Source organism: Sorex fumeus, unplaced genomic scaffold (assembly GCF_029834395.1).
Source record: "Sorex fumeus unplaced genomic scaffold, SorFum_2.1 ptg000097l, whole genome shotgun sequence".
Lineage (NCBI taxonomy): Eukaryota > Metazoa > Chordata > Mammalia > Eulipotyphla > Soricidae > Sorex > Sorex fumeus.
In genome coordinates this window covers 1,665,634-1,799,676 of record NW_026606154.1, presented here as the reverse complement: position 1 = coordinate 1,799,676, position 134,043 = coordinate 1,665,634, and the positions used below count along the sequence as shown (strand labels likewise).

General features: G+C 49.5%; 5 protein-coding genes and 1 non-coding gene across 7 annotated transcripts; 4 read left to right on the top strand and 2 right to left on the bottom strand.

The window, feature by feature from the left end:
* Positions 1-22,032: 22,032 nt before the first annotated feature.
* Positions 22,033-35,996, top strand: C1QTNF2 (C1q and TNF related 2). Of its 2 annotated transcripts, none has more exons than XM_056133115.1 (3): positions 22,033-22,136; positions 28,706-28,958; positions 35,246-35,996. In XM_056133115.1, the coding sequence occupies exons 1-3, from the start codon at positions 22,062-22,064 to the stop codon at positions 35,857-35,859; spliced, it is 942 nt and encodes a 313-aa protein (XP_055989090.1). In that variant the 5' UTR covers positions 22,033-22,061; the 3' UTR covers positions 35,860-35,996. The 2 variants fall into 2 exon arrangements, with proteins under 2 accessions (XP_055989090.1, XP_055989091.1); XM_056133116.1 differs by lacking the exon at positions 22,033-22,136 and adding an exon at positions 23,850-23,919.
* A 7,967-nt stretch (positions 35,997-43,963) lies between these two features.
* LOC130041093 (THO complex subunit 4-like) lies at positions 43,964-44,638 on the top strand. The gene has a single exon (XM_056133120.1). The coding sequence runs from the start codon at positions 43,964-43,966 to the stop codon at positions 44,636-44,638; it is 675 nt and encodes a 224-aa protein (XP_055989095.1).
* A 21,750-nt stretch (positions 44,639-66,388) lies between these two features.
* Positions 66,389-67,063, bottom strand: LOC130041095 (THO complex subunit 4-like). Its single transcript, XM_056133123.1, has one exon. The coding sequence runs from the start codon at positions 67,061-67,063 to the stop codon at positions 66,389-66,391; it is 675 nt and encodes a 224-aa protein (XP_055989098.1).
* Positions 67,064-72,569: 5,506 nt separating this feature from the next.
* On the top strand, positions 72,570-107,755 carry CCNJL (cyclin J like). Its single transcript, XM_056133118.1, has 6 exons — positions 72,570-72,624; positions 73,000-73,114; positions 87,749-87,962; positions 103,502-103,804; positions 105,253-105,412; positions 107,329-107,755. Exons 2-6 carry the CDS (start codon positions 73,052-73,054, stop codon positions 107,753-107,755), a joined length of 1,167 nt encoding a protein of 388 aa, XP_055989093.1. The 5' UTR covers positions 72,570-72,624; positions 73,000-73,051.
* Positions 107,756-116,184: 8,429 nt separating this feature from the next.
* FABP6 (fatty acid binding protein 6) lies at positions 116,185-119,524 on the bottom strand. The gene is made up of 4 exons (XM_056133121.1): positions 119,452-119,524; positions 118,012-118,187; positions 116,569-116,658; positions 116,185-116,238 (listed from the first exon to the last, which is right to left on the bottom strand). The coding sequence occupies exons 1-4, from the start codon at positions 119,516-119,518 to the stop codon at positions 116,185-116,187; spliced, it is 387 nt and encodes a 128-aa protein (XP_055989096.1). The 5' UTR covers positions 119,519-119,524.
* A 1,659-nt stretch (positions 119,525-121,183) lies between these two features.
* LOC130041101 (U6 spliceosomal RNA) lies at positions 121,184-121,286 on the top strand. Its single transcript, XR_008795052.1, has one exon. It is a non-coding gene; the product is annotated as a U6 spliceosomal RNA (small nuclear RNA).
* The last annotated feature ends 12,757 nt before the right edge of the window (positions 121,287-134,043 follow it).

The following is a 134,043-nucleotide window of genomic DNA, read 5'->3' as shown; positions in this document are numbered from 1 at the left end:
AAGGAAATCCTTAGGATATGAATAATTTTATCATCCTTTGTCACTGTATGATAATAACTTCCTACTTAATGCAACTTTGAGTTTTAAAAGTAATTCCTTGGACTGCACACTGAGAACTAAATGTTAGCCTTTAAATGGAAACAATCACTACATTGTCATCCTGGAGTCAGTGTGTACATGGTCTTTGACCACCTTAGTGAACCTCTGGATAGAAATTCTGTCCTTTATCAGGAAGGATACGGTTTGTCATGCTCTTTGTTCAGAATAATTGTTGGACCAGGGAAATGACTGGCGTGCATGTCTGGTATAATCCTTAGTCTCCCTTGCACCCCTGGGAGATCCCCCCAAAAAAGTGTATTGCCAATATGTAATAATTGTGAATATTAAATTAGCTTTTAAAAGATTTTAGAATATTTCCATGCCTGATCTTTATAACCAGCAGGTGTCACTTTATTTATAAATTGTGCAATAGGTGATACCTGAGGATACAAATGTGCTCAACTGATAGTGATTGCTGTGATGCTGTGATGCTCAGGATTTATTTAAAAATATTAATAACCACAAACAGACGTGGTCACGGTCACGGTCCTCCCATTGTTCATCGATTTGCTCGAGCGGGCCCAATAACATTGAGAGACGTGTTACGTGTTTGGCATATCGAATACGTCAGGGAAAAACTATGACCTAAATACATGACATATAGTGGCTGTCCTTTCTAAATTAATAAAATGAACTGGGATGTCTCATTAAAATAGGTCAGAAATAGTGCTGGTGTAGCACTACAGCACTGTCCTCCCATTGTTCATTGATTTGCTCAAGCGGGCCCAGTAACGTCTCCATCGTGAGACTTTGTTGTTACTGTGTTTGGCATATCGAATATGTCACGGGGAGCTTCCCAGGCTTTGCGTGTGGGCAAGATACTCTCAGTAACTTGCCAGGCTCTCCGAAAGGGGCAGAGGAATCGAACCGGCTCAGCCGCATGAGCAAGGCAAATGCCCTACAGCTGTGCTATCACTCCAGCCCAGTGCTGGTGAACTGAATCAAGTTTTTAAGTACTATGGATATGCGGTATTCAGACTAGTATAAAACTAAAGCATCGTCAGAGCTGGAGCAATAGCATAGCGGGTAGGGCGTTTGCCTTGCACGTGGCCAATCCGGGTTCAATTCCCAGCATCCCATAGGGTCCACCAAGCAGCGCCAAGAGTGATTCCTGAGTGCATGAGCCAGAAGTAACTCCTGTGCATCGCCAGGTGTGACCCAAAAAGCAAAAAAAAAAAAAGCTAAAGTATCAATGCAAATGAATTCAAGCCTTACCTACTTAAGAATTTCAAAATGTAGGCCAGAGAGACAGTACAAGGATTAAGGCACTTGCCTTGCACATGGCTGACCCACATTCAGTCCTGCACACCACATGGTTCCCCAAGCCCACCAGGAATGATCCGTGAACGCAGAGCCAGGAGCAAACCCTGAGCACAACCAGATATGGCCCCAAAACAACAATAAAAGTCACTTGCAGGCAACTAGCCCTAGTTATATCCCTGGCACCACACATGGTACCCCAAATACCACCTGAGTATAGCCAAAAAGGTAAAAGGTAAAGGCCCTCCCGTTGTTCATCGATTTGCTCGAGCGGGCCCAGTAACGTCTCCATTGGAGATTTTGTTGTTACTGTGTTTGGCATATCGAATACATCACGGGTGACTTGCCAGGCTCTGCCGTGCGGGCTAGATAGCCAAAAAAAAAAAGTCTAAATTTGTTTTCATATTCCTCTAAATATAGGGTGCTTGAACATAAAGACTGGCATTGCTTTTTCTATTTGGTTGTGTGTTTATCTTTCATCTTTTTTTAATAAAAATATTTGAGACTAGCTGTGATTTGTAATATTTCAGATGTTTGGCAGAAAAGCATTTATAGAACTGGGAAGGAACCTGACTTAGCTTCTGTGAATTACAATGAGGAAACTTCAGAGTTCTTTCAAACGTGTAATCCAGATACTTTGAAGGCCTCTTTGAAATGTAATTTCTGAAAACACATTTCTATTTTATTTTGTAAACAAAGGTAGTAACCTAGGATATTCATTACTCAAAATAGGGGCTTTGATTTTATCACGACGCCAAATGCTTGAGTACTACAACTATGTTCTTTTTTTTTTCTTGTGTTATCTCATCAGTTTCAGGGTCCTATGCTTGATTTATATTAAGGACATGGGCTTAATTAGTCCAAGTAATTTGTTCAAATTAATTCAAAATGTTGGGACTAGGACATATACCCAAGACTGATTCAAAGCCTATTCCTTTTTCTAGGGCCTGGTTTCTGGGAAACCAGGAAAACTATTCTTTTGCAGTGTCTTCCACGAACCTTATACATGTTCCAGTCTTCACAGGCTTACCCTCAACTTGGGTTGTGTCAGAGGTTCTTGGGTTGTGTGGGAACATTGTAGCCCTGAAATGTATACATTTACACTATTACAAACTTACAAACGACTGCGGCTACAATTGGCAAAATTCCTATCGGTTAGGTGAAATATTTTTTTTCTTATGGTGATTTTCTTGGGAAGGACTTGCTCCTGGCGGAATTCAGGGACCCGTATGAGATACCAGGAATCGAACCAGAGCCAGCAGCGTGCAAGACAAGCACCCAGTCCGCAGTACTAGCGCTCCAGCCCCTTCCTAAGGGAAATTGATCCACTAGGCCCTCCAGCAGGACCCTAGCTCTGGAAGTTCATCGTCCACTGAGCGTCTCTGTGGAATCAGTTTAACTGGGGACTACAGTAAGCGTCCTTCTCTTGGAACTCAGACCCTGACCACAGTCCTAAAAGAACTCGGGGGCGCCTGGGCGCATGCTCTCTCCGCGCTAGCTCCACGGCCACCAGCGCGCACGCGTGCCAGATCCCCTGCACCCTTTCCGCGGGCAAGAAGCTAACCCCAGGCCCAGTATAGGAGTCGGCCGGATCCCGGGGAGCAGCGGACGGTGGCTGGTCTCCACCGTGCAGCGGTTTCCAGCTTTGCAGCCGGGGCTGAAATAGCGGTGGGCCCGCAGCTAAGCGCACGGGAGCCGGAAACGCGCGCTCGCTGGAAGTGGAGCATCCCCAGGGCCGTGGTGGAGGCAGGCAGCCTCTTCCCCACTCCGCTCCCTATACACACCCCTAATAATCGTCACACCCAGAAGCTGTGAGTTTCCCAGGCCTGCCCACAGTTAAACTTTTCAGCCATCCTAAAGGTGGATATTAATAGTTGACTGTGCAGGATTCCAGGTGGAGACGTCCATCCGCATCAGGACCAGCTCTTGAACCGGCTCCCCACAGTTAAACTTTCCAGTAATCCTAAAGTTGCATATTAATAGTTCACTGTGCAGGATTCCAGGTGGAGAGGTCCATCCCCATCAGGACCAGCTCTTGAACCAGCTCTTGAACCGTCAGTGCAGAAAGAAGCCAAGTTAGCATTGTCCCGAATGTTTCTGGAGGTCAGTGCGCACTTTGAACCGACCGACTTTTCTCGCAATTGGGATACTTTTTTTTTGTATCTACTCTTACAACTTCATAAACTGGTAAAACTTTGTTCAATCAGATCTCTGGGTCTGTGTCTTAAGATTGCATGAAACAACCCTCAAATGATGCTAGAAACAACCCTCGAGTCATGCTTATTAAACTGTCTTAATAAGGAAATACTTATTGTTGATGTTACTGGTTTTTTATTTTCCATCAGAATTTTCCATAGTATGCAAAAATCGTGGCGAGTGTGGTCTAATGATGCGCCGTATCCATCACACAGCTTCAAAAACCAAGCTTGTTTCCGGGCGGGCATATGGAAACTGAAATAGAGTATTTCCAAGGAGAACCCAGGCATCTTACTATTTCAACTTGTGAACCATAAACCCACTGTCTCCTACAAATGAGGACTTTAGAAAATCACAGCCACAAATCCATCATCACACCTGTTTGAGTTAACCGTTGGTCTGTTCCTTGAGGACATGCCTTTGTAATGTTTGCATGCTTTTGTGATTAGATAGCTGAGCAGCCACTGAGGAGCCAGGGGAAGTCAACTGTAAATGACAAGAAAGACTCTTGGGCAATAAAGTTATCTTTGAGTATTGTTTGTTTGTCTAGCATCATTGGGCTGGAGTGATAGCACAGTGGGTAGGGCATTTGCCTTGCACGCAGCCAACATGGCTGACCCAAGTTTGATTGCTCTGCCCTTCTTGGAGAACCCAGCAAGCTACCGAGAGTATCTCACCCTCACGGCAAAGCCTGGCAAGCTCCCCGTGACGTATTCGATATGCCAAACACAGTAACAACAAAGTCTCACGATGGAGACGTTACTGGACCCGCTCGAGCAAATCGATGAACAAGGGGAGGACAGTGATTCTAGCATCAGTGAGACTGTTGAAAAAAAATCTTACTGTCTATTCTTTTTTGAGGAACATGGGAATATAAATGAATTTGTCTAAAAATTCTTTTGTTCAACACAAACATATCCTCAGTTAAAATATACTCATGTATGAGGCCTTGTTCTGACCTCAACACTGCAAAAAAGAAAAAAGTCTTAACAACAAGCCATATATGTAACAGGGGACCCTATGAGCCTCATCATCTAGTCTGGGTGTGTAATAAGCTATGTCATTGTGTAATTGTGTAATGTCCAGCATGTGAACACCTGCCCTCCCTTGGAGTGAATTGCTCCCTTTACCCAATGGCTCATAACTCATAGTGTACATATATCCTTATAGCATAATGGAAGAAGAGTCTGGGAATGGGAGGCCCTTTCTGAAGATACAGAGCAAACCAGAATTGTTTTGGGAATGTGCATTTCTATAAACAAAACCATAAATACAATTCATCAATAGAAAACTTAAAGGTATTTTTATAAATTGCCTGAATCCAAATTTCCTAGTTATTCATGACATTAACCATGAGATGCTAGCTTTAGATTGAATTATCGTGCTATCAGCTTGCCTTAGCACCATAAGAAATATCCAGACATATAGCAAGATATTTCTTAACATAACACACTTGATGGGGTAGCATGTGATATGCTTTGTTCTGATTTTATTAGTCACTAGTTTTTTAATGTCTGGGTTATATTTTACTTCCAAACCAAAATTCTGCAGCATCTCTGGAATACTGCTTGAGAATCTTTGTGTGCCATATCGAAGAAACGCGCAAATGGGATGATGACTATGTTTGTTATTGGTTCACCTGTACAACAGAGGTTGATGGAACACAGCGTCCCCAGTGTGTACTAGATAATTCTGTATTTTCAAATGCTGACCTCAGACCATCCAAGCTGTCTGACCATTTCAATAGACAGCATGGGGGTGTTGGTATGCTTCCGTAGTGTGAAGCATACCTCAACAGCATCTGATCAGAGCAAAATCTTATTTGGAGCCATATCTCACGAGGATGCTTTGTTATAAGCATCATATCAGTTTGCATACTTATGTGCCAGAAAGAAGAATCCTCATACAGTAGCTGAAAAGTCAGTGAAACCTTGTGCTTTGGAAATAACATAAATAGTTTTAGGGCTGGAGCGATAGCACAGCGGTAGGGCATTCGCCTTACAAGCGGCCAACATGGCCGACCCGAGTTCGATTCCTCCGCCCCTCTCGGAGAGCCCGGCAAGCTACCGAGAGTATTCGATATGCCAGACACAGTAACAACAAAGTCTCCAATGGAGACGTTACTGGGCCCGCTCGAGCAAATCGATGATCAACAGGAGGGCCTTTACCTTACCTTACCTTAGTTTTAGGACCAGATGCACGAAAAATGACTTGAGCAGGTCCCCTTATCAGATGACGTGATCCATTCTAGAATTGACGAAATGAGCCAGGATATCCTCCATCCAGCAGGTTCTAGAAGATCTCGAAGCCAGCCCTCTGAAAGTGGGTATTCAGCTCTCTGAGACAACAGACGTGGGTGACTGCAATCAGTTCATGGCTTTTGTACGATACATGAAAGGAAGAGAGCTTGTAGAAGAATTTCTGTTCTGTGAACCCATTACACTTAACAGTGAAAGCAATAGATGTGTTTAATCTCTTCAGAGACTTCTTTTTGAAGCATAAGATAGCACTTGATGGGGCTGGAGCAATAGCATAGCGGGGAGGGTGTTTACCTTGCACGCGGCCAACCTGGGTTCAATCCCCAGCATCCCATATGGTCCCCCAAGCACCGCCAGGAGTGATTCCTGAGTGCAGAGCCAGGAGTAACCCCTGAGCATCGGCTGGGTGTGATCCAAAAAGAGAAAAAAAAAAAAACAAAGATAGCACTTCATGTGTGCAGCTGTGTGCACTGACGGGGCCTCATCTATGTTAGGAGAAAATTCAGAGTTGGTTGCTTGTGTGAAAAAAAAGAGGCACTGCACATTGTGAACCACACATTGTCGAGCCCTTGATACACCAGTCATAAGGACATTACCTACAAAATTGAGGGATGCTCTGTTTTACTGTGGTGAGGGTAATAACTTTCATCAAAGGGCATGTGCCTCATTACCTATTTCAAGCTTTTTTGGGAAAAATTGGAATTGAGTATAGTGTTCTCTTTTGGGGGGGGGGGTCACACCCGACGATGCTCAGGTATTACTCCTGGCTCATGCACTCAGAAATTAGTCCTGGCAGTGTTCAGGGGACCATATGGGATGCTGGGAATTGAACTGGGGTCGCCCACATGCAAGGCCAACACCCTACCCGCTGTGCTATGGCTCCAGCCCCAGTGTTCTCTTTTTTCATACTGACATGAGGTGGCTTTCCCAGGGTCAAATGCTAACTCGTATTTTTGAAACGTATGAAGACATAAATCAATTTGTTCACCACCAAAGCAGTAATTTAGTTGATGACTTTGAAACCAGAGTTTAAAATCCACCTAGCCTACCTTGCAGATTTATTCAAACACTTATATGAACTTAGTGCATCCATGCAAAGGGCCAGGATGAACACAGTGTCAGAAAAAGAGAAGCACTCGGAATTTGTGAGGAAGTTTTCGTTTTGGCGCTGAAGTGGACTGAGAAAAAAAAAATTTTACCAACGTTCCTTTCCTTGAAGGAATTGTTGTCCCTAGAGGGTGACGCTGTGTGCATCGCAGCTGAAATCACACTGCATCCATAGCAACTGAACCACTTCTTCCATGCTTATTTTTCCGTAGTAGATCTTGAGGAGGCAAGAAAATGGATACTGGATCCATTTCTTTTTAATTTGGATTTTGTTGAGGATGGTTATGTAGTAAAAAGCGACCTTGATGAATTACAAGCGAGTAGTCAAATTCTAGTGGAATTTGAGACAATGAAGCTGGAAGATTTCTGGTGTGCCCAGTTCACTGTGTTTCCACACTTGACAAAGACAGATCTAGAAATTCTTACACCATTTGCAACCACGTACCTATGTGAGTCGGGATTTTCATCACTTTTACATTTTAAGACAAAGTTCAGGAGCTGCTTTCGTGAATGATGACGTTCGTGTGGCTATTTCAAAAAAGCTAAGCTAAAGCTAAAGGCCCTCCCGTTGTTCATCGATTTGCTCGAGCGGGCCCAGTAACGTCTCCATTGGAGATTTTGTTGTTACTGTGTTTGGCATATCGAATACATCACGGGTGGCTTGCCAGGCTCTGCCGTGTGGGCGAGATACTCTCGGTAGCTTGCCGGGCTCTCCGAGAGGGGCGGAGGAATCGAACTCGGGTCGGCCATGTTGGCTGCGTGCAAGGCAAACGCCCTACCGCTGTGCTATCGCTCCAGCCCTTTTCAAAAAAAGTTCCTTATTTCTCAGACATCATTGAACAAAAGCTCCACCTACAGCAGAAGTGATGTCAGTGGCTATTTGTCTACTGTATATATTTGTGGGAATTATTGGATTATTTGTTTTGTTTTGGCTTTGGAGCCATACCCGGCAATACTCAGTGTTTACACCTTGCTCTGCATTCAGAGATCACTCCTGGTACAGCTGGGGAGACTGTATGTGGTCAAACCTAGGTAGAACCCCCCCACCGCCCCTTACACACACCGTGCAAAGCAAGCACCCTACCTGCTGTCCTCCTCTTGCCCTCATGCATTATTAATTAATGTATTATTAAGATGGAATTAAGACTATGTTAAAATGTATTAAAGATTTTCAATGTAGTCTTAATTCCATCTTAAAATTAAAATTAAGCTATAATTCCATCTCCCCTTATATTTATGGTATGTCAAGCCCTATGTATTTAAAATTTTAGTGAATGTATCTTGTAATGAGGCATGGGAAACTGGTGAGAAGAGAAACATGCAGCAGAAAATATTTAAGCACCACTGCCTATTTTCTACAAAGGAAGTTTTAGCTAATTTTGTTTGGTTGGTTTTGTTTCGTTTTGTTTTGGGATTTTTTGTTTGTTTGTTTGTTTTTGCTTTTTGGGTCACAACCTGCGATGCTCAGGGGTGACTCCTGGCTCTGCACTCAGGAATTACTCCTGACGGTTCTCGAAGGACCCTATGGGATGCTGGGAATTGAACCCAACTACAAGGCAAACGCCCTACCCACTGTGCTATCGCTCCAGTCCCCATAACTAATTTTCTAACCTGGTAATGCAAAATCTGAAAATGACTCCCAAGTACTGAGCTAGCTAAAAGAATTCAGCTTAGGAGGCCTCCCAGAGCTTAAACCTTGCTGCCTCATGAGCAAAGGGGAGAAGGCAGCTGGAATAGAGAAGAGATCACTAAGAAAAAGATGGCTGGAGGAATCAGTCGGGATGGGAGATGTGTGCAGGAAGTAGATAAAGGACCAAACATGATAACCTCTCAGGGTCTGTATTGCAAACCATAATGCCCAAAAGTAGAGAGATTGTGGGGAATCATGTCTGCCATGGAGGCAGGGGGAGGGTGGGAAAGGGGGGATATACCAGGGATATTGGTGGTGAGGAATGTGCACTGGTGGAGGGATGGGTGTTTGATCATTGTGTGATTGTAACCCAAATATAAAAGATTGTAACTGTCTCACGGTGATTCAATAAAATTAAAAAAAAAAAGTAAGAGTGAAAATGAGTCTAAGGATAGGTTGAGTCCTTCCATCCCTGAAGGGGCTGTTGTAGGGAGGCTGATGAAATCAGAAAGGCTTATAAAATGTTACAGTAGGAGAAGGGAGAATTCCAGTTTAATATTTTTTTAATGTACTCTTTGGAATTCTCTGAGGATTTCCATTCCTCTTGTTTCTATTCTCCAAATACCATGACATTAATAAAAGCTGATATACTGCTAATTACTATTTTCTTTTCAGTTATGTCAAGGATTTACAAGTCAAGAGTCTTAACAAATGAGATATCATTGTCTGACCTGGAGATTCTGACAGTAGTGAATATAATAAACCTTCTTTCTTAATCAGCTTTCTGAATAGATCAGTGGATTCTTTGGTTTTCTGGTCTCATCTTATTTTCCTGTACTTCTTTGTTCCAGTTTTATCATTTAGAAGACATCTTCTACAATGTGTATTTTTGTAAGACAATTAAAACATTTGAGTGGACCAGAATATAAATAAGTTAATTGATATTAAATCATTAGAGTACTTATAGGGCATCTAAAAGAAATATAAAGGAATTTCCCAAATTCCTGTTTTGAATGAAAATTTGGGTAAATTTTTTAAGTAAATTTTTTTTGTTTCAAAATTTTAAAGTATTATGCTCAAGTTTAGAAGAAAAAAAGAGTCCTGTAGTGAAAATTCAAAGTCCTCTTCCTACCGAATTACCTTACTTTTTTCCTTTTGAATTAGAATCATAACTTTGTTAAAATATACATACACTTTCCTTCCTTTCATTTTTGTGCTAAAAAGAAATATTAAGGTGGCTTCTGACAGCATACAAATTTCAATTCCATGGTTTTGTTATTTGTTTATAGGATTAATTAGAATATTAAGACTACAACATACCAAAAAAAAAAAAAGACTACAACATACAAAACTAACCAATGTCTTAATTTCATTTGTATAGTAGTAGATTTTATATAATTATATTTTTAATTAATTTATTTATTTCTTTTTGGGTCACACCCGGTGATGCTCAGAGGTTACTCCTGGCTTTGCACTCAGGAATCACTCCTGATGATGCTTGGGGACCATATGGGATGCTGGAAACTGAACCCAGGTCGGCCACATGCAAGGCAAAGGCCCTACCCGCTGTGCTATTGCTCCAGCCCCCTATAATTATATTTTTAAATATTTAAAATCCAAGATAGAGAACATGAGCCTCCCTTAGGCCTAACATTTTGCCAGCAGAGAAACAGCCCGGCTGCACAACTAATCTTGTAAAGAACATGTGCTATTGAATCTTCCCAGCTAGACCCATTTTGGCTGACAACTCTGGGACCTTCTTGGAACGGGGGCACGCAGATTCCCCCTTCTGTAGGCACAGTAGATGGCAAGCACACGTAACACCCTCCAGCATAGGAACAGGCCAGTTCCACAACTGAACTCCACCAGCTGCCAAGCCACCAAACTGTTCAGCTCCATTGATCCTAGACACCTCCTAAGTTTTATAATACTGTCAGCCCAGTCAGATCACAGTAAATCTGATGGGAAAGTTGTGTAGAAGACCACCAAGCTCAATAAGTGAAAACAATAACATGGAAGACTCAGCTAGCACCAACCAGCACGGTAAATTATCAGACAGTAACTTCAATAACACCACTGAGAGAAAAATGACAACAAATCGGCTTTTTTTGACCTACCTTTTGATAATTCTATTTGCCTTTGTGCTGTAACAAACAATATGAAGTAAAGTTGTGCCTGCTTTGGGGCCAGGCTGTGCTGATGGGTGAGAAACTGGGGACATTGGTGTGAGATTGCTGCTGGAATATTTAATGCCTCAAACAACTATATTATGAACAATTTGGTAAATCGCAGAGTTAGAATAAAAAAAATTTAAAACAAAAAGTGTATCACAGTTTGATCGCTTAAATTATTTGGGTGATAAGCAGACCTTACAAAAACAACTATATGCCTACCCGGGTCTCAAACACCACATAGAAATACATTTGAGCTGACCAATTTTGACAGGTTAAATGCTAAAGACCATTGGGGCTGGAGTGATAGCACAGCGGGTAGGGCTTACACACGGCCTACCCAAGTCCGATTCCCAGCATCCCATATGGTCCCCTGAGCACCACCAGGGATAATTCCTGAGTGCAGAGCCAGGAGTGACCCCTGTGCATCACCGGGTGTGACCCAAAAAGAAAAAAAAAAAAAAAAAAGCTAAAGACCATTAACTTAACTTTGTGTAGTTCTACTCAGATAACTAAGTTACGTGTTAGTATGAAGTACATAAACCAGATTTGATTTTTCAACTTTAGAAATTATATTTTGAATCCTAAAGATAATAGGTAAAGGTAAGGTAAAGGTAAAGGCCCTCCCGTTGATCGTTGATTTGCTCGAGCGGGCCCAGTAACGTCTCCATTGGAGACTTTGTTGTTACTGTGTCTGGCATATCGAATACTCTCAGTAGCTTGCCGGGCTCTCCGAGAGGGGCGGAGGAATCGAACTCGGGTCGGCCATGTTGGCCGCTTGTAAGGCGAACGCCCTACCCGCTGTGCTAATAAATGTTTAAAACATACACCTACTGTTTACAATATTTTTTATTAGTAGAGTACTAATGTTAGTTGCTCTACTGATTACGGCCCTTTTATTTGAATTTTTCCTCCTAATAATTTACCATATGGAAAGAATCAGAAATGTCCACAAAATTACTTATAAGTTAAGTAACCAGCATATTTAGAATGGAAGTGGGGGAAAAAGACCTAAAGGGAAAGGACTGGGGATGTAACAAAATGCTAAAAAAATCCTTTGCATGAGTAAAACCCTGGGATCAATCCTCAGCCACCAAAAACAATACTTAAAATAGACTGTGACTACCAAACCAGACGCCGCTGAGTACTGCAAATTTAAATATATATTTTCTACACAAAACTCAACTTTATCATCACCCATTAAAATGTTTTTTCTCTGTAAATATAACTTCTTGATTATAAAGTATAAGTTCTATTTTTTCCTAGTATAATCTAGCGGGGCGGGGAGGGTGTGTGCTGAAAATGGCTCAGTGCCTAAAATGCCTGCCTAGCAAATGCTGGTGTTCACTGAGTACCACCTGAAGCTTTGCTGCCTGTAATCCCTGGTGCCACCACCTCTTTCTGATGGCATCACCAGAAGTCAGGCATTTGCAAACACTGCAGTTCATATGGTTGGATCCCAAAGTGGACAACCACAGCTACAAAGATATGCCAGCACCACAAGCATTTCACCCTTGGGGCCAAAGAGACAGAACAGTGGGCAGGGCACTTGCCTTGCAGATGGCCAACCCAGGTTCAATCAATTCCTTATGAGGTTCAATACTAGAAAAAGAAAAACAAAAAAGTTTCCCTGAACCCACCCACTGGGCTGGAGTGATAGAACAGCGGGTAGGGCGTTTGCCTTGCACACTGCCCACACAGTTGACCTGAGTTTGATTCCTCCGCCCCTCTCGGAGAACCCGGCAAGCTACCAAGAGTATCTTGCCCACACAGCAAAGCCTGGCAAGCTATCCGTGATGTATTCAATATGCCAAACACAGTAACAAGTCTCACAATGTTACTGGGCCCGCTAGAGCAAATCGATGAACAACAGGACAGTAACAGTGACAGTGAGCCCCCACCCATCAGGAGTGATCTCTGTATGCAGAGGCAGGAGTAAGCTCTGATCACCACTGGGTGTGGCCCACTAAACCAAAATAAATAAAGCATTTAACCCCTGGCAAGCTCATGTACAAGCATTGCAGCTGAAGTATGCAACCCCCAACTAACGGCCCATGTTTGGGCCACACCAGGCAGTGCTCAAGGCTTACTTCTGCCTCTGCACTCAGGGAGCATACTTGGCGGGGTTCACGAACCAAATGGGGTTCTGGGGACTGAACCCAGGCTGATCATGTACAAGGCAAACACTATGCCTGCTGTACTGTCTCTCCAGTCCCATTCTCTTATTCTTTCTGTTCTGGGGCCTTTCTTCTCAGTGTAGACTTTAGTGGCATCAGAATGGCACTTTAAAATTGTCAAAGCAGGACTGGAATGATAGCACAGCAGGAAGGGTATTTGCCTTACATGCAGCCAATCCGGGTTTGATTCCCAGCGTTCCATATGGTCCCCTGAGCACCGCCAGGAGTAATTCCTGAGTGCATGAGCCAGGAGTAGCCCTGTGAATCGCTGAGTGTGACCCTAAAAGTACTGTCACTGTCACCGTCCTCCCGTTGTTCATTGATTTGCTCGAGCAGGCCCAGTAACATTGTGAGACTTGTTACTGTATTTGGCATATCGAATACCTCATGGGTAGCCTGCCAGGCTTTGCCGTGCGGGTGAGATACTCTCAAGTATCTTGCCGAGCTCTCTGAGAGGGACGGAGGAATTAAACCCAGGTCAGCCGAGTTGGCCACATGCCCTACCACTGTGCTATTGCTCCAGCCCAAAAAGAAAAAAAAATTGTCAAAGTGATGAGGCCAGAGCAATAGTGTAATGGGGAGAGGCCCTTACCTGCGGCTAACCCAGGCTTGATTCCTAGCACCCAATATGGTCCCCTAAGCCCTGAGCACAGCCTGATGTGACCCCCCCCCCAAAAAAAATTAATAAACAAAATTGTCATAGAGGATCTCTTTTCCCACATATACATCCAACCCAACCCAGCACTGTCTAAATCCCTTCTCTGCACACATGTGTGACATCTCTTGCTTTTGAATACAGTGCGGTTGGGAGGTCAAGTACCTCAGAGCAGTGCTGTGTCAGAATCTTTAGGGTGTCCAAGGAGAAAAGACCTCGGGGAACAGTTGGGTCTGTAGGTGTCACTCCATACTCAAGGACAGAGCCCAGAGAACCTCATTCACTGTCTCTCCAGCCCCATTCTCTTATTCTTTCTCTTCTAAAAAAAAAAAAAGTTCAAAGGCTTTCACTTAAAACCCATTATTAAAATTCAGGCCTTCCTCTGTCTGCCTATTTTCACCCCTTCCTCCACCCCTCTTGGAGAGCCCGTTAAGCTACCAAGTATCCCGCCCGCACGGCAAAGCCTGGCAAGCTCCCCGTGACGTATTTGATATGCCAAACACAGTAACAACAGGTCTCACAATGGAGATGTTACTGGGCCCACTCGAGCAAATCAATGAACAATGGAGGACAGTATCAGTGACAGTGCTTTTTGGGTCACACCCGGCGATGCACAGGGCTTAAGATAGTGCTACAGTGCCTTTTTCCAACTGTAGTATAGAAGCATGTTTAAGACTGCTGAATCAAAGAGCACAGCAGAAATGGCATCTGCACCTGTATGTTCATTGCAGCACTGTTCACAATAGCCAGAATCTGGAAACAACCCAAGTGCCCAAGAACAGACAACTGGTTAAGGAAACTTTGTATATCTACATCTATGCAGCTGTTAGGAAAGATGAAGTCATGAAATTTGCTTATAAGTGGATGGTCATGGAGAGTATTATGCTAAGTGAAATGAGTCAGAAAAAGGGGACAGACATAGAATAACTGCATTCATTTGTGGAATAAAAAAAATCACAATATGAGACTAACACTCAAGGAAGTAGAGACATGGCCAGGAGATTGCTACATGGTTGGAAGCCTGCCTTATGAGCAGGGGGAGAAGGTACTTGGAATAGAGAAGGGATCACTAAGTCAATGACGATTGAAAGGATTGTTCCAAATAGGAGATGTGTGTTGAAAGTAGATAAAGGACCAAACATGATAGCCTCTTAGTATCTGTATTACAAACCATAATGCCCCAAAGTAGAGAGAGAGAGTAAGAAGAAAATTGTTTGCATAGAGGCAGGGGCTGGTGGGTGTGTGGGGAGGGGTGGGTGGGAGGGATACTGGGGATGTTGGTGGTGGAAAATGTACACTGGTGGAGGGATGGGTATTTTATCAGTGTATGACTGAAACTCAAACATGAAAGCTTTGTAAGTGTAGTTCACGGTGATTCAATTTAAAAAGGTAAAGGTAAAGGTAAAGGCCCTCCCGTTGATCATCGATTTGCTTGAGCGGGCCCAGTAACGTCTCCATTGGAGATTTTGTTGTTACTGTGTTTGGCATATCGAATACATCCCAGGTGGCTTGCCAGGCTCTGCAGTGCGGGCGAGATACTCTCGGTAGCTTGCTGGTCTCTCTGAGAGGGGCAGAGGAATCGAACTCGGGTCGGCCATATTGGCTGCGTGCAAGGCAAATGCCCTACCGCTGTGCTATCGCTCCAGCCCAATCACTCCAATTTAAAATAAAATAAAATAAAATAAAAGAATAGACCTTTGAATCATTCGAGACCTAATAGCCAAGCGGGAACCAAGCTGTCAATGCTGACGGGGACTTGGGGGTTGAAGAATCCTCCAGCATGAGCTCATCGCAGATGAGGCCCCGTGGAGTGGCAGCACTGCAGAGACAGCTGTTGACAGAAAGGACTTGCCAGCGTGGCCGAGACGTAGAGGGAGAGCTGGCTGCCCTGTGTGTTCTGTCAGTTGGAACGAAGTAAGAGGAGAGCTGAACGTTGGGGAAAGTTCACAGATTTGGGGGGTGGGGGGAATACGTAATTTATTTCTTAGAACATAGCTGTTCAATTCCCAGTAACTGAACCTGGAAATGTGTGTGTGGAATATTCAATTGTAACCTTGTTTGAACTAATCCAAGACCCCCCCCAAAAAATCGAAATGCCTAGCAATGGGGGGTAAACTAAATGATTCACTGGGCCAGAGAGGTAGTACAAGGGTTATGAGACATGCATTTCAGGCGGCCTCTTGAATTCCTGGCATGGGATCCTCTGAGTGTTGCCGGAGAACCCAGAGCACTGCAGGTTTTAGTCCTAGAGAACCTCCCACTCCACTCCTTGCACTGTAAAGGTGGCCTGGATAACCCCTGGCACCAAAGGGCCTGAGAAACACTGCATTCTCGTACTCTGCCAGCCCAGTTGGCCACGAATTATTGTTCAGGGCCCTGGGGCCTTCTGAACACTGCAGCCCAGGGACACACTGGCTGCTTGTGGAAGGGGTCAGTGGGAAGAACAGCGAAGACAAAAGGCATGCCCTAGATGAATGCTCTTCCCTCTACTATTGACATGCTAAACAAACAGGGTAACTCCACTTATTCTGGGAGCTGGGACCCTGGAGGGGGACACCTCTCACACAAACTGGAGCTGGGCTCGACAGTAGGCAAAGCTCTCACGACAAGGTCGTGTCAACACCTGGGGACACTATCACACGTATGCACGCTTAACACAGGGACAAAGCCACACCAGAGTGTACGTACCTAAAAACACACAGATGAGGCCTGAGGAAGTGCTCCACAGGCGGAGGGTGAGCTTGGCATGTGGGAGGCCATGGTTCAATCCCCACCCTCAACGCCCCACCCCACCCGATGGTTCCTCAAGCACTGCCACTCCCAGCTCGTAGTCAAGAGTGACCCCTGCACACTGCAGTGTGTGGACCAAAAAAGCAAAAAAAAAAACAAACCAAAATAACTATAATAATAATAATAATAATAACAAACTGAATGCGCCACCCACTACAGGATCAGGTACCACATAAGGCATTACATATGTGGTCATGTGTGCACATGGAAACAAACCCAACACAGTTCATCCTGCTGTCCTTCCAGCAACTGAAGTGCTCTCATTTGGACACTAAACTGAGCCACCCCCACACCCGCCATGAGCCCTGCTGCCCGCTTGGACACCTGCACCCGGGAAGGCGTGCACACTGTCACACAGGGTCACAACTCACTGGCGTTCCTGGGCACACACACTCAGACGGAGAAGCTGAGTCTTGTCAAGATCACCGCGAGATGCCTGCTCACAACACAGCCGTCGCTGCAGACGCTGCCTTCGGCCCTCGTGGCCAGCTGCCAGTCTGACACACGCACGCACGCAGATCTGCTGACTCACAAGCTCAGCTTACAGGAAGATGTGCCAGCTTGTGTTTTCGGAGCTGGGAGTTTCCTCTAAACCCAAGCCCTAGAAACGTGCCAGCTGCATGACCCAGAAGGCAGAGGGGGCCATGAAGGAACGGGGAAAAGTGTGTGCGGTGGGGGGAGATGCAGGCTACTCAGCTCTGCCCGGAGTACCCCACAATTCAAACAGAAGCACTGCACCCCTCCATCCCCGTGTGGCAGCGGGAGAGTGTCAGCCCTTGTGAGGGGTGAGTGTGCAAATGGGTAATGGGAGAACTACCAGTATCTCCTGTGGGCCCACAGAGAGGCTCTCTCCCCTTGTGCCCTAGGACTAGAGCATAATCCCCCACCTAGAATGCTGCTTCCCCGTGGATCCTGACTGCTCCAGCTGGGCCGTGCTGCCAGGTGCTGCCAGTCTTAGTCCTGCTTCGTGCTGCCTCGTCTCCCTGACAACATGTTGTCCTCCTGCAAAATAGGAACCGGGTGCAGAAATGTTAATGACTCGCTCTGGCTCCCACAACTAGTGCTGGGTGGTAAAGAGACTTAAACCTTTCTCTTTTTTTTTTTTTTTTGAGTTTTGGTTCACACCAGGCGATGCACAGGTGTTACTCCTGGCTCTGCACTCAGGAATTACTCCTGGCAATGCTCAGGGGACCATATGGGATGCTGGGAATCGAACCCGGGTTAGCTGCGTGCAAGGCAAATGCCTTCCCCGCTGTGCTATCGCTCCAGTCCCAAGAGACTTGAACCTTTTGAAATCTGAGTCCAGTGCCCAGGCTGACAACCCTAGTTAGTGGTTTCCAGTGCTTTATCCCACTTCCTCTTCTCATTTCTTTAATTAAATGCATTCATCCAAACCCAGCAAGAGCTCAGAACCTAAGAAACAGCAAGCTGGTATTTAAACCCCGCTCATCACAACACTCTTCACTCACCCTCCTCCTAGAGGGACAATTGCAGGAGGCCACTGTTCCTCCTGACTTTGTGCTGGTTGAGCCTTCTCCCCTCCCCCACCCCCACACCAGTATCTCAGTCAATAATTACAATGATCCTTGAGCATCCTCTTAGACCAGCTTCTCCCCCAACACTGCCCAAACCTCGGTGCCATTCGCAATTTGGCCACAAAAACCTTTCCAAAGGTTCAAAGAATTTCGTATTCCAAGCTGGCACTTGCCTGCTGTACTTCTCAGTGGATCTGACTTCTTTTTTTTTTTTATCTTTTTTAAAAATTTTTATTAGTGAAACATCAGTTGTAGGTTTACAAATTTTTGTGCTTGGGTTTCGATTATACAATGATCAAATACCCATCCCTCCACCAGTGCCCATTTTCCACCACCATGGGGTCCGACTTCTTTCCCTCTCTGCATATAGGATCCTACATGGACAGTGGATAGTGTCATTGCATGGATGAGTCAAGGTCCCTTTCACCAGGCTGCAGCCAGCTCTGAAGCTCCTATATTCTTATCAGATATTCTGCAGACTCCCCACGAAGAGACCTCCTATATGCAAGGCCTTCCTTTCTCCCTGGTCTTGTTGCTTTGCAACCTTCTCTCCTACACTTGAATCTCTGATGTCCTTCCACTTTGGAATGGTCATTATGGGAATGAGTACTTGTGGACATTAACAGCTTCCCTGTCCCGTCCCCCAGGGCAAAGAGACCTTCCCACTTAACTTTACCTCCGAAGATGACTCCTGCATAAATCAAATTTCCATTAATTGGATTCAACACTTGGACTCAGTTTATTTTTCAAAGGGTTTCTATGCCAAATCTTTTTTTCAAGGACATAATCCTCTCTTGGATACTATAAGTGGTTTTCTCTTATCTCATGTGCCCAGAGGCCCACATGCACACTTGGCCACACACACATACATGTCATCTGCCCTGTTTGTTGAGACCTTAGTTACACAGATTCTGTATCCAAACAGGGCCCAGTGTCAGAGAGATGATAGCCCAGGGCTAAGCACATGCCTTGCCTGCAGGAGATCTGAATTTGATTCCCAGAACCACATAGTTCCAAAAACACCATCGGGAGCACAAAGCTTGGAGTAGCCCCTGCACATCCCCAAACACAGAGCCAGGGGTAGCCTCTGAGCACTGCCGGGTGTTGTATATGTGGGACATAGAAATCCAGCATCTTTCCTCATAGCAGCTGTAAAACAGCACAGCTATGGCCACAGGATAGTCACACATACTCACATTTGTGGGTGTACAAGAGTTTGAGGCAATGGATAGAAGGTGAAAGCTCTTTTCTGAGTTTGAGGGATGGCTTGGAGGGAGTTGGACGACATCTGGTTCTGCCCAAGGTTTTCTCCTGGCTCTATGCTCAGGAATCACTCCTGCTAGTGCTCAGGGGACCAATCATATGTGATGCCAGAAATCAAAAATTGTTCAACTGCATGCCAGGCAAGCACATTACCCCCTGTGTTATATCTCCTAGTCACGAACTCTTTACTGTTGATTCAGTGGCCACCAGGTTAGATTCTGATGTGCTCTGGGAAGTGTCCCCCGAGGCCAGCCCTAGAAGATTCTGGCTCCCAAAAGCTATTAGGTCATAATTTGTCCTTGGACCTCCTTTTTCTAGATAGAATCAGAAACAGGAAAGGGAAGGAAGAAGGAAACATCAAATATTTTTCTGGCGTCTCTGACAGGTGGGCACCATGACTTTTAGTCATCTCTATATAGATTCTAGATAGCAGAATAAATCCAAATTGGCACAGATCTCAGATCCCAGGAAAGGGGTGTCTGGGGGAGCGGCAGCCACGCATGTGAGAAGCTGCCTCCTGTTCCTCCCTCGTCCCTCCTAGTCTCCCAGATTTTCAGACAAGCTGGAGAGGGCTGTTTCCAATTTGCTTCCTGGAATTCAGGGGGGGCCTGGAGTGTTTTACATTAGAGCTTGTCATTCCCATCACAGCAGATTTTCAGCAAGCTTCATCTTCAAGCAAGCACCCCAGCCCAGTCCTGGCCCTTCCTTCCCTTTAAATCCCAAACATGGGAGAATTGCCAGTCAGGTCAGGCACGAGGTGTCCTCCACAATCTGGACGTAGACTCCCTCCAAAATACCCCCAGGTGCTTGCCTACTGCTGGTTCTCTGCAGTGGATGGCAGCACTAGTTTTAAACAAGGCTCTTTGCCTTCTGTGTTTTGTGTTTCACCTCCCCACAACACACCGAAAGGACGAGTCAGGGAAGCATTACCATCTCCATTTTCCAGGAGAGGAAATGAAGGCCCCAGAGAAGAGAAATTCTTTTTCCTCACATGATGAGGCCGGAGTGGCAGTACGGCAGGTAGGGCACTTGCCTTGTATGTGGCCAACCTGCCTTCAATCCCCAGAATTCCATATGGTTCCCCCTCAAGTCGGCAGAAGCGATCCTGGAGTGCAGAGCTGGGAGTTTAGCCCTAAATACCATTGAATATGGCCTCAAAATAAAAAATATGGCCACCTTATGAGAAGGAACCAGGGGAAAGATAGTACAGGTACTAAGGCACTTGCTTTGCACCTGCTGAACCCAGTTCTGGCTCCACAGCACAGCCAGAAATCACTCCTGAGCACAGAGCCAGAAATCTCCCCGGAACACCACTGGGTATTGCCCAAAATAGAAAGAATCAGGCCTCTCGAGTGCTGAATCCATCCCTGTCATTACGCTGGTGTGGCTTGTTCACCTACATGCTTGCTTCAGTCTTTCTAACCTATTCCTCTTTGGGAGGATGCCCCTGCCCCGTGGCCACTGAGCAGCTATGTGTATGTGAGGCGGGCAGTGAGCAGGATCCCAGGGACACGAGAGCGATCACAACTGATAGGACCTTCATTCCAAAGGGGAAAACCCAAGAAACAAACATGTCACGACAAATTGGACCAAGTGGTTTGAAGAGAAGACCAGGATGATCCAAGCAAATGAGCAGAAATAGGCAGTATATATAGTCGTGGGTGGGACACTTAATGACCAGGACCCACACAGAGGAGCGTGTCCCTAAGTGATTTCACCAAATGACAGATCTGGATGACAGAGCCCACATAAGCTGTGAGGTGCAGGCTACGGAACCACCATTACTGAGCAGACTTAGATCCTGGGGTGGATCAGGCTTCTCTGAGCCGATTACACTAAACCCAGACTGAGGGCTTCAACAGCAGGAGTTAGGAGTGAGGAGCACTTTCTACAGAGTTCTCTCTCCAAGTGTCGAATGTGCCTGGAGCCAAACATAGGGCTGGGAGATGTGATTGCACGGGCCATGGGGGTGGGCATGTTTTAGTTCCAGCTAAATAGATTGGGGAGGGGGGAGGTTCTGGCTGTTTATTCCCCGTATGCATTACCACGCAGGTCAGTGGGTGGGGACCCAACACCCACAGCTCAGATCATGGCAACCTAATTTAAATCTTGCTGCCTGGGAGGGGAGGTTGTTCAGAACTAGACTCGGCTGCCCTGCTCAAGGGTCCCTGGGGTTCCAAGTAAAAGACTACCTTTGGGGGAGGTCAGCCAGAGCCGGAAGTCCTTCCTACATTACAGTCTGGGTAGATGAACCAAGGGGGATACCCTGTCCTCGGGATCAGGGGCAGAAGCAGGAGGAAAAGGCTCTGTCCTGGGTGGGTGTTGGGCCAGGACGCTGTAGTTCTTGGTATTCTCCTCGAACACGAGCATTTATGAATTATTAGCTGTTTAACTGACACATGAGAAGCCCGGACCGGGTAAATTAAAACCCGGCATAAGTACTTCCTCTGGGTTTAGAATCTTATGATTTACCATGTGTGGGGGGATAACCAAATTAATATTTTTCCCCTGCAGCAGGATGGCGACAAGGCAACCTTCCCCCGTTTAACGCACAGCAGAAAACGACGATTTAGGAGCTAAGTGAGGCGAGGAAGGATGGCTAGAACAGATCTCGGAGGTGCACCTCCTAGAGGTAAAAGATTCTGCAAGCCTGCACTGGGAGGTGTGGGAGGACTGGGCCTCGGCTCTTGGAGGGTTGGAAGGGAGAACGGTTCTGTCTGGTTTGGGTTAGAACAGCGGGGAAGGGAGAAAATGTATTTGAATCCAAGGGAAGCCCTGCCCTTTGGATCTAGGCCACAGCCTTGTTTTTTTCTCTGCAGTGGCTTTTCCGCAGGCAGACTCGAGGTCTCAAACATTCGTGAATTAAGCAAATATTTCACGAGCACACGGTGTGTGCAAGAAAATTGGAAGTTCGTGGAATATGGCAGGTAATCAGCAAGGCACCCTGCACACGAGGGGTGGCCTTTCGGTTGGAAGACCAGGACCCAGGAATCAGGTAAGCAGGGCCAGCTGGTGTCTGGCTTGGAGAAACTGTAAGTAGGAGTCTGGGTCCTGAGGGCATGCAGTTGCCTGTGAAGAAAGGACTTAAATGCTGATATTTAAGGCTGAGGAGTCAGCTTGGCCTAAGGTGGGGCCACCCCAGGCTGTTCCGGAGCTGGATTGGAGTGGGCTGACCAGAGGATGCGGGGCTAGGGTGGAGGGTGAGGGGAGCTGGGGGTGCTGCTCTCCCCATCCTTAGGACCAATCTGGGATTCAGATGTTTGCTTTTTGCAGCCAGCAGCCTCTGGAGCAAGCCCCACCAGGATGTGATGTGGCTGAGATGTTTTTAAGTTTTAAACAATCTCCCAGCTGAAGCCAGCAGGGGCCTGGTGGGCAGCCAGGAGCTAGAGGCCAAGGAAGAGGCCCTTGGAGGAACTGGAAGGAGCTTGCAGGCCTGGGGTGCACATGTGCTTCCCTGGTCTTTTGGATCAGCACCTGGGAGGACCCCGTTAACACTGCAGGGGGACTGTGGTGGGAAGTTAGGGTCCAGGAGGCTACCCAGTACCATCACCTCAACTAAACCAAGCCTGGGCCTCTAGGAGGGCGGTTTTCCTCAAGCACTGATTCTCTTCAGTATTCTGAGGGGGGAGGAAAAACATCACTTTTCCAGTTTGTGTATGTGTGTGTCTCTGTGTGTGTGTGTGTCTGTGTGTGTGTATGTGTGTGTAAAATAAGATGAGCTACCAAAGAAATGTGTCTCTTACTATGGGTAGTGCTGGCTTAGGTTCAAGTTCTCTTCTGGAAAGAGACATTTAAGAGCAAACATCTAAGAAATGCTGACGGAATGGAAAACGTTTGGCCATCAGGGTCAGCCAAAACCAAGTTCAAATATAACTTCTGCCATGAACTAGTTGTGTAAACATGAGCGTATTATCCTCTCTGTGCTTCAGCTTCTCTTTCTAGAAAACAGGACATACAATATGAGAAGACCACCAAGGTGCCATCGGTGTGTCGAGAGCCCCTTGCTCCCCGAGTGGTTGACTTGGGACAAATACTTTTGGAGCTCTGCATTCACTTCTGAAAGATGGAACAATGGGTTTCCCACCTTCATAGGATTTATGGTGATCTTCATATAATTTGGGTGCAAAACTTCTCACATAGATGACCAGTCAAATCTGTTTGCCTCTGCCTCAGTTTCCCAGTCTGTAATGGAAGGGTTTGGGATAGTTTGTCCATCTGCCCAAGTTTTTCTACAAGATTGGGGATTTAAGTTGTCTGATTCCCCTAGACTGCCTCTTCCCTCCCCCAGGTTTTGTTGCCAGAGGGTGAGAGGTGACTCATCAGGAGGAGCACTGGGAACAGGGTAATTTGGAGCCTGTTTTTCTGGGAGGTGCCCTGGAGAGAAGGAGATGTTTCTCTCCTTTTGGATAGATTTGGAAGCAGAACTCCATCCCTCAGCTGTTAGCCTTTACCCAAACAGACCCTGTCTCCAGCTGCCGGGAGTGTGGGAACCACTAGGCTCCAGCTCTGAGAAATCCCTTCCTCCCTGAGCATTCCAGAACCCAGCCCTGGTCCAGCTGTCACTGAGACCGCCCCCCTGTTGTCCAAAGAGGCTGGTGCTGGGACGGGAGAGCAGCAGGCCCTCTCTCTGTGAGGACAGGCGTGGTGGAGAGAGCTGAGGTCCGAAGAGAGGGGAGTGGTAAGCTGGGACAGATGACCCCCTTCTCTTTTCCTCTCTCACCCAGCTGCCTGTTTCCTGCCCGTCTTCATCTAGCTCTCTGTGGGATTCCTCTGCCTGGGTGAGCAGCTTGCACCCACTTCCTTCCCGCCTCTCTCCCTGGTCCAAAATATTTGCAGACTGTAACTTTGCAAACCATTTCAAATCTACTTGAAGAATCTGGTTTCTTTTCCAGAATCCTGATGGGTCTCAGCTACCCAGCAACTCAGCCCAGTTTTTCAAGACTCTCCTCAAGTAGACAAAGAGGACCTGGGCCAGGGGTGGGGGTGGGGGTGTTCAAAGCATCTGAAGCACAGTTTTCCAAGTGCATCATGCACATAACAGGTAACACGATTGTCAGGCTGGCTGCAATCTCTGCTGTTTATGCAACCTGTTTGGAGCACAGATTTATGGCGTCAGTAAAATTAATAGGATAAATGCATTATCAAATATATCATACCTATTTATCCTATGGACCAGCCACCACCATAGGATAAATAGGTATGATATATTTGATAATGCAGAGATGCAATCCTAGTTTCTTAAAGGATTGGAGCACATGCTTTACATGCATCAGTCCTTGGCCCCATGTAGTACCCAGAGCACTGCAGGGAGCACTCCCCAAGCACTGTCAGGTACGATCCCCAAATCTGGCCCTCCCACAAAATAAATAAAACAGAAAATAGTGATATAGATAGCTCAACAAATGAAAATACTATATTAGTTTCCTTAGTAAGAATATGTTTGGAGGGGCTGGAGAGATAGCACAGCGGGTAAGGCGTTTGCCTTGCACACGGCCGACCTGGGTTCAATTCCCAGCATCCCATATGGTCCCCTGAGCACCGCCAGGAGTAACTCCTGAGTGCAGAGCCAGGAGGAACCCCTGTGCATCGCCAGGTGTGACCCAAAAAGAAAAAAAAAATATGTTTGGAAAAAATAATAATAAAGGAAGTACAACAGTGTTTAGTTCAGCTATAAGCAATAGTTTTAATCATTCAGAATGAACTTTTATGTAGTCAAAAATTGTATTTCATTAAATTAAAAAATGTTTAGGTGTTAAAAAATTATATTTTAGCTGCATGACAGGTCAGAAACAAGACTGGAGTGATATTACATGAGGTTAAATCCCATCTTTCATAAAAGAAATTCAAATGGCTTGGTTTTTTTTGTTTGTTTTATTTTTTATTTTTTGCTTTTTGGGTCACACCTGACAATGCACAGGGGTTACTACTTCTGGCTCTGCACTCAGGAATCACTCCTGGCTGTGCTCAGGGGACCATGTGGGATGCTGGGAATTGAACCTGGGTCGGCTGAGTGCAAGGCAAATAGCGCTGAGTACCCACACTGTACTATTGCTCCAGCCCCATTTTGATTTGTTTTGTTTTGGAACCACATCTGACATTGTTCAGAGTTTATTCCTGGCTTTGTACTCAGAAATTACTCCTGTACGTTCAGGGGACCATATGGGATTCCATGGATAGAACTTGGGTCAGCCATGGATAGAACTTGGGTCAGCCCCATGAAAGGCAAACATCTTACCTGCTGTGCTACTGCTTTGGCCCCTCAAATGGTCATTTTTAGGAGAGGTGTGTAACTCAGGTGAAAGACCTTGCATTCTTGCCCAGGAACAGCTTGAATGTGGCCTTCACCATAGTAAACTTTAAAATAAAAAAATAAAAAACAACCAGTATTAATTAGAATTTAAAAAATATAATTAGTTCTGTTGGGCTGGAGCGATAGCACAGTGGGTAGGGCAGCACAGTGCGTAGGGCGTTTGCCTTGCACGTGGCTGACCCGGGTTCGATTCTTCCGTCCCTCTCGGAGAGCCCGGCAAGCTACCGATAGTATCCCACCCGCATGGCAGAGCCTGGCAAGCTCCCCGTGGCGTATCCGATATGCCAAAAACAATAATAAGTCTCACAATGGAGATGTTACTGATGCCCGCTCAAGCAAATTGATGAACAATGGGAGGACAGTGCTACAGTACTAATTAGTTCTGTTCTTCGAATGATCCAAGTTGGACATTGCCGCCATGGTTCCAGAGCAGGGAATACATACTCTGCATTGGTATAATTGTGTTTGTTCGGGACATGGGGTTTTGTTTTAGGGGGCAGTTTTTAAAAAATTTTCTTTGGGGGCCACAATTGTATGTGCTCAGTATCACTCTGGTGGCCATATGTTCTCAGGGACTGAAACAAGCTCTAGGCATGCAAAGCAAGCGTTTACTCACTTTACTATCTCTCCATTCATTGTTTCGCTGTTAGCTTTTAAGCACAGTGCTTGGACAGTATTGGGCTCACACACTAAATTTTTGTTTAATAAAGCATATGCATACAATTTCATAAATGCTACTAAAATCATCTTCATCAGGAAAGAGAAAAAGAAAAACGTTAATGTGACATGACTCAACTTCTTTTTAAATTTTCTTTTAACTTTTTTTTCTTGCGGTGCTGGGGATTGCAGTCAGAGCCTCCTGCTTGCTAGGCATGTGCTTGAGCTATTTCCTTTTGCCTCTAGAACCCCATTTTGGTCTTCCACTTTTTTTAGGGGAGACACACAGCACTGCTTGGAAGTCGTTGCTAACTTGGTACTAATGCTGGGGTGAGCTCGGGGTGGGCTGAGGGAACGGCATCTTAAGCTAGTACATGTGGAGTATGCAGTCCATCCCCTTAAGCTATCTCCCCATCTCCCCAGCCCCCTTACTCGTTATTTTTTAAAGTGTTTGGGCCAAGTGCTGGAGAGATAGCACAGTGGGTAGGGCGTTTGCCTTGCACGTGGCCGACCCATGTTTGATTCCCTGCATCCTATATGGTCCCCTGAGCACTGCCAGGAGTAACTCCTGAGTGCAGAGCCAGGAGTAACCCCTGTGCATCGCCGGGTGTGACCCAAAAAGCAAAAAAAAAAAAGTGTTTGGGCCACATGCGGTGTGCAGCGTTGCTCAGGGTTTACTCCTGGCAGTGCTCAGGGGATCATATGGGGTGCCAAGTCTGGAGCAAGCAGGCAAGAGCCCTACCCTACCTACCGTACTCTCTCTCCATCACCACCCCCAACCCGCCTTTACACTTTCTGTAATGTAGATGAAATACCAGGCGAAATAGCAGGACGATTTTGGAGCTGGGAGTTTGGTTCAGGTTAAGGATAGGTGGGGCTAGAGGTGACAGTGGTGACAGTTTCTCACCGAAAGCCTCTGACAGGCACCCGACTTAATCCAGGAGAAGCCCCACTGCCGGCCAGTGCTCAAGAGTGACCCTTGGGGCTGGGCTCTGGGGACCATTTGTAGTGTCTGGACTAGCAACATGCAAGGTGCGTGCCTTACCTCCTCTCTGGCGGCACATGCCAGGAATTTTGGTCCAAAACTCATGGTGGAGAGTTGAGCGCCCAGATGAGAGGCCCCGAGCACAAGGCCTGCTGGCTCACTCACCGGATGTCAGAGGCGCACGGGGAAGGGGGCGCTGGCGGGGCCCGGTGTCAGTCAGACCCACATGGTGAAGGGGGCGCTGGAGGGGCTCTGGGGGTCAGTCAGACTGCACAGGGAAGGGGACTCTGGCAGGCCGGGATGTCAGTCAGACGGGTATGGTAGCTCTGGAGGGGCCCCTGGTGTCAGTCAGAACTGTCCGGGAAGGGGACTCTGACGAGGCCCCGGGTGTCAGTCAGACTTGCAGAGGGGACGGTAGCTCTGGCGGGATCCCAGATGTCAGTCAGACCTGCATGGGGAAGGGGGGGTCTGGCAAGCCCCGGAATGTCAGTCAGACTCACATGGGGAAGGGGCTCTGGTGGGTCCCCGGATGTTAGTCAGATCCGCACGGGGAAGGGGGATCTGGCCGGGGCCCTGGGTGTTAGTCAGACCCTCACAGGGTTGGTAGCTCTGGCGGCCCGATGTCAGTCAGACCTGCACAGGGATGGCCACTCTGGCGGGGCCCTAGATGTCAGTCAGACCCTCACGGGATGGCAGGCCTGGTAGCCCCAGGTGTCAGTCAGACTCAGGGGGATGGTAGCTCTGGTGAGTCCCTGGATGTCAGTCAGACCTGCACAGGGAAGGGGGATCTGGCGAGCCCCGGAATATCAGTCAGACTCGCACGGGGAAGGGGCTCTGGTGAGTCCCTGGATGTCAGTCAGATTCCAACCGGGGAAGGCGGAACTGGCTGGGCCCCGGGTGTCAGTCAGACCCACACGGGGATGGTAGCTCTGGCGGGCCCAATGTCAGTCAGACCTGCACGGGGATGGCGCTCTGGTGAGTCCCCGGATGTCAGTCAGACCCTCACAGGGACGGAGGGGTTTGGCGAGCCCAGGAATATCAATCAGTCAGACTCGCAGGGGGAAGGGGCTCTTGTGAGTTCCTGATGCCAGTCAGACCTGCACGGGGGTTGGCCGCCCTGGCGAGTCCCCGGCTGTCAGTCAGACCCTCACGGGAAAGGGGGATCTGGCGAGTCCCCGGATGTCAGTCAGACCCCCACAGGGACGGAGGGGTCTGGCGAGCCCCGGAATATCAGTCAGGCTAGTCAGGCTCGCACAGGGAAGGGGACTCTGGCGGGACCCCGGAAGTCAGTCAGACCCGCACTGCACGGGGATGGCAGCCCCGGTGAGTCCCCGGATGTCAGTCAGACCCGCACGGGGAAGGGGCTCTGGCGAGGCCCGGGGACCTGCTGGTGGCGACCCCCGCGGCGGCTGCCCGAAGCCCCCCATGCGGGACCGCAGCAGCGTGCGTGTCGCGCGGGGTGGCGCGTCTGTCCCCTGAGGGGCGCGTGGCCACTTCCGGCGGCGCGAGCCAGGCCCGCGAGGCCGCGCGGAGCCGCCTCCTTGGAGCGACGTCTCGGGGCGCCCGTGGCGCGACCCCCGGCCCCTCTCACGGCGTCCGTGTGTGCCCGCAGGTGGCCGTCATGCTGCCCTGGCTGCTGCTGGCCTGCGCCCTGCCATGTGCCGCCGACCCGCTGCTGGCCGCCTCCGCCCGCGGGGACCCCCACGAGGGCGCCCCTCAGCTCGTCTGCAGCCTGCCCGGCCCTCAGGGGCCCCCCGGACCCCCGGGAGCGCCGGGACCCTCGGGGACCGTGGGAAGAATGGGCTTCCCCGGCCAGGACGGCCAGGACGGCCCCGACGGGGACCCCGGGGACAGCGGAGAGGAAGGTAAGAGGGAGCCCCTGGGGGGGGAGGGCAGTTCCCGCTGATGGGGGGACTGGGGTGGGGGTGGGGGGGGGGTGACACTGTGTCACACACTGAGGGGAGTCATAAGCAAACGGGTCTTCTCCTAAGGGAAGGGAGGCCCCGCTGGATCCCACCACCGCTGCATTCTGGCTCTGCTAGGTGTGGTTAAAAAAATAAATAAATAAATAAATGAGGGGCTGGAGCCATAGCACAGCGGGGAGGGCGGTTGCCTTGCACGCGGTCGACCCGGGTTCGAGTCCCAGCATCCCATAGGGGTCCCCCCCCAGCACCGCCAGCAGTGATTGCTGAGTGCACGAGCCAGGAGGAATCCCTGAGCATCGCCAGGTGTGACCCAAAACGCAAAAATAAATAAATAAATAAATAAATAAAATAGAAAAATAAGTTAATAAATCTTAGACTATATTTACCAGCCCAACACCACCACCACCACAACAACAAACTGGCGTTGATCTCGTTCTGTTAGGAAACAAGTGTGTGTTTATTTAAAAACCCAGAGCAGGGGTTGGAGCGATAGCACAGTGGGTAGTGCGTTTGCCTTGCACGTGGCGGACCCGGGTTCGATTCCCAGCATCCCATATGGTCCCCCGAGCACCGCCAGGAGTGATTGCTGAGTCCATGAGCCAGGAAGAATCCCTGTGCATCGCCAGGTGTGACCCCAAAAGCAAAATAAATAAATATATTTTAGAATATATTGGGCTGGAGCGATAGCACAGCGGTAGGGCGTTTGCCTTACAAGTGGCCAACATGGCCGACCCAGGTTCGATTCCTCCGCCCCTCTCGGAGAGCCCAGCAAGCTACCGAGAGTATTCGATATGCCAGACACAGTAACAACAAAGTCTCCAATGGAGACGTTACTGGGCCCGCTCGAGCAAATTGACGATCAACGGGAGGGCCTTTACCTTTACCTTAGAATATATTACCAGCCTAACAACAACACAACAACAACCTGGCGTTGATCTCGTTCTGTTAGGAAACAAGCGTGTGTTTATTTAAAAAGCCAGAGCAGTGGCTGGAGTGATAGCACAGCGGGGAGGGCGGTTGCCTTGCACACGGCCCACCCGGGTTTGATTCCCAGCATCCCATATAGTCCCCTGAGCACTGCCAGGAGTAATTTTTGAATGCAGAGCTAGGAGTAACCCCTGAGCATCTCCGGATGTGACCTAAAAAAAAAAAAAGCCAGAGCAGTGCATTATTTAAAACCTACAGGAAGGAAGAGTGAGCACTAAATCTTGTGTTCCTGCCACAGAGGCTCCAGTGATGAAGGGAAGTCTCCTCAAATACTCACCATTTAATTGGGAGCAAATGATAAGAGGCATGCCCTCCCATTCCCTCCCCCATCCCTCCCCCCACCATTGGAATGTTATGTCCCCACCCGATGGAATTCACTGGCTCACATGACAGGAACTGCAGGATTCAGAAGCAGATGTTGCTGTCATGACTCTGTTTCTCACCCCTCACTGGGTTTTCACACCAAGACTGGAAATCCGGTTATGGCTATGCGGGGGCTGCGTGCCTTTCTCCAAAGAGCCAGTCTCAGCATAAACATCTTCCTTAAACATTTGGTTGTTCTAGACCTTTGCCAGCAGAGGTGATACCGCCATCTGATAGGATTGAGTCATGTGCCCTCCCCTGAGTGGGTGTGACTAGGTGGTGACAATCACTGGTCCCTGTGATTGACAGCCTCACTGGGCCCACATAATGTGGTAAAGGGCAGTGTTTCTCAGGCGGCATGCAGACACATTGAATTCTCTCTGCGGGCCTTCTCAGTCTTGACATTCCTCCTGCCCCTGAATACTTTTCACTTTTTACCTCAACTACTTTTTGCTGTTAGCAGAATCATCAAGTATACAGTTTTGTTTTATTTCTCATTAATGACTTTTAAAATAGTGTTAATAGGGGGCCGGAGTGATAGTACAGTGGGTAGAGTGCTTGCCTTGCCAGTGGGTAGAGTGCTTGCCTTGCGTGCATTCAATCTGGGTTCAATCCCCAGCGTTCCATATGTCCCTGAGCACCACCAGGAGTAGTTCCTGAGTGCAAAGCCAGGATTAAATCCGGAGTATCACCAAGAAAAACATGACCGGGGGGGAAAAAAAACACCAAAATAAATAAAATGGTAATGGTTGTAGCTTGAGTTATGATGGTATTAAGCACTGGTTTCCCTGGTACCTCATTCTCTGAATACCTTGGGGGAGTAGACTCATGAGTGTAGAACTGGCCAGTATCCCTGATGTTCCCTGGATCCTAGAGCAATGGTAGGGGACTGTTACTGTCACTGTCCTCTCATTGTTCATTGATTTGCTCCAGCGGGCCCAGTAACGTCTCCATCATGAGACTTGTTGTTACTGTGTTTGGCAGATCGAATACATCACGGGGAGCTTGCCAGGCTTTGCCATGGGGGCGGTACTCTCAGTAGCTTGCCAGGCTCTCTGAGAGGGGCAGAGGAATCGAACCCAGCTCGGCCAGGCTGGCTGTGCGCAAGGCAAACGCTCTACCACTGTGCTATCACTCCAGCCCGGTGGGGGACAGTGATAGGTATATCTCTGCAATTGACTATCCCTCTTGACCACAAGTTATAAAATGTAGGTTTGGATCTGGCATGAGTTCTTACCTATCATGTATTAAGTCTCTGCTGAGAATTAATTCAACACCCCTAGAAAGTTAGTGTGGAGAAATGAAAAGTCCTGAGTTGTGTAGCCCAGATAAAGCCTGGTCAACTCAGGCCTAGTAGAGAGTAATATCCAATCCTTCTCCCCCTCACATATACTATCCCTGAAAAGGCAAGTCAAGTCACTTTCCCTGAAATTTTTCAAAAGGTAACCAAGAAGGTAGCATCCTGATAATCTTCCTTTTCTGTTTGCCTTTCCCTAAAACTCTAACCCAAAATCACTTTTGTATTTACTTCTTTTTTTTCTTCTTTTTGGGTCACACCTGGCGGTGCACAGGGGTTACTCCTGGCTCTGCACTCAGGAGTTATTCCTGGCGGTGCTCAAGGGACCATATGGGATGCTGGGACTCGAACCTGGGTCGGCCGCATGCAAGACAAACTCCCTACCCGCGGTGCTATCTCTCCAGCCCCTTACTCCTCTTTTTTAGACCTTCCTCTCATCTTTGTTTATCTTCATTTTGCGAGAAACAGTTTTTTCAAATCTTCTATTTTTTTTTTAATTGAATCACTGTGAGATCCACGGTTGCAAAGTTGTTCATGATTGGGTTCCAGTCGGGGGATGTTTCAGTACTCATCCCTTCACCAGAGAAATACCTTTTAGATTTGTATTTTCTCCATTATTTTTATTTTTAGTTACATAAACTGCAATTACATGGTCATTGTAATATATTCAAAGAAAAGAAAATAAAGCAAGAGTTCTCAATTACTATCCCTTCTCATCCTTAGTCCCAAGGATTTGGCTCAAGTGGTAGAACACATTCTGTGCATTTTCAAGGTCCTGAGTTCAATCTTCAGAACCACATGGCTCTCTGAGCACTGTAGGGTCTCCTGAACACCACTCAGTATATGGCCACCACAACAATTTTTTGTTTGAGGGGGGAGGTCATACACCAAGCAATGCTCAAGGGTTACACCTGGCTCTGCACTCAAGAATTATTCCTGGTGGTGCTTGGGGGTACTATATGGGGTACCTAGTATGGAACTGAGGATGGCTGCATGCAAGGCTAACAGTCTACCCCTGTACTATTTCTCTAGCCCCCACAACATTTTTAAAAAACAATCACTCCATTCATCAGAGGTATCACTACTAATTAGTGAGACATACAGCTTTCCTGGTCTTTTTCTATGTATTTAAATATGTCTATGATAATACTAGGCATTGCCAGGCATTTGACATAAACAATGTGTTCCTGAAAATTGGATGTTCAGTGAGCACATATTACTTGAAATCGATTTCCCAATTACTTAAATAAGAACATTTTAAATGTATAACCCAAAACTGTACATCACAATTAAATGCATGTATGTGAAGCAGAGTACTTTGCTAGGTTATAAAATGCCCAAAATACTGCTTCCAGATTACCTAGTTCATTCGGTGTTTAGCGGATAGTTGCTTTGTGTATGGTGATGTGAAGATTGTACTGTAAAACCAGCAATCTCCAGAAGTAGACTCCTTGATTGGCATGTGATATGCTTTTTAAATAGTTTCACCCAATTCTGCCTATTTAAAAACTGCACTAATTGTACACTTGAGTTTGGATGACTCAAATGCTTACCCGTGTATGTTTTATTTATACTGCTCTATTGGAGAGATAGCTCAATGTACTGAAGCATATGTCACATGGTTGGGTCGTTTTCTATTTTTATTTTTTTTGGTTTTAGGGGCTACACCTGGTGTTGCTTAGGGTTTACTCCTGGCTCTGTATTCAGGGATCATTCCTGGCGGGGCTCAAGGGAACATATGCGATGCTGATAGAATCCAGATCACCTGCATGCAAGTGCCTTACCCACTGTACTATTTCTCCAGTCCTGGAGCATGTTTGTATGCAGCAGACCTGGATTCAGTCCCTGTCACTACATGTTCCCTCAAGCACCACTGGATCACTGAGCTAGGAGTAACCTTCAAGCAGTACTGGTTGTAGTCCAAATACTAAATTTAAAAAAATTAACAAACAATATGCTATATTGAGACCAAAGTGGTTATACAGATTGTAAAGCACTTGTCTTGCAAGAAGCTGACCCTGGTTCAAATGCCGGGCATGGCATATGGTTCCCTGAGCACTGCCAGGAATGATCCTGCACACAGAGCCAGGAGTAAGGCCCCAAAATAAAAAAAAAAAGAAAAAGTAAAATTTGTGACTGGAGTGATAGTACAGAGGGCAGGTAGGGAGTTTTTCTTACACTTGGCCAACCCAGGTTCAATCCCTAGCATCCTATACGGTCCCCTGAGCACCACCAGTAATTCCCAAGTAGAGAGTCAGGAATAACCCGAGTATTTCCAGGTGTGACCCGAAAGCTAAATAACAATAAACAAATTAGATGTTATATTGGAACATATATAGTTCAGCAGTAGAGCACTTATCTTGCATATATGAATGAATGGGTTTGATCTCTAATACTGAAAAAATAGAATAAAGTGCTGTATTGTTTATTATACATATTTCCCATATAGTCATTGACCAAAACTTTAGTATTTAGAGGTACATACATTTAAAATGAAGAATTTGAAAATCAAGAGACATTTTAAAGTAAAACATTATCAGGGAAATCTTCCACAATAAATGCCAGCAAAACTGAGAGCTTATGCCTTGAAATTTTTTTTTCACTTTAGAGAAAGAATAAGTATGGTGGTTTCATCTCAACAAACACATTCTACTGTGTACTTTTCCTTATTAAATATCTCAGAGAAGTTTTAATAGATGCATGGGAATCTGCCTCGTTTTTCTAACTCTTATATTGAATTGCAGAGTATGGATAGGTTGTCTTTTTTTTTTTTAACTATTTCCCTTTGGGTGGGCATTTTTTCATCGCTTTTGCCACTGTAACTAATGATTCACTAAAAGTGGACAGGAATCTGGGAAACTAGTCAGGGATTTCACTTGTTTGAAATCAAGGTTTCTTCTAGTTATCATCTCAAACTGCTATCAGCACAGTCCTGCAGGAAAAGAGAAGGGTTTTACCATTAATCCTTTTGCCGGATGCATACTGGTTCTGAAAGATGAGAACAGCAGTCTTCCCCCACCATGGTTATCCAAGTTTTCTTTTAGTAGTTTCAATTAATAGCATGAAAATATGCACAGTAAGAGTCTTGAGAACAAGAGAGAAAGATCACATTTATATAATTTTAATTGAAGTGAATTATTGGTATAGTTCTATTTAATTATAATTATAGTAAGTTTCTGACTGTGTTTATTTTATTTCAATTTTGACACGTGATTAACCTAATACATTAAAACTTAGTATGCCTCATTTATCAATTTAGCTTTGTAATAGCTGTGTATAAAGGGAAAAAATAATATATACTCACTGTTGGGTGCTGTCCTTGATTTGGGGCATTTCTTGGGGACTTAGAAGGGATCCTCCTGGGGGTAAGGTGGATTGTTGAACCATCATTGCCATTTTCCAGATAAGAGAAGGGCTGTAGGTTATGCCATCCAGGTTTGCCCCCATTTCTGTGCTACTCCAAAGCCCTTTTATTTCTTCTGGTGTACAAAGACTCATTTTTTAAGGATGGAAAGTGAAACCCACAGCTTCTACCTGACTCTGTAAAGCCCCTCATAACACCAGCTGCTCTGTCTTCCAGGTCCACCTGGTCGGACAGGTAACCGGGGGAAGCCAGGACCAAAAGGCAAAGCCGGGGCCATTGGGCGGGCCGGCCCTCGAGGCCCCAAGGGGGTCAGAGGTGCCCCAGGCAAACACGGCACTCCTGGCAAGAAAGGACCCAAGGGGATCAAGGGGGACGCAGGCCTCCCAGGTCCCTGCAGCTGTGGCAGTGGCCGAGCCAAGTCGGCTTTCTCAGTGGCAGTGACCAAGAGCTACCCACGGGAACGGCTGCCCATCAAGTTTGACAAAATCCTGATGAATGAAGGTGGCCACTACAACACATCCAGTGGCAAGTTTGTCTGTAGTGTGCCGGGAATCTACTATTTCACGTATGACATCACTCTGGCCAATAAGCACCTGGCCATTGGCCTTGTACACAATGGCCAGTATCGCATCAGGACCTTTGACGCCAACACAGGCAACCATGATGTGGCCTCAGGCTCCACCATCCTGGCCCTCAAACAGGGGGATGAGGTGTGGCTGCAGATCTTCTACTCAGAACAAAATGGGCTCTTCTACGATCCTTACTGGACTGACAGCCTCTTCACCGGCTTCCTCATTTATGCTGACCAGGAGGACCCCAATGAGGTGTAGATGAACAGACGGTGCCATGCCTCCCGGAGGGAAAAAATTTGTGGCCTGGTGCTTGCAGAGCAAAACCCCACAATTCACTGTGGGACTGGGAGCAGGAACTTTGAGATTCAAGCCAATTCCCTCTGCCTCTTTTTATTTTCCACCATTAAATCCAAGCTTGTGCATTCATCCTTTCATCTATGTGGTGACAAATTCATCAGTGTCTACTGTGTGAAGCGCCATACTGTTTTGAAGGTGCATCAGGGAACATGACAGCCAGAAACAGACTCTGTCCTGGTGGATTCTCATTCTTATGGGAGATAAATGTACAAGCAGTTTATTTACTACTTTAGGACAGAAATGCACATGCCATAGTCAGGAGGAATAGGAATAACAGGAGACAGGGAAGACATTAAAAACATTTTTTAGCTTTTGTTTTTTTTTAGTTGTCCTTACATCCAGTAAAGTCTAAAAATGTAAGCTATAGTGATAACCCAGGGGACTCTGGGAGAGCTCAGGGGCATCATATATAGTGCTGGGGGTAAAATTTAGATCTTCGGACTGGAGCAATAGCACAGCGGGTAGGGCGTTTGCCTTGCATGCGGCCAACCCGGCTTCGATTCCCAGCATCCCATATGGTCCCCTGAGCACTGCCAGGGGTAATTCCTGAGTGCAGAGCCAGGAGCAACCCCTGTGCATTGCCGGGTGTGACCCAAAAAGCAAAAAATAAATAAATAAATAAATAAAATTCAGATCTTCACACATTCAAGACATGTGTACTACATTTTTCCCATACCCTCAGCACTACACAAAGAGTATGCTTTTGTGGTACTTTATGGTTATCTGTATCTACATACAAATTACTTTAAGAAAAATAAATAAATCTATCTTGCAAAATTCTTCTGGATCTGGGGCTGGAGTGATAGTACGACAGGTAGGGTTTTTGTCTTGCACATGACCAATCCGAATTCAATCCTTGGCATTCCAGTAGGGTCCTCCAAGCACCTCCAGGAGTGATCCCTGAGCACAGAGCCTGGAGTAACCCCTGAGCACTGTCAGGCGTGCCCTCCACCAAAAATTCTCCTGGATCTGATTGGCAGGCCCCTTGATTTTATTAGCACTTTAGCAGAATTCCAAAGGGCTCAATGGCCTAAAGTGCATGCTTTGCATAGCAAGAGACCAGGCTTCAATTCAGGCACCTCATGGTTCCCCCAAACACTGCCAGGAGGAACTCCTCCCACTTCTCCAAGCACATAGCTGGAAATAACTCCTAGTTGAGTACCACCAGATGTGACTCAAAAAGCATAATAAACAAAAAAATCAATGCAAATTTACCATTCTTTCTGCGTTAGATTGAAGATCCACTTTGTCTACTCATTTTTTTATTCTCTCCTGATCAAATTTAATTTTTTTAAAAAGTACAATCTCAGGGCACTGAAGATCTGCCTTGGGAAGCATATAATAATACAAATCAAGCTGCTCCAGCTCCTTGCACTGGAATGCCGTGAAGAAAACGTTGTCACACTTTATGTCATGTTCTCACAAGTGTCTCACCTTTCACTTTATAAAAGCAAAAGCTTTACCTCCCACAAAGTGCCAGTCCTTGTATGAGAACACCACTTTCTGGAGCAGAGAAGTCCTTTGGAGGGACGGGTGTTGTCAACCAAGACGCGTGGTCAATTAGCACTTTTGAAATAATGCAATTTCTTCAGTCGTAGCACTTTCTGTCCAGGCTAATGATGGAGCTGGAACGATAGTACAGGGGTTAAGGTACTTATCTTGCAAGAGGCCAACCCTGGTTTGATCCCCACAACCACATATTGTCCTTTCAGAGCAATCCTGGAGCACATTACCAAGAGTAAGCCCTGGACCTTGCTGGGTGTGACACCCCCCCCACACACACACACAAAAAAAAAAAAGACTAGTGGTGAGGGTTATTTTGGGGTTTTATTTTATATATTTTTTGGTTTTGACCCACACCTAGAGATGCTCGGGGATTATTTCTGGCTCTACACTCAGGAATTACTCCTGGCAGGGCTCAGGGGACCGAATGGGATGCTGGGGAGGGAATTTAAGTTAGCTGTAGTCTCCTGGGTTTTAATTTTTAAAATAGCATTGATTTATAGAATTAGAAAAAAAATTCTGGCACACAGTCTTATAAATATCTATATATGCCACTTCAGTTTGATCTCCATGATTTTAGTTTCCATTCATACCTTTTATCTGAATTACTTCCATTTCTCTTCTGATAAACACAGTTTTGTTTTTATAATCAGAAAGTTTGTTTCTGACATATAAGTAGGATCATATCGTGTTTTTCCTTCTCAGTGTAACTTACTTCATAAAGCATAATGCCTTCCAGGTTCATCCATATTGTTGCCAATAGCAGGATTTTAACATTTTTTTAGTTGAGTAGTATTTATGTATATCTGTCACTGTCCTGTCACTGTCCTCCTGTTGTTCATCGATTTTCTCGAGCGGGCCCAGTAATGTCTCCTTTGTGAGACTTGGTTGTTACTGTGTTTGGCATATCGAATACATCACGGGTAGTTTCCCAGGCGGGCGAGATACTCTCGGTAGCTTGCCGGGCTCTCCGAGACGGGCGGAGGAATCAAACTCGAGTTGGCCATGTTGGCTGCATGCAAGGCAAACGCCCTACCCGATGTGCTATCGCTCCAGCCCATTTATGTATATCATGATCACGACCATCCTGTTATTCGTTGATTGCCTCGAGCAGACCCCAGTAACATCTCCTTCATCCTAGCCCTGAGATTTTTTTAAAAAGTGCCATATTCAAGGCTTTTTCAGAGTTAGGAGAATGAGACCCATCATTGTTACTGGTATTTGGCATATTGGGTACACCACGGGGAGTTTGCCAGACTCTGCCGTGTGGGCAGGTTACATTCAGTAGCCTGCCATTTTGTCCAAAGTAAGAATGGGATAATAAGGTGTCGCGCGGCTGCATTTGCGGCCGCGCGCTTCCGGGAGCTGGGTTTTATAGTCTCTGGGTCTTGGCCGTTGATAGGATTACAGGGCGCCAGGGGGCCAGTTGGTGGGTGTGACCACTGCCTACTGGAATTTGGAGGATCTGGGTGGAGGATGCTCAGCCCCGATCCGAGCATGCTTGGAGATCTCAGCCCCGGGACCCACATGCCTTTGTTCCTCTGCTGGTACCTTCATGCATGTGGAGAGTGGTCTCAGCTTGGTGGTGCCTGGTTCTGGAGGTCTTCAGCTGCCGGAGCCCTGGTCGGGGCGGGGAGGGAAGCTCAACCTGCTCCCTCCAAGGGGCCCCGGCAAGGACAGCCAGGCACGGGGGCAGGAGACTCTGTTATGTTTATAACACATCATTATCTATACATTTGCTTATGGGCAACTGGGTTGTTTTAAGCTTTTGGGTATTGTGAATTTTGCTGGTTTATTGCAAAATGGGGGTTCAGATATTTCAGAAGGTAAGGGTAAAGGTAAAGGCCCTCCCGTTGATCGTCGATTTGCTCGAGCGGGCCCAGTAACATCTCCATTGGAGACTTTGTTGTTACTGTGTCTGGCATATCAAATACTCTCGGTAGCTTGCCAGGCTCTCCGAGAGGGGCGGAGGAATCGAACTCGGGTCTGCCATGTTGGCCGCTTGTAAGGCGAACGCCCTACCCGCAGAAGAGGCCAGGTTTAAGCTGAATTCTGAATCAACTGAGAGAGAGAGAGAGAGAGAGAGAGAGAGAGATCTGAGGGGGGACCTGCAAGGGTAAGTGCCATGAGTAGGAAAGAGCTTGATATATCCAAGTGACTGCCCAGTGGAGTGGAGCCGAAGGAATAGATGGGTGTCAGTAGGATAGTTGGGGGCCCAAGTTTGATCCGTGGCACCCCATATGGTCCCCTGAACCCCAGCAGGAGTGATCTCTGAGCACAGAGCTAGAAGTAAGTCCTGAGCACCGCCAGGTGTGACCAAAAAAGCTCCCTCACCCCCGCTAAAAAAATTAAAAAGGAAAAGGAAAAGATGGGCATTGGTCCATATGAGGCCCATCTGTTTTGCTGACTTTTATGGGGGTTGTGTTCCTCCCTCCCACAGAGACTTGGGAGATGGGCCCTGTTCAGATATTGGCTGGAACAAACAGTATCTTTGTTTGGCAGCCTATTCTCTCCAGCAGCCACTTTGAGGGGGACTAGGGTCATCCAAGGGATGCAGTACTAATCTGTTAGAAATGATGTTGGTATTTATCCAAGTGTTTTTAGGCCAAGGTTGACAGGCCTCACGGGAAGGAGGCTCCATGGAGCCTGGTGAGCTTGGGTGAGGAGAAAGCCGGGAGAGTCTGCAGCTCTGATTACTTAGATGTAGAGAGCCACATATACCCTAACAGGCCAGCCAGTCTCTAAATGGGCCTCAGGGACCCGCTGACAAGTGGGTGTAGTGACACATGAAGTATCATGAGTGTGAGGTGCTTCTAGTGCTCATGTCTGAAATTGTTGAATGAGACGCTCATCTCAGGCACACAGTTTACGGGCGTGCCAAAAATTTCCAGTAATCGGTGCAACCAATTACTTTTGTGTATTATTTAAGCAACCCAGAACTAATGCAAAAAAACAAAACAAAACAAAACAAAACAAAAAACAACCTCTATGAGGAACAAAGTATCAGAGTTTTAAGAAACAGTAGGAAGAAAAAAATTTTTTAAAAGAAAAGAAACAGTGGAATTCTACTGGTGCTGGGATTGATGTGTGCTGGGTTCAGTTGAAGTAGATCAAGGTTCTTTCCCCTGCCTGCTCCCCGTACCCCACCCCCATCACCCCCATCTCCACCAACCACCACCACCCTGGAAATGGAAGCCTTCGCTTCCTGCCTGCCATTCTCCCTCATGCCACAAGGGGGAGAACTCAACACACAAACCTGCATCCTGATGCTTGGGTTGCCCCAGCCACCCTGCATGGACCCTTCTGGTTTTTGAGACTCAGGGCTAAAGGGGATGGGGGCTGGAGCGAGAGATTCTGGCGCAGAGTGTTCAATTATTCTGTAGCTGTGACCTTCCACTGGGCCAAAGCCAAAGCGTAAGAACAGGAGAGTGGCTGGTGTCTTCTAGCATTTTCTGTTGAAGGAACTTCACATCCATTAGGAACTGTAGAGAAAATTGGTCTCCTGCAGGACTCAAGTGGTTGTCTAGGAAACAGGAAATCGGGCTGCCAGTTCTCCCTCTGTCTTCAGATTACTTGTGTGGGCTTTGGCCGAGTCATTCACATCTGGTGTCCTCAGTTTCTCCGTCAGTAATACGAAGGGTTAGATCAAATGATCTCAGAACTCATATGCACACTGAACATATATGTATCTGACTCCAAAGCACAGCTCAGAAAAGAGCCCAAAATTTCTGAAACCTACATTAAAACAGCTGGATAGGGGCTGGATCAATACTACAGGGGGCAGGGCATTTGCCTTGCATGCGGCCAACCCAAGTTCCATCTCTGGCATCCCATAAGGTCCCCTAAGCACTGCCGGAATGATTCCTGAGTATAGGGCCAGGAGTAACCCCTGAGCATGGCCCAAAACACAAAGGGCGGGGGACTGGGGGAAGAAGCAGAAAAATAGTACAGGGTTAATTAAGAGGTATGTCTTACATGTGGTTGAGCCCAGTTCAGTCCCCCAGTACCCAGTATATACCCTGCGTATAGCTGCACAAGAGCTAGAGGTCCCGCACGCCTAGGTGGCTAGGTAAGCCCCCGCACCACAGGTGCTGAGAAGTGCCTGGTCCTGGGGCCCTCACAGAGAATTTGGCAGGGTCTCTGGGTGTGGCTCTTAGCCCCCCCCCCACCCCTCCCCGCCAGAACCCCCTCAAGAAGCCCCAGTGGTCTCAGCCTGCTGTGCTGCAGCTGAAGAGGTTTGATGCCAGGACCAGGCTGTGCCTTTGTGGGCAGTACTGAGGGTCAAATATGCATCCTTGAGGTTGGAAAACAGTAGGTTGCTTTTTAATTTATTTATTTTTTCCTGCCATGGAATTATTCCCTGCACACACCCCTCTCCTCATTTAATTTCTTTCTTGATTATCTATTTGTTTCTTTGTTTGTTTTGTTATTTGGAACATATTCAGGAGTAGCCCCTGAGTACAGCTGTGACTCCAAAGCAAAAACAAATAAATTCTTCGCATCAATAAACTGATGATTTTGGTTGTGCACCCCTGTCTATGGTTAGAAATGATTCTCGTGGTAGACAGCAGAGGAATATCACAATTAGTTACTTCTCCCACGAGCTCTATCCCTTAATAAGTTAAAATATCACTCATTTATTCTTTCATTCACTCATTAGAAAACTAAATCTTTATCAAGTGCTTATTACAAGCCAATTACCACCCTCCCACTCCTATTAGATGGAGTTCACAGGCTGGGAACACAGATTTAAAGCAACAATTTCTAGCCACAATTTTCCTAGGAATCATACAGAGGAGGGAAAATGCACATATTGTTCTTTTGACCTTTCTGATATTTCTTGGAGAAGTCAATCTAACATTACTGACCCTCCCCTCACAGCCCCCAAAAATGAGAAAGAAAATTTATATTGCACTAAACGTTCCTTTCTTTCATTTTTTTATATTCTGCAAGTTCTAGCACTACAAATCTGAAGGGTGAAATCTACATGGTCTCATCCTGCTCTCCAAAAATCACCCTAGCTTAGAGCTTCCTTCTGAGAGTGATCTACACATCTATACCATGTATGTGCATGCCTTTCCGTCCTTTTCATCAATGATAGTATATATATCCTTCTGCTCCTGTGTGCTTCTTGGCAGTGCCCAAAAAGCTGCAGTCACTGCATATTTCCATAGCATGGCTCCATCGTGACAGACACACACATTTTTCTTTTATTGGGCATTTGTGTTGTTTCCAGTCTTGTTCTGCCAGAACATCAGTGAATGTCCTGTGTGATATAAATTCTTTAGGAGAATTTCGTTGGATAATATTGGATTGTCCTCAGTCCTCCCGCAGGGAGCTTAATGTTTATTGAGTTACTCCCACAATAGTGCCCCTGAGGCACACCCAATTCCACCAAGCGCTAATGATCCTATATTGCTTTTCTTTCCTTTACATCACTTGCATGGCTTAGCAATGTCCTTTTTGAATAGACACAGGAAGACAGTTCGTGCTATGCTTTGTAACAGGAGAGTCAACTGACTCCAAAATAATATTCACTGCTGGGTTTCCATTATTTACTTAACTTAAGCCTCAATTTCCTTTAGTTCCCAGCACTCTAAAAGCAGGGTCCTGACAAAGGGACTGGATGGACCCAGGGCAAGCTATGAGCTACCCTGGCATTGAAAGGGGACAAGTTAAGCGCTTTAAGTATATTAAGTTAAGGGTACTGTCATAGAACAAACTGAAGTAACCGAATAAGGACCCTGTTGGGGTTAGGAAAGACTAACGTGGCCTGAAGACAGTGGTCTGAAATATATAGCGAGATGTCCCCAGGAAGAGCCAACCTCTAAGCTTAATATATATCTTAGTGTGTTCATACAAAATGACCAGAAATAGTGTAAGAAGTAAATTCACTGTGATTGTTTAAATGGATTACTAGCTGAGGAAAGGAGAAAACAACGCACCCTGGATGGAATCCCGCCTTTGAGCAGATCTCCTGGTAACCCTAGAGTGCTGAAGCCTCAGATGAAATTTGGTGCTTGAGTTAATCTCCTAAGAACTTCCCCTGAAGGTGTGGCTTTGCCTCTGTTTGTAGTTAGGATACTCCAAGGACCCACCTTAGTAGCCCCACCTTAGCTACACCTTCTGTAGCCCCACCCTTCGCGATTTCTATATAACTACACTGAAAGGCATAGGAAGAAAACTTGGGACTTGGAGGAGAACAGGAGACTAGAGGAGACTGAGAAAGAGAAGGACTAGAAGGAGGACCAGGTGACCAGAAGTAGAGGACTCTGAGCTGACCACCGAGAGAGGAGGAAGGAGATAGAACGACAGAGAGGACTTTGAGGTCTACAAAGAGTCTAGGCTGATAGAACTGTGATTACTGGGACTACGACTGAAACTACGACCACGACTGAGCTGTAAGGGAAGAAATCCGACTATGCCGTGGAGTAGAGCCGGGGCCCGATTCAGCGCCCGCCAGAGGCCCGATTTCACGCCCAGCACGGTGGACAAGGTGGACATGTCTCTGGACGACATCATCAAGCTGAACCAGAACCGCGGCCGCACCCGCTCCGGGGGACGTGGCCGCGGGCCGGTCCCGAACCGGGCGGCCCTGGCCCAAGGCCGTGGCGGGAACCGGACGGCGCCCTACAGCAGGCCCAAGCAGAGCCCGGACAAGTGGCAGCACGACCTCCTGGACAGCGGCGTCGGGGCCCGCGCCCGCGTGGAGCCGGCCGGGAAGCTGCTGGTGTCCAACCTGGACTTCGGGGTGTCGGACTCGGACATCCAGCAGCTGTTCGCCGAGTTTGGGACGCTGAAGAAGGCGGCCGTGCACTACGACCGCTCTGGCCGCAGCCTGGGCACCGCCGTGGTGCACTTCCAGCGCAAGGCGGACGCCCTGGAGGCCAGGAAGCAGTACCACGGGGTCCCCCTGGACGGCCGCCCCATGAACATTCAGCTCGTCTCGCCCCAGATGGACACACAGCGGAGACCCGCACAGAGCGTGAACGGAGCCGGGGCCACCAGACAACGCGGGTCCGGAGGCTTCGGCAGGGTCTGGAGAGGTGCCCGCGGGGGCCGGCGCGCCTGGAGCTCCGGGCAGCAGCTTTCTGCAGAGGTGCTGGACGCACAGCTGGACGCCTACAAGGCCAGGAGCGCCAAGCAGCAGCTTTCCGCAAAGGAGCTGGACGCATAGATGGACGCCTACAACGCCAGGGTGGACACCAGCTAAGAGCCACAGCCTGCGTGGGCTTCAGAACAGACTTCGGGGAGGGGCAGCGGGGCTGCAGCAGCCTAGCCATTGGTTTCTTTTATGTTCTAAAATAGGGTTTCATATGGAGGTCTGAGCCCATTTTCTTTGCATGCAGCTGTCTAGTTTTGTCAGCACCATAATAGAAGACCAGGAGGATCGCTCCATGGCTTGGAAGCCGATCTCATGTGCTGGGGGAGGGAAAAAGCAGCTGGGATAGAGAAGGGACCACTAAGTAAATGGTGGTTGGAGGACTTACTTGGGATGGGAGATGCGTGCTGAAAGTAGACAAGAGGGAATGTGCCTGACACTGGTATGGGAGGCGGGAGGGATACTGGGAAAATCGGTGATGGAGAACAGGTGGTGGTGGAGGGATTGGGTACTCCAACATTGTATACTGAAATGTAATCATGCAAATTTGTAGGTCTGCAATCTCATGGTGACTCATGAAAATAAAAATTAAAAAAAAATCTTGCCCACCCCTTGCCCCCCAAAAATAGAGTTTTAAAATTCATGTAAAGGGTTTTATTCCCTTCTCCCCTCTCCCCCTTTCAAAATTCTGAAGCAGACCTGTTTTGTACTGACTTATTTTTGGATAAATCACATTGTTGCTTTTGTGGAGAAGGTGCATTTCTACCTTGGCCATAATAAACTAGAAAAAAAAAAATGTGCCCATTCACAGGTCCCAATTTGCATTTTCTTATTTTTCTGCATTTTTTTTTTTGTTTTGAAGCAATAACCAGTGGAGCTCAGAGGCCAGTCCTGGCTCAGTGGTTAGGGGACCCTGTGGTGCTAGGGATCATAGCAGGTCTTCCAGCCAGAGTGATAGTACAGCGGGTAGGGTATTTGCCTTGCATGTGGCCAACCTGGGTTTGATCCCCAGCATCCCATAGGACCCCCGAGAACTGCCAGGAGTAATTCCTGAGAGCAGAGCCTGGAGTAACCCCTGTGCATCTCTGGGTGTGACCCAAAAAGAAAAAGAAAAGAAACAGAAAACAGAAACAAAAACCAGTTGGATAATCAGGTCGGGGCACTCTGAAACACTGACTTTACATTCATCCCTCTGCTTCCTTGAAGACTGTTAAACCAAGTGTGTTCTTTGGTTTCCTGAACTTGAATACAAATAGTGGCTTTTATTGAGCATTAGTCAAAGATAGCTCTGATTTAAAAACCAATAATAAGAGGGGCCGGAGAAATAGTTCCAGTCAGTAAGGTGCTTACCTTGCTCAGAGTTGACTTGAGTTTTATCCCTGGCATTCCATATGGTCCCCCTGGGCACCACCAGGAGTAATTCCTGAGTGCAGAATTGGAAGTAACCCCTTGAGCATCTCCAGATGTGGCCCAAATAACAACAACAAAAACAAACAAACAAAAAAATGATTTTACAGATGAGAGAGAGGTATGTGACATAAGTGATCTTGGTTTCGAGAAGATCACTTTTGCAACCTTAAGAAGCACATTTCAGGGGCCAGAGACATAGTACAACAGGTAGGGCACTTGCCTTACATTGCCGCCAACCTGGTTTCAATTCCTGGCATCCCATTTGGTCCCCTGAGCACCACCAGGAGTAATTCCTGAGCACAGAGCCAGGAATAAGCCCTGAGCATAGCCAGATGTGGTCTAAAAATAAACAAAAAATTAAGTTTGGGGGCCTGGGAGATAGTACAGCATGTAGGGAATTTATTTTGCAAGCAGTAGGCCTACATTCAATCCCTGACATCCCATGTGGTTCCCAATGCACAGCCAGGAGTAATTCCTGAGCACAGGGCCAGGAGTATCAAAAACAAAGGAAGAAACAAACAGAAAGCATATTTCAAAGGGCCAAAAACAAAGGAAGAAACAAACAAAAAGCATATTTCAAAGGGCCAAAAAAATAGCAGAGGGATTAAGGTAGCCAACCCTGGCTCAATTCCTGGCCCCACAGCGTCCCCCAAGCATTGCTAGGTATCTCTCTTGAGCATAGAGCTGAGAATACCTCCCAAGCACTGTAGTGTGTGCCTTCACAAGAAGCACCTTTTAGGCCTTGAGAATAGTGCAGTGGCTTTGAGCACCTGCCTTACAAGGAGTTTAAATGCTCGGTGTCCCACATTAGGCCAAATTAGATCCTGGCAGCTCTGATTTTTGGAGACTGGAAACTCTTCTTAGAGTTTAGCTCTGCAAGTGAGTTCAGACTACACTGAAGCCAGTTTTACATAAAGCCCACAAGTGGCAGCAAGTACGGCAGCTGGCCAGCACACGTGAGCATCACAGGAGCCCCAGTTGAGCACATAACTTATGATAACGAAGAATGCTCGCTCTGGGAAGCACGTGTGCAAAAACACAACAGAAAGATGGCAGAACTCAGCGAGTACCGGGCTGAGGGGAGAAGCACCACAACCTGATGTGACGCTGGCCAAATCACAGCTAAAATATGTGTGAGCCCACAGCCAGATATATGGAAAACCCCTGCCATGAAAACAACAGTTTCACATCTAGCCTGTACTCAGAGATGTTTCCTGACTCTGTGCTCAAGTATCATTCATTCAAGTATCACTGCTCCAGGCACCATCTGATGCGGGGAGTTAAATCAGGGTAGGCAGCATTGAGGAAAGTGCCTAAACTACCGTGTACATCTCTTCAGCCCGAGGGAAGGGATTTTTTTTTTAAAAAGTTAAAAAGAAAACGGGGGGGGGGGGGGGGCTGGAGCAATAGCACTGTGGGTAGGGCATTTGCCTTGCACAAGGCCAACACAGGTTCAATTCCCAGTATCCTATATGGTCCCCCAAGCACCGCCAGGAGTGATTCCTGAGTGCAGAGCCAGGAGTAACCCCTGAGCATCATCGGCTGGGTGTGACCCAAAAAGCAAAAAAAAAAAAGAAAAAGAAAAACAGGGACATTTCATTTCAGTTTTCTTTTTTTTTATTTGGTTTGTATTTTTGCCACACCTGGAAATGCTCAGAGGTTACTCTTGGCTCTGCACTCAGGAATTATTCCTAGCAGTGCTCAGAGGGACCGTATGGGATGCTGAAGATCGAACCCAGGTTGGCTGCCTGCAAGATAAATGCCCTACCCAATGTTCTCTCTCTCCAGCCCCCAAAAGGACAAATTTCAAGTTAACTTAATAAACTCTCTACTACTTTGTTCCACTTCGGGAAAGTAATAATAATAATAAAAAACATATATTTATTGGGGTCTGACTAGGAATGAAGTCCAGGACCTTTGTTCTTGGTGAAGCAAACCAGTCAATTCAACCTGACCTTTGAATAACATAATATGTAAATGATGTGTTTTGCCATGATACACTTTTTGTTTGTTTTTGTGTCACAACGAGTGGTGCGCCAGGCTTACTCCTGGCACAGTGTTCAGGGTTCACTCCTGGAGGTGCTCAGGGGACCATATGCTATGGTGAGGATAGGATACCTGCTGTGTTCTCTCACCAGCCCCCTGATGTACTTTACATAAATGGGACAGAGACTCAGAGAGGTTCGGAGAGTCAGTTAATGTAACTCATTTGTCAAAGTCAAATCCTTAGTCTCTCTGATCCAGAGGCTGATCCTAACAATAGCGGCAGCACCCTGACAGATAGCAAACTGTAAGGACCTTGAACCCTTTTTGTTTTGTTTTGTTTTAGATCCACACACAACATTGCTCAGGGGTTACTGCTGGCTTAATATTCAGGAATGACTCCTGGCACTGCTGGGAGAATGAATCATATATAGGATGCCAGGATTAAATTCATGCTGGCCGCATGCAAGGCAAGTACCCGACCCACTATATTAACTCTCCAGCCTGGGACCTTGAGCCCCTTGCCCCTCCCCTGAGAGGCACTGGTACTATTTGCCTGGGGTACAGAATGGGCAACAGGAGTTTTATGAACTACGCAGGTGGGTCTGCCCTGCAGCCAGGCTGAGATCCACTGACCAGCAGTCTGCTAGACACTCAGGCTGTTCTGCTGCAGAGAGCCATCACTCTGGCTGAGCTCAGGACCCCCTGAATCCCTGCGAGTTGGGTAGTCTGTGATTTTATACCTTTCCCTTCCACCCCTCCCTTCCCCACCCCCGCCAGAAGTCTTTCCTCTCAGGTGACTGGGTTTCTGGAACAGATGGAGGCCGAGGGACCTTGGTAACATGCCATTGATTAGAATGGCGTGATAGAAAGAGCCAAGTTCTCAAGGCTGCAGCCCTGGGCCTTGCCAGCTGCCTTCCCTTTGGCTTAGCGCCAGCTGCCCTGTAAGCTGGGAGGAGGAAGAGAAATGGTTAGCTGATCTCAGATCGGTTCTGCCAGAGTTGGGTGCCACTGACTGGGCTCCCTATTATCAGAGACTGACCCATTCTTTGCGAGCATCTGGAAATTGGGAGGATCCCTCCCCAGCCCAAAAAATTCAAGGGTGGACCCTGCTTAAGACTGGTGGTAGAAAGAATCAGAAAATATGCCTCACCTACCCCATTGGGGCTCCTGACTTTCTTGAGGATTCTGCTGCAGAGGGGAAGGTTCTAGATGTATATCTCACCCTTTTGAACCTGCTGAGTCTATATTACTTCTTGCACTTGTAGGTCCTTAGACTTAGAACATCCTCCACAATTATTTTCAATGCAGTATTCATAACAAGCCATACAAAATAAATCATTTAGGACCTGTTTGGGGGACAGGCTTGGGTGGTGGTGGGAAAATTCGAATGGTAGTGGGAAGGCATTATGGTGGTGGGATTGTTGTGGGAATAATGAATGTAATAAATTGTTGTGGAAAAAAAAAAAGGAGAACATCCTCCACAGCCACTCTCTTGGCTGCCTTTGTCCCTTCCTACAGGTCCCAGCTCAGAGGTCATCCACTCAAGCCACTTCCCGCCTCCAGGCTTTCTACCTCTCATTACCTCCCTTGCCTCTGGACCACATGTTCATTTTCTTACCTTGATAGTACCTTCGTGTGTGTGTGTGTGTGTGTGTGTGTGTGTGTGTGTGTGTGTGTGTGTGCTTCACATGTCTCTTATCCTCCTGCTAGGATGGCTATAGCAGAGTCAGTGTTCCCACCTGATCTAGCAAGGATCCTGGCAGAGTGTAGGGGGCCATCAAGTGGTGACTGACTTGCTGCTGATCCCCTGGGTATTTGGAGTTCCATCAGGGGAGGGCAAGTAAAATTAGTGGTTAAGAACAAGTTAGGTATCCAGAGCCAGGCTGACTGGGTTTGAATCCAGGCTTCACCACACATCAGATGTGTGACTCAGGTCAGTAATCATCTCTCAATTTTAGTTTCCCCTTCTATAAAATGGGATAAAGTAATACCCATCAGCTGAGGTCGCAGTAAGGTACCATGATTGCCTATGCCAGGCATACTGCATGTTGTAAACGGTTGGTAGTTATTACTGTGAAGAGTGTATTGCCTCAGAAGCCAATAAATGCCTTACTCCTGACCCTACCATTCATAGCAACAGTAACTGAAATGAACAGAGGCTGAATTGGTGTCAGGGTCTATTCCTCACATGGGCTTTACACATAGTCCCTATGATACCCCAGAAGATGAAGCATCTGCTAGTGAGTACCAAGAGGAAATGGGTTGATCTTGAGCTGGAGGAGGGAGGAAAAATAGTCCAGGGGATAGGGTGTTTGCCGTGCACACAGCCAACCAGGGTTCCATCCTGGGTGCCCCATATGGTCCCAAGCACTACCAGGAGTAAGCCCTGAGCACTGCCAGCTGTGGCCCTAAAACAAAAACAATAAAACATTCCCAGAGGAATAAAAGTAAATCGCAAAACAAAGGAGATGGGGTAGGAAATAGCTCCAGAGCTGGGGGACGTGTCCTTGAACCTTATTAGAACAAATAACAGCCATGAAATAACCCAATAGAACAGGACAGGGTATTTTTCCTCTCTTTTCCCCACTGCATCCAACCAGGCTTTGCTCTGATGTAGTGACATTAATCTCAATAATAACATAAGACAGGACCACAAAGTGTAACATCCGGGCCGCTGCTCCCCTTCTCTTCACCTCATGTTCAGACCTTCCTAAATGCTTTACAGACATTTCATTTCAGCACACTGAATCCTCACGACGACCCTAGGAGCTGGGTGCTATCTGCTTCCTTACATTTTAAGTCAACACATAGGATGAGAATTCCATTCTGTTTTGTCCTTTTTCTAATGAAAGACAAATACTCTCTCTGCAAATGGGTTGATTTTAAGACTCATTCTCGGGTGCCAGAGAGATAGTATAGGGGATAAGGTGGTTACCTTATGCATGACCAGACCCTGTTCGACCCCCTGTTCGACTGCATATGGTCCGCTGAACACAAATCCAGGAGTAAACTGAGCACTGCCACATGTGACCCTAAACAAACAAATGAACAAACAAGTCCGTCTCAATATTAGAGATGTTAAAAAGTGAATGATAAGATTGTGGAAATTTGGAATCATCTCATTTATAACACAGTGGAATTGAGGCTCATGCAAAGGTCAGTTTCAGATTAGAGACTTGAACCTCCACAATTGATTCCAGCCTCGGCCCCCACATTTAAGCTATTAGCAAACCCTCCCACCTAGTTGCTCAGCTCAGTTCAACCTTTGTTCTCTTTACTCCTCTTGACACATAGAGTTGGTGCTCATCCCAGATTAGCAGGACATGAAATGACAGATGGAACCTCCTGCCACACTCCCGTCTGTTGACCTTGTCCAACTCCTGAATTTTATCAATATGTTTTATTATTTTAAAAAAATTTATTGGAGGGAGGTGGAGTTGGGTCAGACCTGGTGGTGCTCAAGGTTTATTCTTGCCTCTGTGCTCAGGAGTGACTCCTGGCAGTGCTCAGCAGATCACATGTGGTGCTAGGGATTGAACCATGGTCAGTCACATGCAAGACAAACACCTTATCCACTGTACTTACTAGCTCTCTAGCAGCTGACCGGGTTCAATCTAGGCAACCATATGGTCCCCTGATCACTGCAAGGAGTAATTTCGGAGTGTATAGCTAGAAGTAACCCCTGAACATCACCAAGTAAGGCCCCCAAACCAAATAAAACAAATAGATAAATAAATATGTGTGTTTTAGGCCATGGAGAAGGCTCAAAGTGCAGGAACTCATGCTATATATGCAGGAGTCCCAGATTCAATCTGGAGTATTACCTGGTCCCCTAAGTACCTCCAGCCACAATCCCCGCCTCTCCTGAACACTATGCCAAGAGTATCCCCTAAGTACTGTCAGGTATGACTCCCAAACATTTTTTAAATGTGATTTTGACATTTGCTTATTAATATCTTTATGAATATAGCAAGAAAGTATTTTTCTTAGTTCATTTTATGAATAACTGTGAAACTTAAAGGAAAATGGACTATGGCCTTGGGCATTCAGATAAAGTTGATTTACTTGGTTGTGTGTTTCTAATTAGTCTACCACAGCCTACCACTATGCAGATATGGGTAACAGATGAGAAGGTACTTTCTGTGTCAGCATTAGTTTATCATTGAAAATGAGTCGGTGACAATTTGCCCGATGGGGTGGACATCTAAGAGAAAACCACCACAACATCAGACTAAAATATTTAAAGGGATAAGGAAATGTTTAAGTATTTAAATCAAAGTATATGTTTGGATGTGTTTTTTGGCATGCTGCTCACTATAAATTCTTAAGAGTTGAAAAGCAGTAATACTTTTTTCACTTTGGCAGTGGTGAAGTCCAGGAAGACTTTTATTTGTTTCTTCAGTGCTGAACACAGTGACTGAACACAGACTGCTTCACATCCAAGGCAAGAGCTCTACTGCTGAGCTGTGTCTCCTACCTTCTTACTTAAACCTAATTAATGTGAGTAGTTCTTTTGTTGGGGCATAGGGGTTGGGTCACATAGTGCTCTGGGGCTATTTTTTATCGGAGGCCACCCCCTGTGTGGAGGGGAAGGCTCGCTGGTTCTGAGGGTGCTTGGGGTAGAGGGAGTAGGTATGGGGTACCAGGCATTGAACCGAGTCTTCCACCTACTAGGCATGTGCTCTACCATTTGAGCCATATACTCAGCCCCTGACCATTTATTTTTATTTAAAATTTTTTTTCTGACCACTGATTTTAAAAAAGATGGAGCTCAGAGATTTTGTAAAGAGTAGTTTAGGGGCTGGAGTGATAGCACAACGGGTAGGGCGTTTGCCTTGCACATGGCCAACCCGGGTTCGATTCCCAGCATCCCATATGGTCCCCTGAGCTAATGCCAGGAGTAATTCCTGAGTGCAGAGCCAGAAGTAACCCCTGTGCATCGCCAGGTGTGACCCAAAAAGAAAAAAAAAAAGGTAGTTTAGATCCAAGGACAGTTGAGATAAGGGCCGGAAGCCGGAAGATTGCTCCATGGTTGGAAGCTTGACTCATGAGCTGGGGGAGAAGGCAGCTGGAATAGAGAAGGGATCACTAAGTCAATGATGGTTGAGGAATTGCTCGGGATGGGAGATTGTGCTCAAAGTAGATAAAGGACCAAACATGATGGCTTCTCAGTATCTGTATTGCAAACCATAAGGCCCAAAATATGAGAAAGAGTAAGAAGGAAATTGTCTACCACAGAGGCAGGGTGTTGGGGGTGGTAGGAGGGATACTGGGGACATTGGTGGTGGAGAATGTGCACTGGTGGAGGGATGGGTGTTCAATCATTGTAGGATTGAAACTCAAACATGAAAGCTTTGTAACTATATCTCGTCATGATTCAGTAATAATAATTAATAATAATAATAATAAAATAATTTGGGAGGAGAAGCTGAGGCAAAACGTTGGGGGAAAATTTAGGATATTCTTTTAGAATGTGGCAGGAAATTTTAAAATAATGGTAGTGGGTAAATTGTAATGGTAGTGGTATTGGTATTGAAATATTGAATTCTGCACAACCTTATAAAAATCAATTAAATATTTTTTAAAAGACTGCTTCAACTCTTCTTACTCTGTTTAATAGATATGAAAGCTTTTAAAAACACATTGGATGTAATAGGTAGTGGTTGTACACCATTATGACTATAACTACATTTAACTGTGCCTTAAGATGGAGAAAAGAGGGACTGGAGAGATAGTACAGCATGTTGGGCAACTCACGTTGTGTGTGGCAGACCTGGATTCGGTCCTTACCATCACATATGATCCCCCAACCCCTGTCAGGAGTATTCCCTGAGCACAGATTCAGGAGTAAGCCCTGAGGAGTGCCAGGTGTTCGCACCCCAAAATGGATGAAAGGGGAAAAAATGGTTAAAAGGGACGATATTATTATATATTTTTGTCACAAAAAAATTCTTATAAATTAAGAAGACGCAGTAGGTGAATAATTGGAGACAGTGAGTTCAGATTGTTTGAGAAGCATTATAAAGTGAAAGCTGTGGAGAAAAGGAGAATTAATCTGATGAAAATGATCAATAGAGCTCGGCTGTGATAAGAGGAAGGATGGCAGCAATGCAGGAGTGTGATCGGGAGCAGAGAAAGCTCTCTGCTGACTCACTCTGTTTTCACAGAGGTCAGGTGTTGGAGCATGAGAAAGGTATGAATGGTGGCCCATGGGGCAGGGGCATAATGAACAAAGTCACTGGGGTCCCCAGTGGAACACAGAAGCATCACCCAGGTATTACTAAAAATGCACATAATCGGGACCTCCCTCCTTCCCAGGGTCTAGGACTCCTCTTCTGTGTTTTAAAAACCTTCCAGGTAAACGAGGCCTGGTCTGGCCTAAGAGGGCCTAGCCTTTCCATGGGGTACAATGGCTGAAGCCTTAGTGATTGAGTGGAATCCATGGTTCCCCCAGAGGCTGGTGTAATGGTGTTGCATGTGGATTCTGGAGCCCAACTGCCTATGTCTGTTTTAACTGCTTTTCTTAGTTGTTGACTTTGATCCTTCTGGACCTCAGTTTCTTATCTTGAAAGCACTAATAATAATACCACCTCCTGGCGTTGTGAGTTTTACTGTAGTTATACAACTTATTGTCTATATATAACATATATGACAATATGTATAATATATGTATGATATTATTATGTGTAAGCAATTACCAACTTTTATCCTTCTAAAATAAGAGAATGCAAGTTGAAAAACTTGTTAATGCGTTTGAATAGAGGGGTGCTATGCAGAGTTTAGTGAAAAAATTGTACGTTCTTCTTTCCTCACTTAATTTAACAAGTAGGAGATACTAGCTAGGCAGAAACTCTTGTGTTTGATTTGAAATGCTATATGCAGTTGTCAGTGGACATGTCTATTTTTTAGTAACATTGATTTGCACTTGGTAATGCTGTATTCTTAAGCTTTAAGACTGCAAAGATTGTATAGGCTTTTGTTCCTCAATCTTCAGTTGTTACCAACTACCTTAGTTGAAATAATTTCCTGAACCTTAATATAAAATCTAACTGGACAAAATATATAAACCTTAATATGAAATCTAACTGGACAAACTGGCAGGTTACCGGACAAACTGGCAGGCTACCGAATGTAACGTGCCCACACGGCAGAGTCTGGCAAACTCCCCGTGGCATACCCAATATGCCAAATACCAGTAACAATGAAGGGTCTCATTCTCCTAACTCTGAAAGAGGCTTGAATATGGCACTTTTTTAAAAAAATCTCAGGGCTAGGACGAAGGAGACGTTACTGGGGCCTGCTCGAGGCAATCAACGAATAACAGGATGGTTGTGATTGTGATTATTATGTGTATGTAAGTTAATATGGGTAAAACTTTCCTAAAAATACCTAGCCCATAGAGAACTCTATGTAACTAATAACAATTTAAAGTGAGGCCATCAGAGTAGGTTTGTAGTTTAAATTTTATTTTACTGCATTGTCTTAATTTGTAATAATTTGATAAATTGTTTATTATTATTTTACTTTTTTAGTTGAGCAGGGCCCAGTAGATGGGAAGTTACATTTCACAAGAGCTGGGATTTTGCCAAGTGAAAGTCAGGAAGTGAGAATGGGCAGCAGATCTGAGGATGGAAGCAATGAAAAGATTATAATGATCCACTGTGAAACCCGGGCTGTGTGAGGAAGCAAGTACGGGCCTGAGAAGGGGTGGGTGGTACAGCCAGAAAGTGGAGGGATCGATGTATAGAGGGGGAAATGGGGTGTCACAGTTGGCATGAGGGTGAGCTGAAAGGACTGTGGGCAGTGAAAGGCGACGATCCTGCAGTGGGTGGTTTGCAGCTACCAGTCACAGTTCTGGGAGCAGAGAGGCAGTGCAGAGCTAAGGCACACGCTTCCGTAAGGCAAGTGTGTGATTGGATAACGGGCACTACACGGTCTCCTACGCATTGTCAGGCGCGACCCTGCAGGCTCCCAAGCACCTTCAAGGTGAGCAGGTCCTGAGCATCCCCCCAGCCACAGACCATCACGTTAAACCACTGGCTCAGTTGGTCCAGAGTCACTTGGGAGAAGCTCCTCGGCCTTCTGAGCACTGTCCAGGAGCCCCCTCATTCCCCACAAAGTATTAATGTTCTGTCCTGGTTTGGACTAAGTTTGTGTGGAAGACAGGATTTTGAAGAGCTCTATCATGCCATGATATCCAGCAAGCAGAAAAATATTTTTCTGGGGGCTGGAGTGATAGCATAGCGGGTAGGGCATTTGCCTTGCACACAGCCAACATGACCGACACGGGTTCGATTCCCAGCACCCCATATGGTCCCCCGAGCACCGCCAGGAGTGATTCCTGAGTGCATGAGCCAGGAGTAACCCCTGAGCATCGCCGAGTGTGACCCAAAAAGCAAAATATATATATATATATATATTTTTTTTTTCTGCCTCCCAGAATTGTCCTGTGGAGGGAGGCGGTGGAGAGACTTGGCAGCGGGTGACTTCCTTGCCCCCTGGGTGAAAGGGCTCTAATTCCTTGAGGGCTTGTTCCAGTTTGAGGGGAAAAAGGAGGATTTTGGCAGCCAGAGGTGGTCAGCACTGGTAACATAGCCCTGACCGAGGATGTGAGTGGCAGAGAGGTGCACGAGGGTCTGTCTTGACCCCTGTCTCTTTTGCTCATGAGAGGATGAGCCGAATGAGTGCGGCTTTTGGAGAGCCTGTACAGGTCTGAGAGAGAATAGGAACAAGTGAACATTAGCTGAAGAAACATCATTTTTTCAGCTGTAATGGGGCAGAGGAAGGGCTGTTCTCACTTTCAGATGCGGGAGTGAGGACCATAGATGTACTTAAGCCATAATGCTCATAACCATAGACGCTCTAAGCACTTGACTTTCAAGTGTGAGGTTCTCAGTTCAATCCCTGGCACTGCAAAAACATGTTTTAGGGGGTTTTTTTTTTGCCACACCAGGAAATGCTCAGGGGTTACTCCTGGCTGTACACTCAGGGATCACTCCTGGTGGTGCTTGGGGAACCATATGGGATACTGGGGATTGAACCCGGGTCAGCCATGAGCAAGGAAAATGCCCAGCCCACTCTGGTCCCTGAGAAAATTTTTTTCTTTTAAAATAAAAATCAAATAGGTAAGGTAATGAAGCAAATCTTGGTTCCTGGGGCCACCTACATAGAAAAACTGACTTTTGATCGCAAGCTTAATAAAGTAACTACTGAGGAGCAGTATTAGTCTTGATCGCTGTATTGGCAATATCCTGCTTTGGGGTCCTTCTTTTTACCATCACGATCACATCACAATCATCCTGTTGTTCTTCAATTGCGTCGAGCAGGCACCAGTAATGTCTCCTTCTTTCTAGCCCTGAGATTTCAAAAGAACCATATTCAAGGCTCTTTCAGGGTTAGGAGAATGAGACCCATCATTGTTACTGGTATTTGGCAGATTGGGTACGCCACGGGAAGTTTGCCAGACTCTGCCATCCGGGCAGGACACCCTCAGTAGCCTGCTGGGTTCTCCAAAGTAAGAACGAGATATAAGATGTTGTGCGGCCGCATTCATTTTAATATATATATATTACCAAAATTGCCATATTGCAATGATTTGATCACCAGTACTACAAAAACCAAGTAAACAAATATTACCAGTAACATGTGCACAAAGTTCAGTAGAACTTTTTTTTTCCAGTGCCAGATATCAAAACCAAGGCACATGGAGCAAGAGCTCTGGCACCTTCTTCATCAGTTCTACCACATACTTCATATATATTTGCTCAACCCTGAGCCCCCCAAAATAACAGGATCAGTGAAAATATAATCAAGTTTAAAATCCAGTATTAAAAAGTTTGAAGTTTAATTCAACATAAATAAAAGATAAAAAAAAAAAAGATAAATAAAAGATAATCAAAAAAGAGCAGATGGAAAATGAGAGTTTCCAGAATACAGGAAAAGACAATAGAAAAACATTCAGAATTTAAATAAAAAACAACTTCCACCAATTTATTTATATGGACAAATATCAACACAAAAGGCAAAACCTGGCATGAGTAAAGTCAAAGAACATGAAATGACAAACAGAAAGACGTTCATCTTCAGAAAGAAACAAAAAAAAATAAAAAAAGTGTGAGAAGACATCATTTCATGATTTCCATGTTGTCCATGGATCACTTAAAGGATTAGTGAAAATGAAAAATGCAAATGGCCCCAAGGTCTTGAAGCAGACAGGTTGGATATAAGAGCTGACAGGACAATTGTGGGGAGAAGGCAGTTAGGATAGAGAAAGGGGCCACTATGACAATGATAGTCGGAAATGATCACCCTGAGCAAGAACTGAGTGCCAAAAGTAGGTAAAAGGATATAGATGATAACCTTTCAATACCGTACTGCAAACCATAATACCCAGAAGGGGGGAGGTGGAGAGAAGAGGAGAGAGAGAGAGAGAGATGCCTTCCATTAAGGTGGGGGTAGGAAGGAGGAAATGGGTACATTTGTGGTAGAAAATGTATACTGGCAAAGGGATGAGTGTTGGACGGTTGTATGATCGAAACCCAATCATGAACAACTTTGTAGCTATGTATCTCATGATGGTTTAACAATAAATAAATAAAATTAAACTGTAGCTCTAAGCACCAAAAAATAAAATTAGAAATTGCATAAAGTTTTTTTTAAAGCTATCAGCGAGGGATTTGTTGTGGAAACTGGAAAACTCTGTTTCATTTAAAGCACTGCTTCCACAGGGGTGATAATAACCCCCAGATTGCTGGACCACTTTGGAGATGGGAGAGTACAGCCTCTGGGGCATTTGGGGGTGTTTTCTTTTTGTTTGCCTAAAGAAAGATTTCCAAGAGGAAGCTGAGTAACTTATTTTCAGAAAAGAGAGTGGTAAGCCAACTGAGTTCTATGGAGGTATGGAGCTGTACTTCTCAAAGTATTTACTATTGTAAACCAAAGATAGCACTGTAGCACTGTCCTCCCGTTGTTCATCGATTTGCTCGAGCGGGCCCAGTAATGTCTCCATTGTGTGAGACTTGTTGTTATTGTGTTTGGCATATTGAATATGTTAGGGTAGCTTGCTAGGCTTTGACGTGCGGGCAAGATACTCTTGGTAGCTTGCCAGGCTCTCCTAGAGGCTCGGAGGAATCGAACCCAGGTCAGCCAGGCCGGCCGCATGCAAGGCAAACACCCTACCACTGTGTTATCGCTCCAGCCCAAAGATAAATTAATAAAATTAATTCTAAAAATTAAATAAGGGAACTTTCAGGGTACGGGGCACACCCGGCTGTGCTCAGGGCTTACTCTTGACTCTGCGCTCAGAGATCATACCTGGTGGGCTCAGGGGACTGAATGGGATGTTGGCGATGGAACCCAGGTTGGCTGCATGCAAGGTAAGCACCGTACCTGCTGTACTATTGCTCCGGCCCATAAAAGAACTTCTATGGTGGCTACAACTGTTGCCTGATAACAGGGATCAGATTTTTTGTTTCATTAAGGGCCAGGTAGTAAATGACTTATGAACCTTATGATCTCTGTTGTAGGAAGAAAGCAGCCACTGGGAATACATGAAAAGTGGGCATAGTTGTGTGCTGCTCTGCTTTATTTGCAAAACAGGTGGCAGAGGGGCCAGTGTATAGCAGGTAATGTTCTTACCTTTCATGCAGCCAAATGGGTTTGACCCCTGGAGCCCCATATGGTCTCCAAGTCCTGTCAGAAGTGCTTCCTGAGGACAGAGCCATGAGCAAACCCTGAGCACCATTGAGTGTGGCACAAACAAAACAAAACAAAACAAAACGAAAAAGGTGAAAGCAATATTGGCCTATGTGCTGTATGTTCAGGTCTTGTGTGTGTGTGTGTGTGTGTATGTGTGTGTGTGTGTGTGTGTGTGAAGATGGAAATCAGGATCTTATGTGATATTTCCCTATTCTGAAAATATTGTCTAATCTGCCAGTTTGCACCCCTTGACTTCAAGGCCTTTATATTGCCTCAGAAACTTACATACTTCTGTTTAGGAAAGAAGACATAACTGTCCACCATCATCGTACTTGTACTATGTAAAGAACACTATGGTTCAGAAATGAGATGCCTTCCTCTGAAATATATCTAAGGCCCTCATGAAGGAGGTGGTGCTTAGAAGGGCTTCAACATTAGGAAATAATTTCCGTGTAAAATTTAGTGTGGGCGCATTCCCAGTAAAGGCACTGGTATGAGAAAAAAATATTTGGGAAACCACAAATATTCGTCTTGACAGGAGCAGCAGATAAGGCCAGGAAACTCTAGAAGGAGATCCGGACACCCGGGGTTTCGGGTCTGGACTCTGGATCTCAAGCTTCAGGCTCGGGCTGCTGTTAGCCCGGGCAGGAGGTTCTGGGATAGCTCTGTGGCTAAAAGTGGAGACCGTGAGCACTGGCCACTTGCATGGAGCAAGTTCCCAGTAATCTAGCATCACAAGAGGGGGACAATCTTCAACATACAGTCAGACATGTGTGAGCGCAGCAAGCATCTGGGCAGGTGCAGTACCTGTGTGGGCTCCGCAGTCCCCCGAGAGAGCACTACAGCTGGAATGTGCACCAGCACCTCAGTCAACAGAATATGACTCCCAGCACACACGCAGGCTGAGGGTGGCATCACACAGCCACGCCTATGTCTGACCCCTCCTGCTCACTGCAGCCACCTCAAACAGGGTTGGGAGGAGGGAAAGTTAATTCGCTAATTAAGTTGGGGTGATGAGGGATCAAAAATAGAAGATCAGGGGCTGGAGCGATAGCACAGCAGGTAGGGCATTTGCCTTGCACGCAGACAACATGGCTGACCCGAGTTCGATTCCCAGCATCCCATATGGTCCCCGGAGCACCGCCAGGAATAATTCCTGAGTGCATGAGCTAGGAGTAACCCCTGAGCATCACTGGGTGTGACCCAAAAAGCAAAAAAAAAAAAAATAGAAGATCAATTGAAATTGTCATAGATTGAACATTTATATTTCCCCGCCCCCTATAGAAATAAAAGTTTTAGGTGAGCTCTTGGAGTTGCAATCTCCATGTTCGTCAATATAAGGCGGTAAAGGTACTAGAATATTCTCTCTCCTCTACATGCGTGAAACAGCAAGAGTGGCAGGATTATGTTTTTCTTTCTTTGGTGGTAGTGGTGTGTGTGTGTGTGTGTGTGTGTGTGTAAGTGAGCACATCTACTCTCCTCAGGGCTTGCTCCTGGTTCTGTGCTCAGGGGTCAAGGGGTCACTCCTGGTATTGTTCGGGAACTGTATGTGGTGCCAAGGGTTGAACCCAGGTCACCCACATATAAGGCAAGTGCCTACCCACTGTGTTATCACTCTGGCCTAAGAAAGTGACTGAACGTAAGCCAGGAAGAGGGTCTTCCAAAGACTCTGATCTTGCCAGCCTCCTCCTAATCTCGGACTTCCCTCCTCCCCAACTATGAGAAGTCAATGTTTATAGCAGCCACAGTCGGAGATTGTTGGAATATGCAGTAATGGTTTATTGAAATGGATGCGGAGCTTAGAGCCAATTTCTAGCACTCAGGCTAGAGTCAAAATGCCAACGATTGGTGACAGTTCACAGATCTCAGCAAAATAGACAGGGAGACTGTGATCTGAGCCGAGTGGTGGTGTGCCAATGGCCCTCCACCAGCTGGGCCCGGGGCGTCTGCAGCCCTTCCCCAGTGCACTTCAGTGTGCGCCAAAGCGCTATGAAAGCACTTTTCCCTTGGGGAGGGAAAGGGATTTGACTGCATGTGTTCTGTAGTTTATAAAACCCCAAAATAAAATATAAACAAAGCAGAAGAAACATTTGCAATAGATTTAACAGATCAAGTCTTATTGGTTTTGTAATGAAATGCCTCTTCCTTTAGCAGTAGTCTTCAGCCAACAAAAAGGTGAGGAAAGGATAGTTTGTAGAAGAAATACAAATAGTCACAATAAAAAAATTCATTACAAAAAAAAATTCATTACTGAGGCCAGAGAGATAGTCCAGGAGGTAAAGCACCTGCCTTGCACTTGGCCACTTCAACTGTGACCCTACTTTTAGTCCAGGTATCACATATGCCCCTGGAATATTGCCGGAAGTGACCCCCTAAGTTACCCTCGGTAACTCCGGAGCCCATGGGAGCTACTTAAATAATTTAAAAATTATTTAAAGGTATTTTTTTTGAGGAAGTAGTAAGAGTCATCTTTACAAACACATTTCATTATCACCTGAAATTTTTACTGGCCTATAGAATTCCCATAAGGAAGGAACACAGTGACCATACAGGTAATTCTACTATTTCAATTTTATCAAAAGCTATGGAAATAGATGGTAATATAGCAAATTTTAAAAAATTCCTATAGCAATATTATGTCAACAGGTCAATGAACACATTTCAACATATGTTTATTTGGGTCATTAAGTCTGGTTGTCAATATAAATATTTATATACACACATATGCACCATTTGCATACACATGTAAATTGCACTATATTATTTTTAAGGGAAAATAAAATCTATGAATAAAATGAAACAAGCTTTCCTTTGGATGTTTGCGTGAGCTTAGGATAAAATAAAGTTTCCCAGGATTCAAAAGAAAAGAGCATCAAATAGTTTAGAGGCACCAGGATAGAAACTATGTATACTTACATTACAACTTAATGATTAGACAGTGATTTTAGCTCATGCTTATTCAGTGCCCTTACTTTTCAGCTGTGATGTGCTTTGATCTTCCTGTAGATCATTATCCCTACTTGGCAATGAGGAATCCAGAATTAAGCAACTCAGCTGAGGTGATCAGCTAGGCCGCATTGCTTAAGGGAGTCTGAACAGCCTTACTGGCCCCGCATAAACCAGGCTGGAGGAAGGACAGGGTGAGGACATGTCCGGGATGGTGCCATTAAGATCCTTCTCTAGGGGAAAGAGAACTTTTTAAAAATAAATAAATAAATAAATAAAAGGGTGCTCTTCCTGACCCCTTTATTGCTGCCACATCTCACATCTATCCCCACAGTAGATTCCCCCAGCAGTAATGTAGAAACACGCTCCCAATCTGGTCCTTTCTCACTAACCCCTCTGCTCTAACCTGGGTCATCCAGTTGGCCCCTGGAGGAGGCCTCCCCACCCCTCTAATACACTCTGTGCCCACCAAGGACACCAGCACGTTGATGACACATGGTTCCCGGGGGGGGTAGTAGGATGGCCAGTTGGTTCCGGATCTTAGCATCTTACCTGGAGAGTGAAGCTTGTATGATCAAATATACCTTCCTCTCCCAGCTCTCCTCCCCCAGCCCCTCCCCCAGGGGCTGTCAGCTTTCTCGGGTCCCCAGCCTGGAGACAGCACACCTGGAAGCTTGGGAAGCTCCTCCTAGCAGGTGACCGTGGCGCCCCATGGCTGCAGGAGAGCAAGACCCCGTGCTGGCTGTCGGACCTCTCAACTCGAGGGTCTCCTGGCTGCCCCCAATGACAGGCTCCTCTGCTTGCTTTTTTACTGTCCGGGCTCAATTTCCTTCCTGTTCATTGTCTGTCCGAGGAGGGGTGTCTGGCAGGCACGGGGGGCTTTGAAGTTAATGGCTGCTTTTATTTCCTCCTCCTGGACTCTGGGGCGTTCCTAGGATCTTGGTCCATTGTTCCACACAGGCCCCTGTTCAGACCGGAAGGCTCCTTACCACACACCACTCCTGAGCTCCCAATTGGGGTTGATGGTCTGCATGGTCACAGGGCATGAGGGCAGGGGGCAGGGGGAAAGCCAGTACTAATAAACATGAAACTCAAACCCAGGAGATCCTCCTCTTCTTCTTCCTTAGAATATCTTAACAATCTGGCAACAATTATATAATATAATAACAATGGGCCCAAATTCTAAAATTGGACAATCAGCGGGTCTCAGAGGAGGTCCTCGTGGATTTGCCACTAGCTCTCTGGCTCTACGTAGTCCCCTTTACTCCCTGTGGCCCTGGCATCTTGGCTGGGATGGTGATTGACCACCAGCCAACTGCTGTTGTCCTCACAAACATTGTTGTTGTCCCCGGCAGAACAACCAAGCTGGGGCCAGTGGGGCCAGAGTTCTTCTAGCCAGCAGATTTCTGTGCCTTTTGTTTTTCTAACCCTCTTGTCTCCTGAGTTTGTGTTCCCCTATCTCTAGGGTTTATACACTTAGGACCAATGACAGAAAGAGAAACTGAGTCCCTAAAGGACGGCTGCTTGTCCCATCCACAGTTTTCAGTGCTCGCTTCAGACTTTAAAGAGCAGCATTCTAGGGGACTGGAATGGTACTACAGCAGATTGAGCACTTGCCTTGCAAGTGGGTGGCCCGGCATCAATCCCCAACATCCCATATGGTCCCCCAAACAACGCTAAAAGTGGTGAGTGCGGAGCCAGGAGTAACCCCTGAGCATTGCCGGGCGTGGCCCCAAAACCATAAAACAAAACAAAAACAGCATTCTAGAAAAGTTCTAGATGCGAGAAAAGATATTAGGAAACACAAATATTAGAGTGATTAATACTTCAGCCATGGTTCTCCTTTTCATGAGTCTCTCAAGGAAAGATCTTCCATGTTATTACGGTAACATGAATCATGAGGTCCGAAGAGCTTACAGATCCAGGGTCACACAGCTCTCTGGGTCTCACTTGAAAAACTGGGATCATAACTACTTACCAATCTGAAGTCAGAGCTAAGAAATTGTTACAGATTCCTATTAACTCTGCCATCCATATGTTCATTATGATTTATCAGTAAATTGTATTAATCATCTTGTCTCTCTCTCTTTCTTTTTTTGGGGGGAGGGGCGGTGTAGGGGAAATACCCAGCAGTGCTTAGGGTTTACTCCTGGCTCTGTGCTCAGTTTGCACTCTTAGTAGTGCTCAGGGGATCAAACCTGGATGGGATACATGCAAGGCAAACACACTACCTTTCAGCTCCAAAACGTCCTAGTTTTTTTTATTTTGTTTGCAAAATGGTCCTTTTTTTTTTTTTGCCCCCTCCTGTCTGGTTCCCAGATCTAATCTAGAGTTTTATCTGAAGAATTTCTAGTCGAGGATCCGAAAGGATTTGGCCAGGGCCCTTTGACTTTGGAGAACACATAGCCAGAAACAGTTTAAAAGGGTCGTCTTGCTTTTTGGTTAAAGACAAAGTGATAAATAAGATTTGAACCTCAAACTTTATGACCCAAATGACTTTCTTCTATCCCTAAAGCCAAACCAGATTCCATGCTTTTGGCCCTGAGTGGGAGAATGTAAACCATTAAGATACTAAGGAAATACTATCTAAGCCTTCAATTTTTCTTTAAAAAAAAAAAGTGTTTTTTTTTTTTGCCACACATTTCTAGTTTATTATGGACAAGGCCGAAACCCCACCTTCTCCACAACAGCAACAAAGAGGTTTATACGCAAATAACTCATTACAAAACAGGTCTGCTTCGGAATTTAAAAAGGACAAGAGGGGAGAATGGAAAAAAATTTTTACATGAGTTTTAAAGCCATATATATATATTTTTTTTTGGATGGGAAAGATTTTTTAATTTTTTTTTTATGTAGGAGTACTGCTATTTATTCAGCCACTGATTGGCTGATTGAATTGGGCAAGAACTCCACCTTACTTTTTTTTCTTCATTTTTTATAATTGTATTTATTGAATCACCGTGAGAGCAGTTGCAAAGCTTTCGGGTTTAAGTCTCGGTCATACAATGAAACACCCGTACCTTCACCAGTGCCCATTCTCCACCCCCAAAACCCCAGTATACCCCAACCCCACACCCTCCCCCCACCTGTAGGGCAGGTGATTTCCACATTACTCTCTCTACTTTGATTACAGTCAATATTTTGACACCAGACCCACCATTATTATTTGGGATTTTAAATTTTTTATTTAATTTTTATTTTAATGATCACCATAAGATATAGTTACAGATTTACAAACTTGCATGATTACGTTTTGGTCATACAATATCCCTCCACCGGTGTCCATTCTCCATCACCATGTTCCCAGTATCCCTCCCACCTCCCCCACCCCTTCTCTGTAGCAGGCACATTCCCTCTTTCCCTCTCCTGGGTGTAAAGGTTTGCAATACAGGTACTAAGTGGCCATCCTGTTTGGTCCACAGCCTGCTTTCAGCACGCATCTCCCATCCCGAGCAAGTCCTCCAACCATCATTCCCCTAACGGTCCCTTCTCTATCCCAGCTGCCTTTTTCCCCCAGCAGATAAGATCAGCTTCCAAGCCCTGGAGCAATCCTCCTGGCCCTTATCTCTACTGTCCTAAGGTGTTAGTCTCCGACTATGGTGCTGGCAAAACTAGACAGCTGCATGCAAAGAAAATGGGCTCAGACCTCCATATAAAACCCTATTTTAGAACAAAAGAAACCAATGACTTGGCGCAGCCCCACTGCCCCTCCCCGAACGTCTGTTCTGAAGCCCACGCAGGCTGTGGCTCTTAGCTGGTGTCCACCCTGGCGTTGTAGGCGTCCATCTATGCGTCCAGCTCCTTTGCGGAAAGCTGCTGCTTGGCGCTCCTGGCCTTGTAGGCGTCCAGCTGTGCGTCCAGCACCTCTGCAGAAAGCTGCTGCCCGGAGCTCCAGGCGCGCCGGCCCCCGCGGGCACCTCTCCAGACCCTGCCGAAGCCTCCGGACCCGCGTTGTCTGGTGGCCCCGGCTCCGTTCACGCTCTGTGCGGGTCTCCGCTGTGTGTCCATCTGGGGCGAGACGAGCTGAATGTTCATGGGGCGGCCGTCCAGGGGGACCCCGTGGTACTGCTTCCTGGCCTCCAGGGCGTCCGCCTTGCGCTGGAAGTGCACCACGGCGGTGCCCAGGCTGCGGCCAGAGCGGTCGTAGTGCACGGCCGCCTTCTTCAGCGTCCCAAACTCGGCGAACAGCTGCTGGATGTCCGAGTCCGACACCCCGAAGTCCAGGTTGGACACCAGCAGCTTCCCGGCCGGCTCCACGCGGGCGCGGGCCCCGACGCCGCTGTCCAGGAGGTCGTGCTGCCACTTGTCCGGGCTCTGCTTGGGCCTGCTGTAGGGCGCCGTCCGGTTCCCGCCACGGCCTTGGGCCAGGGCCGCCCGGTTCGGGACCGGCCCGCGGCCACGTCCCCCGGAGCGGGTGCGGCCGCGGTTCTGGTTCAGCTTGATGATGTCCTCCAGAGACATGTCCACCTTGTCCACCGTGCTGGGCGTGAAATCGGGCCTCTGGCGGGCGCTGAATCGGGCCCCGGCTCTACTCCACGGCATAGTCGGATTTCTTCCCTTACAGCTCAGTCGTGGTGGTAGTTTCAGTCGTAGTCCCAGTAATCACAGTTCTATCAGCCTAGACTCTTTGTAGACCTCAAAGTCCTCTCTGTCGTTCTATCTCCTTCCTCCTCTCGCGGTGGTCAGCTCAGAGTCCTCTACTTCTGGTCACCTGGTCCTCCTTCTAGTCCTTCTCTTTCTCAGTCTCCTCTAGTCTCCTGTTCTTCTCCAAGTCCCAAGTATTCTTCCTACCCCTTTCGGTGTAGTTATATAGAAATCGCGAAGGGTGGGGCTACTAAGGTGGGTCCTTACAGTATCCTAACAACAAACAACAAACAACAAACAAAGCCACACCTTCAGGGGACGTTCTTTTTATTATTATTATTATTATTATTATTATTAGTGAAACACCATGAGGTACAGTTGTAGATTTACAATTTTTTGTTTTTGGGTTTCGATTATACAATGATCAAATACCCATCCCTCCACCAGTGCCCATTTTCCACCACCATGGATAATATCCCCCCCACCCCCATCCCTCCCATCCCACCCTGCCTCTGTGGCAGGGCAATCCCTTGTGTTTTCTCTCTCCTTTTGGGTGTTGTGGTCTGCAAAAGAGGCATTGAGTGGCAAACATATTCAGTCCATAGTCTACTTTTGACATGCATCTCCCCTCCTGGGAGGATCCTCCAAACACCCTCAGGGGACGTTCCTGGAAATTAACTCAAGCACCAAATTTCATCTGAGGCTTCAGCACTCGGGTTACTAGGAGATTCGCTGAAATGTGGGATTCCATCTAGGGTGTGTTGCTTTCTCCTTTCCTCAGCTAGTTATCCATTTAAACAATCACAGTGAATTTACTTCTTACACTATTTCTGGTCATTTTGTATGAACACACTAAGATATATATTAAGCTTAGAGGTTGGCTCTTCCTGGGGACATCTCGCTATATATTTCAGACCACTGTCTTCAGGCCACATTAGTCTTTTCTAACCCCAGCAGGGTCCTTATTCAGTTACTTCTTTGGGGGTCATGACAGTTTGTTCCATGACAGTACCCTTAACTTAATATACTTAAAGCACTTAGCTTGTCTCCTTTCAATGCCAGGGTAGCTTACAGCTTGCCCTGGGTCCATCCAGTCCCTTTGTCAGGACCCTGCTTTTGGAGTGCTGGGAACTAAAGGAAACTGAGGCTTAAGTTAAGTAAATAATGGAAACCCAGCAGTGAATATTATTTTGGAGTCAGTTGACTCTCCTGTTACAAAGCATAGCATGAACTGTCTTCCTGTGTCTATACAAAAAGGACATTGCTAAACCATGCAAGTGATGTAAAGGAAAGAAAAGCAATATAGGATCAGTAGTGCTTGATGGAATTGGGTGTGCCTCAGGGGCACTGTTGTGGGAGTAACTCAATAAACATTAAGCTTCCTGCGGAAGGACCAAGGACAACCCAAAGTTATCCAACAAACTTCTCCTGAAGAATTTATATCACACAGGTCATTCACTGATGTTCTGGCAGCACAAGACTGGAAACAACACAAATGTCCAACAAAAGAAAACTGTGTGTCTGTCACAATGGAGCCATGCTACGGAAATATGCAGTGACTGCAGCTTTGTGGGCACTGCCAAGAAGCACACAGGGGCAGAAGGATGTGTATACTACCGTTGACGGAAAGGAAGGAAAGGCATGCATCTACGTTGTGTAAATGTGTGTAGATCACTCTCGGAAGGAAGCTCTAAGCTCAGGTGATTCTTGGAGAGCAGGATGAGACCATGTAGATTTCACCCTTCAGATTTGTAATGCTAGAACTTGTAAAATCTGAAAAAATAGAAGAAAAGGCTGTTTAGTGCCATATCAATTTTCTTTCTCTTTGTGGGGGCTGTAGGGGGGGATGCCCAACAGTTAATAAGGTTAGATTGACTTCTTTTCCAAGAAATATCAAAAATATATGCATTTTCCCCCTCCGTATGATTCCTAGGAAAATTGTGCTAGAAATTGTTGCTTTAAATCTGTGTTCCCAGCCTGTGAACTCCATCTAATAGGAGTGGGAGGGTGGTAATTGGCTTGTAATAAGCACTTGATAAAGATTTAGTTTTCTAATGAGTGAATGAAAGAATAAATGAGTGATATTTTAACTTATTAGGGGATAGAGCTCGTGGGAGAAGTAACTAATTGTGTTATTCCTTTGCTGTCTACCACGAGAAGCCTTTCTATCTGTAGACAGGGCCACACAACCAAAATCATCAGTTTATTGATGCGAAGAATTTATTTGTTTTTGCTTTGGAGTCACAGCTGTACTCAGGGGCTACTCCTGAATGTGTCCCAAATAACAAAACAAAGAAACAAAAATATAACCAAGAAAGAAATTAAATGAGGAGAGGGGAATAACTCAGTGGCAGGAGAAAAGAAATCAATTAAAAAGCAACCTCCTGTTTCCCAAGCTTGAGGGTGCATGTTTGACCCTCAGTACTGCCCACAAAGGCACAGCCTGGTCCTGGCATTGAACCTCTTCAGCTGCCACACAGCAGGCTGAGAACCACTGGGGCTTCCTGAGGGGGGTTTTGGCGGGGGGCCTAGGAGCCACACTCAGAGATCCTGCCAGATTCTCTGTGAGGGCCCCAGGACCAGGCACTGCTCGGCTCCTGTGGTGTGGGGGCTTACCTAGGCCCACCCAGGGCGATCAGGGGGAGGGAGGTGGGGGGGGGACCTCCAATCTTATCCAGCTTTATTCAAGGAACATCGGGTTCTGAGGACTGAACTGGGCTCAACCATATGCAAGACAGACCTTTAAATTAACCCTGTATTCCCCCACACCCCCCGCTTTTTTTTTTTACTTGTTTTTGGGCCTGGAGCGATAGCACAGTAGTAGGGCATTTTTTTGCCTTGCACGTGGCTGACCCGACCAACTGACCGGGGTTCAATTCTTCCGCCCCTCTCGGAGAGAGCCCTGCAAGCCACCAAGAGTATCTCGCCCACACGGCAAAGCCTGGCAAGCTCCCCGTGATGTATTCGATATGCCAAACACAGTAACAAGTCTCACAATGGAGATGTTACTGGGCCCGCTCGAGCAAATCGATGAACAACGGGAGGACAGTGGTACATCCCCCTCCCACCCCCCCAATTAACTAATATCCTCAGCCTAATTTGTTGAAGAGTTCATCTTTATTTTCACAACAGTGAAATGGCTAAATTCATCATGTGGTTAATTTTTAAATACATTTTATGCTTCTGACTTTCAGCTATTTCACTGATGCTTATCGTTCCCTTCTTGCAGCACCATCACTCCTAATTATAACTTTGCAATGTGTCTTAAGAGGTAAACCAGAGAGATAGTGCAGGGTAGGTGCTTGCTTGCTCACAGACCTGGGTTTGAACGCCAGCACCACACATGATCCCTCAAGCACCACCAGGAGTGATTCCTAAGTACAGAGCCAGCGGTGGCCCAAGAACAAAACAAAAACCAGTAACAACAAAATAAAATTTGGTAATACAGTTCTAAGACCCCATTAAAAAATATAAATTGTTAACTTTTTCTCACAGGCACTCTTTCATTTGAGTGTTAAAAGTGTAGGGGACTGGAGTGATAACACAGCAGGAAGGGCGTTTGCCTTGCACGCGGCCAACCCGGGTTCGATTTCCCAGCATCCCATATGGTCCCCTGAGCACCGCCAGGGGTAATTCCTGAGTGCATGAGCCAAGAGTGACCCCTGAGCATGGCTGGGTGTGACCCCAAAAGCTAAATAAATAAAGTGTTAAAAGAGTAGTTTCAGTCTCTTCCCACCCCATCTACCCACAATCATTAGAATAGTATAAAATAGTCGATTTGGGTAAAATTAGTACTTCCGCCTCCTTTTTCTTCACACCTCCCTATTATGTTTCAATTATCTTCATTAAGAACCCAGAGGAGATTTTTTTTGTCCCCCCCCACCCCAACACCACCCCTGATGCACAGGGGTTATTCCTGGCTCTGCACTCAGGGGTCACTCCTGGAGGCGCCCAGGGATCCTTATGGGGTACTGGGAATCAAACCTGGGTCAGCTGAATGCAAGGCCAGTGCTCTAGTCGCGGTACTATCTCTCTGGCTCCAAGAACCGTGTGTGTGTGTGTGTGTGTGTGAATTTTTTCTAGGGATTTTACACACTGACAAAAGTTTGCATGATTTTTTTTTTTTTAAGATTAAAACAGCTCTTTACAGACCTGTTGGGATGTGGTTCTATGCTGGAGTACATGCCTGACAGGGGAGAAATCCAAAACTGCAAAAACAGCACAAACACAAACAACAACAAAACAACAACAACAATGCTTGCTCTCTACATTCCAATCGAAGTTTATCAAAGATGACTCAATCTTTTGTTTCACCGGTGGCTGAATCAAAAGATTCACTGCTTTGGGCAGCGGCAGCTCACTCAAGTGCTCCTTCTGCCCTTGGCCAGGCGTGTATCCCTTTATTGGGATTATTCATTTGATGACATCCAGCAGGTTAGTTCAATTTTGAGGGAGGTGGGAGGTGGGTTTGCTAGCGTGCTTAAGGGCTATTCCCCCTGTGCTCAGGGGTCCAAGTACGCAAGGAGTGCCTTATCTCCTGTGCGATCTCTCCTCCCCATTATTGTACATTTTATTCCGGTTTACCATCGTTCTCAGGTTTAGGGATTTTGGGGAACTGCACTTGGCCCAAAGCCGGGACATCCAAGGCGCTGGTCCTAGAGTGCTTTTCCGAGAAATTACCTGATTAAAAATAAACAAAAAAACAATGCTTTCCGTCCTTGGGACCCTCTGAAGGGTTTCTCTCCTTGCAAGGGTTGATGATCTAGACTTTGCCACAGTCCAGTGAGAGATACGAGGGAATTTCCCTTAGAACCTGGGGCTCGCGGACAGTCACGAAGGGCGCTTTCGGAGCGTCCGTGGGAACTGCGCGTGGGGACGGACGTCAACCTGCAGGCGCGGCCAACGAGAAAAGGGACACCGAGAAACTCCAGGTGGGACTGCGGGAGGGGTCAGCCCGAGCCGCGGTGACCGAGGCAGGTCTTGGCTGGGGCGTGGGGCCCGCGCGCTCTGCGCGTGCGGCGTCCCGGCGTCCCGGCGCCGAGTGCCCAGGTGAGAGGCAGCCTGGCCACCGGGGCGGCGGCGGAGGGCGGGCAGGAAGGCGAGCCCACGCCGGAGAAAGAAAAGACTCCAGTTCCCAGCCCCCCGCCCCGCGGGGTGCGGGGTCGGCGGCGCATGCGCGAGGCCCGGCCCCCAACTCCCCGAGCGGAGGAGGGAGGCCCCCGGCGGCCCCGAGCCTGCGAGCCGCGGCGCGGCGGGACCCGAGCGCGCGCAGGGGCGCGGCGGCCGCGGGCACCCAGCGGCGGGGGCGCGGCGCGCAGCGAGGAGCGCGCGGCGCCGGAGTGCGGCGCGCTCCGGCACCGGGACCCCCCACCCCCTCCTCCAGCTCGGCCCTGGGAGAGGCCCGGCGTGCGCAGCCCCCCACGCCGGGAGAGGGATGCGTGAGTCTCGCCCCGGGCTCGCGGGGCAGGATGTGGGAGCAGGACAAAGGCTGGGTGGCGGGGGAGGAGTTGGGGACGGCTCGCCGGAGCCCCCGCCTCGGGCGAGCCGGCGGGGCCAGGAACTTTTTCTCCGCAACTTTGGCGAAAAGAGAACAATTCCGCAAGTCGTGGCACGGCTCCCGGTCGCCGCGGGTCCCGCGAGCCGAGGGGAGGGGGCACAGCCACCTGGCCGGGACGCGAGGCGACCGGCTGCGCCGCTGAGAGGGGCCGGAGGGGACACCCGGTCGGGTCCCCGGCCGAGGTTTGCGAGGAAAGAGGTGCCGGAGGGGGGCGGGGGCGCCCCTCCGGCCGCTGAAGTTGCGCGTGTCCACGCAGGGTGCGTCCTGAGAGCCCGGTAGCGTGGGATCGCGGCGCTGCGGACGCGGCGATGGATGAGCCGTGGTGGGATGGGCGCGTCGCCTCGGATGTCCACTGCACCCTGCGCGAAAAGGTCAGTCCCTTCCAGCCCTGGTGGGTCCCAGGTCGGGGCAGCTGGCGTCCCTTGGGTTCTCCGCCCGCTGTTTTCGTTTCCACGTATGAAATCCAACTGTTCTCTCCTGGCCCTTAGCCGACTCCCCGAGCGCCGGGTGCAGAAAGAAGATTTAATGAGGGGTTGCTGGTCTTCAGCCCCTAGCACCCGGCCAACGCACCCTACTTAGCTGCTAAGGCAATGTTCCCCGTAGTCTCAGCGCCCCAGACTGGTTTTGATAAGGGCAGGAGAGGACTTAAACGTTTTGCGTGTGTTTTTATTCTCGTGTGCAATTAAAAAAAAAAAATCTAGCAAGTTCTGCATAAGAGAATCGACACTGAGCTTTCATTTATTGTAACTGTGCTGTAGTTCCTTTTAAAATTAAATTTCTGTGATAAAGGTTGTGACTCCTTAAGAAAACACTAGGCTAATGTAGCATCAGGACTGCATGATTGTGGTGCCCTCCCCCCCCCCTGCCCCCCACCAGACTGAGTTATCTCTTAGCGCCAAGCAGAAACACCAATCCAAAGAAGAGATCACAGAAGGAAGGTAGAAAATATTTCACTTCCACAAGTGGGAGGGGGCTGCTGAAATGTGATTCCCGCCCTCCCTCTCAAAGGGGGCTGTGCTGGCAGGCATCAGAAGGTGGACAATGCCAGTCGGTGAGGGTCTTGGGCCTGGGTGTCCTGCCAGTGCCCCTGGACTGAACCTGGGCAGGGTGCCTTGGAAGACACTTATGTACTGTTTTTCTGGGGCAGCTATGACAGAAGTGCCTCTAACTAGTAAAATAGAATAATGCTGTAATCTTTAGTCAGGGTCTGAGGGAGGGATGCGTGGGCTACACCTGGCGGTTCTTAAAATTTATTCTGGGTTCTGTGCTCAAGGGTCATTCCTAGTGATACTTAGGGATCAAATCTGGGTTGGCTGCATGTAGAGCATAACCTCTGTACATAACCTCTCTGGCTGCCTCTAAGTGCTTTAGCGGGAGCACCCTTCCCAGCATCTGGTGGTGACCAGCACTCCAAGCTTTCCTTGGTTTGTTGGTGCCTCTAACTAGCAGTCTTAACTTTTTGTCACATGACTGTCAGTCTCTCCATTTCTTTTCTTAAAAGAACACCTTTCCTAAATTTTATATAACACCATCTTCAAATTTTGCTGGGGTGGGGCATTACTGGGGTGAGTTATTGGGGTGGTGTTTAGAGATACTCTCCGCTCAGTGCTCTAGAGTCGATCCTGGTTGGTGTCAGGGAAGTGCTTGATGTTACAGCAGTGGTTGGTCTAGACCTTGTAGTGCTGGGGTTTGAATACAGGCGTGTGTTCCAACCCTTTTGGGCTCCCTCCCCTGCCCTTTAATTTATCTGCCAACCCCCTTTTTCCAAACCCGGTAACTCCTGGGGTTCCTTGTAGATGTGAAATTAGGGGAACAGGGAGGGAGAGGTCTTTGTAATGAGGTTCCCGGGACTCTATCCAAACATACCCCATCTCTGTGTCTTTTGTCTATGGACCTCTGCTCCGAAAGTCACCGGTCACTCAGGGTTTCTTTCTTAGGAGTGGCTGTGATCCAGTCAGGTGCTTTTTCTCGTTTTTGCTATCCCTGTATCTCTGTGTTAACTCGCTCTGCTTCCCTTGGTCAAAGAGGAGAGCCACACGCAGCCGGGAAGTCATCCAGATCGGCTGGTTCCAACACGGAACAGGGCAGGTAAAGTGGCAGGCCCCGTAAAGCACTCACATATCTTTCCCAGAGCTTGTGGCAAGATGAAATTAGTAAGATTTGTAAGGCTATCCTGAAAACTAGGCTTCCCTGAGGCTGTAGGCTTATCAGTCCCTCTCTACGAGGGGGACAGGTCAGTTGGGCCACACCTGGCAGTGCTCAGGGATAGGAGTTTGGTGTTGGCTGCATGCAAGGCAAGTACTTAACTAACCCTGGTCCGGTGTCTCCAGCCTGGAATACCCAGAAAACCTATACACAGGTACGAGTGTCCTGAACTTTCTTCCTGCTTCTCAGAGGAGTAGACCAAGCTACTCCCCATGAATTGTGCCTCCCGAGAGCTCTAGTTCCACATGAGATTCCTACTGAACTGCCCATCTCACTGGGAGAGAGGGGTTTGTCCGGGGTTTACCGGTTGGAATTAGAAAAACAGTGCATGGAGGCAGACTGGGAGTATAGCAGGGAGGGCGCTTGTCTTGCACACAGTAACCTACCTGAGTTTGGTCCCTGACACTCCATGTGATCCCCTGAGCATCACCAGGAGTAATCCCTGAGCATCACCAGGAGTAATCCCTGAGTGCAGAGCCAGGAGTAATCCCTGAGCACCACTGGGTGTGGCCCAAAAACAAACAAACAACCCCCCCAAAAAAACAAAGAAAAACACTGTGCTGATACCCAGCTCCACTTTGGACTGAAAGCTGACCTTCTAACACATCCCTTCTCCTGAGTAGAGATAGTAACTAGTTTTCTCCTTGCCGTCTCCTCCCTACTCTCAGAAGTAGTTGTTTCCTAAGAAAATTTGGCTTTGTGGAATTTGGAGAGAGCAGTGAAACAGAGAAGCGCTCAGAGAAGTGCTTGAGGTGTGAGGCCCGGCTCTTTGGTCTTCCCAGGCAGTGCAGTGCTTAAGTAAATGTCTACTCTCATAGTGCATTTCTCAGTGCGGACACCTTCCCGAGTGTCTGGCCCACAGGGGTACTCAGCTTGTAACAAGTGTCGCCAGATAAATACGAAGCACATTTCTCTCAGTGCTGTTACAGTATTTTTCTCACTGAACCTGGAGATTTCCCGCTTGACCGATGCGGGGTACCAGGCTGAGCTCTGAGAGGAAGTGGAGAATCCCACTGTACCAGCAAAGCTTTATAACCTGATACGAAAATGTGGTGCCATGGAAACAAACCTTGGTGTTGGATGCAAATTCATAACGGGTGAATCTGGAGCCACTTGCTTCATCTCACTGCGTCTCTTTCAGTCTGACCTCATATCCCTCACTTTCCACAAAAGCCAGGTCTGAAATTGGGTAACTTCCTTGCTTAAAAGACCTCCAGCGTCATCTGCTTGTCATAGTAAAATTCCCCACTCTTCCTGCTACCTGTCGGACCTAGAACTCCGCCTTCCCTCCTGCCTCCTCCCTGGCCACACTGACCTCCCTTCTCTTCTTGAATAAATCAAGTTTATTCCTGTCTCAGAGCCCTAGAACAGGCTGTCCCCTCGACAGGAAACCCTGTTTTTTTTTTTTAAAGCTTGTATTATACCACTTGAGTTTGACAGATACCCTTTTCAGTTATGAAAAAAAATATGAAGAGGATTATCACTTTCAGAACAAAAGGTACAACATGAAAATAGCATCCTGGTGCTTTAGCATGGCACCTGGGCAGCAGGAGATCCTGCCAAGTCCTTCCTGGGATCTGCATCATACAGACACACAGTGTCCCTGCTCTGCAATAACGTGGTCCACTTCCTATTTGTGTCTGCTTTGTTCCAATCAGGCGTTTTATTTCTAGAATCTGGAAACTCTCAAAATTATTTTCACCAGGGGCTGAAGCAATAGTACAGCAGGTAGGGCGCTTGCCTTGCACGTGGCCGATCTGGATTCGAGCCCCAGCATCCCATATGATGCCCCGAGCACTGCCAGGAGTAATTCCTGAGCACAGAGCCAGGAGTAACTCCTGAACATCACGGGTGTGGCTCAAGAACAAAAGACAAAAACAATTAATTAAATGGTCCAGAGTAGTAGTACAGTGGGTAGGGCGCTTGCCTTGCAATGCAGCCAACCTGGGTTTGATCCCCACATCCCATATGGTTCCCTCAAGCACTGCAAGGAGTGATCCCTAAGCAGGGAGCCAGGATTAAACCCTGAGCATCATTGGGACCCAAAAAAGAAAAAAGAAAAAAAAAAACAAAAATGGGATGAGAGTGGTAGGACAGCAGGGAGGGCATTTGTCTTGCACGCAGCCAACCTGGGTTTGATCCCCGGCATCCCATATAGTCCCTTGAAATTCCAGGAGTAATTTCTGAGTGCAGGGCCAAGAGTAACCTCTGAACATTGCTGGGTGTGACCCCCCCTATTTTTTTTTTTCACTGAGGTCCAGGAAGTACAGCAAGTAGACACTTGCCTTGCATGCACTGCCACAGATTCAGTCTCCTGAACCGCAGAGTTTCCCAAGCCCTGCCAGGAGTAATCCCTGAGCACAGCCGATGTGTCCAAAAGACAAACAAAAAAAATTATTTTCTACGGAAATCAGTAGTAATTGTTTCTTCATTTTATACCATTTCCACTTCTGAAATGTTTCGTGGAAACATTGCTTTTGGATGTCAGGGGATGCAGTAGTTGGAATCTGCTTTTCTTTCTGTTATTATTCCTCTGCCACACTGTCCTGTTTTATTTTCTTTATAGCATTACCGGTCTCTGAGATTATTTTGTTTATCATACACCTCCCCCCACATACACCCACACACAAACACACACACAAACACGCTCACACACATAGTAAATGGTCTATAGGAATAGATCTGTGTCTGTTCTGTCTCTCCAGAACACGTAAGGTGAAGAGTGATTCTTCATTTCTTCCTTCTCCCTACACTAGGGAAACACGCGGTAGGGATGTTAGTAAAGGCGAGAACCCAAGAACCTGGGGAGGTGCGGTAGCCCCCACTTCTCAGTCAGAGTAGGCCTGGGGTTTGCGACAACCCCGCCCCTGGGCTCTGTCCTGTGATGAATCCTCATAAAAGAAGCCAGAGGCTGGCTCAAGGGTCCGAGGCCATCCCCGGCTCCATCTCACGCACCACATAGTTCTCCTGACACAGAGTCAAGCCCTGCTCCTTGCCCCCTGTAGTTCAATTAAAATTGCCTTAAATTTCCCCGCTGCAGCACTGAACCTGGGTCTCCAAGAGTGTCAGGCCCTGAGACTGGTACATTTCTCAGATCATGTCCCAGTCCCTTTTTTTTTTTTTTAATTGAATCACTGTGAGATACGCAGCTACAAAGTTGTTCACAATTGGGTTTATTGAGTTTAAGTCATACAATGTTCCATCACCCTCCACTAGTGTACATTTCCCACCACGGTCCTTCTAGCCTGCCTCTATGGCAGGCACTTTCTCTCTCTCTCTCTCTCTCTCTCTCTCTCTCTCTCTCTCTCTCTCTGTTTTTGTCTCTCTGTCTCTGTCTATCTCTGTCTCTCTCTGTCTTTCTGTCTCTGTGCGTGTGTGTCTCTCTCTCTCCTTTTCGCATTATGATTTGCACTATAGGTACTGAAAGGTTATCATACTTTCAGTACTTTCAGTGCGCAGTTCTTGTCGTCCAGAGTGATCATTTCCAACTAGCCTTGTTTTAGTGCTCCCTTCTCTATCCTAGCTGCCCTTCCCCCTATACTAGGGAGCCTGGTGGCAGGCTTCCAAGCATGGGCCAGTCAGTCCTCCTGGCCCTTGTTCCTGCTGACCTTCTCACGTCCCAGTCTCTGGACAATGTGTGACTATAACTGAAACCTTTCTCACCCACGTGCTGGATTTGAACAGCCTTTAGCTGCTGAGGGCTTGCCTCATGGCTGTGATCCTCCAGTGACCCTCAGTGGTCAGCACCTGCCCAACGCCCGCCCCCACATTCCCCCCACTTCTGGGACCCAGAGTGAGAGGAGTTCTGGCAGCCCATCCTGCAGGGGTGACAGGACTGCCCGGGTTCACACAGAGATTGAAGGCAGCCCGAGAACAGGCCAGGTGGGATGAGGTGGCGCTCCGACTCTGGCTTCCGGAGGAGGTGGTAACAAACTGGGTCCTTCGGGACTTCAGCCGCCAGTCACTGTTCCCACACCACTCCGCTGAGACCCCTCCCGGAGCTCTCCTTTCATCTGTTAGCCCCTCCTTCCCCGGAGAAGGGGCGAGCAGGTCCTGTCTGGCTGTGGGCATCTGTGTGCTCTACACGAGGGAAGGACAATTCGGTCTAGAGCTGGCCCCATGCCCATGTGCTTGCCTGGTTCTTTGTCTTCCGAAACCATCCAGCCCCCGGGGGAAAGGAGCAGAGCCCTGGATTCTCTGGAGTCCTAGGGCACACAGGAAGACGTGACACGGACTGCTGCCGGCTCTCCTGTCATTTTCTTATTGTTACTGCACACACCGATTCTTTGTTGTTCTTGTTTGCTTAAGAAACTACAAAAATCAAGCAAAGGGAAATAAAGTTGCCCACACAGAACCCATCACCCCTCCATCCCGTCTCTTGGAAGTAACTGCTGTGATAGGGTTTTCTTCACCCGGTTCCCAGTGGGGCTGATTTAGAATCAGTGATACAGCAGCACGCAGGAAAGGCAAGACTGTAAGAAAGTGTGGGCTCCTTCTTCCTCTTCCCCATCCTCTGCCATCCTACCCTCGGGCCACCGCTGAGGCCACTTTCTCATGAGTCCTATCTATCAGTTATTCTGTGAGTGAGCAAACACAAGTGTAAGAGTGTGAGAGGGGACAGAGAGAGTAGGGAAGGCGGGGGAGGGTCTTCAGAGTCCTGTGATGATCAAACTAGGTTCGGTCTGATTAAGGCACTTGCCTTAACCCCTGCACTGTCTCTCCGACCCGGTACCATTTTTCACCCAGCTCCACAGTGGTGATCTCAGCTTTCTCTCAGTGTACATTCACGGGATATATTCCTAAAGTGGGGGCCTCAGAGACAGTAACACTGGTCAGGCGTGTCCCGTGCATATAGCTGGGTTGAGCCCAGGACCACATATGTCCCCCGAGCCTCTCCAGAAGGGATCTCAAAGCCCAGGGTCAGGAGCCAGACCTGAGTGCTGCCAGGGGTAATGCCTCTGCATAAACACAAAAATTAAATTTAAATATATATAATATGTATGATCTATGACTAATAATATTATATTATATGTTATTATATATATATATAAATTCCAAGAAGTACTTGTCCCAGGTTATGACTTTAGGAACCTTGCATATCACCTCTTAAACATTTTTGGAAATTCTTTTTTTTTTTTTTTTTTTGCATCAGTGTGCTTTATTTATTTATTTATTTTTTTAGTGAAACATCATGAGGTACAGTTGTAGACTTACAAACTTTAGTGCTTGGGTTTCAGTTATACAGTGATCAAATACCCATCTGTCCACCAGTGCCCATTCACCACCAATGATCCCGTAGCCCTCCCACCCCCACTCCCCATCCCCCCCCCTCGCCCACCTTTGTGGCAGGGCATTCCTTTTTGCTCTCTCTTTCCTTTAGGGTGTGTGGTTTGCAATAGAGGTATTGAGTGACCATCATGTTCGGTCTATAGTCTAATTTTCGGAAATTCTTTTTTTTTTTTTTTTTTGCTTTTTGGGTCACACCCGGTGATGCTCAGGGGTTATTCCTGGCTCATGAACTCAGGAATTGCTCCTGGCGGTTCTCAGGGGACCATATGGGGTGCTGGGAATCAAACCTGTGTCGGTCATGTTGGCTGTGTGCAAGGCAAAAGCCCTACCCGCTGTGCTATCACTCCAGCCCCAAATTTTCGGAAATTCTTAATAAAATCTATTATTAACCAGTGGAGTGGGGGAGTGTCTGCCTTCCAGAGATTTTGCTAACTTTGGGTGTTGTTCTTGGGCCAGAACAACAGTACAGCTGGGAGGACGTCTGTCTGCCTTGCATGCGGCTGACGGTGCTCTCCGGCACCGTCTATTGTCCCCGAGTCCTGCCGGGAGTGATCCCTGAGTGCAGAGCCAGGAGTAAGCCCTGAGCACCACCGGGTGTGGCCAAAACAAAAACAAAAATAAAAAAGATTGAGAGATCTCGTAGGGGGGTTAATGCACACGGCCTGCAAGTAGGCACTGCTGAGAGTAACCCCTTCGCGCACAGCCCTGAGCAGAGAGCCAGGCCTCTCTTCCCCAACCCACAAAAAGAGAAAAAAATATATTTTTTCCCTTCCCATTGACATTAGGAGAAACCAGGCCACCGGTCCTCCTGGCTTCCCATAAGAGCATCTCATAGTCTTGATTTGCCACTTCCTCATTGAATCATTTCCCCGGGGTTCACTGATACCCATTTAGTTGGTGTCTACTGTTGCTTGCCCTGTGGGATTGCAGCATGCTGCCGTCCTCCTGTTCTGTAGCTTGCAACTCCCATCACTTCCCTAAAGACGCCTGTGAGTGCAGGAAGACAAGGTCAGCCCCTGGCCTCTTGTTAGAGGGTCTCATTAATCCTGTTGCTCAGCTCCCGAGGTAATTATTGGTGTTGCACATGGTCCCATTTACATCTGGCTCCCCCGCTAGCGCTGACCCTCTCCCTAGCACCAGGCCCAGGAGGAGGGCAGAGGAGGCCACCTCACCCAGCTGAGCAGAGCTGCTGCCCTAGTGCCCATCCCCGGCCTGCAAAAGGGTCCACACACGTTTTCTCTCTGCAGGAGGGTTTAAAGTGATGCTTGTTTCTCTGTTTCCTCCTCTGAAAATCTTCCTGTGAATTCATTGCAATTTAGTAGCCGGGTGGTGGGGCAGGGGATTATATACACGCCCTCCTGGGCACTGAGGAGGGGACTCACTGGGGAAGGGTCCGTGATGTCAGGTCGTTGCTGGGCTTCTGTACACTGGGTATCTGGTGCCTCTGTCTATTTTTTTTTTAAGTGAAACAGTCATTGAAATAACAAAGCGGTTATCGAATGCATTGTTTTTAATCCAGACAGTGTCGAAAAACATAAAAGTCAGAATCGACACATGATCCGAGCCCTCCAAGGACAAACCCTCTTTTTTTTTTTTTATTAGTGAAACACCATGAGGTACAGTTGTAGACTTACAAATTTTTGTGCTTGGGTTTCTGTTGTACAATGATTGAGTGCCCATCCCTCCACCAGCGCCCATCCTCCCCCTCCACTAATCCCAGTATCCCTCCCACCCACCTCATCCCCACATCCCACCCTGCCTCTGTGGCAGGGCATTCCCTTTTGTTCTCTCTCGCCTTTTGGGTGTTGTGGCCTGCAAAAGAGGCATCGAGTGGCAATCACGTTCGGTCTAGAGTCTACTTTCAGCTTCTCCCATCCTGGGGGGATCCTCCCAATACCCCCCATTTGGTGCTCCCTTCTACATCTGGGCTGCCTTTACCCTTAGAGTGTGAAGCTGACCTCCAAGCCATGGAGTAAACCTCCTGGTATTTATCTCGGCTATTCTTGGGTGTTGGTCTCCTATTTTTATGGTTAGCCTTTGGGTTCCTCTTCTCTGGGCTTCCCAGCTCATTGTTACGTTTCGTCAGGAGGATTGCCCACACAAACTCGTTTTTCCCAGTGCCCCCATCTGCGCCTGTCTGGAATGACCTGCCACTGGCCGGGCCTGAGTGCAGGACCCCTCACTTACCTGCTCGCTCCTCCAGCCTCTCTCCTGGGGAAGACCACCCTGCCTGGCTGGCTTCCTGCCCCCTTTCAGCTGGACTGGCTCCACCGGCTCCTGCGCCCTGCCTTATCCCCAGAGCTGCCCCCCACCGCACCCCTAGAACCCCAGACTTTTGTTTCTGGAATCCAGCCGCTCGCTCAGCCGTGGGGCTACCAGCTGGCTGCGGCCTTCAGCCAACTCAGCCTGGGTCAGGGGGGCCGGGGGGAGGAATGTTGATCTGAGAAGCCCTTGGACTGACGGCCTTTCCCCCTCTTCCTCGGGCTGAGGAAGTGATGGCTGGGCTCGGCAGTGAACAGGCAGGCAGGCCGGTCGCCCCCCTGGCCGGATGGAGCAGAGGCTCACAGTGCCTGATTCTGTTTGACTCTGCAGAGGAAGTGGGGGTGGGGCGCGGGGCTCCATGCAGCCGCCGCCGAGGGCCCCAGGCCCCACTGTAAATGCTCAGGTAGAAAGCTTCATTCCGCCTTCAAAGCAGATTCCCTGAGAGCCTTTGGCAGGGCAGATAAGCACGACTTATCTGAGGTCTGATTGCCCGGCTCCTGGGAAAGGCCGTAATGCGGGGCTGAGTGCTGTGAAGTGCCAAATACCTAACGTTTATGGCAGGGTGACCCCTGTTTTCAGTTGAGGACACAGGCTTACATTCCGTGGGCCCAAGGTTAGTAAATAGTGGAGTTGAGATTCCACCCCAGAGCTGCCTGCCCGGCCCCCCCAGTCTGGGCCACCTTGTTCCCCCCTCCCACCCCCCACCCCCCCACCCCCGCCTTGGTGTGGAGAGAAGAAAGGAACAGCCCCATCTTCATTTTGTCACCTTTTTTTTTAAAGTACCAGTATTCACAGTCCTGAATAATTATACTTTTTAGTGCGTTCACCGATCTAACACTACAGCCCATATTCATTTCTAATTGTTTTGTTTAGAGCAGTTTTGTGCTTGTAGCCTTGAGCAGAAGGGGCAGAGGTTTCCCCTAAACGTTCTGCTCCACACATGTGCAACCTCCCCATTAATCAGTGGCCCCAACAGAGAGGCTCATTGGTGGCAGCAGATAAACCTTCAGTGACACAGCACTGTCACCCAGACAGAGCCTAGGGCTTCCCGAGGGTGTCGTGGGTTTGGGCACCAGTCTAATGTCATGCATCTATAGTACACTCAGTATGACAGTGCCCACTCGGGAGCCACTCAGTAAGACACATCACACCGAGTGCTTCCATCACCCTGAAAATCCTGGGCTCTGTTCATTCCTCTCAGCTGTCCTAAACTCCCAGCATCCCCTGCTCTTTGCACTCTCTCCAAAGTGTTGCCTTTTCTGCAATCAGTGTGTAGTCTTTTCCAGATTGGCATTTTTTGTTTATTTAAGCTTCCACTGTGTCTTTTTTGTGACGCTTTTCTCATTTAAATCCATACAAATACGTGGGCCAAAGAGATAGTACAGGGGCTGGAGCAATAGCACAGCAGGTGGGGCGTTTGCCTTGCATGCGGCCCACTCGGGTTCGATTCCCAGCATCCCATATGGTTCCCCAAGCACTGCCAGGAGTAACCCCTGAGCATCGCTAGGTGTGACCCACAAAGCAAAACAAACAAACAAACAGAGAGATAGTACAGTGGCTAAAGCACTTGCCTTGCATACGGCACACCCGAGTTTCATCCCCAACATCCCATGTGGTCCCCTGAGGTGCGCCAGGAGTGATTCCTGAGTGCAGAGCCAGGAGGAAACCCTGAGCACTACCAGGTGTGGCCCAACCCCCTTCCCCCAATAAAATGAATTTATACAAATATTTTGGAGCATTTACCTCTGTGCCGGGCTTGTCATTGGGCAAGGGGTATTTCCTTTGGGATGGGGAATGGGGGTGACTTGGGCTGTACTCAGAAATGCTCAAGGCTTACTCTTGGCTCTCGGCTCAGGAATTACTCCTCGTGGTGCATGGGGGACCATATGCAGAGCTGGGGTTTGAGCTGGGTCAGCCACAAGCACGACCAGCTCCTTAACTATCACTCTAGCCTTGGGCAAAGGGTATAAGAACCACGGATGAGAGCCAAGGAGGTGATTCAGAGGACTAAGCACGTGCTACATTGCACAGCACAGGCCTGGGCCAATCCCTGACACCGCACGGTCTTCTAAACATCCCCAGAGGGGACCCCTGAGTCTTCACTAGAGTCGCCCCTGAGTTCTACCCAGTGTGATCTTCAACTTGAAGGGGGAAAAATTTTTTTTAAGAAAATGGACATGGACCCTGCTCTCTAAAGCTAGAGTTTAGCAGGACGAGACACATCAGTCAATAAATATTTAGCCCTAGAAAAAGAACAGGCAGGGGCTGGATTTGGAATGAGGGGCTGGGGGAGTCAGACAAAGCCTTTCTCGGGAAGAAACTGAAACCAGTATGTGAGGGAGAAGCAGAAATGAGAAGGAAGAGCAGGACAGGCAGTGGCTGTTGGAGCTTCCAAGCCCCGTGGGCCTTGGGACTTGACTTCCATGCAGCCATCCCTGCTCATGCCAGCCGTCTGCAACCTTCCCTGTCTGGGAGACCGCACAAAGCAACCGCCTCTGCCCGGAAAGCCCAGCTCTCAGCTCCCTTCCCCAGTTGGCGCAGGAGTGAATCAGGAGTGCAGCTGGCCTGAATCAAGCAGCAGCGGGAAGTTTAGGGCATCGCCGCCTCAACTTGTTTTGTTGGGGACTTCGGCCTGGCAGCAATACCCAGGCCAAAGGTCTCCTGGCGCATTTCTGGCAGCTGCTGCCAAGGGAACACCAGGAATCTGCCTGTGTTCCTTGTGCGGAGCCAGAGCACAGGCTTGAAGGAGAAACCTGGTTTCTGTAAGCAGGGGGCAGCGGCCACTGCCGGGGAAGCTGCCGCCACCAGCACTCTGGCTGCAGCTGCGGGTGTTCACGTGGCCACTCGGCCCAGGTGGGTGCCTCGCTCAGATCCCCTTGGCAGCTCCCCAGGGCCCTCAGGGCGGGGCAGACATCTCAGCAGGGCATCTAAACTGGGACCTTGCCCGCTCTGCCAGCCTGCTCTGTCCATACCTGACCAGTCTGTCGTTCAGGTGCTCCAGAGTCCTCAGATGGGGTGCTCTGTGTGGCTTTGCAGGTGCTGGTTTTGGGGGCTGAACATTCTTTCCTTCCGGCATCTGCATCTGCTCAAGTTCTAGATTTCCTTCCAAACTCTGACCTCACAGCCCCCACTGACTTGCTTCTCTACCCAGAGTGCCCCATCCTCCCCTGTAGGCAGGACCCGGGAACGCAGTACACTCACACCGCACTGCAGTCCTCTGCACCCCTCCTCATCACTTCCACAGTCAGTGGCTGGACTCCTGACATTCTAGACAGACTAGGTCAGTGGGGGCAGACAGTACAACGAGCAAAAGCAGACCCAGGTCCTGTCTTCCCGGAGCTCATGCACCCAGTGTGGCCATGAGCTCCTTGAATTTCCATAGTAAGTTCACCAGATACCAAATAAGATATGAAATGCAGGCAGAAATTGAGCTTTTTTTCTTAAAGAAGTGAAGATGGGAAGGTAACAGATGCTCTAAATGAATGATTGAGGAATACGTTTAAAAATCTTCTGTTCTAGATGACTGGTTAAAGACACTTTGGTACATCTACACAATGGAGTACTATGTAGCTGTTAGAAAACATGAAGTCATGAAATTTACATACAAGTGGTACAACATGGAAAGTATCATGCTAAGCGAAATGAGTCAGAAAGAGAGGGATAGACATAGATTGCATTCATCTGGGGGATATAAAGTAACAAAATATGAGATTAATACCCAAGAATAGCTGAGATCAGCACCAGGAGGATTACTTCATAGCTTAGAGGCCAGCCGGGTATCCTAGAGGAAAGGGCAGTTCAGATAGAGAAGGGAGCACCAAATAAAGGATGTTTGGAGGATCCTCCCAGGAGGGGAGATGCATGTCGAAAGTAGACTATGGACTGAACATGTTTGCCACTCAATGCCTCTTTTGCAGACCACAACACCCAAAAGGAGAGAGAGAACACAGGGGATTGCCCTGCCACAGAGGCAGGGTGGGATGGGGGGGATGGGGGTAGGAGGGATATTATCTATGGTGGTGGAAAATGGGCACTGGTGGAGGGATGGGTATTTGATCATTGTATAATTGAAACCCAAGCACAAAAAATTGTACATCTACAACTGTACCTCATGGTGTTTCACTAATAATTAAAAAAAATAATAATAGTCTTCTGTTCTCTGGGCTAGAGTGATAGCACAGAGGCAAGGGTGTCTGCCTTCCATGAGGCTGACCCAGGTTTGATCTCTGGCATCCCTTAAGGTCCACCAAGTCCCCCAGGAGTAGTTCCTGAGCACAAAGCATCACCAGATGTGGCCCCCAAAACAAAAAAAGGAGTAAGGGGCTGGAGACAGTGCAGCGGGCAGGGCACTTTCCTTCCACGTAACCAACCTGGTTCCATCCCCAGTCTCCCCAAGGCCCACCAGGAGTAATTCCTGAGTGTAGAGCCCAGGAGGAACCCCAGAGCATTGTCAGGCGTGGCCCAAAAACAACAAAAATAAATAAATGAAGTCTTCTGTTTTCCCCAGTAGCGCATGGCAAAGGCAATGTGACATTTCTGCCGTGATCCCACTGGTGGCATATCCTCTTTCTCTGCGGAGCCAGACTGGCTCTCCTGCTGGCCTTGAAGAATTTCTTCGAGAGAGGACCAAGCAGTAGGGTGCCACAGGCTGTTCATAGAACTGAGGCATTTGGAGCGCTGGGGAAGTGGTTTAGCAATATAACTCTTACCCTTGCATGCATGAGGCCCTGGGTTCAATTCCTGGCATAACAGAAGAAAAACAATCCCAAATCTTCCTTTAGAAAATTTGATACTCATGGAGCGAATGCTTTGCATGCAGGACCCTGAGTTTTGTTGTTGTTGTTGTTTGTTTGTTTGTGTTTGAGGGGAATCACACCCAGCTATGCACAGGGGTTACTTCTGACTCTGCACTCAGGAATTACTCTTGGCGGTGCTTGGGGGACCACATGGGATGCTGGGGATCGAACCCAGGTCGGACGCATGCAAGGCAGACGCCCTACCCGCTGTCCTATCGCTCCAGCCCTCAGAGCCCTGAGTTTTGATCCCTGGTCCCTCTTTTACCTGCCTATGTCTCATGTAGGACCCTGCCATTCTGGGGCCTGCAAGGGCCAGCGGGACTCTCCAGTTTCCTGAAGATGACATTATCTGAGGGAAGCCTGTGTGTGTCCCAACTTCCCACATTTCACCTTCTCAGAACACCAAAGCCCCGAGGAGGCAGCTCGTGACCCCCTTTTCGCTTCCTCTTGTAGGAACTAAAGTTGCCCACCTTCCGCGCCCACTCCCCGCTCCTCAAGAGCCGCCGGTTCCTTGTGGACATCCTGAGCCTGCTGAGCAGCCACTGTCAGCTTTGTCCCACGGCCCGGCATCTGGCCGTCTACCTGCTGGACCACTTCCTGGACCGCTACAGCATCAGCACCTCCAAGCAGCTGTACACGGTGGCTGTCTCCTGCCTCCTGCTTGCAAGTAGGTGCTGGCTTGGCTTCCCCTCTGCCCTTGCTCCCCGGGGGAGTTTGGCTTTCTTTGATATTTAGGCGGGGTTTGCACATGGTCAAAGTTTCTCCTTTGCTGGGTAGTAATACTCAGCCGTCTCTTCATTTCTGATGTGCCAGGCTGAGTCATAAGAATTTTAGCCCCGTGACACTGAGAGGGAGAGACTTTGAATTCCCCATTATAAGAAGGCACAGAGGTTATGAAAATGTGTGGAGCCCCCAGCCACTACAGAGCAGGCAGGATTTAAGCCAGGACTGCACCTGCCAGATTCTATTCTTTTTGTCCATGTCACCTGCTTCCTGGTGTGGGACCTCAGAGTGCGCTGGGGATGGCTACTGCCGTTCTTAAAGGTGCAGAGAAATGCCGCTGCTTGATTTGGATCCAAGCAAGACACGTCCGGGGTCGCCAGAGCTGGGCACGATCCTGTGGGAGGTTGCATCTTCCTCAGAGGCCTCGTTAAAAACCAGGCAAGCGCCGACCGTCTGTCTGTGCCCGCCTTCGAAATGGTTACTGGCGAGAAGTGATTGCTGGGGGAGATCAGGCGATGCGCTGAGCGCAGGCTTTGCATGCAGAAGGTGTGGGTTCGATCCCTGGCACGGCATTGTCCCCCAGGCTCTGCTGGACGTGACTGACTCCTGAGCACAGAACCAGGGACACAGAACCCTGAACACTGCCCAGTGTGGCCTCCAGACAATAATCAAAGAAAGGGAAGTGATGGGGCTGGAGCGATAGTACAGTGGGTCGGGTGTTTACCTTGCACGTGGCCGGCCCTGGTTCAATCCCTGGCATCCAGGATGATCCCCCAAGTACCGCCAGGAGTAATTCCTGAGTGCAGAGCCAGGAGTAACCTCTGAACATCACTGGGTGTGACCCAAAAAAAAAGGGGGGGGGAAGGTGGGGGAGGTGATTACTGCTTGAATACACTGCTGCTCACATCACCTGCCATGCCGCCACCTCAGAAGGGCACCTGTTTCCCTATAGTATTAGGGTACAGAAAGCCTCCAAGGCCCTTCTTCGAGCTGGCTCACACCTCACATACTCCCTGAGTTCCAGCCCCACCTCTCCGGGCACTTTGCCCATAGTTTTCTTCGAGCGAACGTCCCTGTACTTTTCTTGCCCTGCCAGCCACTTTGGTCCTGTTTAAAAGTCACACTGGGTCGCTTCTGAGAAAGCCTCTCCACCACTCTGGGCGAGTATTTCTTCCCTGCTGTGTAGTATCACTGTTCTTAAAATTAACATCACCCTCCCCAGGGGCAGTGCGTGACCTCCAGAAGTATGTGTGGAGTATATGAATGAATGACCTGGGGGTTCCTTTATTTATTTAAGTTTTGGAGTCATACCCCTGAGTACTCAAGACATACTCCTGATTCTGTGCTCAGGGGTCATTCCTAGTGGTGCTCAGGGGACCAATGTAGTATGTGGATTGAACCAGGCAGGCCAAGTGCACGGCAAGAGACTTAACCCTGTACTATTTCCAGCTTTTGTTGTTATTGTTATTAATTAAAATAGTTTTATTTAGGAAATATGAAAGGAGAGAAAGAGAGTCCCACAGAGTGGAGAATTTATACACCCAAAGCTGGGATGCTCACGACTCCAAAGCCGAGGGTGTCATCAGGGTTTCTTCAGAGCTGGACTTGGTGTTATGGAACAGTTCCTCTCATTGGAGGACATGCCCCAAGGTGGCCAGCTGCCATCAAGAGGTTTCCATGATAGCGTTTTATCTTTTTTTTTAATCGGGGGGAGGGTCACTCCCAGCGGTGCACAGGGGTTACTCCTGGCTTTGAACTCAGGAATTACTACTGGCGGTGCTAAGGGGACCATATAGGATGCTGGGGATCGAACCCAGGTTGGCTGTGTACAAGGTAAACGCCTGACCTGCTGTACTATAGCTCCAGTCCGACAGCGTTTTATCTTTAAAATTCGATCAGCTTTGAATTTCTCTGCTATCCCATTTTATAATGTATGAAACCCCCGACTCCCAGCCACCACCCTGAGCCTCACCGATACTGTGAAGAGGTTCAGAGGTTCGGTACGTTTCTCCCGAATGATTACGCAGTTGTAAACCATGGCTTTAGGGGGTTTCCACTTGGCGTCTTCTCGCTCAAGTGTCTGCTCCCCTTGACTGCCTCGTGATTGTCCCTACGGTGGCCCAACCGAGCTGCCTGTCTGTCCAGAGGGCTAATCTTGCAGGGAATCCGACCAGCTTGTTCCTACCCAGTCCTCACCCTGGGCAGGGACGGGAGCTCTCCAGACATCCCCGGCAGAGGGGCAGAAAGAATATCACATTTCAGGCTGCGGCGCGGCCTTTGGCCTGCTGCTGTCTGTGATCTATGGGCTGCATCACGGCCCGCTGGGCCCAGGGGGCTTAGATTTCCACGGGGCCATGCGGCTGTCCCCCAGCGTCTGTCTGGGGAGCTGGGACTCAAGGCACACTGGAGGCGCCTTTGTGCTGTGGAGGGAGAGGGCCTTTCAGATGGAGGCAGATGCCCCCCACCCCCGCCCCCATCAGAGGGCTGCAGCCTGCCTCAGGCAACAGGAAGGGATTTTTTCAGGACACCTGCCATATGCTCAGAGGCCTGAGAAAAGAAAAGTTTCCATGACAGCCTGAAATCCTATTCACTCCAGCCTCCCCTCTCCCCAGGCCAACTTCAGCCACTGAGGGTCACCTTGCCTCGGGAAGTTCTGAGTTCTGCTAATTCCAGATACCAAATAAATACCCAGATTGGAAGAACTGGACTCATTCTTGCCCCTGCCCGTCTGTCACAAATGACTTCCACCTAAGGGCTTTTGCATGGACTGAACTTGCTCACTGACACACAGCCTCTTCTGCCCCTGTAAAACAGGCAGTCAGGGGGCTGGAGTTATAGCACAGCGGGTAGGGCATTTGCCTTGCACACGGCCAACCCGGGTTCGATTCCCAGCACCCTATATGGTCCCCTGAGCACCACCAGGAATAGTTCCTGAGTGCAGAGCCAGGAGTAACCCCTGTGCATCGCCAGGTGAGACCCAAAAAGCAACAACAACAACAACAAAAAAAAAACAGCAAAACAAGCAAAACAACAACAACAACAAAAAAAAAAACAGGCCAATCAGTAGCCCATGACCGCCGGCTCTCAGAGGAGAGGTAGAAAAAGCAGGAGCTGGGGCCAGAGCACGTAGCCAGGTTCAATCCTCGGCATCCCATCCCCGGCATCCCATATGGTTTCCTGATATGAGCAATTCTTCAGTGCAGAGGCAGGAGTAACCCCTAGCATCACCAGGTGTAGCCCTCCGCCCCCCCCCAAAAAAAAAAAAACAAAAAAAAAGCAAGAGTTTAGATGTTGTTCTTCTATGATAGACAAATGGAGAAACCACCCAATGGGGTCATAAGAGAAGTGTAAGTAAATTGTTTCCACTTCCTGCTTTGCCTGGGATAAATTCCTGGTACATATATATAAATACAGTCTAGACGTAAATCAGCTTGCGCCACCCCCCTCTTTGATCTTTCATCTGACCCAGCACCCGCCCTGTGACTGTCCTTTTGTTGTTGGGTTAGTTTCTAATTAGAGGGATAATTCCACAAGATGGAAACCCCACGACCTCCAGGTGAGTTGACTTGCACAGTGTGTCGTAATCACTGTCACCTGGGTGACTGCGTAACTCACGGGTCCCTTTCTCCATGCCCAGACTGATGCCAGCGACTAGTTGGTAAGGCCACACTGCTCGTCTGTTCACACACTCATCAGTTGATGGACACTTGGGTTGTATCTGCCTTTTGGTTAGTATAACTAATGCTGCTGTGTGCATTCAGGCTCCAGCTTTGCTCTAAGCTCTTTCTTGGTTCAGCTTCTTGTTTTGTTTTGTTTTGTTTCGATTTGATTTGATTTGTTTGGAGTCCCACACAGTGGTGCTCGGGGCTCCACGCTCAGGGATGGTTCCTTGCAGGGCTTGGAGGGCCATAGGGGATGCCATGGATTGAGCCTGGGGTTGACTGCAAGCAGAGCGAGTGCTCCTCCCACTGTCCTATCTCTCCAGCTCCATCCTTTCTTAAGCTTTTAAAGGTAAAAAGGCCCTAAAGGTAACGTGGAATTTTGTTCTTGTCTGGTGGTTGCTGTTCAGGGATCACTGAGTGGTGCTTGGGCCAGAGCCTGGACCAGTTTGATGAAGGAGAGAGTGAGGGGAAAACTCCAGAAAGGCAGAAGAAAACTAATAGTCTGTGTGCTATGTAGTATACCTTAAATATAAGCCTTAAGAAGCGATAGTACAGCAGGTAGGGTGTTTGCCTTGCATGCGGCCAACCTGGGTTTGATCCCAGGCATCCCATTTGGTCCCCCAAGCACTGCCAGGAGTAATTCCTGAGTGCAGAGCCAGTAGTAACCACTGAGCATTGCTGGATGTGACCCAAAAAGGGGGAAAAAAAAAGCCTTATGGTGATACAGGAATTATGAGATATATTTCTTTCATTTTTATTGTTTTTTTTTTTTATTGAATCACTGTGAGGTAGACCCTTACAAAGCTGTTCATAATTCTGACCAGCAGTGAATTCTCCAAATCCTTTCGTTCATGATTAGATTTCAGTCATACAGTGCCCCAACACCCATCCCTCCACCGGTGTCCATTTCCCAGCACTAGTGCCACATTCGAGGCTCTTTCAGGGTCAGGGGAATGAGACCCATCATTGTTACTGGGTTTTGGCATATCGAATACGCCACGGGGAGTATGCCAGACTCTGCCGTGCGATTGCAGGATGTGACGCAAAAAGAAAAAAAAATGAATTTGACCTCTGCTGTATGCCACACACTGTGCTCAGCACTGGGAGATGGTGTGAAGTGGGGGGAGCAGCTGCCGTCCCTGCAGCTGGCACACAGCGAAACTTGGCACTGAGCAGGGGGCAGTGGAGGGCCGAGCAGGTGCAGCCCCACCCACCCCTGCTGCTCACCTCTGACGCAGTTTTCCTTCGGTCCTGGCAGGCTCGGCAAGTGTCCCAGCTAGAAGCACCCAGCTCACGCAGCCATGCAAATGGTTTGGCTGCTGGGAGCTGGACATTGCAACTTCTTCCTTTAGATTTTTTTTTTTTGGCTCTTTTTGGCCACACCCGACGATACTCAGGTGTTCCTCCTGGCTCTGCACTCAGGAATTACTCCTGGCAGTGCTTGGGGAGACCACATAAGATGCCAGGATCCAACCAAGGTTGGTTACATGCAAGGCAAACACCCTCCCCGTTGGACTATCACCCTGCCCCTGTGCTGCTTGTGCTCACGTGGCCTAGCACATGTGGTGCCCGAGCACATGTGTCGCCCGCAACTCCCCTCTTGAGATATGTGCTTTCATGCTTTCATGTCTATTGCTAGGATGTGTGTGGGGGCTGTCTCCACCCGTGGAGAAGCCCATGTTCTCACTTAAGTACATTAGTCTCTCTCACACTCTCTCCTCCTCCACACCTTAAAAACCCTCCAAATAAAATCTATTTATTTAAAAAAAAAAAAAACTTGTGTCTGGTCTGGGAATAGCACTTGCGTTGAGCTGGCCAGGCGCTTCTGTGAGCCAAGCTCCTGTTAATTCTTACTTTGGGGTCCTGGGGTCAGAAGCACCCAGAAAGTCTTCCAGATGACAGCTCCTCCTGGCCTCTCTTGGAGACTCACACTCCATGCCAGGAAGGGTCACCCTCACTCACGGCAGCCAGGCGGCGTCCTTGGAGCCACTTCCAGCCCTGCAGAGAGATGCCAGGTCGTGACAGTGTGCTTAGGGTGGGCTGGGGTGCTCTCCCAACTCTCTCTGCCTCCTGAGCCTCCATTTTAATTGCAGGCATTTCAGTGTCTAGACAAGAAAAGTCTCATCTTCAGCCCTGACTTGCGGGGGTGATTGGGCCTCTGTTACTCTCTGACATACGGACACTCATCAGGAGGATTATGCTGGGATGGTCTTGGGCAAGTCCAGACTCCCATCCTGCAACCTTTCCTAGTGATTATTCTGCCTGTCCTGGGGTCCCACCTGCGGCAGAGGGTCTCCTGAGGAATTGAAACCATTCTGACATGATTTTACTTCAGTGCGAGAGTAGCACTTGGCTCAAGCAGAACATTTGAAAATAGAAAACAAGGAGCTGGAGCGATAGCACAGCAGGGAGGGCGTTTGCCTTGCACACGGCTGACCCGGGTTCGATTCCCAGCATCCCATATTGGTCCCCCGAGCACTGCCAGGAGTAATTTCTGAGTGCATGAGCCAGGAGTAACCTCTGTGCATCACTTGGTGTGACTCAAAAAGAAAAAAAAAAGGAAAATAGAAAAAGTATCAGGAATGCAATAAAAATCACTGGTAATCACAGTTTCTAAAATTAATTAAATTAAAGGCCCTCCCATTGATCGTCGATTTGCTCGAGCGGGCCCAGTAACGTCTCCATTGGAGACTTTGTTGTTACTGTGTTTGGCATATCGAATACTCTCGGTAGCTTGCCAGGCTCTCCGAGAGGGGCGGAGGAATCGAACTCGGGTCGGCCATGTTGGCCGCTTGTAAGGTGAACGCCCTACCCGCTGTGCTATCGCTCCAGCCCTAAATCATCAGAAATTTGGATAGAGGACAGACCGTCGCTTTGGCAGTCAGAGAGTAGCCGCATTTATCAAGTGCCCCTTGGATGAGGGACTCATTTGACCCTAAGTCCTGTGCAGTGGGGAGTGTTCCTTTCCCAGCTGAGTAGCTCTGCCAGGGTTAAGGGCATGTTGGGATCGGGGGAGAGACCTGAGATTACATCCCACATCCCAGCACGTACAAGGCCCCGGGTTTGATCCCCACCACTGCCAGCCATGGCCCTGGTGGCTCGAGGATGTCTCAGAGCAACCCACAGACGTTTCTGGAGCCCTTTTGCTGCCTCTGCACAGCAGCCTTCGAGGAGGAGCAGAGGCCAAGGTGACCTGCCTTCCTCCTCCCACTTCTTGGCCTCATTGGGTGGGACGAAGGACCCAGGGCCTCCCGTGCTTTCAGCCCTGCTGCTCTTTCTGATTTCCACGCACAGAGGCCTGTGGGCTGGGCGCAAGCATTTACTGATGGCCCCCACCCTCTCCGAGGAGCCCCGGCCAGACGTGGCAGCAGATGCCAGCCATGTGCGTCACCGGCCGCCTTCAGCCCCTTCAGCCCTATGTTCAGATAGTCATGGAAATGATCTGAATCCTAGATAAGTGGCGCTCAGGACAGCCACCTCGTCAGGTCACCAGACCTGGGGGTCAAGTCCCTACAGCCGGGGAAGAGGCGCCTGGCTACAGCCCCAGGAGGCCCCTCGCTGTCAGCTGCAGTGTCCTCCATGACACGTTCTGACTTTGTGGCCTGAGAACTGAGCTGCCCAGACAGGGAAGTTGCCGGGACTGCCCCACCCCCACCCCCCACCTGCCGCCACCACTCCCAGGAGGCCCAGAGGCCCCTGCCGAGCCAGCTGGTTGACTGTTCCCCAGGGTGGTTCCCAATCTTCATCCCCAAAGGGGCACTCTTGAGGACACTGCCGAAGGTCATGAAGGGGAGGAAGGAACAGCCTATCACCACCCATGGTCTGCATGACCCCCTCCCCTCAGGAAACCCCCAAACACTGTCTTATGGCTTTTTGGGTCACACCTGGCAATGTACGGGGTTTACTCCTGGCTCTGCACTCAGGAATTACTACTCCTGGTGGTGCTTAGGGGACCGTATGGGATGCTGGGAATCGAACCCAGGTCGGCTGCATGCAAGACAAACGCCCTACCCACTGTGCTGTTGCTCCAGCCCCTGCCCTTCTTTCCAGCCTTCTCTTCTTCCTTCCTTCTTTTCACCTTGGGCTATACCCAATGGTGTTCAGGAATCCTGCCCAGTGGTGCTCAGGGGACTGTATGCTGTGTCAGGGATTGAACCCCAGTTGACCATGTGCAAGGCAAATGCCTTACCCCTCTCCAGCCCTGGAGTGTTGGTTGGTTGGTTTTTCTCCCTTTGTGCCCCACCCCCCCACATCAAATCCTGGACAGAGACTGTTGTGATGTACAGCCATACTGCGTCATGTTTAAGAGCAAGGGCTGGAGAGATGATACAGCAGATAGGGCATTTGCCTTGCACGTGGTCCACCTGAGTTAAACCCCCACCATCCCAGGTGGTCTCCTGAGCCTTCCAGGGGTGATCCCTGAGCTCAGAGCCAGGAGTAAGCCCTGTGCACCACCAGGTGTGACCCCAAGACAAAATGAAAGCAAGACCTGCTGTTTGGAAGTGCAGGCACCATCCCGTCCACTGCTGTTATTTCCCCATCCACCGGCCTGAGAGCGGAAATGGCCCTGACCACCCCATCGGGGAGTCGCGAGCCTTCATGGCACCTCACAGGGCTGAGGTCAGAGGGCAGAGCTGAGGCAGCGTTTCTGGGGGTGCGCTCCTGGACCAGATGTTTTTCCTGCCCTTTCATTCCTTTGGATAGCTCAGAGCCCACCTGCTCACCTGATGGACACGTAGCACCCCCCTGGGGTCAGGCGGGAAGCCACCTCTCTGGTCTTTAATGAAGCACTGTCCTCCCATTGTTCATCAAGTTGCTCTTGCTCGAGCGGGCCCAGTAACGTCTCCATTGTGAGACTTCTTGTTACTGTGCTTGGCATATCGAATACGTCGCGGGGAGCTTGCCAGGCTTTGCCGTGTGGGCAAGATACTCTCGGTAGCTTGCCGGGCTCTCCAAGAGGGGCGGAGGAATCAAACCCAGCTCAGCCGGGCAGCAACGTGCAAGGCAAATGCCCTAGCTGCTGTGCTGTCGCTCCAGCCCTGGTCCTTAATACTTAGAAAAAAAAAAAACTAGAGTTCTATTGATCAGAAAGCTGGTTCGAGGCCGGAGCAGGAGTACAGCGGGGAGCTAGGGCATTTGCCTGGCTCACAGCCAACCCCGGCGCCACATATGGTCCCTCGAGCCTGTCAGCAGTGAACCCTGAGTTCAGGACCAGGAATAAGCCCTGAGCATCGCCATGTACCACCCCCCTCTCTCCACCATACACACACACACACACACACACACACACACACACAGTTTTGTTTTGTTTTATTTTGTTTTTGTTGTTTTTCTTTTTTGCTTTTTGAGTCACACCCAGCAATGCACAGGGGTTAGTCCTGGTGGTGCTCAGGGGACCATATGGGATGCTGGGCATTGAACCCGGGTCGGCCGCGTGCAAGGCAAACGCCCTACTCTCTGTGCTATCGCTCCAACCCCCACACAAATATTTTTAAGCCGGTTCACTCGCGCATAATAGTGCAGCAGGGCGGGCACTGACCTTGCACGTGGCCAACCAGATTTCGATTCCTGGCACCACGTACGGCCTCCCAACTGCCACCAGGACTAAGCCTTGAGCACCACAGTTGTTTAGGGTAGAGGGGAAGAATGTTTGTCACAGAAAGTGCCCTCTTAGAGATTTGTTCTTAAACCTCAGTCCTGTTGCCGGAAGATGGAAGCCAGTTCCTCCTTCCACTGCCCTTGGAGGGAAGGCTATGGGGGTGGGAATGCAGGCAAGGGTGCACGCGGGGGCTTGCGGGGAGGACCACGTGCAGGGGAATTCCTGCTCCGGGGGTCCTCATTAGGAAGGCTTTCCTGAGCTATCTGGGCTCTGCATGGCTGTACCTGGAATTTCCTTCCTGTGGTGGTGGAGGGACGCTGAACTTTGGAGTCATTTATTGGGTCATTAAAAACAACAACCAGCCTTTTTTTTTTTATTAAGTATTAACTTGGGGCCAGATGCCATGCTAGCAGAGATCCCTGCCGTGCCCCCGGGACAGATGCAGCGACCTCCCACATTTCGCTCTGGTCCCTCACCTCTGTGATGGGGCAGGCCCCTTAGTACTTTTGAGCTTCTGGTTACCTGGGGACCCCTGCCAGTCTCCCGAGCATGTCCCAGAGATCCTGAGGAGGGCCAGGTGAGACCACACACTACGGAGGCCAGTGAGGGCTATGGGTTCTCAGTTCCTCAGCACATTGCTTCATGGTGGCAGGGCGAGGGGCGGGAGCAGGGCCGGACACTAACACCAAACACATCCAAGGAGATAGCTTATAGGGATAAAGTGCAGGTTTAATCTCTGGCACCCACGTGGTCCCCCGCCGCACAGAGTGTGGCCTTCAAAATAAATATGGGCTGGAGTGATAGCACAGTGGGTAGGGCGTTTGCCTTGCACACGGCCAACCCGGGTTCGATTCCCAGCATCCCATATGGTCCCCCAAGCACGGCCAGGAGTAATTCGTGAGTGAATGAACCAGGAGTAACCCCTGTGCATCGCTGGGTGTGACCCAAAAAAGAAAAAAAAAAAACAAAATAAAGAAATATAAATAAAACAGAAGCATGCCCTTCCTGGGGAGGGGTAGCTCTGCCCCTTTGCAAATGTGCCTCACAGCCTTGGGAAAGAAGAGCATGCAGGCTGGGAGGCAGTGCAGAGTGGGCAAGGACAGGCTTTGCATGCTGGGACCCCGGCCCATCCCAGGTACCACACGGTCTCCAGAGCACTGCCAGGTGTGACCCAACAACACACACATGCACGCAGATTCACATGCACACATAACACGCAGTACACACACACAGCACATAGCACACACGCACATGCGCACATGCACACACACATACACACCCAGAGCACGCGCGTGCACGCACACACACACACACACACACACACACACACACGAAGAGCCAAAGAGTGAGCTGCCGTTGATCTCAAGTCCGATTCTCTTATAGCGAGGAGCCTTGGCCTCATCCGACCTGGGCTGGCCCCTTCTGAGCAGGCAGCTGGTAGCCCTGCCCTCTCAATGGGCACCTTGCCGGCGTGCAGGACCGTTGGGGGGGCGTTGGTCTGGGAGTTGTACCGGATCGGCCTGCCTGGCAGCGTGAGCCATGCGGGGCCTGGCATCAGAAGCTGTGCAACACGGTCTCGTTATGGAACCCCGCACCGGGCCCTTTGCCTTCCTGTTTCAGCATTTCTCAGAAGGCAAGGGTGCATATTGAGAATGGCGCAAGCCAGGCAACGTATCCCCAGGAGCTCATTCTAACTTTTGTTGTACATTTTTTCTGAGTTTGAGCTCTTTTCTTTTTCTTTTTCTTTTTTTTTTTTTTTTTGGACAGAGTCTTGCAGCTGCTGTGGTCTGGTCGGGTCAGAGCTTAGGCCCCTTGAGCCCAGCGGGGAGTTCCCTTAGCTTGGCACAGATGGGGCCCTGGGTTCCATCCCTGACACCAAGCAACAATAACAAAGCGTTCTGGCACTTTGACCCCTCACTGCCTGCCCCTTCTAGGGATGGCCCGGCCTTTGTGCATAGTGCCCGGTGGGCCAGAGGATCTGGAGGAGCAGGTGATCTCCCAAGGGATGCTGGGGGGTACCGGCAGGTCTCTCCCCATCGTCTCAGCCAACCATGTGGGCGGTTGGATGCAGTGCTGGTGGGGAGTGCGGGGTGTCTCTAGAGCAGCGTTCAGTGATGCTGGGGACCTTCTGGGCTATACCTAGCGATGCGCAGGAGGCCCTGTACTGAAGGGCCTTGGTGCCATTCTCCACGGTGCCATTCTCCTGGTCCCTAGAAGGTGTTAGTGCTGCTTTCTCTACTTCCCAGGGTTTCATGATTCTAGGGTATTGAGAGTTGAGGGTTTTTTTGTGGGTTTTTTTTTTTTTTTTTTTTTTTTTTGCTTTTTGGGTCACACCCGGCGATGCACAGGGGTTATTCGTGGCTCTGCGCTCAGGAATTACCCCTGGTGGTGCTCAGGGGACCATATGGGATGCTGGGAATTGAACCCGGGTCGGCCGTGTGCAAGGCAAATGCCCTACCCGCTGTGCTATTGCTCCAGTCCGAGTTGAGGGGTTTTGTTTATTTATTTTGAAAGTGAAGAAAGTATGCAGCCAATTTATTATTTATAGAAGGATTTCTTGAATAACAGTTCTTTTTTTTTTAAATTTTTATCTGTATTGAGCAAATAGATGAACAAAGGGAGGACAGTGCTACAGTGCTACATCTGCATTGAGCGGTTCAAGATAATCCATTACATTCAATTATTCCAACACCAATCCCACCACCGTTGTTCCTTCCCTCCATTAGTTTGAATTTTGCCACCACCACCCAAGCCTGCCCCAAAGGCAGATCCTGAAAAATTTATTTTGTGTTGCTTGTTATGAAAAAATCCGCTAAAAAATGATCCAAAAGAGTTTCTTTAGAGGAAAGTGTGTGAAGATTGTTGTATCTCACCCTGGAAGAGGTTAAGCTCTCGTATAAGAGATTACTAACACCTTGGTTACAGGTTGAGCCTTGTGTGCTAATATTTTTTATTTTTTTTATTGAGATGGGTTGCCTTCTACTTTACACTGCATCAGACCTGGTGTGCTGCTCCCAGTACATCGGCGGCTCGAGAATGAGATGTCACGTGATTCGCGGCCATGCGCTCCATGATTTCTAAATTCGCTCATTTTTTAGATTTGTTTTTCAAATGACATATTTCCTGTCCTTTCCCTTTTGTTATCAGGGTGCCTGGAGGTCGCACAGACTTGATCACAGAGCTCACACAGTTGGTTCCAGCCTTGCTGGGGCTTGAACACTTGGTCCTGATGCTCCCTGGGGGTCACTTACACTGCACTTGCACACTCTTGGTTACAGTACATCAGATTCGGTGTGCCTCACCCCAAATGGCAGAGCTTCTGAGGGGATACTCAGTACATGCGCAGTGCTAGGCATCAGAGTCCCTTAGTTGACTGACGCTGGCAAGACTGGTGGTTTTTCCCTGAGCTTGTTCTCAATTCCATAGATGTCCGTGTTTGTTTGCATGCTTGCTAGTTTGCTGTGCAGGGAGTAAGGGAGAGATTGAACCTGGGTTCACACCTCTAAGATAGAGTTTGTTTTTCTTCTTGATCTTACAGATCCGTTGATTGTATTCCCACATTCCAAATGTAGGACGATGAACATAACAAAAGAAAAAAAAATGAGATGGAATGGTACTATAGTTAAAAGTTCTTTCCCACCCAGTGCAAAAACCTATTCAGAAAATAATCATCAGAGTTGCCCAACCTGTTGGCAAACAGGACAGCCACAATTTCAGTGTCATCTTGCATGTTCCTCATCTATTTCACAGGAACAAGGGTGCCTTTAAAATGGAGAGATCGGGGCCGGAGTGATAGTACAGTGAGAAGGGCGTTTGCCTTGCACACGGCCAACCTGGGTTCCATTCCCGGCATCCCATATTGTCCCCTGAGCACCGCCAGGAGTAATTCCTGAGTGCAGAGCCAGGAGTCACCCCTGCACATTTCTAGGTGTGACCCATAAAACAAAAAATCAATTAATTAATTAAATGGAGGGATCAGCATCGGAGTGATAATATAGTAAATAGTAGGGCACTTGCCTCATACGTAGCTGACCCGGATTTAATACCTGGCACCTCATATTATCCTCTGCACACTGCCAGGAGAGATCCCTGAGTGCAGAGCCAGGAGCGCTGCCAAGAGTGGCCCCGAAACAAAAACTAAATCAATTATAAAACAAAATGCAGTAGAGAGATCTTGTATCACCTCCATAACCGGGTGGTAAGATGCAGTGTTGCCTTTTTTTTTTAAATCAATCACTGTGAGATACAGTTACAGACTTATAAACTTTTGTGATTACGTTTCAGCCATACAATGATCGAGTACCCATCCCTCTACCTGCCCATTCTCCACCACCAATGTTCCCAGTATCCCTCCTGGCACCGCCCCCATACCATCTGCCTCTGTGGCAGGCACATTCCCTTTTACTCCCTCTCTCCATTTGGGTGTTATGGTTTGCAATACAGGTAGTAAGTGGCCATCATGTTCGGTCTATAGTCTACTGTCAGCGCACATCTTCCATCCTGAGCGGGTCCTCCAGGCATCCTTTTCTTGGTGGTCCCTTCTCTGTCCCAGCTGCCTTTTCCCCCAGCATGTGAGGCTGGCTTCCAAGCCATGGAGCGATCCTGTTGGCCCTTATCTCTACTATCCTTGGGTGTTAGTCTCCCATTCTGTTACTTTATATTCGATGTGGTGTTGCTATTGCCAGGACACACTGGTGCCCTGTGGCCGTGCCGAGCCCAGAGAGGCCTAGTCTTATCACATTGGTGCCCTTGCCTGGTTGAGGATGGGCCATTCTGCAAGTCCACTGGTCTGGGCCCCTCCCCCAAGTGAGTGTCATGGAAAACAAAACCAAGACTAAAGAAGAAACAGACACCATGTGTGGGACTTCTAAGTCTGAATGAAAAAAAATAAAATAAAAGTTACAAAAGGAATTTTCTGGACCAAGAGGAAAAGGCAAGTGGGGGCTGCCTACTGGTAACTGCTGTTGCCTTGATGTGCTAATAGCATCCTGAGCGCGTAGGAAAATGACCCCGGGAGTGGATCCTTTGTACAGAGACGCACAGAAATGGCCAGGCATGTCTGGAGCTTAATTACAAATCGCCTGCAAAACCAGCGCAGACCACACCAAACGCACCACCACAAGCACAGTCGCATACTGAGCAAATGTGGCTCCCTCAGCATTTGGGGGATCTGGATGAGGGGTCAGCCAGGTCCCTTGTCTTCTTTCATCCTTCCTGTGAACCGAAATTTTTTCCAAAGGAAACGTACACGGAACAAGTCTAGGAGAGTCAGTGGTTCTCGTCTCGCTCGAAAAGACTCGGTCCCCCTGCCCCTCCTGGAGGACTTCGCAGTGACTTCCAGGCTTCTGTCCTCTGTATAGTTCATCGTTGAGGCGGCAGCAGCTGAGTATCCTTGTTGGTGGCAGAGCTGGGAACAAAGGGCCATGGTCATGGAGGAGGGGAGGGAAAAAACCCCTGGGCACATGCAGTACTGGAAAACTTATAAAAAAAAAATCTTTCCTGGCTGCAGAGCATACGGGGCTGGGTGGTGGTCACTCAGCAGGGTTGACCAGCCAGCATTAAGAGCAGGGGTCAGGGTCAGGGCGATGCTCAAAGAGCAGGAGCCAGGGCTTAGCATGCTGGACCCCCAGCATTGATCCCCAGTAGCAAGCTTGGAGTGGTTCTTAAGCATTACAGAGATGGGGAGTGGGGTGGGTACCACTAGCTAAATATCTAAATTAAGGAAAATAAAGTGCAGGGTTCAGAGGTCAACCCAGGATAAGCTGAGTCTTCAGCCTTCTCCCTATGTCATTTGGACCAGAACAAGACCTTCCTGAGCACTGCAGCCCGCGAACCCCGTCCCATCCTGTATGTTGAGCCTTTTGAAGGTCAAGCCCTGGGCGACAGATTCAGAACTCAGGTTCTGGGGGCTGGAGTGATAGTCCAGCAAGCAGGGCATTTGCCTTGCATGTGGCCGACCCAGGTTTCGATTCCCCAGCATCCCATAGGGACCCCCAAGCACCGCCAGGAGCAATTCCTAAGTGCAGGGCCAGGAGGAATCCCTGTGCATCGCCGGGTGTGACCCCAAAAAGCAAAATAAAAAAAAATAAGAACTCGGGTTCTTAGTCCCTGGGCAGTCTCCCCTCTGTGCATCTCCCAAGACCAGCTGGGCGCTTGCCGGTGGATCTTCCCTTCCTAGGGGAGGGGAGCACTGCCTCCCAGTAACCCCCGCTTGTCCCCCAGGTAAGTTCGAGGACCGGGAGGACCGCGTGCCCAAGTTGGAGCAGATCAACAGCATGCGGGTCCCGAGCTGCCACAGCTTCACCCTCACCAGGCAGGAGCTGCTGAGCACGGAGCTGCTGCTGCTGCAGGCCTTCCACTGGGACCTCAGCCTGCCCACGCCCGCCCACTTCCTCGACTACTACCTCTTGGCCTCTGTCAGCCAGAAGGACCACCACTGCCACAGCTGGCCCACGGCCTGTCCCCGCAAGACCAAAGAGTGCCTCACGGAGTACGCGCACTACTTCCTCGAGGTCACCCTGCAAGGTGGGACCCCAGGGTGGGGCGAGTCACCCTGTCCCACCCTCTGGTGGGGGGAGGGGGTGTGGTGCTGGGACCGGTTGGCACTCAGGGAATTCACAGTCACAGACAACCCCCACAGTCCAGCCCATATCACAGCCATATAACCGGGGGAAAAGGAGGGATAAGGACACGTGTGTGTGTGTGTGTGTGTGTGTGTGTGTGTGTGTGTGTGTGTGACCGGTAATGTGTAAACAGCAGCTGGTACCTTCCAAGGTCACGGCTCACTCGTTTCGTTGTTCTTAGGGAAACCTGAAACATAGCTCAGACTGAACGGCAGGTAGCTGGCCAGTCACTCCAGAAGAGGCCCAGACAGGGTCCTGGAGGGGGGATTGTGTTTACGTCTGCTGTAGCCGTTAGATTCCCCACTAGTAGGGTCTTATGTTCGAATCTCGCTCTTAAATCCAGGTATTAAGTGAAACACTGGGGCAGACGTACTGTGGAGACAAACATGAGAAGCCCTACTGTAAATCAGAGGCTCTGTGTCGCGGTGTCCACTCCTGGGAGCCTGGCCTGCCCCCACCGGGCACCAGCACCAGACTGCAGTGCTGTGCCTTCATTGTTCATTTTTCTTTTTTGTTGTTTTGTTTTGTTTTCTTTTCTTTTTTTCTTTTTTTGCTTTTTGGGTCACACCTGGCAATGCACAGGGGTTCCTCCTGGCTCTGTGCTCAGGAATGACCCCTGGCGGTGCTCAGGGGACCATATGGGATGCTGGGAATTGAACCCAGGTCTGCCGCGTGCAAGGCCTTACCCACTGTACTGTTGCTCCAGCCCCTCATTGTCTATTTTTAACCTCAAAACCAGGGTAAATGGAAATCAGACCCATGTCAGCTTCTTGAGGTGATGTTCAAGAGATGAAGGAACTTACCGAAGTCACTGCCACGACCCAAGTCTCACGGTTCTAATTCACAGCTGTCCTGATGCCACTCTGCCTGGCTCAGTCTTCCAAAGGCCGACTTGGGAGGACTGGAAATTCCCGGCCTCTTTGCTCACCCAGATCTGTCTGTGCAATGTTTGTCAGTCACGCTCCCCTAAAGGGGGAGTGAGGGTTGATTCCTCAAGAGCGCTGAGTCAAATACTAGTGTGAGTTGTGAATGTTCTCAGTCATTCAGAAGCTCTGTGTTGAACACTGTTATGGACCAGGCTCTGTTGCTGTTAGCTCATTGCCTACAGTCATACTGGAATCAGCAGCCTTTCAATAGTGTCATTCACCCCTATGACCGAAGGGATAACAGATGTTCTCAGATTCTGTTCCGAGGCCATCAGCGAGCCCCCTGGGAGCCCCCTGAGAGCCCCCTGGAAACCATGATTGGGACTTTGAAAAACCATTGCTTTAAAAGGTTGACCTCAGAAATTCTCAAGGTGTATAGGACTGAAAGATGAAACTTTGTGACATTTAAATTTTAATTTTTCAGACCATGTTTTCTACAAATTCCAGCCTTCTGTGGTTGCTGCAGCCTGTGTTGGCGCTGCTAGGATTTGCCTTCAGCTTTTCCCCTACTGGACCAGAGACCTTCAGAGGATCTCAAGCTACTCCCTAGAACATCTCAGCACGTGTCTTGAAATCCTGCTTGTGTGAGTTCCTCTACTCATCCCTCCATGCTCCTGAAATCAGAGGTTCCCTTGTTCTTAAGGCTCGCCTCTGTCCAGGGTTTCAACCCCCAGCTGGTACTTCCTTCTGAAGTGGCCTACAGGGACTAGAGCTATAGTACAGTCGAGGTCACCCTGCAAGGTGGGACCCCAGGGTGGGGCGGGTTGGCATGGAGGGCATTTGCCTTGCACGCGGCTGACCTGGGTTCAATTCCCAGCATCCCATAGGGTCCTCTGAGCACTGCCAGGGGTAATTCCTGAGTGCAGAGCCAGGAGTTACCCCTGCACATCACCTGGTGTGAACCGCCCCCCCCCCCAAAAAAAAGAAGAATTGGCCTACAGTGACCAGTGGTGTCTGGTAGAATTAGTGATTGGGGGTTGCTCCTTCCTATGTTGAGTAGCTTTTTGGGGTTGCATTTGGTTGTTTTGGGGCCACCCATGATAGTACTCACGAGGACCATAAATTGCTAGAGAATCAAACACAGTCATGCATAGAGCCCTCTGAACTAGCTCTCTGGCTCTGGATTGCATTTTTTGTTTATTTGGTTTTTTTGGGGGGGACCACACCAGACGATGCTCAGGGGTTATTCCTGGCTTTGCATTCAGGAATTTCTCCTGTCGGTGCTTGGGGAACCTACGGAGTGCTGGGGATCAAACCCAGGTCAGCTACATGCAAGGCCAGTTCCCTACCCACTGAACTGTCTCTCCAGCCCCACTGTATTGCATTTTTAATAACTTAGGAGGGTTCAGGGGAAAATTGGGCCCCTCCCAGTGGTATTCAGGGTTTTTTTCCTGGCTCTGTGCTCAGGAGTGACCTCTAGCAGTGCTTACAGGAAGGTATGTGATGCTGAGAACTTGAACCAGTTTCAGTAGGATGCAAGAAAAACATTCTCTCTCTCTCTCTCTCTCTCTCTCTCTCTCTCTCTCTCTCTCTCTCTTCTTGTTTTTGTGCAATAAACTGGTGGTGCTCAGGGCTTACTCCTGGCTCTGTGCTCAGGGATTATATCTGGCGGTACTCAGAGGACCATATGGGGTACCAGGGATTGAATTCAGGTTTGCCACAGGTGAATAATGCTCCCTACTTGATATACGATCTCTTCCGCCCAAGGCGAGCATTTTAAGCCCTGCACTATCTCCCCAGCCCCTGGTTTCATTTCTATAAACATGGGGGATGTGTGGTTTGAGCCCACACAGCAGTGCTCAGGCACTCTTCCTAGGCTCTGTGCTTCGAAGTAACTCCTGGCACCTCACTGAGAATGCTGGTGCCAAGAGTCACTTCTGGCAGTGCTCAGGGAGCACCGGTGCCAGGAGTCACTTACGGTGCCAGGGTTGGTAGGACGCAAGGCAAGTGCCGTAACCCCCGAACTGACTCTCCAGTCTGTGGCTTTCATTTTCAAGGTGGCGGAAGGAGAAAGAAGTAGATCTCCGTGCGCGTCCTTTAGGACTGGGCTCTGTGAGCTGAGTCACGGGGATTTGGTGACCTCAGAGGAGATGGCATTTACCCAGAGGCCCTCAATACCATAGCTGCTTTTCCAGATGCAGTTGCAAAGCTGGCTTCTGAGTTAAGCCCGGAGCTCTTCTGTCGCCATTGGCTGAGCTGGGACTTAACCGAAGTGGCCCACTCATGCCCTGGAAGTTATTGTTGGGGGCCCACAGAGGCCGTAGAGAGGGACACCCAGCTGGTCACTGTAAGAAGCAGGTGCAGGTGTGACTCGGGCCCTGCATGTAACCTGGAGGATCTCTGAGGCAACACTGAGCAAGCCAGGTGCTCGGGCAAGGTCCAGAGACAACCCCGGAGCTTCTGGGGTCCCACTGACACCCCGGAGGGTGGAGGTCTAGTCGGGGCGGTTCAGTGCTGTGGCCCGTACCAAGTCTTACCCCGTGTGCCCTTTTCCTTTCAGAGCCTATGACAACATCCTCAAGGACGCCGTCACTGCCAAGAGCCAGGCCCTGGCACTGGTGCCCGGCACCCCCACCACCCACTCGCCGGTGCTACCGCAGGCACCCGTGGCCTTCACTGCCACCAGCCAGCACACCCCCTCGGGCTTGCAGCCCCCGCAGGCCTCCGGGCAGGACCTGTGCTTAGCCTACTGGGATGCGCTGCAGGCCCACCGCTCAGGGAGCCTGTGCTCGGGGGGCAGCGGCTCATCCCTCAGCACCCCGTACCCCTCCCTCCAGCCTCTGGACGCAGGTTCCGTCCCCCTGCCCCCATCCCTGCGCCTGCAGATGGCCATGGCCACGGAGGCCAGGCACTGCCTCGCCAACCCCTACGGAAGCCGCCACTTCAGTGGGAGCCACCCATTCCCCGCAGGCTGTTTTGACAAGTAAGGACAGTAGGGGGCACGGTGTGGGGGACCCCACTGGAGCCAGGGACTCCCACAGAGCCTCACTGCCCTTCAACAGGGTTGGGGGGGGGCGCGTTTTCAAAACAAGACTCACGCAGAGCAAATTAGCATCAGCCCGGCTCGCCCCCCCCCCATACCCCTTGGAGCAGCCCCTTCTGCACTGTGACCGGTGGGGGGTCCCCGGGGGCAGCAGGAAAAGACCTGGAGGCTGGGGGCCCACCTTGACTCTAGTCCACCGGCAGATCGGACTTCTTCGCTCGTGGCACGCTCACAGCAACGATGTGGCTGAGCAGGAAGGGGCCACCGGCCGTCCCAGAGGAGGGGCCCACGTGGCTTCTCTCTTGCCGTGGCCACACACACACGGGAACGAGCCTGTGCCTTGGCAGGCATGGTTGACAGTCCTCTCGCCTCTGTTGCCCGAGCGGGAAGCTTGCGGGGCCTGCCAGCCGCTGCCACCGCTCCCTCCGTGACCCAGCTTTCTCCTCAGCAAGCTGACTTGTTTACACGCTGCATCAGGGATTTGGTGATACTTGAAAACTCCATAGGAGGAAAACACGTCAATGGCCACACCGCCCGTCCCGTCCGTGCCGGGGCTTGGGAGGTGGTGGGGGGGGCGGGGCAAGTGGCAGTTAATTCGGCGGTGTCTGTCTGGCCGTGGGGGACAGCGCCCTTGCCCAGGCGTAGGATTGGAAGGACCAGTTCCCAGGCTCTTGGTTCCAGAAGATTCCACGCCCTGGATACTCTGTTCACCTGGAGGATCTGGATCACCACACACACACACACACACACACACACACACACACACACACACACACACGCAGGAAAATGATGGTTGGAAAAGCCGACAGATGTTTGAAACCAGCAACCCCAGACGCCGTCCACGCCTGCTGACCTGTGAGGAGTTGGAGCCCCACCGGACTCTGAAGGTAAAGGAGAAGAGGGGAGTCCTGTCCGCCGCCGGCCGGTCTGGGGGCGCGGGGCCCCGCGAGAAGGCTCTCAGGAAACCCGTGCTACCATGTGCAATATGTTTCCTTCTCACCGGCGGCCCCACACGCTGCTCCCCTGGGGCTCAGGCTCAAGGCGCCCCCTTGGGACCCAGAGAAGCACGGAACAGCAGAACAGAACCGGGGCTGTGGAAGCAACCTTCAACTTTGGTTCTGTTTTTTTTTTTTTTTTTTTTTTTTTAAGAACTTGTGGTTTTCTGGACTTGCCTGCCAGCCCCGAGCACCGCGGCAGGGCCATCCACGAGTTGGATCCGAAGGCGACTTTCTACACGGGTGGGGCCTCAGCTCTGGAAGTGGGCAGGGGCGGGCCCGGACGCTGTCGAGGTAGCATAGGACCTGCACGTGGTTTGTTTCTCTCTTTTCTCTTTGCCAACCTCCTTTAAAAAAAAAAAATTTAAACAATGACTTTTATTTCTTTAGTCACTGTACATTTTTGTTTTCTTTTTGGTATGGGGCCACCCTTGGCGGGGGTCGGGAGCTGGGGGCCTGCAGGTAAAGCACGTGCTCCAGCCCTTCGAGGTATTGCCCTGGAACCCAACCTCTTATTTATATGTGACCCGTTTGTATTCCAAGTTGTTGTTGTTGTTGTTGTTGTTGTAGCTGTCTGTTCCAGGGCCCGGGACTTACTTGCTTGTAGAACCTCACAGTCCACCTGCTCCCAGGAAAAGACACACAACCCCCCACCACACACACACACACACACACACACACACACAATAAACACATCACCTACTTCTGTGTCTCAGTTCTCTTTCCGAGTCCATTTCCCTCCCTGGTGTCTGCGGATTGGGGGTGAGGTGGGGGCAGGAGGGTGAGCACGGCAAGGCTGGGTTCTGCCTTCCATGTGGGAGCTGACCTCCCCACACTCCCGGACAGTCGGGGTCCCCTACTCGTAGAAAGAGAAACATTTATATGTGCAGTGAGAAAATAAAGGCATTCTAGTCCCGCAACGTGGAGTGTCAGCCTCGCGTCTGTAAAGCTCTGGGTACCGTCCCAGCCCTGTGGAGAAGCAGAAGTTCTACTCTGAAGGAATTGGCTCGCACTTGGCGGGTTTGGAGCCTGTGGGGGACGGCAGCCGGCTGGGAATTCGGGTACGAGTTGTTGTAGGTGATTCCAAATCTGTCAGCAAGCTGGAGACGCAGGCAGGAGTCCTGGGTCACCGTCTCTGACGTGGAATCCCTTCTCCAGGAAACGTCCTAAAACCAACCTCCATCGGATCGGACGAAGGCATTAAGGAAGGTAATCTCCACATTAGACTCTTATAGAAGCTAATCAGAAGCTAATCGTTAATTACAGCCTCTGGGTTGTTGCTGATGTGTCCTAACCCTGTTGGGATAACCTCTTCGCCTTCTTCCCAGCTGCTAAGCCATCTGAAATTCTCTCACCAGTTGCTTTCCTTGGTTTGATGACTGTACCCCGAGCCACCTGTCCCCAGAGAGTGCAGTGTGTGGTAAGGGGCCACCGATGACACAGGGGGCGCAATTGTGAGTGAGTGCTGTGCAGAAAGCAGGAATGTGCTCCCCCCTGTCTTGTTTTTGGTTTTTTTTTTGTTGGTCTGAAGGCCACACCCAGCAATGCTCAAAGCTGACAACTGGCTTACTCTTGGCTCTGCAGTCAGGGATCATCCCGGGCAGACTTGGGTGGGGGGTGGGGGGCACGGGGCATTTGGAATGCTGGGAACCGGGCCTGGGTGGGCCAGATGCAAAACCAGCACCCTACCCGCTGTACTACCACTCTTGGTGCCTCCAGCCCAGTCATCTGGTACTTCATAAAAGCTGTCCCTTTCACCGTATTTCAAAGGGCAGAAAATCGGGGCAGGGAAGCTAAGGGCAGCCCTACTGCAGAAGGAGCTGGTGTGCAAACCTGGGAGGGGAGGACTGCCCCGTCTGCACCACGGTAGAGGGGCTGGAAGGAGCTGAAGGTTCGATGGCATTCCCAACTGCCACCCCACTGCTTGGCAGATAAGAAATAATGGGTTCAGGGGCTGGAGCCGTAGTACAGTGCATAGGGTGTGTTAGCCTTGCAGGCGGCCAACCTGGGTTCGATTCCCAGCTTCCCTTACCGTTCCCCGAGCACCACCAGGAGTAATTCCTGAGTGAAAAGCAAGGAGTAATCCTCTGCTTTTCTTTCTATCAAGTATCTACCTCAGAGGGTTGTTATGTTAATTCAGTGATGTAATTCACACCAAGCATGTAGAACAATGATTGAGATGTAGTAAAAAACCAATAAAATCCTGATGATATAAAAAAAAATTAAGAAAGAAAAGAAAAGCAAGGAGTAAACCCTGTGCATCGCCAGGTGTGACCCAAAAAGAAAAAAATTACTTTTTTGTTTGCGGGGAGGGGGGTGGAGTTGGTGTCTGGAGAGAGCGTGCAGCAGGTGACGTGCTTGCCTTCCATGAGACCAACCTAGGCTTGATCCCCGGCATCCTGTAGGGTCCCCCAGCACCGCCAGGAGTGACCCCTGAGTGCAGAGTCAGGAGTCACCCCTGAGCATCGCCAGGTGTGACCCAAAAGCATAACAGAAAATCGGGTTTTTTTATTTGATTTTTAAATTAAATTTATAAGGATGTTTTACACAGTAAAACTCCTTGCAGGTTAGTAACACGCAGCCCACCCGGGTTCGATTCCCAGCATCCCATATGGCCCCCTGAGCACCGCCAGTAGTAATTCCTGAGTGCAGAGCCAGGAGTAACCAACCCCTGTGCATTGCCGGGTGTGACCCGATAAAGCAAAAATAATAAAAATGATAATAAAATAAAAATAAGAAGAAGAAGAACTGCAGGAGTCAAACTTCTTCTGGTCTTGCTCTGACCAGGAAGTTACTCCCCAGCCCTGATCAGGGGCCCAGCGGTCTCCTTAGCCGTATGGATGTGGGCAGATCGTAACCCTCTTGCCTTTTTTGGTTTCATCTGCAAAATGGGAGGATCAGACTGGAATCGAGTCTCCCGGGTGCTGCCTGGTTAGGAACACTGGGGACAGCTTCTTGGTCTCCCAAGTCGCCTTTGGCAGGTCCAGGGAGCTGGACAGTCCCTGTAGCAAGTCCCAAGGAATGGTCTTCACAGCCAGGGACGGTGGTCACTCCTCTGCTCCCGAAGCGCAGCCCAGGTGCCCACCAGCAGAACACCGTGGGCCCTGCATGACCCCATGATCCACGCCCTGCAATCTTGTTTGTTAGTTTGCTCAGTTTGGGGCCCACATTCAGCAGTGCTCAGAGGCTACTCCTGGCTCTGTGCTCAGAGTCCCTACTTGGCAACGCTCAGGGGACCATATTCAGTGCCAGGGACCAAGTCTGGCCTCTTGTATGCAAAGCATGAGCTATCTCTGCCCCCATGCCACCCCCCTCCACCAACTTCCCTTACAACTCTTTTTTTAACTTTTTTTTTATTAGTGAAACACCATGAGGTACAGTTGTAGACTTACAGATTTTTGTGCTTGGGTATCAATTATACAATGATCAAGCACCCATCCCTCCACCAGTGCCCATCCTCCACCACCACGGGTCCCAGCATCCCTCCCACCCCCCAACCCCCCTGTCCCACCCTGTCTCTGTGGCAGGGCATTCCCCCTTGTTCTCTCTCTCTCTTCTTTTGGGTACTGTGTTTTGCAAGAGAGGCATTGAGTGGCAATCATGTTTGGTCTATAGACTACTTTCAGCATGCTTCTCCCACCCTGGGAGAATCCTCACAACACCCTTTATTTGGTGCTCTCTTCTCTATCTGAGCTTCCTTTTCACCTAGCACGTGTGGCTGGCCTTCAAGTCATGGAGCAAAATTCCTGGTACTAATCTCGGCCATTCCTGGGTGTTAGTCTCCCATTTTGTTGCTTTATACAACTCTTTTTTTTTAACCCGTCCTCAACATAATGGCATATCTTTCCACCTTTTTGGGGGGGGGAATGTCACACCTGACGATGCACAGGGGTGACCCCTGGCTCTGCACTCAGGAATTACTCCTGGCAGTGGTCGGGGGACCATATGGGATGCTGGGAATCGAACTCAGGTCGGCCATGTGCAAGGCAAACGCCCTATCCACTGTGCTATCACTCCAGCCCCTTTTCCACCATTAAAAAAAGAAAAAAATTATATATCCTTATTTTTTTTTTTTTTAGTGAAACACCATGAGGTACAGTTGTAGACCTACAAACTTTCGTGCTTGGGTTTCAGTTATGCAATGATCAAGTACCCATCCCTCCACCAGTGCCCATTCTCCACCACCAATGATCCCAGTAGCCCACCCTACCCCCCCACCCCGCCTTGTGTTTGTGGCAGGGCATTCCCTCTTGCTCTTTCTTTCCTTTGGGGTGTTGTGGTTTGCAATAGAGGTATTGAGTAGCCATCGTGTTCGGTCTATAGCCTACTCTCAGCACGCATCTAGCATCCCAGTTTTTAATGAGGATGCTAAGATTCAGGGAGTCTCGAGGCCGCCGGGTTTCACACCGAGGTATGCCTTTCAAGGGGAGCCACGTGGCCTTGGCACTGTAAATGGCGCACACCCACCTGCACCAAGGCACAGTCGCCCAGGACTTCACTGCGTGCCCCACCCACCCCACACCCCCCTGGCCAACGCCCCAACCTAAACCAGGTCAGTCAGGGGCAGCGGGCAGGTGGCACAGCGCCACCTAGTGATGGTCCTTCCACTCAGATGTGGGGAAGAGGGTTTCTCTGCAGCTTGGGTGGCCTTGGCTGGTGGGGGGGAGGGGCTGAAGTGGTTTCCCTGACAGCCTGGGAGGACTCCCAAGGGTTTTGGGGAGAAGGACTGGGACAGTCGGACTGGAATTGAGTCTCCCAGGTGCTGCCTGACTAGGAACACTGGGGACAGCTTCTTGGTCTCCCAAGTCGCCTTTGGCAGGTCCAGGGAGCTGGACAGTGGACATGACTCTGGATTTCCACCCTTTATCTTTACAAAACCCCTTGACCCGGCAAGGGAAGGTTTCAACACTCAGAGGAGATTTAACCGCGTGCCCACCAGCCTCACAAGCTGATGGAAGGGACATCGATGCCTCTCCCTGGCATGATGACAGCGGCGATAAGATGCAGGAGTTGATAGAGAGGGAACACAAAACACAGCCACTCTCTCGGTAAGTACCACTGCTAGCCTTCTTACAGGGGGAGACCTGGAGGGAGAAACTTCCCCCAGGTGGGAACTTCCACAGAAGTCCCAGGGGGCAGTGTCCACGCTTAGTCACCGCCCTCCTCCTGCCCTGGAATGCCTCCTTGACGGATGCCCACAGAACAGAGTCTCTCCTTCTCCCATGGTAGCAGCCACCCTACCTGGCTCTGCTGTGTGACCTTGGATAAATCGCTTACCCTCTCTGAGCCTCAGTTTCTCTAGCTGCGAAACACAGCGTTTAAACTCGCTACGTTCTGAAGTCCTGAGGTTCCATGGTCTCTGAGTGTGTAACAACACCAACCTCAGCATGTCCCCCTGCCGACAGTTTGAATTTTCCCTGAAATCAGTTTGGAGGTGGAAATAGTCCTCCTCTCACTCTGGGGCGCTTGGATTTTTCGCTTAATTATGATTACTCTCTTTTAGTTAGAGACTTATTATCCCAGCTCATTATGAGTAATTATCCCGTCTGGAGGGGAAGGAGCAACTCTGCTAGTTTCATTTAATGCTTACCTAGTTCACTTAATTAGCAATAAGCCCTGGCAAAGTGATGAGATTTATGGGGTCCTGGCCGGCCAGGGGGGAGGTGGGGTGGCATCGGGAAGTTCTTTAAAAGATAAACAGGTCTCAGGACAGTGGAGGAGGAGAAAGGAAGGAAGCAGGGCTGAGCTGTCCATGCAGAGCCAGGCCAGGGCTGACCAGAGCAAGGCGATGCCAGGGACCAGGAGGACATTTCCATTCTGTTTTAGTTTGGAGGCCACACCCAGACGTTCTCAGGGGTTACTCCTGGCTCTGCACTCAGGGATCACTCTTGGCAGGTCTCAGGGCACCATATGGGATGCCAAGGATCAAACCCGGGTTGGCCACAGGCAAGGCAAGTGCCCTACCCGCTGTACTATCACTCTGGCCCCATAGACTGGGAGGACCTTCTAAGAGTCAGGTGGCACTTGGGAGGCTCCAGCCATGTGCCAGTCTCTGTGTGGACTGGGCAAACCTGTGTCCAGGCCCAAGAGGCTACCAGGACCCCTCGGGCGATGAGACTCTCGGGTGTGTGCCCTGATTTCTGGCAACCTTTGTCCTGATTGATTTGGGGGGGAGCTTGTCTGGCCTTGATGCCACCTGGGGGTTCCTCCTGGTCACCAGGGGAGACTCGGGCTTCTGAGTGGACCCCCAGCTAGAAATCACTGTGGTTGAGTGCCGAGTCTTGCGTGGTTTCTGGTGGTCACAGTCACAGTCCTCCTGTTGTTCATCGATTTGCTCGAGCGGGCCCAGTAACATCTCCTTCGTGAGACTTGTTGTTACTGTGTTTGGCATATTGAATACGTCACGGGTAGCTTGTCAGGCTCTGCCGTGCGGGAAAGATACTCTCGGTAGCTTGCCGAGCTCTCCGAGAGGGGAATCGAACTCGGGTCGGCCATGTTGGCTGTGTGCAAGGCAAACACCCTACCCGCTGTGCTATCGCTCCAGCCCCGTGGTTTCTATTAGTGGCAAACGATGTGGACTTTCCATGATTAGAGGGATATGACGTTTCCACTCCAATACATGTACATGAACTGTCACACACCAGCTCCAGAGGCCAGAGGAAGTGAGGGGAGGCCCTCCAGGCTGGACTAACCAAGTCCTGGGAGGCACAACCTGAACGTAAGTGAGAACCCCTTCCCAGCGCAGCTCAGCTCGGAGACCTCACCTCCGACCCCTTCAATATGACCCTGCCAGCTGGCCCAGGCCCCCAGCCCCTCACGGACCTGCTGCCCTTCCCATGCTCTGTGCCAGCTCCTGGCCCCATTTCTCTAACCCCTCGCTGACCGTACTGCAGGTGAGCTGGGGCCAGTGAACAGGCAGGGCCGGGCAGGCTGATGGCCTTCCCTGGCTGGCCCTGCATCTGTCTCTGGGCTCCTTCCCACCTTAGCGCTGGTGAGGGTGTGTGGGGGGACCGTTCTGAGGCCCACCCGCCTTCTCACACAGGCCTGCCTGGATTCCATCGGGGCGGTCACGTGTCACCTCTCTCAAGGGGCCAGCCAGGGGGACCCTCATGCTTCCACTGACCCTCTGTCCACTACCCCCCAGGATCCAGAATATTCCATCCACATGCAAATATATATCCCAGTTGGGGTGGACATCCAGCCCAGATCTTAGGGCAGCCCCCAAGTCCCCAAGGCTTCTTGCCCCCACCCAGCCAAAACCCAGACACACACACCCCTCCAGGGTCCCAGTAAAAACAAAAAGACCGAAGGTTGGTGGTAGTACAAGATCTATTCTGGGGTTTTATGGGTGCTTCGGGCCCTGGGAGGCCACAGTGGCTCAAGCCAGCCTCTTGCTCACACGCTCGTAGGTCACGCCGCTGATGGTAGAAATCTGAGAGAAACAGCCAGAACGGGAGGTAGAGTTAGGTCTGGGGCCCCGGCTGCCACAGGCACGGCTAGAGGAAGGACGGGCCCGGCCCTGCCCTGGGAGAAGCGAGCCCAGGACCACCTCTCTGGGCTTCACCCTTGGGCCGGGATCCTCAGTTCCAGCGTGGACTCAGCGCCACGAGGGTACCAGCGCGACGTGGCGGTGCCGTGTCCCTTTGTATTGGAGATGCCCTCCCGGCTGGCCCTTCCCATCCCCCTAGGGGTTCAGTGGGGTCCCACAGAGGCCTGCCCAGCTGCCCAGAGGAGCCCAGGTTGGAACCGGCCACATGCTCACCTCCACCAGCTTGCCATCCACGATCTCACAGGTCTGGTGGTAGTTGGGGAAGTCCACAACCACCTTGCCCCCCTCCATCTGCACGGTGGCCTGGAAGAGAGGCGTGACACTGAGCCCCACACCCGGCCAGCGAGAGCAAGTGTGCCTCTGGGGTCTGAGCTTCTGCTCTGCAGTGTAGGGGGGCTACGGGCTGTCATATCCCTCCCTTGGGCCATTTCTACAGGGGAGGGCTGTACAAAGGACCCCCCCAGTCGGGCCTGGAATATATGGGAAACCCCCAAAACCCTCACGTCCCCTTAAGCGAATGGGTTGTCACAAAGGTGACGACCGTTTGTCCCAGGCGTGACTGCAGCATTGCCATAGCACACAGCCCACGTAACCCATCTAGGTAGCAAGCCCTGAGCCCAGTTGCTGTGGCCCAGAAGCCTAAATAAGTAAAGAAATAAATTAATCCAGGGGGTGGAGAGCTAGAACAGAAAGTAGGGAGCTTGCCCTGCATGCAGCCAATCTGGGTTCAATTTCCGGCATCCTGTATGGTCCCCCGAGCCCACTGAGGGGGAACCCCAAGCACTACCAGGAGTAATTCCTTAGTGCAGAGCCAGGAGGAACCCCTGAGCATCTCCAGGTGTTCTGCAGGCAGCCAATCTGGATTCAATCCCCGGCACCCCCCAACACACACACACACACACACACACACACACACACACACACACACACACACATGCAACCTGGGAGACTGCTGCCTGGGCAGGATATCCATGAGTATGAATGTCAGGGCAGCCTGGAGGACAAAGCACCCTCCCGCCCTCCCAGTCAAGCGGGCAGCCACTGGGGACCCCACGTGGGGGGATGTCTGGCGGGACAAACAGCCGCCTTTCTCTTTTATGCTCCCCTGAGACGCTTCGAAATATTTGTCTGGTTTTCTCAGGAGCAGTTCCCAGCTCAGCGCCCGGTGACTGCACCCGGTTAGGTTGCTGGGACCCCCCGGCCTCCTGCACATGCTCCCACTGGGTGAGCCGTCTCTCAGCCCGGAGACTGTGGTATTTAAATTTAGGTGAGTGCAGTTCCGGACCCGAACTATAGCCTGGAGGCCACGTCGGGTGCAGGGCAAGGGAGAAGGCAGGTTTCTGGGACTGGAGCGTGGTCTGTGGGGGAAGGTGGGTGTCCTCCCCTCCCCCTCCTGGAGTGGGCCCAAGTCCAGAGGCCCCATCCAAGAGGGGAGAGTATATGCAGCCCTTCAACTGGCTCCCGGGAGAGGGAGTCTTGGCAGAGAGCACACCTGTGACTGTCTGGATTATTCCTGGCCCGGAGAATTAAAACCTGCCTCACGGCAAAACTGCCCAAGGAGTTGGTCTTGGTGCTGGGTGCCATGCTCAGGGGCATTGCCGAAGAGTGTAGGCGGGGGTGGGGACCAAGGTGGGCAGCGGTCCGGCAGCCTCTTACCTTGAACTTCTTGCCCCCCATGGTCTCCATGTCGCATTCCTTGCCGATGACGAACTTGTTGGTCATGGAGTGGCCACTGGGGTAGTGCTGGGACCAGGTGAAGTTCTGCCCGTCCTGCTGCACCTCCGTGACGATCTTGAAGTTGCGGCCCTTTTCGATGGCCTCACTGGGGAGCCCTAGCCCCCGGGGACAAACAGACCAGTCGTGAGGCTACTCACGAGCCCGTGACTTGGGGGAGAGGTCCCTCTCCCCACACAGCTGGCCTCGCGTGACCAGTTCTCATTCCCATCCTGCCAGAGGCTGTGTGGCTCAGGCCCCCCATACCAGTCCCCCACCGAGCCACAAGTTTTCAACCACAAAATGGGACGGCAAGGAGCAATGAGCCTTGGTCTGTTGGTCTGCTTGTCCTAGGTACCCGGATTCTATTCAAGTCATTGGGTCTCCGGGGGTTGGAACAATAGTACAGCAGGTAGGGCGCTTGCCTTGCACATGGCCGGTCCCCCGAGCCCATCAGGGGGACCCCTGAACACAGAGCCAGGAGTAAGTCCTGAGCACGGCCGGTGTAGCCAAAAGAAAAATGAAACAGTTGGATAGATAGTACAGTGGATAGGGCACTTGCCCTGCATTCAGTCAACCTGGATTCAATCACAGAAACCCCAAATGGTCCTCTGAGTTCCACCATGGGTGATTACGGAATTCAGAGCCAGTGTAAGCCCTGAGCACAGCCGCTATGGCCCAGAAACCTAAATAAGTAAATTAATATACTAATCCAGGGGTTAGAGAGCTACAATAGTTGGTAGGGAGCTTGCCTTGCATGTAGCCAATCTGGGTTCAATCCCTGGCATCCAATATGGTCCCCTGAACCCACCAAGGGGGATCCCCAAGCACCACCAGGAGTAATTCATCAGTGCAGAGCCAGGAGTAACCCCTGAGCATCTCCAGATGTGCCCCCCCCCCCGCCCACCACCACACATTCACACACAAAAACCCAAACCAGTGAATGAATGAATCATATCTCCACTTGACTAGAGCTGTGTGATCTTCGACTCCTAGCACAACCTCTCTGGGCCTCAAGTTTCCCATCAGTGAGTGGAACTGCTCTAAGTGTTTTGAAGGCCAGGAGCCGGGCCAGAGTACAGCAGGGAGGGTGTTTGTCTGGCACACGGGTTCAATTCCTGACATCCCGTAGGGTCCCCCGAGCACCGCCAGGCCAGGAGTAATTCCTGAGTGCAGAGTCAGGAGTAACCCCTGAGCATTGCCGGGAATGACCCAAAAAGCCGCAAAAAATAAATAAAAGGCAAAGTCAAGCACCTGGTGTTTCTCGACCTTGTCCATAGTCTGGACAAAGTAGGTACCACACAAATAGGTGAAACCCCCTGGAGCTGGGGGTCCTAGTCCCCGGTTGCTATCGCAGAGCCCTGGAGGTCAGTGCTCACTCACCCAGACGCTTCATGAACTCATCATAGTTCTTCTCGCTCTCGATCTCGTACTTGCCAGTGAAGGCCATGGTGCCGGAGACCAGGACAAGGCAGGCTGAGGCGGGCAGGAGTGAGTGCAGAGGTGCCCGGTGGCGGCCCCGCTTATAAACAATCCAGACACACAGCCCCCAAGTCACCCCACCGCGGGCCAACGCCCAGAAGAGGAAGCCTTTGCCAGTTTATGATATGGGCAGGACCCGCGGGGCACAGGCTGAGGTCGTTCACCCTGGGGGAATCTGGCTGCCATCCCAGCCCAGCGCCAGGCCTGCAGAGGGGGTGTGGGGCCACCAACTCGACCCTCCCAGCCTCCATCAGGGCTCTCTGCCCCAGCCATCCACTCCAGCAAAGTGCGTCCAGCTGGCTAAGAGACGCAGCTCGGGCAGCAAGGACCCCAGAGGAAGCACAGGCTCACTCCCTCAAGTTCATGCCTCTCTCTCTCTCTCTCTCTCTCTCTCTATATATATATATATATATATATATATATATATTTTTTTTTTTTTTTTTTTTTTTTTTTTTTTTTTACTTTTTGGGTCATACCAGGCAAGGCTCAGGACTGACTCCTATCTCTGCCCACAGGAATTATCCCTCACAGTGCTCAGGGGACCATATGGGATGACGGAGGTCAAACCTAGGTCGGTCATGTGCAAGGCAAATGTCCTCCCCGCCGTATGATCACTCCGGCTCCAGAATCTAAAATTTTTATATCACTCACTCTCCTTCCTTCCTGGGGGAGGGAGAGTATGGCTAATAGCAGCGTGCATCTCTGCCTAGAGGCGCTAGCCTACATGAGAATTTCCCCTTGTTAGTCTTCAGGGTGGTGGGATAACAGTGATACCATGGCCAACATTTATTCTTTTTAATGCATTGGACCTGCTGCTGGTGAGTGGGTCTTTTACACGGATCATCTCACTTTTTGTCTGTTTTTCTTTTTAGTTTGATTTTTGGCCCACACCCAGTGGTGCTCCAGGCCTATCCCGCACTCTGTACTCAGGGGTAGCTGCTCCCTGTGGTACTGGAGGTACCATGTAGTGCTGAAGAATGAACCCAAGTGGGCCGACATGCAAAGCATGCCCTCAGCCCGTTGAGATAGCACCCAGACTCTGGATTATCTCACTTCATCATCAGATCTACTCCAGCAAGTATAGTTGTCTCAGTTGGCCAAGGAGGATGCAGAGGTTCAGAGAAGGTAAGTAGAGGCTAGAGAGATAGCGCTTGCCTTGCCCACACCTGACCCTGGTTCAATCCCCAGGATTCCCTATGGTCCCCCGAGCCTACCAAGAGTAATCCCGGAGTCAAGAGTAAGACCTGAACTCTGCTGGGTGTGCCCCCCACCACACACACACACACACACACACACACACACACACACACACACACTTGCAAACAAACAAACAGAAAAGCAAACCAGACAAGGTAACTTACCCAAACTCAGATGCAGTGTGCCATAGATATATTTGCTACTAAAAGCTTTCAACATCATTTAAGGACATTTTTTAAAAATCCTTTCTAGGGGCTGGAGTGATAACACAGAGGGTAGGGCGTTTGCCTGGCACGCAGCCGACCCGGGTTCGATCCCCAGCATCCCATAGGGTCCCTTGAGCACTGCCAGGAGTAATTCCTGAGTGCAGAGCCAGGAGTAACCCCTGTGTATCGCTGGGTGTGACTCAAAGGGCACTGTAGTGCTCACGTCGGCAGCACATATACTAAACATATACTAAAATTGGAACAATACAGAGAAGATTGGCATGGCCCCTGCACAAGGATGACATGCAAATTCTTGAAGCATTCCGTATTTTTTTTTTTTAAAAGTCACTGTAGCACTGTAGCACTGTCCTTCCATTGCTCATCGATTTGCTCGAGCGGGCCCAGTAACATCTCCATTGTGAGATTTGTTGTTTCTGTTTTTGGCATATCAAATACGTCTCGGGGAGCTTACCAGGCTTTGCCATGCGGGCAAGATACTCTTGGTAGCTTGCCGGGCTCTCCGAGAGGGGTGGAGGAATCAAACCCGGCAAAAAATAAAATTAGAAATCCGTCCTAATGGGTTAAGGAGTTGACCTTGCTTTCCCCCGTGCCACATGCAGTTCCCTGAGCACCTTCAAGAATGATTCCTGAACACAGAGTGTAGAGCCAGGAATAACCCCTGAGCATCACCAAGTATGGCCCAAGAGACAAACAAACAAACAAAAGATACGTATGGTCACCATGTAAATGCAATAGTATATATCTATTTTTCTTGGCTTGGCATTCGTCTATAAACACAGTCCCACATTTTAACAAACCACCACATTAGTTGCTGCAAATTGCTGCTTACTCTGGGACTTCTAAGGAAATTCCAGCTTACCTCATTAAATGAACTTCTTTCTAGAGTTTAAAGTATCTCCTTGAGCGGAAACACAAAGTGAAGGTATCTAGAACATATAGTCCTTAAGATACATGTTTTTATAAATATTCTACAAATGTAGCTTCTGTGAACTTTTCCCTTTTGAAATCTCTGAATGTTTTTCCCAACTGAATTAAAAAAAAAAAAAGTAGTTCTGAAGTTTTCCAAAAAAAAAAAAAAAAGATACATACTTGCCGAGTTGGAAGTTCTACACCCAGACAGCCTAGGTACCAAATTGCTCAGAACTCAGTATTGAGAAATCTTTGTTACTTTCCTCAGATGGCCTTTCCCCCGGCCTCACATATTGTGCCATCATTTTTACCCAAGAGGTAAAAATCCACCTCTTGGGCCAGGAAGATAGTACAGCGGGTAGGGCGTTTGCCTTGCACTTGGCCGACGCGGGTTTGATCCCCAGCATTCCAAATTACCCTGAGCACCGCCAGGAGTAATTCCTGAGTGCAGAGCCAGGAGTCACCTCTATGCATCGCCAGGTGTGATTCAAAAAAGCAAAAAAATAAATAAAAATTTAAAAAAAATAAGAATCTTAGGGACTGGAGCAATAGTGCAGGGTAGTCTTGCATGCAGTCGACCCGGGTTCGATCCCTGGCACCCCATGTGGCCCCTGAGTCCTGCCAGGAATCACCCAGGCTCACTGCTGAGTGTGGCCCAAAAACCAAAATAAAAGATAAAAGCTCAAATCTGGGCAAGCAGCAAATGCTTCTTCCTCCCACCTCTTTGTTTCCTCTCTAATCACCTCCACGGTTCCCCTGGTGCACACAGACCTCTTCGCGCTTATCTTTTTGTTGCTGTTCTTTCTAACGAAAATGAAAACTCAGGGGTAGTTTTGGATTGGTCTTTTTGACCTCTCGGCAGCATTCGCTATGGAAAAGGGTTTCCAGGTGGGTGCAGTCACTCTGTCACCCTGTCCGGGCACGGGAGCCACAGAGTTTCTGGTAAACCTCAGAAAAATGATTTCGCGGCAATAATTAGGACATCAGTTCTATCCAAGGTGACAGCAGAAGGGCCGGGAGGGGTGGGTATTTCTCTGAAGAGACTTAGAGGTGCAGGAGATGGAGTCCCGGGGTCACTAATCGTGGGGGAAGTGGCCGCTGTGGAATTTCACCTTCCTGCCTTCTTGCATCCGTCTTTCCAAATTCAAATTGTCCTTCCAGTGAATTCTGTAAATTAACTTCTCCAGGGAACCCAATAATTCCAACCTGTAGGGTTACCCCTTTTAGGACACCCCACTGTGCAGAGCCTCTGCTTGTAATGGCCAGAGGAAAGGGGGTGGGGGTGGGGTATGGTTAATAGCCCCATGACCTGATTTTCCTGTGTTAGTGCTGAGGTTTGCAAATCACCCTGTGTCTGTCCTCAAATCTCAGAGGAGACCCAGGTGGATAAATAGGCAGTCACAACATGGAGTAACTCTGGGAGCAGACCCCCGATGTTCCCTAAGGGTCCAGCTAATCAGGGAAGGGTCAAACCCAGAGTCTCACATATGCATGGCAAATGCTCTAGCCCTGAGCTGAACACCCAGCCCTTAACTTAGCGCTGTAGCACTCTCCTCCCGTTTGTTCATCAATTTGCTCGAGCGGGCACCAGTAACGTCTCCACTGTGAGACTTGATGTTAGTGTTTTTGGCATATCAAATATGCCACAGGGAGCTTGCCAGGCTCTGCCGTGCGGGTGGGATACTCTCGGTAGCTTGCCAGGCTCCCCTAGAGGGATGGAGGAATCGAACCCTGGTCGGCCGCATGCGAGGCAGTTGCCCTTCCCGCTGTGCTATCACTCCAGGCCCTTAACTTACTCATTCGTAACTCTGGGCTGGGCCAGAGCCATAGAACAGCCTTGCATGCAGCTGACCCCGGTTCCATCCCCGGCATCCCATATGGTCTCCCAGGCAACCGCCAGCTATGATTCTTGATTGCAGAGCCAGGAATAGCCCCCATCACACCTGGGTGTGGCGCCAAAAGGAGAACAGCAAAACAAAAGAACCGTGGGGCTGGAGAGAGTACAGCCGGTAGGGTGCTTGCCTTATCCCTGCTCCTCATGTGGCCCCCTGGACCCTGCAGGCCCCACTAAGCTGGCAGCATGTGCCATCCCCAACACTATATCCCAGGAATTGTTGCTGTTATGGTTTTAGGTTTTTGAAGTCGAAGCCGGGGTGGAGCGATGACACAGCGGGTAGGGCGTTTACCTTGCACAGGGCCAACCTGGCCGACCCAGGTTCGATTCCTCCGCCCCTCTCAGGGAGCCCGGGAAGCTACCGAGAGTATCTCGCCCACATGGTGATCACGACGATCACGACCATCCTGTTATTCGTCGATTGCCTCAAGCAGGCCCCAGTAACATCTCCTTCATCCTAGCCATGAGATTTTTTAAAAAGTGCCATATTCAAGGCTCTTCCAGGGTTAGGAGAATGAGACCCTTCATTGTGACTGGTATTTGGCATATTGGGTACGCCATGGAGAGTTTGCCAGACTCTGCCGTGTGGGCAGGTTACATTCGGTAGCCTGCCAGTTTGTCCAAAGTAGGAATGAGATTCGCAGCCGCGCGGTTCTGGGAGCTGAGTTTTATAGTCTGAGTTTTGGCCGTTGATAGGATTACACTGCGCCAGGGGGCCAGTTGGTGGGTGTGACCCCTGCCTACTGGGATTTGGAGGATCTGGGTGGAGGATGCTCAGCCCCGATCCAAGCAGGCTTGGAGATCTCAGCCCCGGGACCCGCATGCCTTTGTTCCTCTGCCGGTACCTTCATGTGTGCGGAGAGTGGTCTCAGCATGATGGTGGCTGGTTCTGGAGGTCTTTGGCTGCCGGAGCCCTGGTTGGGGCGGGGAGGGAAACTCAACCCGCTCCCCTCCAAGGGGCCCCGGTGAGGACAGCCAGGCGCAGGGGCAGGAGCCTCCTGCCCCCGCCCGCATGGCAAAGCCTGGCAAGCTCCCCGTGGCGTATTCGATATGCCAAACACAGTAATAGGTGTCACAATGGAGACATTACTGGGCCCGCTCATGCAAATCAATGAACAACGGGAGGACAGTGACAGTGACAGTGACAAAAGTAGAAGCCACCGCCAGAAGTGCTGAGGGGCTTTGTGCCTGGTGGTGCTCAGCGAACCATGCAGTGCCCGGGCTGGACCCCAGCCTCCCCCCTGCAGGACCTGTGCTCTTGACTCCACACAGTGCCGTGTCCCTGGCTCTCCAGACTTCGGGCAGAGGTCGATGAGGGCTTGTGGCCAAGTGCTGAGCTCAGAAGCCGGGGGGCCAGGTGTTCACGGCATGGCACTGCTCCCTTCCTACCTGCCTATTATTTTGAATTTCTCTCTCGGTTGTTGTTGTTGCATGAATATAACCAGGTTGTCATTTATCTCCCAGGTCCAGTCACATCCCTCCAAGGAGAGAGGCTGCATTTTGCACTTCCAGGAGCTGCATACCTGGCAGGCACCACAAGACCACGGATTTTTATTTGATTTGTTAGTGTCAGTCAGACAGTGAAGCTGTGTTCATCAGAGCGTGGGCTTGGTGGCAGGCTGCTGAGGGGGTGAGGGGACAGCTTCTGGGCCAGAGCTGGAAGGGTGCTTGCCTTGCATGCAGCAGGCCAGGACTGGATCTCTGACATCCAGTACAGTTCATCCCCCCCTCCCCCCCCCCGCCCCAAGTACCACCAGGTGTGATCCTGGAGTGCAGAGGTAGGAATGAACCCTGAACACAGCCAGGTGTGACCCCCGAACAAAACAAAACAAAAAATTGGGGGGCCAGAGAAATAGCACAGCAGGTCGGGCATTTGCCTTGCACACAGAAAAACCCAGGTTTGGTTCGCAGCATCCCATATGGTCCCCCAAGCACTGCCAGGAGTAATCCCTGAGTGCTGGAGTAACCCCTGAGTATCACCGGGTATGACCCAAAAAGCCAAGGAGGCATCTAAAAAAGGGGAACTAAATAGGTCCCAGCAGTTCTAACCTGGTGACTCTGGGTGGGGCCCTGAGACTGGCATTTGACAGGCCCCCCTGCAGGGGTCGCAGAGGGTCTGTGGCAGGAGCAGAGGGATGGGCCAGGTGGGTTCCCCGGGGGGCCTCTCCTCCCATCCCAGTGATGCCCTCTGCATAGCCAGGACCGATTTCTCCTTGAGCAAACCCCCTCCGAGGTCAGTGGGAAGGACCTTGGCACAGCAAGGCCTGACTCAGCCATGCCCTGTCCCCTCTCTGGAGCCTGAGCCTGTAGCCTGCCTCCCGCCCACACCCCTCTCTTCCTTTCTTCCACTGGCATTGCATGTTCCCTCCCTAGGAACTTTCCAGAAAGGGTAAATGAACTCAAACGGCTCATGTATTACTGTATTACTGTATTACTGTGAGGTTTTATGGGGCAATTTACTCGGCAGAGCGACCCTAGTGGAGATAAGGAAGAGCCCGGAAGCTGATCCACCCGGACCACCCCAGCCTCCCACCTGGACTCTGGCTCCTGCCCCAATCATCCGGGGAAATTCTGAGAAGCAGCACAGGGTCAGCGAGGGCCAGTGGCACCGGCCTCCTCCCCTCCTCCCCCGGGCCCTGCTTCCACTGGTGCCTGATGTGCCTCCCCAGAGAACAGAGTCTCTTCTCCCTGCCCATTCATTCATTCATTCATTCATTTTCCCCTTCACTTTCCTTAGCCGATCTGCACACATGCCCAGTCTCAGTGCTCACACATCTGGCTGTGGTGCTTGAGGTGGGTTGCACAGCCAGCCAGGTCCTGCTCACCCAGCACAGTGCTCGCCCAGCGGGCATGCTCCTCTCATGCTGACGCTTGCACGTTGTCAGCCTCCGCACTCCTGGAGCACGGGCACCCTTCCCTGGCTAAGCTGCTCCAACAGTCTTCTTCACAGCAGAGCCCGGGGGGGGGGGGGGGGGGGCGGGGCTGCACCTTGGTAGGGGTGCTCACATACCCCTGGTTTGATTCACGGCACCACGTATGACCCCCTGAGCACTGCTAAGAGAGATCCCTGAACACTGAGTCAGGAGTAAGCCTTGAGCACCACCAGGTGTGGCCATAAAAAAGTAGGAAAGGGGCTGGAGTGATAGCACAGTGGGTAAGGCATTTGCCTTGCACGCGGCCGACCCGGGTTCAATTCCCAGCATCCCATACGGTCCCCCGAGCACTGCCAGGAGTAATTCCTGAGTGCATGAGCCAGGAGTAACCTTTGTGCATCACTGGGTGTGACCCAAAAAGCAAAAATAAATAAATAAATAAATAAATAGTGGGAAAGAAAGAAAAGGTATAAGGGGAAATGATGCAGACAGGTAATACCTATCTGCTCTGTGATTCCCCAGGACAGGAAAAGAAGACTCCACTCCCCACTTGAAGAAGGCCAACTCCAAGAGGCAGAAGGAAGAAGCTGAAAGGTGAGTCCCAAACTGTCCAGCAACCTTCCTCTCCACATGGGCCCAGCAGAGAATTCTACTCTGGGCCCTGGCCACCTTGCCCCAGATCCTCCTGCAGGCGGCCACCCCGTGGCCATGGCCAGCAGGCTGAGTGGGAGGCGTTTCTGCCCGCGGTCCCGGGAATCATTCCTAATGAATCTCTAATGAACTGGTTTGCTGCTAATGCGCTGTGTAATTCCGCAGGACTCTCACAATAATTTAGCCATAATAAGTCTCCAGTTATTGGGATCTACTATTGCTCTCAGCTCATAACCAGGAGGAAAGTCATTATCGGGAGCAGGCACTTAGATTATGAGATGAATTGGATATTAAGAGCCTGCAGGAAGGGGCTGGAGAGAGGACAGAGGTTTAGGGTCTTGCTTTGCAAAGACGCCTCCAGCTCCATCCCTGGGATCACATATGGTTGCTGAGCACTGCCAGGAGTAATCCTTCAGAGTAGCCCATCTTGTGGCCCAAACGCCGAAAATTTTTTTAAATTATTATTATTATATATATATATATATTTTTTTTTAGTTTTGGGGCCATACCCAGAGATGTTCTGGGACTACTCCTGGCTCTACATTCAGGAGAAATTACTCCCAGCGGTACTAAGAGCACCATATGGGATGCCAGGAATCGAACCCAGCTCAGCCTCATGCAAGGCAACACCCTACGTTCTGTACTAGCTCTCCAGCCCCCATTTTTTCTTTTTTAATTTCTGATTTTCATCAGCGAGACCAGGAAGCAGTCACCCTGATGTGGTTCTCCTGGGGATCAGCCACGCAGTTCTGTGAGCCGACATAGCAGTGGTCTCCCTCACTGCGTGGTGTTCTGGTGGGTCAGAGCTGTCCATCCAGGCTTGCCTGCTGGGCTATGAGGACCTTCAGAGGTGGCCCCTCATCGGAGGCTACCGGGATGGATTCCTTTCATCTGAGAGCAGCGGAGGTTGAAAGGCGACCAAAGGTGACCGCCCCAACCACGCCTGGGGCTCAGGAAGTAATCACAGATCGTTTATCTCATCTTGATGATCAAGGATGCCATCTCTGTCATCCAGCTTTTGGCAGATAAGAAGGTTGAGGTTCACAGAGGGAGGTGGCATGCCTAAGGTCACTGGCTTCCAGGATCCAGCCCCCAGGGTCTGCCTTCTCTGCTAACCTCTCTCTTCCCTCCAGACCGTGGACTTACCATGCCACCTAGATCTGCAGCAAGTGAGGGAGAGCTTTACTGTTCATGAGTTTGGTTCAGCACACAACACCCTGGGAAAAACATCCCTGACCCCCCAAGCACCCAGGCCCATGTTCATTTAATGACGTCCGTCCTTCCTGTCTCTCCCTAAACGCACCGTTTTTCCCCCCACTCTCTTCAAAACAACTATATATTTTGACTAAACTATGAGTTACAATTTTTTTCCATACCAATATAAAATTTTTTATTAGGAGACTAAAAATAGGGCGGAAAGGATCTGACAGATATAGAGCTTCATACTAATTTCACACATTTTCTGTAAATATGGAACTATTCTATAATCAAAAATAAGCTAACATAGCAAGTGGAAATTACTATGTACTTGATACTGTCAAAGAGTGAGTTAAAATCATGATTAAAATAATCTGAACAAGGGGCTGGAGCAATAGCACAGCGGGTAGGGCATTTGCCTTGCACGCAGCCAACCCGGGTTTGATTCCCAGCATCCCACATGGTCCCCCGAGCACCGCCAGGAGTGATTCCTGAGTGCAAAGCCAGGAGTAACCGCTGAGCATCGCTGGGTATGACCCAAAAAGCAAATAAATAAATAAATAAATAAAATAATCTGAACAAATTTAAAAAAAAGTTCTGTTTGTAATAATGCCCAAGCTTGGGGCTGGAGAGATGGCACAGCGGGTAGGGCGTTTGCCTTGCACAGGACCGACCCGGGTTCGATTCCCAGCATCCCATATGGTCCCCTGAGCACCGCCAGGAGTAACTCCTGAGTGCAGAGCCAGGAGTAACCCCTGTGCATCGCCAGGTGTAACCCAAAAAGCAAAAAAAAAAAAAAAAAAAAAAAAAAAAGCCCAAGCTTTTCTTTTTTCTTTTTTTTTTATCTATTTTTTTTTTATGAATCACCGTGAGGTACAGTTACAGATTTGCAAATTTTTGTGCTTACATTTCATACAATGTTCGATAAAAATAATAAATAATGTAAGGGTTGAACCCGTGTACAAAGCAAGTGCTCTACCACTGAGTCACATCCCTGCCATTCTTTTTCTAGTGTGAAGTGATTTTTTTCCTGGGGGTACTGGGCGTGGTCCATAAAGTATAATGTTTTGTTTGTGGGTTTTGAGTCAGGAGTTTGGCCTGATGAGTTTCTTTGACAGAGGAAGAGGAAGCAAAGCCAGTGACAGGCAGGTCAAGTGGACAGATAGCCCAGTGGTTCTTGCCTTTCTCCAGATTTACGCTCGGCTACAAACTCATTATCACTGGACCCCCTAATACACACACACACACACACACACACACACACACATGCACGCACACATGCGCACACACAGACACACACATGCACTCGCATGCTAGCACGCACACACGCACGCACACGTCCGCGTGCGCAAGGGAGCACCATGTAAGGAAGAAGTTTGAGCTGCCTGTCAGCCCCCTGGGTAGCTCCTGGGACCCTCCCGCTCAGCCCCAACATTGTGAACCTGCTGCGGGTGACATAAAATGGAGAGAAAAAGGTGGCAGCCTCGAGAAGGGCACCCACCACCTCTCTCTCGGTCTCCCTCACATCCCTCGGGTGTGCCTGGGAAACCCAGGACTGCTCCCCGTCTGCGATGAGCACCTGACGTCTCAGCAGCTTGCACCCGGGTCAGCCGTGCCCGCGCCGTCCGCCGGCTGCTACCCCTCCAGCCCCGAACACCGTGTTTCTGCTTGCTCCTCAGGAACCACCTCTGTTGGGAGTCAGGGGCAAGCGTCAGCCGGTGGTGCAGTCACTCTCATACTGCAGAGCAAGTTTTTGAGACACTTCCCCCCCCCAACCCGCCCACTCCTCTTTTATCAAAACCTTGAGCAAGGCCACCCCATCCCCACAGGCACTGTAGCTCACTCAAGACAAAATGGTTCCAGCCAGACCTACAGCTTCAGGACTGTGCAGCCGACTCTGAGTTGTCCTAAGGTGACCTAACAACCTGTCCCCTGAGAGACACACACACACACACACACACACACACACACACACACACACACACACACAAAGTCCCTGCATGTTGAGAAAACCATTTCCGAACATGACGTGAACAGCATCAGGGCTATGAGCGCAGGAGAACGCCCCGTTCCCGGCTGAGGCCGCCATCCCAGCCCCAGCTTTCCCAGTTCTCAGTCCCTCTCTTTTTCGAGTGTGGTGTCATTAATCATGTCGCCATTAATCCATCACCCCGTACAGAGCACGTCGAGGGCCTGGACCCAGTCACCTCCCAATGTCACCTTAACCACAGATGCTCAAGAGGAGGGGAGCAGGGCTCGTCCGCGGTGGGAAGAAGGAAACACGCAGACGTCTCTGGAAATGGCCCGCCAGAGCCAAGTATGTGCTGACCAGGAGAGAGAGAGAGGGAGGGAGGGAGAGAGAGAGAAAGGGAGGGGAGAGAGAGAGAGGGAGAGAGAGAGAGAGAGAGGAAGAGAGAGGGAGAGGGAGAGAGAATGTCTGAGTGTATGTGTGTGGGGGTTGCTTTGTGTGGTCGTGTGCAAGTGCAGAGTGTGTGTGTGTGTATGTGCCTGTGTTGAGTATAGGGGGGTTGCTTTGTGTGGTCATGTGCAAGTGCAGATGTGTGTGTGTGTGTGTTGAGTGTGGGGGGGGTTGCTTTTGTGTGGTCATGTGCAAGTGCAGAGTGTGTTTGTGTGTGTGTGTGTGTCGGTCTGAGTGTGTGTGTGTTGGGGGCGGGGGTTGCTTTGTGTGGTCATGTGCAAGTGCAGAGTGTGTGTGTGTGTGCCTGTGTTGAGTGTGGGGGAGTTGCTTTGTGTGGTTATGTGCAAGTGCAGATGTGTGTGTGTGTTGAGTGTGGGGAGGTTGTTTTTGTGTGGTCATGTGCTAGTGCAGAGTGTGTTTGCATGTGTGTCTGAGTGTGTGTGTGTTGGAGGCGGGGGTTGCTTTATGTGGTCATGTGCAAGTGCAGAGTGTGTGTGTGTGTGCGCGCGCGCCTGTGTTGAGTGTGGGGGGGTTGCTTTGTGTGCTCGTGTGCGTGCAAAGAGGAGGACAGAAGAGAAGCCTGCCTGGACATAGGGGAAGCAGAGTGGCTGCCACCTGCGGGGAAGGGCAGTGGTGTCACTGACCTAGGACCTTCCAGGGCAGCATGCTGAGCGGGCGAGCCCTGGCCAAGGTCACAGACCCAATGCCTGCCTGTCCCCACCCACCCTCACCGCTGTTTGCCATTCTGAAAGTCTGGGGCTTTCCCCCCGGGGCGCCGCTGGCCCCAGAACCCCGTCACGGGGGGGGGGGGGGGGGGGGGGGAAGCGTTGCCGTCAGACACACACACACACACACACACACACACCATGGAGCACCACAAGACAGGGGCCGGAGCACAGGAAGTGGAGCTGGAGGCCTCCACCTGAGCCTGGCCCCAGATCTCAGCTTCTCTTTCCTCCTTCCCAGCTAGGGTTCCAGGGAGGTGGGGGGTGGGGGCGGGTCAGGGAGAACGTCCTCTGGCCTCTCAGCAGACTTCCTCTCCGAGGCAAGGACTCGAAGCAAAAGACCCCAGGAGAGGGATGGAGGCTGACCTCCCCGTGGCCACGGCCTCTGTGGGGCCAGAGTGGGATTCAGAGTCTCCATCACAGAGATAGGCACACTGAAGCACGGATTGTGGTGAGCGCCTCTCCCCATGAGGGTTCAGGGGCCCACGGGAGGCACAGCACTGCATTCCCCGCAGGGGCTCCCTCGGGTGAACCCCAAAGCCAGGCTCCTCCTGAGACTCCTGACTCCCTTCCACCCCCACACACTCTCAGCCACATCGCCCTCGCAGCCCTGAAAGGTGCAGGTTCCAGCTGTGTTTCACAGCAGGGACAGGTGATGTCACATCCTCATGTTAATGTCGTAAAGTGGAGCCAGAGTCAGCCCTGAGCTGCCAGGTGTAGCCCCCAAACTAGCAAACAAACATCACCACCACTACCACCATCCCCCAAAAATAAATAATCCTTTGAGTTGGAGAAATAGCTCCGGGGACTGAGTGTGTGTTTTGGGTCTGCCAAAACATGGTCCCCCCCAAGCTCTGCCAGGAGCAACTCCCAAGCAGAATAGCCTCTGGATAATTGGCCGGGTGGCCTCAAACCCAAAAACCCTGAAATAAGAGTAGGAAGTATTTACAGATGAATACACAGAGAAGGGTTTGCAGATGAAGTAATGAGAGGCCCGGGGATTATTTCAAAATAATTGGGGAGAGATGCCAGGAGATAAGGCAGAGGTGACTTGGCCGACTTGGCGTGCGAGCCCAGCGCCACAGCATCCCTGGGCTGCAGGACACACAGTGTCCTCCCATTGTGACCCGAGACACCTTGCACGTGCCTCAGCTGCCCTGTTGGCACCTCACCGGGTCCACCTGCTGTCCCAGCACTGGCTCTCGCAGTATGGCCCCTGGCACCACCCGATATGGCCCAGAAATCACAAACAAAGACAAAACCCAAAAAAGTGTATGGTGCCAGCAGAGAGTACATGCCTGGTATTTGCCCAACCCGGGTTCTGGGCAGCCTTGGAGGCCCCCCCCCCAGTATTGCTGGGGTGGCACTGCAGGGCCCAAGCAGCATTGCATCCTCAGACCCTTTAGCTGAACCCACGGCCTTGTTAGGCAAGAAATACAGGTGGGGCTCCCGATTTCCTGAGCACCATTTGGGAGCTCCCCTTAAAAAAAAAATAGACTGGAAGTGCGGCTAAAGAGATAGTACAGTGGGTAGGGTGCTTGCCTTGCATGCTCAGGGCCTGGTTCCATCCCTGGCATCCCATAGGGTCCCCTGAGCACCAGCAGGAGTAATTCCTGAGTGCAGAGCCAGGAGTAACCCCTGAGCACTGCTGGGTTGCCCTCCCCCCACACACACACATCAAAAAAATTGATCAGGAGTGGGGCATGGAAAGGGGTCAGTTGGGTCTCACTTCACTGAACGGGGAATGGTGTGAGGAGTTAGTTCCTTCTCCTCTTCCTCTACCTGAGTGAGCGCTGGAGACTTGAAGACTCGCCAGTGGGGAGAGAGAGAGCACTTGGCTAGGACGGGGAGCCCTACCCACCCTCTTAAGGCTGGGGCACCCTCTGGCGTCGAGCTCGCTGGCTGCAGCCTGGACTCCTGGCACTGGTCCCAGGGAATAAGGACGGGGAGGGGGAGGGTCACCTCTCTCGCCTCCACTTTCATTTCTGGGGGCAGGGCCTGCGACTACTCCAGGAAGAGTCCTTTCTCGGAGAGAGCCCAGCTTGATGACCACAGAGACACAAGCAACGCAGCACAGAGAGTGAGGGAGGCCAGGGGGCCCTTGAGGTCACAATCTGCCACCTGAGTAACCCCAGGAAAGGACACGGTGTCCTCCCATTGTGACCAGAGACATCCTTAAGGGCCTGTGCCTCCCCTGACCTCTCTGCACCTCACAGGGCCCACCTGCTGCCCCACCAGAGCCCCCAGGGTCAGAGGCATGGGGGACACACCAGGACAGAGGGAGAGGGCTTTGTGCTGGAGCCAGGCAGGGGGCCAGCTCTGTCCTCAGAGGAGTGAAAGGGAGCAGCCAAGGAGCCCGGGGCGGCCAGAGCAGGTTCCTGGATGTAATTCCGAGGGCGGG

What these genes read in the sequence shown, in the direction of transcription:
- C1QTNF2 (XM_056133115.1), top strand. Translation starts at nt 22,062, where the DNA reads ATGGCAGGTAATCAGCAAGGCACCCTGCACACGAGGGGTGGCCTTTCG. An exon ending in GACCAGGACCCAGGAATCAG is followed by an intron (nt 22,137 to 28,705) that starts GTAAGCAGGGCC and finishes GTGTGCCCGCAG; the next exon opens with GTGGCCGTCATGCTGCCCTG. An exon ending in CGGGGACAGCGGAGAGGAAG is followed by an intron (nt 28,959 to 35,245) that starts GTAAGAGGGAGC and finishes TCTGTCTTCCAG; the next exon opens with GTCCACCTGGTCGGACAGGT.
- LOC130041093 (XM_056133120.1), top strand. Translation starts at nt 43,964, where the DNA reads ATGTCTCTGGACGACATCATCAAGCTGAACCAGAACCGCGGCCGCACC.
- LOC130041095 (XM_056133123.1), bottom strand. Translation starts at nt 67,063, where the DNA reads ATGTCTCTGGAGGACATCATCAAGCTGAACCAGAACCGCGGCCGCACC.
- CCNJL (XM_056133118.1), top strand. Translation starts at nt 73,052, where the DNA reads ATGGATGAGCCGTGGTGGGATGGGCGCGTCGCCTCGGATGTCCACTGC. An exon ending in ACTGCACCCTGCGCGAAAAG is followed by an intron (nt 73,115 to 87,748) that starts GTCAGTCCCTTC and finishes TTCCTCTTGTAG; the next exon opens with GAACTAAAGTTGCCCACCTT. An exon ending in CCTCGAGGTCACCCTGCAAG is followed by an intron (nt 103,805 to 105,252) that starts GTGGGACCCCAG and finishes TTAATTTTTCAG; the next exon opens with ACCATGTTTTCTACAAATTC.
- FABP6 (XM_056133121.1), bottom strand. Translation starts at nt 119,518, where the DNA reads ATGGCCTTCACTGGCAAGTACGAGATCGAGAGCGAGAAGAACTATGAT. An exon ending in TGAGTTCATGAAGCGTCTGG is followed by an intron (nt 118,188 to 119,451) that starts GTGAGTGAGCAC and finishes CCCGGGGGCTAG; the next exon opens with GGCTCCCCAGTGAGGCCATC. An exon ending in TGGATGGCAAGCTGGTGGAG is followed by an intron (nt 116,239 to 116,568) that starts GTGAGCATGTGG and finishes TGTTTCTCTCAG; the next exon opens with ATTTCTACCATCAGCGGCGT.